The 137,500-nt window shown below is 43.2% G+C and overlaps 1 protein-coding gene and 1 pseudogene across 5 annotated transcripts; both read left to right on the top strand.

Annotated features, from left to right (window-relative positions):
* Nucleotides 1-29,714: 29,714 nt before the first annotated feature.
* On the top strand, nt 29,715-90,998 carry LOC147634110 (serine/threonine-protein phosphatase BSL3-like). Of its 5 annotated transcripts, none has more exons than XR_015266977.1 (21): nt 29,745-29,903; nt 30,084-30,621; nt 30,739-30,799; nt 49,414-49,492; nt 49,583-49,662; nt 49,758-49,852; nt 49,964-50,063; nt 50,229-50,298; nt 50,411-50,512; nt 50,599-50,680; nt 50,904-51,083; nt 63,741-64,147; nt 64,244-64,414; nt 64,514-64,752; nt 64,912-64,996; nt 65,075-65,173; nt 65,283-65,482; nt 65,570-65,645; nt 90,065-90,196; nt 90,325-90,434; nt 90,631-90,998. XR_015266977.1 is itself a non-coding variant. In XM_086805220.1 (21 exons), exons 2-21 carry the CDS (start codon nt 30,165-30,167, stop codon nt 90,712-90,714), a joined length of 2,913 nt encoding a protein of 970 aa, XP_086661346.1. In that variant the 5' UTR covers nt 29,745-29,903; nt 30,084-30,164; the 3' UTR covers nt 90,715-90,998. The 5 variants fall into 5 exon arrangements, 3 of the variants coding, with proteins under 3 accessions (XP_086661344.1, XP_086661346.1, XP_086661347.1); XM_086805220.1 differs by having other exon boundaries at nt 90,061-90,196; XM_086805221.1 differs by having other exon boundaries at nt 29,754-29,903; nt 30,185-30,621; nt 90,061-90,196.
* Nucleotides 83,540-84,638, top strand: LOC147634111 (uncharacterized; annotated as a pseudogene).
* Nucleotides 90,999-137,500: the final 46,502 nt, after the last annotated feature.

Below are 137,500 nucleotides of genomic sequence, written 5' to 3'. Positions count from 1 at the left end.
TTTCTTCCAACCCTAATTCCAACAATTGGTATCAGAGCAGGCATCGGCTCCCAGGGCTACACCGCCAGCACCCTCCGACTCACGTTCTCCGATTGAGGTGAGCTTTCACAAGCGCTTCCAGGTCCCTATACTCTGTGTTCTCAGAAATCGCATCTGAGGTCGTTTCGGGCTCCGTTTTTGCAGTTCAAGTTCTGCACAGGTGTTTTCGTCATTTTGTGCAGAAATTTCGACAGTGCAGTTTTCTACAAAACAGGCATACGTATTCTATTGTGGACCGTGCTACATAGCACGAGTTGTTCTCTGTTCAGTCTTTGCTTCATTACAGGTAGCTTTTGCATCAGTTTCAATCAGTGGCCATGGCTGATAACAACAATGATGTATTTCGCATGTTGTCTGCTGAAGACAAATTGGATGGAGATAGCAACTACCCACTTTGGGCATACATGATGCAGCATGTTTTGGTTGTAAAAGGAGTGTGGAACATTGTGCAGGGTATGGATGTACGTCCAGGTTCTTTGGATGTAGGATCTATTGAGGATGTCGTAGGTTCTAGCAGCTCTACTGTTGCTGCTGTTTTACCCACTGCTGAACAAGCTCGTTGGGATGGTAAAGATGCGCAGGCTCATGCCTTGATTGCACTTTCTGTCAAACGTAACATCACCCCACATATTCGTTCAGCTAAAACAGCAAAACAGGCTTGGGATATTCTAGCTGGTTTGTATGTAGGTCGTAACGAGGCAAAAATCTCTTACCTGCGTAAAGAGCTAGAATTGAAGATTATGCAGGAAGATGATGACATGAATGTTTTTCTTGCTGAGATTAAAAATCTCAAGGAACAGTTGATTTCTGCAGGTGAGATTATTCCTGATCATTCTCTTGTGCAGACTGTTCTTGATGCTTTACCTGAGACATATCAGACTTTTGCTTCCACGTGGAGACTTCTTACTGAGGACACACCTGATGCTGTCAAGTATGATACTTTAGTCAACAAGCTCTTGCAAGAAGCGCAGTCCAGGCAAAACAGGGCCAGGTAGCGTGTAGTTGATCAAGCATTTATTGCTGCCCAGTAGAGAAGAAGTGGTAAGGCAGCCCCTTCCACTGTTTCTTCTCCTATTAGTAGGTCTGCAACTTTTCTCCTTCCATAGGTAGCAACAATAAGTCTAAGAAGGCTCTTGATAAAGGCAAGAAAAAGACTAGGTACAACTATTGTAAGGAAAATAATCATGTCATTAAGAATTGCCCTAAGCTAAAGGCTAAAGAGGCAAAGAAGAAAGAGTCAAATGTAGCCACAATAGCGGATGCTTCTACAAATGCAGATTCTGCAAATGTTGTGCAGGATACAGAATGGGCGTTTATTAGCGTGTATTGCCAGTATGACCCATCTGTACATGATGCATGTTTGGCAGTTTCTGTTGACTCTAATGTATGGTATTTTGACAGTGGTGCTACAAAGCACATTACCTCGCATCGTGATATGTTCACTTGTCTTGAGGCTGTCTCTAATGGGAATACTATCACATGTGCCAATAATGCTTCTTACCCAGTGAAGGGCGTTGGTAAAATTATGCTTACTGCTGCAAATGGCAGCGCTTTCACACTTTCAGATGCTTTGTATGTGCCAGGGATAAAGAAGAATCTATTGTCTGTCTTTGCGCTTGCTAGACTTGGACTTGTAGTCAAATTTGTGGATGACAGATGTACTGTTCATGATTTGACTTCTGGTGATACGATTATTGCATCTGGCACCTTGTTTGGTGGGCTGTATAGGCTCAATTCTTATGACAAGTGTGTGGAAGATTCGGCAAATGCAGTTTCTGATGAAAAGGTAGTTTCAGATGCAAAACTATGGCATGCTCGTTTTGGTCATCTAAACTTTGCTAGTTTGCTGCGTTTTTTGCAGAAATTTGATATGGTTGCTTCATTGCCCCCTCTTGAGGCACCATTGAAACATGTTTGTGAAGGCTATATTTTGGAAAAAATGCAGCGTTCTGCATTTCCAAAGGATGGTTCTGTGCGGGGCACTCGCAATTTGCAACTTGTACATAGTGATGTACAAGTTGTACATAGTGATGTATGTGGGCCTATGCAAACTCCGTCATTTGGTAAACACTTGTACTTCATGACTTTCATTGATGATTACTCAAGGCATGCATGGGTATATCCACTGAAGGCAAAGTCCGAAGTGTTTTTGTGCTTCAAACAGTTTTTTCTTATGGTTGAAAATGTATCCAATTGTACTGTGGGCACCCTCCGTTCTGATCGAGGGGGGAAGTACATGTCTAAAGAGTTTGATGCATTTCTGGCTAGTCGTGGGATAAAACACCAATGTACAGTTATGTATACCCCTTAGCAAAATGGTGTTGCTGAGAGAAAAAACAGGTCACTTATGGAGATGGCACGATGTATGGTCAAGAGCCAAGCTTTGCCACATGCGTTTTGGCTTGAGGCTGTCATGTGTGCTGCATATGTACTCAACAGGTGTCCCACTAAGGCCTTGCAGTCTATTACTCCATACGAAGCTTGGCATGGCAGGAAGCCTTCTATTGGTCACTTGCGTGTCTTTAGTTACTTGGCCTATGCTTTAGTGCCTGTGTAACAACGCAGAAAATTGGATGATAAGGCTGTCAAATGCATTTTTGTTGGCTACAATGCTGAGAGCAAGGGTTACAGATTGTATCATCCGCAGTCAAAGCGTATCTTGATTAGTCAAGATGTTGTTTTTGTGGAAGATGCTGTGCAGCCTTTGTTATCATGTACCAAAGAGACAGGTGTGAGCTCACGGGATGTATTTGATACATTGTTGCCTTTGTTTACAGGTGGAAATTCAAATGTAAGTCCTAATGAGGCAAATATTCAGCCTATGCAGATTTCAAACGACATCATAGATCAGCCTATTTCTGATGCAGATTTACAGGATGTAATTTCTGAGGATAGGGCTGAAAATGAGCAGGCTAGAGGTATGCCTAAATGGCTGGTGCAAACCTTGCGTGATAGTAAAATTGATGCACCTATATCTAGTCGTACTCGTTCAGGTTTTCAGCATGCATCAGATTGTTATGCTTTGGCTGTGTCTAGTATGTGTGAAGAGGAAGAACCTCTTTCATTTGATGAGGCACAAAAATCAGAAAATTGGTTGGCTGCAATGCAAAGTGAATATGATGCTATAATGAAGAATGGTACATGGTCTTTGTGTGATTTGCCTATTGGTAAAAAGGGTATGAAAAGATACATGCATATTTGACTGCACATGGGTTTCAAAATAGCCCAACAGAAAGCACTTTGTATGTTAAACGTGTGGATGGTGTACATCTAATCATTGCTCTCTATGTCGATGACATGCTGCTCACAGGACCAAACGAGAGTCATATTGCTGATTTTAAGGCTGATTTGAATGCCTCTTTTGAGATGTCAGATTTGAATGCCTCTTTTGAGATGTCAGATTTGGGGCATTTGCATCATTATTTGGGGATACAATTTAAGCAGTGTGATAGAGGTATTGCTTTGTGTCAGACAAAGTATATTGAGATATTGTTGCGGAGATTTGGCCTTGAAGACTGCAAGCCTATTGCTACTCCAATGGAGACATGCTTGAAGTTGAGTCTTCATGATGCTGGAGATCACTTTGATGTCACACTCTATCAGACAGCTGTTGGTTGCCTCATTTATGTATGCATTACGAGGCCGGACATTCAGTTTGCAGTCTCACAGGTGAGCAGGTTTATGCATAGCCCAGGGTCTCAGCATTGGAAAGCAGTTAAACGCATCTTTCGCTACTTGAGTGGCACCATACATCTTGGGTTGTTTTATCCCAAGGGGGGATCGTTGCCGCCAGATTTACTTGCTTTTTCGGACTCAGATTGGGCTGGTTGCTATGACACAAGAGTGTCCACAAGTGGTTTTTGTTTCATGCTCCGTAGCTCATGCATATCTTGGTTAAGCAAGAAGCAACCTACTGTGGCCACTTCTAGTTGTGAAGCTAAGTACAGGGCAGCTTTCACAGCTACGGTTGAGTGTGTGTGGCTCAGACGGCTTATGGCTGACTTGGGTGTTAGACAGGAGTCTACCACCTCTATCTTCACTGACAGTCAGAGCGCATTGGCAGTTGCGAGAAACCCAGTTTTTCATGCTCGCACAAAGCACATTGAGGTGCATTATCACTATGTAAGGGAGAGACTCTCAGCAAGAGAGATCAGCTTGGCCTATGTGCCAACACAGGACAACCTCGCCGATCTTTTCACAAAGGCGCTTCCTCATGAGAAGTTCGAAGCTTTCCGCAAAGCTTTGGGCTAACTGCCCTTTGTGGACTGATCTACTTCGGGCATGGCACTCCCCTATACATGAGTGCCAGCTCTCGTTCACACCATCACTCCCAGGGGGGATTTGTTGCCATATATATATATAGGCAGTGATGTGTGTGAACACACTTAGGACCGCTGGGGCACTTTTTCCCTCTTTAGGAGGTTTTTTCCCCAGGCTTGTATATACGCCCATCCTTCTAGGGCTAACTTATCTTTTGTACATTGACACAATCTAATACATTGTGTGTTGTGTGCATTCTTGCTTCTCTTCTCCAAGCTTTGTGTGCTTTCCTGCAACCCTAATTCTAACAAACATTGGCTATTGTAAGATATAAATTAAAGAATAAAAAAACTAAAAGATAGAACCATACAAAACTTATTCAGTGGATCAAAATTTGAGACGAATAGCATTTGAACAAGCTTCTAAACGGCAAATCAAAAAAATTTGTAATGTCCAGTGTAGGCCTATGTACCAAAAATCTATCTTATTATGCTTTTCATAGTCTACAAACATTACATGTACATAAAGCTAATCTACAACCTTTCGCAATCTTAGATTGTAAATTGCAAGGAGCCCAAAGCTCTCGTTTAGCGTATGGACCATACAAACCTAGCAATAATCTAGGTTCCAAAATATTTCCTATTTCAAGAAATTGTATCAATATCAAATTTTATATACATTAAAACGCCCAAAAAAAACTTAAAAAAAATATACCGTAATACACTTGTACACTCTAATAGTTCAACCATTAGAGATGTCATTGCTTGTCCTTCCCAAGATGGAAGGTCTATAATTGAGCCATGAAAATTAAATAGATTATGGTAAACAATGATGACTATATTATAGCAAACGTCAAGACTAATACCTTCAATATCTTGTCCATGCCATAAATAAATGAAAATGATCTCCTTGTCACATCCATCCTATGTAGTATTACCCTGATATCAAATACAACACTACCTTCACTAATCATTTACGCACGATTATGAGCTCTCTCTCTCTCTCTCTCTCTCTCTCTCTCTCTCTCTCTCTCTCTCTCTCTCTCTCTCTCTCTCTCTCTCTCTCTCTCTCTCTCGACGTTAAGTATTTTGAACTAAGCAAGAAAATTTAATAATGCCACAGTAAAGGAAAGAAAGTCAAAAGAAAAACATTTTCTTATCCAAATGTTATAAAAACAAAGAAGAACTCACCATGCCCCTATAGCCATCTCAAAATTTTGAACCACCCCTTCAAATAGATGGGGCACTCCATACTTCTGGATCTACATGGTGGCTTTACTTACCTCAATGTCAACCTTATTCCACACAATGTAAGTATATTTATATATATCAATTTAATATTACTGATAGTGAAAATGCCAGTGTAGGAGATAAATTGAAGGAAAATTGCCATCCAACTCCTATTTAACTTCATGTCTTCGCATCATAAAAATAAAAATGTCATTTTAAAAGAAACATCTATCAACTTGAAAGACAACATAGATTACACATGCCACATCTTTACAAACATTCTCCTTCCAAATGCTTGCTTGATTGATGCAAAGATAGCTATGAATGTAGTCTCTAGCATTTATAGACTGCCTTATGGGCATAGATTACATTTACATTCTTTTAAATGCCATTTGTAGTACCTCTTTGTAGACAACATTAGCTGTGTATACTTTATTTGTACCTTCATTACTGCTTTCATGGTCCATGGTATTTTTTACACACACTTTCACTGCATCTGATGATCTAACACGCAGCATAACAACATACAATTGTCCATGCATGAATACTTGTGTGGCCAAATAAAGTCCCAACACACTCAATGTTTGTCCTTGGGACTTATTTATTGACATACCAAAAGCTAGCCTCACAAGAAATTATCTTTTTCTCATGTCAAAAGAAAATTGAAGCATTGATGGAATGAATGCTATCCTTAGAATGAAGACGTTGTCTCCAATGTTTGTACCTTTAATAATTTTTGCTTCTTTTACCTTTGAGTGAAATTGCTTACATATCAGTCTAGTACTATTACAAAGTCCCCACCGAGGATCCAAATTACAGAGGAGTATGATGGGAGCATTCATCTTCGGTGAGGAGGGTAACCACCTAGGTTCAAACTATTCAAGTACTCAAATGCATACAATATTATGTCACTCTCAGAAGAAACAACCGAATCTTCACTGAGGTATTCTCTTTCAAGACCAGGTAATGCAGTTAAGGCTAGTTTATTAATCTCATATACCTCTTGATTTTGTGGTACAAGAATAGCACGGTCTTTGAAGAAGCATGCATAATCCTCCACTCTTTAAGGATCTCTGTACACCCATTCTACCAAACCTAGGTTCAAGCTATTCAAGCACTCAACTGCATACAATATTATGTCACTCTCACAAGAAACAACCAAATCTGCACAGTGAGGTATTCTCTATTAAGACCGGGTAATGCAGTCAAGGCTAGGTTCATTAATCTCATCCACCTCTTGATTTTGTGGTGCAAAAATAGTGTGATCTTTGAAGAAGCATGCATAATCCTCCACTCTTTAAAGATCTTTGTATGCCCATTCTACCAAACTCAGCAAGGAGTTCCCATGGATCAACATCCATAGTGGAATTACCACTCCACCTTCATTGTTTGGATGGTCTATAGAGCCATCCCTAATTTGTAAAGTCCAATTAACAAATTCTGATTCTGTAGAATCATAACCACTCTGAATGACCCACATGTTTTGGGTGAGCTTTAAAACATTCACATATCTCCAAATGCACAATTCCAAATTCACAACGTTGTATCAACAATATTCTCACATGATCCCTTTGCAACAACATGTAAGATTTGCCTAAAGTCACCACCAAAGAGCATAATTTTGCCACCAAACAATATATCACTTTGCATGATATCTTTTAATGTCTTATCCAATGCTTCATATGTATACCTATGCATCATTGGAGCCTCACCCTCCCAAATGATCAATCTTGTAAGCTTCAACATCTCAGCCCCAATGGGCTATTAGCTTTAATATTACATGTTCTAAAAGTATTCAAAACCAATGGGATTTTGAAACGTGAGTGTGCAGTGCGTCCATTTAAAAGTAATAATGTAGTTATTCCTGAAGATGCACATGCCAAAGTAGCTTGATTATCTCCACATAATCGAGATAGCAAGGCATTATATAGATATGTTTTTTCTAATCTACCGGGTTCATCGAGGAAAAAGACACCACCATTGTTTAAATTAACAACCTCAAGGATGGTATGAAATACTCTGATTGACAAACTATTAACTCCTTTCCATGAAAAGAGGCAAGTCAGCCTGTTGAATAGTATCAAACATCATCTCTTCCATCAACAACCCATTGTTGATAGTTGCAACAGGAAGAGGCAACCCTTCAAAATCATGTAGACATTTTTCATATTGTTGTAAAGAGATCTTGCATGTGTAACAGAGCTTGATTCTTAGCTATAGATTGACAAACACCAATGTCAGCACACCTTCTCTCCAAGACATGGAAAAAATCATATGAAAGTTTGGCACAAAATTTTACCCAATGCTATTCGGGAGATATAGGCTCACAAAAAGCCAAAATGATAATAAAAAGTTAACATAGTTATAATCTTATTTTCTAAAATGCAACTTCTTGAAGATACATATACCACTCATCATCACTTTCCAACATTCCTCTAACTTTACATGCATTCTTAAAATAGGGATATAACTGCCCATTCACTGTTCGTACTTCCTCAAAAGATTTGCAACCCACTGTGAGTAACATGCATAAATAGTATTGCTCACCTGCACTCACTTGGGCTAACATTATACATTATACTCACTTGGGCTAACATTATACATATGTACAATCATATTTCTCTTTTTTCTTTTAGTCCATGATCGAAGAGCTAAATTCCACACCCACTTGCAAGGGAAATCAACATATAGCAAGCTATTTGCTTTTGCATGCAATTAATTAGCTCTGAACCATTTAGTGATAGTAGTTCTTTGGTTTATATCCACAACTAGTTACATCGCGCAAATCATCGTGGTCATTGAATATAACATGATTTTACAAGGGGAGATGAACATGCAACCTTTACAAGTATATCTGGCTTTTCATCATGTAGATCATACTGGTATAAGTGCCAACTTGCCTCTGATGATGTAGACACGTACCGTGCATCCAAATATTGACTAACCTTATCAATAACCCTATGTGTATCTTGCAACTTTATAGTATCTCTAACATGTCCCTTATATACATACTTATGCAAATATTTCATTGTTGTAATGGTTCAGCATACTTGTATGTTAATGTAGGCTTTGTATCTCATAGAGAGAAAAGGGTTATATTGAACAACCCATTAACTATCCACCCTATGATCCTTTATGTGGATGAAATTACCATCATCTCACCACATGTAAGTTGGATACCCATTATCATCAACAATAGTAGTCTCATAAAACTTACAAGGATAATGATGTTTGCAACTCCCGTTAACCATGCAAGGAGAATGCATATTTAGTTCCCCGCATGGTCCATGAACATTACACTGACTGATTATCTTGTGCAACTCGAGAAACATCGCCTTATTTGAAATTTCAGCACATACCAACTTATCATAGTGAGCAATCTCAGTAGGTTTACAAGTACCCTTCACCAATACTAATAATACATGTACATGTGGCAAATCTCTTTTTTGAAATTCAATAACAAAAACAAATCCCACTACCGTTCCAAATAATGATTTTTTCACCAACTTATCATAGTGAGCAATCTCAGTAGGTTTACAAGTACCCTTCACCAATACTAATAATACATGTACATGTGGCAAATCTCTTTTTTGAAATTCAATAACAAAAACAAATCCCACTACCCTTCCAAATAATGATTTTTTCACCAATAAGTGCAACATATCCTTATGCTTCTCATAGAAGACCCATGCCGTCAAGTTAGGTCGATCTTGGGCAACTTGACCCGACAATAAAGCATTGCTTATTTCATCCTACTTTGGATTGCAAGTAAAGGTAATAAATAGGTCAGGTTTACCCATCTTCTTAATAATTGCCATTGAATCCTAATACAATTGATGCATATATCGAGGCCCCCCAGTATATGTAGATGGTAGAACTATCCTGCGTCCCAGCAATGCCCTCAGAGACTCTATTGACCTTATCACTAACATTAACCATATCTGCAATCCCTTGGTATATTTTAGCATACAATGCTTTCTGGTTATTATGTATCCATGCTAATCTTGATTCTTCCATATTGCTATATGCATCAATAATGTACTGTTGCAAAATTCAACCACCGCATAAAAGGCAAGCATTTGTATCTTCCCTTATTTGTAATCTATATGCATAATATTACCATTGAGTTATAGTCTTTGTCTCCTCATTTGAATCTTGTCTATTCCTACCATGGAGTGGAATTCTAACATGCCAACCATCCTCTCCTCGAGTAAATAGAAAAACATATAATAGAGGCATATATGAACAATGCAAGTTAGATATTCTTTTTATAGCACCTGTGTGAGACATTATTTGAATATCTCTATGACCTACATGAAAATCATTCCCTTGACCCAGCATGATAGTAGCTACCTCACTGCCCGTATTTTATGAACCAAGTATTGCCTGAGGTTGATCGAGCTTCAGTGATGACCATTCTCAAATCTACATGTGGATTGGATGGTAACATTTCTCTCATTGTACGAAATACACAAGCATACGGATTATGTCATACATCATTTTTTGTAACCTTTCAAGCACATTATGATTTAAAGAAGGCATCCCATGAAGTCTATTCTCCAATTCATACTCCGTATCATACACATACAATTGGGCAAATTGAGGAGCTGCATCTCGTGTTTTATCAAGTATTACAGAGCCAACATAATGATAGGTAGTACCATGGATTCAAAAATTAAATACACCTCCTCCCCTAGTAAACTGATTATCCAAGTGAGCACCCAATGAAACGAATGCTAACACATTGTTATAAGAGCGTATATTCTTCCTGTATTCCTTGCTTGCATGATCATGATTACCAAAGTAATATATTAGCTAACATAGGAGGAGTATTTTCCAAAGGCAATAAAGAGATATTCCCACTTGCACAATAATGTTTTCCCACTTGCACAACAACGTTTTCCCACATATTGTCGAAGCCTTCTTAATGCCTCACATTTCCAAATTAGTGCCTCACAAAAATGACACTTGCAAGAAAGGGTCCCTAAAGAGTGAAGAGTACAATCTTCGGAACATAACACCATGGTTGTTGGGTGCTTAACATTCTGAGGAAATGAAAACACATGCCTTATAGAATGACATCTGAAATTTAATACCTTTCACATCGCCAACAAAATAGGAAATAGGTTGAAATTTTTTTAACACGTCCAATCTCATCTATAGGTGGCTCATTTAAATTAAAAGAAATAGGGCCTCCTGCCATATCTGTATGTGCCTGAACATTCAAATTTTCATCGATAAGTTCTTGAAGAATCCTAGCAATAGGAGTTGCTCTATTACCCGAATCCAAGTGGATTCCAGCATAGAATTCTCTATGCTCCTCATCTTCAACCCTTCCAAATGTTTCAATTTTATTTACATTAAAGTACATTAAATTAGCATGAATTTGTTTTCAAATGATAGCCCTTATTTGTGTGAACAATTATGGCGAGATGCGCGGTGGTTCATGAGAAGTAATCTCATTCACAAAGACGAGAAATGTCTTCTCCCTCTTCCTTAGTGCTCTCTTAGCCTGAGTATGGCTAAGGAAAGGTGCACTCCTGTATTCCATCATTCCCCTAATACACAAATGCTGATCATTGAACGTGAAATACAATGAATGTGTGTCATAATCAATATATGGATTATACTGGTGTCGCCATGGCATGCCAAGAATTACATCTACACCTTGCAGTGGTGCAACCAAAAAAGTTCGTTTTTCCTCATAAGGTGAAAGTGATATTGTTAAATTCCTTACTTCTTTGGTGCAATTATATTTTTGATTTTGAAAAGCAGACTTAACCTTATAACGAGATGGAGTGATTTCAAGATTAAGTGCCTTTACCATCTTTTCATAAATGAAATCATGTGTGCTCCCGTCATCATGCAAGATTGTAATAGATTCATTCTTAATCTTTCCTTTCATTTTCAACAACATATGTGGTGTGTACTTAGGTCGTGAAGATTTAGACTTAACCCATAAAGATTTAGGCTTACCTCTAGGGAGGTCAGCAACTTCGTCTCGAGCCCCACCTTCACCACTTTCTTTCCCCAACGTAATCTCGTTCTCCGTCCACTTACCGTAATCGCCTCTCCATTCGTCCGCTCGATGACATCATTGATTAAGCCACATTGAAAATTGCTCTCCACATCAACTTGACGTGGCAGTTACTTGCTACGTCATATTGGTGGCAGATGCTTGACAATATAACGTACCTGCCATGCCATATTGCCGAGCTTTACCTGCCACATCATATGGCCAAGCGTTGACAATAGGACGTGGTAGATGCATGCTAGACAATATAACTTACGTTCCACGTCATATTACCGAGCGTTAACAATAGGACGTGGCAGATGCTCGACAAGATAACATCAAGTTAACCTCTTCAAAATCGACGCTTTGTTGCTTTGTTGAGGGACATACTATGCAGCAAAGGCTGCCGCTGAGACATACTAACACAGCAAGCCTGCCTTAGTGATGAGCTCCTGCTCCGTGTTCTGAGTCAATCAGCTGGGCTTGGGTTCGTTGTCATCTACATGGCATGCAAAAAAACAACCGTCAGGACACTGCCCCACTTTGGTGGCTCTTGTCTGGACGCGTTGAACCCACCACCACCCTCAACGCTGAGTCCATGTTGACGCTAAAAGCAGCGTCGCTAACTATCATTTCTCCAGCCTCTCAAATCAATATATTTAATTGAAAAAAAAGCACCCACTTAGCTGACATTCACTCTCGCAAGATGCCAGGTGGAGGTGGTGACATCATACGTGTACCTAGGAGTTACCTTCTTTGCAGCAACCACCCACTTCACCATGGATTCAGCACCCAGAGCTAGATTGACATGGGGATATGCAGCATTGGCTATGCTAGAGAGACAGTTCCACCAGGCGCATTTTCAGGAGCCTCGGACGACGAAGAGGTGGCTATTTGACACATTAGTCACATCGGCATTGATGTATGGAGCAGCGGTATGGGCGCCAGGCCTTGCTACCCATTGACATAGATAGAGAGACCACAGGCCCTCATGATGGCACCCATGATACGTAGCAAACCGTCAATACCTCATGACATTATCCGAGCAAAGTTTGCTGCACCCCTATGATGGTAGAGGCCATATTCCAGACTATATGCCTGTTAGACAGATTCAGAGAGATGCCACATGACAGATTGTCATACAGAGCTTTTGAGGCATCTAGACAGCTGGCTGAGGCAGGAGATAGAGGATCATGGTATGCACAGGTCACACATTGGTTCTCATCTCCTCCTAAAGGGTTAAGTCAGTAGAGATCCAAACCTGTTTGGACTCTTCCTTTAGTAGTGCTAGGTCAATTTGTTTGGTGTCTTCTGGTCCATCACACCCTTGTTTCTTTAAGTTTCTCTCTTTTTAGTGTTGGTGCACACACCGTTCTGTTCTCAATCTTGTAGTTCCTGTAATGTGAAGGGACTTGTCTCTAGTTCTCTTATTGGTCACTATTATTTGGAACTCACTTCTTCAGATTCTTCCTTGATTCATCCCTCTTGTCTCCAATCCTCTTCTTGGTCACTATCATTGAAAATGACTCCTTGAGATTCTTCCTCGATTCATCCCTTGCATATAGCTTCCTTTCGTATTCTTCATCCAGATTTGGAAGCCTACAGAGGCTAAATCAATGGGATTTTCTTTTGCTAAAGTTCTAGCAAATTTTGGATTTATTTTCAAAGCATTATGACAGTCTCTTCATTAGATCCTTCCAACAAAATCCCTTTACTAGCTCTCAAGGCTTTGACATAATGCAAATAATGTTGTTTATCCTTGCTCATTTTAACATGCATTGGTTTTTTTTTTTGCTTTCTCAAGGAAGCTTCTCTGCTTTCAAGGAGTTTTCTAAGGAATTCGTGGTGTTTTTCTGACATCTCCATGTCCTCTTCATCATCATTGACCGACCTCGAGGCTTAGCATAAAGCTTGCACTAAAGCCTTTGAGTGGTATGCCTTTGTCTCTGCATGGTTTTGTTGGAATTAGGGTTGCAGGAATGCACACACAACTTCAAGAAGATGAGGAAGCTTGAGCACAACACAGTAGTGTATTATGAGTGCCAAAAATGAAAGATAACAAGCCCTAGAAGATAATGGGCGTATATACAATGCACGGGGGAAAAAACCTCCTAGTGAGGGAAAAAGTGCCCCGGCGGTCCTAAGTGTGTTCACACACATCACTACTATAATATGGTAACAAATCCCCCCTGGAGTGATGCGGTGAACAAGAGCTAGCACTCATGTATAGGGAAGTGTCTAGCTATGTGGACGAATCCACAAAAGGGAGTAAGCCCAAAGCTTTGCGAAAAGCTTCGAACTTCTCACGAGGCAGAGCCTTTGTGAAAAGGTCTGCAAGGTTATCCTGTGTTGGCACATAAGCCAAACTGATCTCTCCTGCAGAGAGTCTCTCCCTGACATAATGGTAGTGCACCTCAATGTGCTTCGTACGAGCATGGAACACTGGGTTCCGCGCAACTGCCAATGCGCTCTGACTGTCAGTGAAGATGGTGGTGGCAGATGGCTGCCCAACACCCAAATCAGCCATAAGGCGTCTGAGCCACACACACTCAACCGTAGCTGTGAAAGCTGCCCTGTACTCAGCTTCACAACTAGAAGTGGCCACAGTAGGCTGCTTCTTGCTCAACCATGATATGCATGAGCTTCCAAGCATGAAGCAAAAACCACTCGTGGACACGCGTGTGTCATAACAACCAGCCCAGTCAGAATCTGAAAAAGCATGTAAATCTGGCGGCAATGATCCCCCCTTGGGATAAAACAACCCAAGATGCCGAGTACCACTCAAATAGCGAAAGATACGCTTCACTGCCTGCCAATGCTTAATGCCTGGGCTATGCATAAATCTGCTCACCTGTGAGACTGCAAACTGAATGTCTGGCCTCGTAATGCATACATAAATGAGGCAACCAACAGCTGTCTGATAGAGTGTGACATCAAAGTGATCTCCAGCATCATGAAGACTCAACTTCAAACCTGTCTCCATTGGAGTGGCAATAGGCTTGCAGTCTTCAAGGCCAAATCTCCGCAACAATGTTTCAATATACTTTGTCTGACACAAAGCAATACCTCCATCACACTGCTTAAATTGTATCCCCAAATAATGATGCAAATGCCCCAAATCTGACATCTCAAAAGAGGCATTCAAATCAGCCTTAAAATCAGCAATATGACTCTCATTTGGTCCTGTGAGCAGCATGTCATCGACATAGAGAGCAATGATTAGATGTACACCATCCACACGTTTAACATACAAAGTGCTTTCTGTTGGACTATTCTGAAACCCATGTGCAGTCAAATATGCATGTATTTTTTCATACCAAGCTCGTGGAGCTTGCTTTAAACCATATAAAGCCTTTTTTAACCTGCACACTTTGTTTTCCTGCCCTCTTTGAACAAAACCACGAGGCTGCGATACATACACCTCCTCATGCAAATCTCCATTTAAGAACGCAGTCTTTATGTCCAGCTGATGTACATTCCAACCATTATGAGCTGCTAATGCACAGATGCTACGAACAGTGGTCATACGACATGTGGGAGCAAAAGTCTCATCAAAATCAATGCCCTTCTCTTGAGCATAACCTTTTGCAACAAGCCTAGCCTTATGGCGATCCACTGTGCCATCAGGCTTACGCTTCAATTTGTATACCCACTTAGTGCCAATGGCCTTCTTGCCAGGGGGCAAGTCACATAAAGACCATGTACTATTCTTCATAATAGCATCGTATTCTGCTTGCATAGCAGCCATCCAATTTTCTGAACTTTGTGCCTCATCAAATGAAACAGGCTCACTTTCATCGCACATACTAGAAACAGCCAATGCATAACAATCTGACGCATAAGAGGCACCATGAGAGCCAGAACGAGTGCGACTAGACAAAGGGGCATCCAACTTGCTGTCACGCAAAGTCTGCACCAGCCATCTAGGCATGTTCCTAGAGCCCTCAATCTCTTGTCTCTCATCCTCAAGTGCATCATGCACATCTGCATCAGATATAGGCTGATCTGTGCCATCATTTAAAACCTGCATAGGCTGAAAAACTGCCTCATGAGGTATTGCACTTGACTGTGCACCACTGAAAAGAGGCAACAATGTATCATAGACATCACGTGAGCTGATATCTGTCTCCTTAGTACATGAAACCAAGGGCTGAACTGCATCTTCCACAAATACAACATCACGGCTAACCAAAATGCGCTTTGTCTGTGGATGATACAAACGATAGCCTTTGCTCTCAGCACTATATCCAACAAAAATACATTTGACAGCTTTGTCATCCAATTTTCTGCGATGTTGCACAGGCACTAATGCATATGCCAGGCAACCAAAAACACGTAAATGGCCAACAGATGGCTTGCGGCTATGCCAAGCCTCATATGGAGTGACAACCTGTAATGCTTTGGTGGGACACCTGTTTAGTACATAAGTGGCACACATGACAGCCTCAAGCCAAAAACCATGTGGTAGACTTTGACTCTTAACCATACATCTTGCCATTTCCATGAGAGACCTGTTTTTTCTCTCAGCCACACCATTTTGCTGTGGTGTATACGGCACTGTACATTGGTGTTTTATCCCACGCTCAGCCAGAAATGCATTAAATTCTGAAGACATATACTCCCCCCCTCGATCTGAACGGAGGGTGCCCATCTTACTTTCTGACACATTTTCAGCCATAACCAAAAACTGTTTGAAGCACAAAAACACTTCGGACTTTGCCTTCAAAGGATATACCCATGCATGCCTGGTAAAATCATCAATGAAAGTCACGAAGTAAAGGTAGTTTCCAAATGATGGAGTTTGCATGGGACCACAAACATCACTGTGAACAAGCTGCAATCTGCGTTCAGCTCTCACTGATCCATCTTTGGGAAAGGAAGCACGCTGCATTTTACCCAATATGCAGCCCTCACAAACATGCTTGACAGGTGCCTCAAGCTTAGGCAAAGAAGACACCATTTCAGATTTCTGCAGGCGCAGCAAACTTGCAAAATTCAGATGACCAAAACGTGCATGCCACAGTTTTGCATTTGAAATAGCCTGCGTATCCATAATAGCACATGCTGAATCCTCTACACATTTGCCATCCATATTGAGCTTATACAGCCCTCGACATAGTGAACCAGATGCTACAATGATGTCACCACAAGAGAGATCATGAACAGTACATCTGTCATCCACAAATTTTACAACCAAACCTGTTTTGGCAAATGCGGAGACTGACAGCAGATTCTTTTTGATCCCTGGCACATACAATGCATCAAAAAGTGTAAAGGTGTTGCAATTTGCAACATTCAGCACAATCTGTCCAACTCCTTTAACGGGATAAGAGGAGTTATTGGCACAAGTGACAGTATTTCCTGTGGGAGCAGACTCAAGGAAAGTGAATAAACTGCGCTGCGAGGTGATATGCTTAGTGGCACCACTGTCAAAGTACCATACATCTGAATCTACTGCAGACATACATGTGTCATGCAAAGATGGGTCATAACTGCACTGCGCATTGAATGCCCATTCTGTATCTTGAACAACATTAGCAGATTCATTGTTAGAAGGAGAGGCATCTGCAACAGCCATACCAGCCTCTTTCTTCTTAGCCTCTTTCGCAGCCAGCTTAGGACACGCTTTGATGACATGATCATTTCCCTTACAGTACTTGCAAAATGTCTTCTGTTTGTCACCCTTCTTCTCATCTTTGTCTTCCTTCTTTGGTTGCGCAGCATTTGCAGATTTCTGCTTACTAGAAGAAAAGCCAGCTTTACCTTTCCCGCTTCTCTGACTAGCAACGAAAGCTTGATCTGCGACACGCATAATATTCCTGTTTTGCCTTGACTGGTCTTCTTGCAGCAAAACAGAAACTAACTCCTCAAATGATAAGGCATTGGGATTGCCTTTCATCATCAAGCGAAGAGTGGAAGCAAAACCCTGATAAGAATCTGGTAGACCATTCAAAACAGTCTGCACAAGTGAACTGTCTGACAGGATTTCATCTGCAGAAATGAGCTGCTCTTTGTCAAAAAGCTATCCATAGAATCACCTTCGTTCATATGCTCACTCTCCAACTGTTTTCGGAGGTAAGCAACACGAGCCTCATTTCTTGCCTGATACAATGTGGCAAGTACATCCCAAGCATCCTTAGAAGTCCTGCAGGAGCGAATATGTGGGATAATGGTACGTTTGACAGACAGCGCAATCAAGGCATGAGCCTGCGCATCTCTACCATCCCAACGAATCTGCTCTGCTGAAAGTGGTGGTTCTCGAACAGCTGCTACAGCACTTGTGCCTGCACCATCATCAACAGTACCTGTTTCTGATGTGTTTGCAGCATTCCCAGCCACAATAGGACGTGCATCAATACCCTGCACAATGTTCCATAACCCCTTTGCTACCAATACATGTCGCATCATATATGCCCACAATGGATAGTTGGTGCCATCCAACTTATCCTCAGCAGCCAACATGCGGAATACATCATTGTTGTCAGCCATGGCCAATGACTGTACTACTAGATGTAAATGTTGTCTGTAAGAGGTAAACCTGTATAAAATCGACCTGTGCTATGTAGCACAGCCCAAAACAGACGAATGGGCACCTGTCCTGCAGATTTTAATCTTGACAGAAAATCTGCACAGTAGGACGATTTTGCCTGCGCAGTACTTGGAATGCAAAAACGGAGGGCGAAATGACTTCAGATCAAAATTCTGAAGCGAACTAGCCCTACGAGCTATCCCACGGCATATACTAACCTGCAGACGCTCGTGAAACCTCGTCGCAATCGGAGGAGATGAAGCGGCAGGTGCCGGTGATGCTGCCCGGGAGGAGGAAGCCTGCTCTGATACCAATTGTTGGAATTAGGGTTGCAGGAATGCACACACAACTTCAAGAAGATGAGGAAGCTTGAGCACAACACAGTAGTGTATTATGAGTGCCAAAAATGAAAGATAACAAGCCCTAGAAGATAATGGGCGTATATACAATGCACGGGGGAAAAAACCTCCTAGTGAGGGAAAAAGTGCCCCGGCGGTCCTAAGTGTGTTCACACACATCACTACTATAATATGGTAACAGGTTTTTAATTAGTTCAACTCCTCCTTTTGGTTATGTGAGCATGGAAGATACGGTTTTGATAGGAACAATTTCATTACTATCTTTATCATAGAACTGAGTTCCCATGATTCTAGGACATGTATCCATTGTAGCCAATACTCTTTAGGGTCCGAAAGTGAAGTAATGGAAGTATCCTCATCATGCTTACACCTTTTATAGCTATGCTCATTCATATGACATAAGTTTAAGCTCTCCGAGCATGCTATTATATATCAGATCCTAAGTCATTAAGGTATCTTGTTCATATCTCTATAGGAATGGTTCTTTAGGTTCACCTTGATGGTACCATCCTCCTAGCGGTAGATGTCATCTCTTCCCCCCCGTTGATGGTACTATCCTCCTAGTGATAGATGTCATCTCTTCCCCCGTTGTGGATTCACATCATTTGACACATAAAAGAGCATCCACCAAGAATTACATCATAATTGATGGGCCTTCCAAAATCAATAAGAACAAATGTATGCTTCTAGGCTAAGGCACATGGAATTACTTCTACTTCTTTCAGGATACCTATAGGCGTTCCTAAATTGCCTTGGCTAATTTGAGGACAAATTTTGAAGGTTTTAGGGGCTTTCTCCCCATCTTCACCACATGTTTTTGGTGGCTATGCTCACTCTTGCTCCTCCATCAAGAATTGAAGTTATGGTCATGCCCTCCAATTTGATTATAATGGTGGCATTTATATCATCACCTTCGAAGTATTTTCACACAACACTAACAAGCATGTCTTTGTATATCTTTAGTGGATTTTCCTAAGTTTCTTGGTTAGTCTCAATTGCTTCCCTTAACGGACTTAAGTTGATTTTTCATCCATTGGTGTACTTCATTCCAAGCTTCCAATTTCCTTTGTAAGTTTTCACCCATAGAGATAGTCACAAGGGTAGAGAGGATTGTTCTCGAGGCTCTAGTTTCTTCTTTAAGTTCTCGCCTTATTCAAGGCACATTGGCTATGGCCATTGATTCTTTTCTTATTCTAAGTTGATGTATGAAGGCATTATCCTTAATGCATTTCCTTTTTATTGTTGTGACAACTACACCCACTTCAACTCATTTCCCTTCAATGTTTTCTTATATCATAAATTCCCTGAGCACACACTTCCCCTTGTGAATCTCCTCTTCCCTCAATATATGTAACACTCTCAAGTGTCCTAAGTGTTCAGGCTCTAAAGGCTAGTTATAGGTTTTATGCGTGTTCAAGCTCTAAAGGATCGTTACAAGTTTCCTCTTTCGTTCTGAGCTCTTTTAGTGCTTCCCTATTTTCCCATTGTTGTCCTTTGATTGTTGATCTTTTTTTGATTCTTGGCTTGAGACACTACCTTCATGAGCTACTTCTAGGATGGGATCTAGAGGTCTCGGTGTAGTTTTTTGTTGAAACAACATGATAAGTCCAGGATGGGATCTAGAGGTCTCGGTGTAGTTTTTTGTTGAAACAACATGATAAGTCCGGCATGACCCTCTATTTATAGTTGGGCCTACTATATCGAGTTATTTACTTTCCTTGAGCTTGAGAGATCCTCTCTCCGGTTAGGTTATTCTTGTAGTTTTTTGGGAAGGGGTTCCTCGTATTTTAGTCTCAATTTATATCGTCCTTCCATAGCTTTCTTAGCCATTTCTAGGAGTTCATCCATCCTTAGGATTGATCCATGATTGCTTTATGTCCCTCTTTCCTCATCTAAACGAATTTGCATTATGGGCTTGTGACACTTTTTGGGCTCTTTTACCAAGTTCTTCTACTCTATCCATGAGGATTGGTTCATCGAGTTTTTCCACACCCTGCTCTTCTTTTAAGGTCATTTGAGTAGAGGAATCTGGAACATCCCCAATCTCAAATGACATGATAGGTCCCTAGGGTCTTTCTCTTTGGTCTCATTTACCACCTTAGAGCTTTCTATTATAGGCTCATTTGGCACTATCAAAGGGAAGGCACAAGTATCCCTTTGATATTATGGTCCCTACTCTTTCTTTTCTCTTAGGGGTTTTTGATGTAGAAGAAGTTATGGACAAGGCTACCTGACCTCACAATTGCATGGCTTGTGCCCTTGTTACAATCTTTAATGAGACTTCTTTCTCAGCATTTGAAGAAGACGAACATAACAAACTGACTATTCCACCCCTTGCCAGGAGATGATGTACTCATTGAGGGATTTATATTTTTGTTGGCTTAAGAGGGAAGTCAAACGTTTAATGCCATACTTTATACACCTTCTGTCCAAAGGTGGTGGGTTAGCAATTATTGTTGCTGCCTTTTGGATTACCTCTCATTGGATAATTTTTCACTCTATGAGGGCCTTCATACTTCAAGTAAGCTAAGGGAGCTTGCCTTGGTGCATTAAGATCTCTCAATCGGTAAGCTCATGTTGTTATTTGCATTAAGGTGGTCATCTGTGTGTCTAGCATCAAATGTCCGAGTTGGGCCATGTGGTGTTCACCCCTTGGTGGTCTTCCAGCCACTGAGTCTAGGTAATCAACATAGAATTCAAGTGTGTTAGGAGGTTTATCAATAATTGGCCCAAACTCAACTAGCCTCATAGGAGTGGTTTTTGTGGCAAGGCTCGTTAAGGAGCTAATACTAGAGGTGGAATCTCCATGTCCCTATAAGGATTCCTAACAACAAGTGGGTTCCTGCTTGGGTAAGTTGCTTGCACCACTGGGAGGTCATGTTGGCAAAGCTAATGGTTATGGGGGTGCAGACAATGCTAGCGCTCCAGTTATCTTCATCATTCATTGGGAGTCGTAGCACTTAGTGGATTCATGATTTTTGTATCTATACCCACACCATTTATTTGCTCTTTCTCTAAGCATTCATGAGTTACGTGGTTGCTTCTGCAAACAACACACCATATCATTTCTCATCTAAGAACTAAATGAGAATGGCCCAACTCTCTAGTTCCTGCTTTGAGTCCTTTGATCATAACATGTCGCATGTCTTTAACACTCTTGGGTGCCTCGACCTTCTTTGAATCATGGCTCTTTTCACCGTGCTCCATTTTGGCCAATGATTTTGATCTTAAACTACCTATGGTTGGGATGCCAGTAAAGTTGTCATCAAAGTCTATGGCCATCCAAGTAACACTCTGATGCATTTTGGCATATAGTGCATCATGTCGTTTGCTTGCTCCTTAATCCTTCGAAGAACAATGATATGAGCTTGGTTTAGCTTAGTTTTTTATTAGTATGTCAAAATTCTTGAGATGGTTGATGTAGTCTCTCGTTATTTTATGTTCAACCTGCTTAAATTGGTAGAGTTGAGTTATTGAGCTATGCTTGGCACTCAACTTAGAGAATCCTATTGTAAAAGCTAGCTCCAAGTCTTTCATGGTTTCTCTTTGGGAATCTTCTAATAATTGAAACCAAAACAAAGTGCTAAAGTTAAGTGTTATTCTCTAAAGTTAACCCGAAAGCATTTATCTTAGTTTAAGGATCAGTCACCCTTTATATGGAACAGACTTATTTGAAAGTGGCTAAATGGTTGTAGGGATTTCCCATTCCATCAAACTTCAAAATCAGCTTGGCTATGAGAGAGTGTCTTATCATAGGACGACCATACTCCACTTCTTCCCTGAATCCCTTGGTGGTCCGATTAATTTTGGGATGGCATCGATGCTTCTTCTTGTTTCTTGGGTTATGTGAGTTCTAAACTTGGGTCTTTGTCAGTTCTACAACTAGCTCATGAGCCATTGTAGCCATATGTCTAGGTTCCATTATGGGAGGTACCTGAGTATAGGATGCTCCTACATATCCATAGGCTCACACCCCAAAAGATGCTTCCTTGGTTGTTTAGGGAGTACAAAGCTTGAATGCATCATTTTCCCATACAGGTCCTGGGTTACCTAACTTGGTTCTTTCCAAAGGCTTTTACAATACTAGTTCAATTGGGTTGCCTGATCTAGTTCTTTCCAAAGACTCTCACTTAATGGCTCTTATCCTTATGGAAGCTGGATGTTCCTCCCATATTGGGTCTAACGTGGAGGGACTTCAGCTTTGGTTCTGCAGTTAGTTTCCCTTATTCTCCTCTTATCCCTTATGCTTCTTAGTCTTGAGGTGATGTCCTTAGGAGAGGTCTGCACTTCACTTGACCTTGAAGTCCTATGTTGTAGGTCCATGTTGAATGGGAAAATTCCCCTCTACCCAGACCTTTTTGTCCTTCTCACTGCCTCAGCCATTCTTGGAATGTATGTGCTACCATCTTCACTCGCATACGCTGTTGATCGGCACAAGCTTTGATGGCAATATCTAAGTAGAATCAGGACAGAGGGTGCACAAATTTATCTGTTTTATCAAACATCTTTCCCGCCATGTTTGCCATGGTATTCAACCTTACACACACACACACACACAATGTTCCCAAATAACACAAATAAGGAAGTCTTTTATAGGTCTAGGAATTTACAAAGGAGATCACTGTCACACAACAAGAACTTCACTCAAGAATCCCTCACCAAATAGATGAAGGTGTGTGCACATGAACTCTAACCACCTGTTAACTACATGTGTTTGGAAACTTGTGATTTCCCTATGCGTCCCTCTATATGTTGATGATGTTAAAGAGGTGGCCTTGGACATCCTCATACTGGCTTATATTGCCTTGATTGACTCTAACTCTCCTCAGAAAGAATCTGTCTATCATTTGGAGGTTCAGTCACAATTGGCTCCATGTGAGCTCTTGAACTCTCAAGGACTCTATGAGGTCCTTGTGGCCTATTGACATACTAATGACTGGAAATTGGAGGAGTCTTGTGTTGGAATATACATATTCCCCTCTGAGTCTACATAGTCTTGTGTCCATTGCGTGAAGGGAGGATAGCTTTTAGTTTATCCAAGATCTCTAGTTCATGCCTTGGCATAGCTGGAAGTGACTGTCACTCCAAGAGCAACTCATTATGGTTAATGTAGATGGGAACTTTTTCAAGTTTGTGATAATAACCATAACGTTAGCACATAGGTCTCACCTTGTCGATCAAGTGTGAACTTGTTTCCCAACATTCTCACTAATGGCTTGTTTCTCTCTAGTATGACAAGTTTCTTGAGCTCTTTTAACCTTTCTTGATGATTCACCCATGAATACTTGACACTCGCTTGACTTCATTCTCACTGGTGGAACCTCTATAGGATTTATATCCCACATTACTGATCTCGTCTCTTCCATTTCTAAAAGACTCTTGGTTAACTTCCGAACTAGTGTCTGGCACAATGAGGGAGGTTAATACTACTTGTGGTTTGGTACTACTCCCTAATGTTGAAGCACGAAATGAAGTCTTGTATTCAAAGTTCAGGTTAGAATATGATTGGGAAAAGATTTGACCTGACCGCAAATGCATAAGAACTTGACCTAACACCAAAACTACTCGTCGGTATTCTTTTTGTGATGATTTTATGTTTTTTGAGTTTTTAATGGTGCTTTTTATAATGTTTTGGACGAAAAATCAATAAACTTATAGAAGAAAAGAAAAGTCATGCAAGATGCATATAATGCAATTATGAAAATTTTAAATATTTTCTTGTTTTTTTCCACTCTCTATGAATCCCCTCAGATCGGTAATTCGGATAATAGATGGGCAATCTGGATGTTGAACGATCCAAATAGGCTACAATCAGAAAAATTGGATCAATGATTCAAATTTAGCTATGATTTGAATAGTAAATTATTCGGAGATGGGATCAACGATTGAAAATGGTCCATGATTTGACCTTGGAATCGCCTGATCCAAATAAGGTAATGATTTGAAAAGATGGGCAATTCAAACACTGAATGATTTGATTTTTGGGAGGACGATCTTAGAGTAAGATGACGATCTAGACTTTTGAGTTGACATCGGGTCAGGTTGGCGATCCTAAATGGGGATCGATGCTCTAAAAGTGCATTAATGGTGTTAGCTGGTGCCATTTCTATGTACTTTCTAGGTAAATCAAAGGGTCTTTACTCAACTTTATTATAAGAGAATACTTTATTCGTACCTTGACATCCCCCATTCTTAATGCTTGTGTGTGGCACTGAATATCATTTACCGCATACAATTCCTCATCAACTACTTTTAGCCTATGTTCAGCGATTCACAAATTCAATGATTTGAATATGATTGATCAAATCCTGGCTGACGATCCAAAAATTATAGAGAACAAAAAGCACAACTTTTAAGGGTTTTTCTTATTTTTAAAAGTTTTTAAACATGATAAGGTTGCTTAGTAACACTCTAATGTCATGGGTTCCAACTAAATTTCATAAAAAAACAACAACTATAAAGATTAATGCCTTGATTGAGCTAATTTTGGCAAAAAATGCTAATGTACACTAATTTTCTATCTAATTACTCTAGGGCTAAAAATCTAATTTCATCATAGTCACGATGAAATTAACCAAGTGGAGAGATAACCTATGTCAATCACACGAGAGAGAGAGAGAGAGAGAGAGAGAGAGAGAGAGAGAGAGAGAGAGAGAGAGAGAGAGAGAGCTTTCTCTTCATTCTACCACTCCCATGAAATTAACGAACAGGAGAGAGAACCTATATCAATCACACCCAGGAGAACTTGCTCTTCATTCCACCACTCCTATGAAATTAAAGAAGTGGAGAGATAACCTACATCAATCACACCCAGGACAGCTTGCTCTTCATTTCACCACTCCCATGAGACAAAGAATATAACAAATTAATCAACATAAAACATATAAAAAAGATTAAGGTTAGAAGCAAAGCCTACTCTAATCACACAAATCTGCTCGTAAACACGCAAATAACACACACAATCACACAAAGCAACTCTAATCCTACTATAGAATACATCTCCTCAACATTTTATGAAGGATTTACATCCAAGGGCAAGATAATGTGAGAATAATAGAAGATTTTTTAGTTAAAAGAATAGCTCTACTTCCTTGCTCATCTAAGACTAGTTTGATCCTTGGTGACAGCGTTGCCATTTGTTTATGTCAAGAACCTTCTTACTCTCCACCAAGGAACCATAATGCTAGTGGTTAGACCACTTATCTTGGATCATGGAAGTACCTATTGGAGAAGCTAAAGAGGCCAAGAGATGTGCCAATCCCTCTTGTTTGAGCCCTTCCTCTAATCTCAAATCAACTAAATAAACCTTCCAAAAGGCAATGGTTAAGCTAGAAAGCTTAAACCACCTTCTTCTCCAATCACGCTCAATCGCACCCTCACTCAAGTAAGCAAGCATGCACACTCAACACATTCTATCCACACACAAACATGCATCCTACAATAAAGCAACCAAGAAGGTAAGAGCTCAAGAGAAGGAGAAAGCTCTGCAATCGAGAAATGATTGAATTCCCCCATTCACATTATCAACAATTGTATATATATAAATGGGCTTTGCTTGGACACCCAACTTAAGTGGGTGTCCATTGGCTCTCTCTCTCTCTCTCTCTCTCTCTCTCTCTCTCTCTCCCCAAATATACAAGGCTTATGGTTGGCTTTTGATACATCATTGGCCCATGGTCATCCAAAATGTGAATAAATCCTAGGCTAGAGGCGGGAATTTCGGATGTACAAAAAAGAGTTGATAGAATGTGTGAGTGACATGATATTATAAAGCAGGTATGCATTTCATCTCTCATGGTGTAATTTTTTTAGAGCAACAAGAAGTAGCCTACTATTTCACTTTCTAGTACAAAGGCAAAGTACACACATGACACATGCACTTTTGAAGAGTTCTTGATAAAATTGAGTATGTTTTTTTTAAGCCAACCATATTGTATTGTGATAACTTGAGTGCTTTCCAAAAATCCAATTTACCATGTAAAATCCAAGTATATTGATATGAAGAAACATTTCGTTCCAGAGAAGGTAATATGAGGAGAAATATAGGTTTCTCATGTGGATACTCTTGATAATGTTGCATATGTATTAATAAAGCCTCTTACAAAGGATTTATTTTAGAAGCATAGAAATGCACTTAGTGTTACAGATGGGATGAACATGCATTTAGGGGACAATGACATTAAATTCAACTCCTTTTATTTTACAAAGGATTTGTTTTAGAAGCATAGAAATGCACTTAGTGTTACAGATGGGATGAACATGCATTTAAGGGGACAATGACATTAAATTCAACTCCTTTTATTTTTGCTAGGAAATGACTTACCAAAATGGTGGAAACTCCAAAAACATTTTTGCTAGGAAATGACTTACCAATGTGGTGGAAACTTCAAAAACATTTTTGGCTTTTTTGTGTTCCATTTCTTGCCAATTTTTATATTTGCCTACGGGTGCTTTTCAACAGCATATTTGGTTGCACGTGTTTGCATATCGCTTGGTAAAGAGATTTCAGCAAATGGCTGGGAATATAACCCATTTATTTGGCGTTTTGTCCCAAGAGGACAAATTGCATGGTAGTAACTACTCCCTCTGGAGTATCTTAAGGGAGTATGTTAAAATTCAAGATTAAATGACCAATATGCTTGTGGTGGCATTTGGTTACACGCATTTGCATATCTCTTGGTAGAGAGATTTCAGCAAATGGCTAGGAATACAACCGATATATTCGGCATTTTGTCCCAGGAGGACAAATTGGATTGTAGCAATTACTCCCTCTGGAGTATCTTAAGGGGACATGTTAAAATTCAAGATTAAATGACCAACATGATTGTGGTGGAAAAATAAGTACGGTTGGCCGACAAACTCACTTGGTGATAAAATAAGCGTGGTGGCTGACAAACTCACTTGCAAAATAAGCGTAGTGGCTGACAAACTAGCCCGCGAGTCAAGAGTAAGCACGTTGGTTACATGCTAACACATTAACAAAACTAGCATGGTGGTCATGCACTAGCATGCTAGTTGGTAAAACTAACATGCAAGTTGGTAAAAAAGTACTCAACATGTGGGTAACATTCACACTAAGTTTGGTGGATTAATTCCAAGCGGATCTATAATTACAGGCAAATTACCCAAACTTTCAAGAAGCTGTAAAAAACTTGTAGAGCATTTTGCACTGCTCCTACCCCCATAAAATCTAATCTCTATTAGATTAGGGTAGGTGAGATAATGTGCTTGCAATTTACCCCTATCGTGTAATACAATATAAGATAAGTGCACATCTACACTATCGCTCAATACTGCACCCGAAATCGCACACACACACACACACACACACACACACACACACACACACACACACACACACACCTATTGTAATCATGTTTAGTATAAGAGTGAGGAGAAGTGTTTAGAATACACCAAGCATGTTGGTTAGAATATTTAGAAGGCCTCCACTTCTAGGGTTGAGATAATATCCCTAGATTATTACCTACATAGGTATATCTTTAGCAATAGTAGAAAGTATTCTTCCTATAGTCATTTGTGGTGTTTAAACTTGTGTGGTTTCTTCATATTGGTATTTGCTTATCTTTGCGAGATTAAAAACTATTGTACCTTGTGTAAACACTTTCTTGTTTCTAAGAAAGAAATTAGAGAGTGCTATACAATAGTCACAATGCTATGATAGCAGATGTGTAGTGTTATCTATCTATGATAGCTGTCATGTAGTGGTCGTTTTTTGAACAAGCCTTATGTGGGTTTGAGTGTAGACTAGCCCTTTTAGGCGGGTGGTGGGTCTAGGGATACTAAGCTTACAGGTTGTTATCATTCGTGATATGGGACACACACGGTGGTGATATGTGTTTGCAAGGTGATCTTGAGATCTAAAGACCTCATGCTATGGTGGTGCACATTTTCATCCTTCCTAAGCTTGGGGGTGGTTTTGTTTCGAGTTATCCTATGGAGGTGAGTCCACACATTGCTTTCTTGTGTCATCTATCTCTATGCTTGTGTCATTCCTTTGGATGCTTTTCTTGTGTCATCTATCTCTATGCTTCTGTGATTCCTTTGGATGTAGGGACGTCTTAGTGAGAATGTTACACATGAATGTTTTTGAAGCCATCTCACATGCAAACTTCCTAAAGGTTACATGTGTTAGTATCTCACTACATCATTTCCAATCGCGAAGATTTTCAAACTATTGCTTTTATCACAGTACTTATAGTTTAAGGAGGTTATGGCCTTTGAATTTTCAAACTATTGCTTTTATCACAGTACTTATAGTTCAAGGAGGTTATGGCCTTTGAATTTTGTTGCTACCTTTTTCAAGTGGCAATATGTATGTTGCCATGAGGGTCGATCATATTACTAAACTACTTAGAAGAGCTATAATTGAGGAATTTTTGAGAATTTATACTAATCACAATGTTGTAGAATTTGTTATAAAAGAAAATCTTGCATGATATTATGCATTAAGTCTTCATCAAAGTTGGCTCATGATGAGCATTGAGGTTAGAGCCCACTAGGGGATGGAGAGTTGTCACGTCAAAAGAAAAAGGTGAAAGATGTCTTTTTGCTATATTGTTTAAGAGCCATTTCACATTATGGGTGCACATAGGCTACTTAGAGACAACTAGGTTACTTGTGTTGCTACAACTATGGCATCTTCCCCATGGTTGGACCACCTTAGTGACATTTTCTTATTCACCCAATGTTTCATTGATTATTCCATTAGCATCTTCAATCACCACCACCACTAGTTTACCAGTAACATTTTGGAATAGTTATGAATTACTCAATCATCCTTGTCTCTATCGTTAATAAATCACTCAGTCATTCCTTGTCTCTATAGTTTTTGCAATTTCTAGTTTATGTCATGCATTCTGCTTACATTCCAATCATGCATTTGACAACAAGATTGTGCAAGGATGCACTTTGTGACAAGTAGGGAAGAGAGTGGGCAATTTAATGGGCACCTTCTATGTATTAAGGCTCTCGTTGGACAATTTGTCACTTTTTGTTTGGTTGTCGCGTGTGTAAAGACATCGAGGAATGGGGATTGCCCCTCAAAACTATTGATTTTTAGATGCATAGTTAAGGGCATTTTGATCGTAAAAAATGTTAAAATTTTTAATTCGACTGCAAAAAATTATATTTAAATGCAAAAAAATAGAAGACGTATTGATCCATGTAGAGTCCACACTTGGGCATCCCATATTTAAAAAAATAAAAATAAAAAGGAGAGGATAAGATTTAAGAAAAGGTCGTCCTCGGCCCATAAAGTGGGTCCTACTGTTGGGCGGTCAACTTATCAGCTGGCAGTGTGAAGATGGAATTGACCAGGATTCCATGCGCTCTTGCTGTTTGGATTGGAATAGACTGCGCGCGACTCTCGAGAGATCGATTTACATGGACAGCTTACAGCTCTGTTTCGCCATAGCCGAACCTGCAGAGAAGATCACGCTTTACGCATAAAACAAGTATATAACGTCTCCCATAGCCTAGCTCCCATCAATCTCTACACATATTTCTGGTTTTGATTCGATCCTCGGGTGTGTTGTTCCTTTTCCCTCTGCATCTTTGAGCCTTAAATCTGCACATTCACATCGTTTGGAGGTCTTCTTTTTCTGTTTTTTCTATTTCCCATAGTGCGTTTACAGGCTTTGTTTGCACGGTCTAGGGTTTCCTTTTTTCCACAGCTTTACAATGCTGCTGGCTTTTCATAATACTTCCCAACATGGATGGCATCGCCCTTGAGCAGTAGCGTTTTCTTGGGCAAAATGGAAGCCGATGATGCAACAGCAAATGGCATACATGAACAAGAACCCCAAAAGGACAGTCCTCCACCAGCGCCTTCAGTTTCTTCTTCCACGTCTCCCCCTCCCACCATGGAGAATGTTGGGGACACAAGCCAACAACCGCCCGTGCATAATCGATATGAGCAAAACCATGCACAGAGACCTTCCACAAGGCCTGGAGTTGCCCCCAACTATACTTCCATCTCGTCACTCTCTGACACCAAGGCAGACCATCCGGGGCCGCGCTGTGCTCACACATTGACAAGTGTAGTAGCCATTGGAGATGAGCACTCTGCAGATTATGTTGGTCCTCGGCTTATGCTGTTTGGAGGCGCCACTTCTATTGAGGATGGTTCACAGGCAGCTGGTCCACAATCTATCAGCGGAGGCGCTGGCATACGTAAGCTTTATCCCCCCTTCCTTATTCTGCACACGGCCCAGTAGACTTCATATTTAATCGATTGGAGAGGGTGGTAGTTGTTAGAGTTTACCATGGTTTTGCTGGTTGTTATCTCAGGACTGGCAGGCGTCACCAATTACACGCATTGTTATGACATATTGTCAAATACGTGGACAAGGTACATAGCTTTGTGTGATAATCAAAGTTTGAGAAGCATTTTATGGCTATTTCCAAGCTAGTGTCTTCTGAATAGGAATTTTTAGAGCTGTGAGGAGAACTGTATAGAAAGCCCGTTGGGGCTGTGAGTTGATTAGAGCAAGTATTTAGCTATTTGCTAAGGCTTGTAGAAAACAGATAGGTACTTGATGGCAAATGATGTTTCTGCACTGTTGTCACTTGCCAATGAAATTTTGGCCAGGTGGGAAGTCCTGGATATGTTGTATGAAAGCAGGAGACCCCATCAGATAATCCACAGTACTCAAAATGGTTGCCATGCAAGAAGCAGATGAGCCTACTAGATAAAGGCCAAAGGGACATTTCGTTATATTGTACCAAATCATCCATAGCCCCATTCCAAAAGAGATCTATTATAACTGGTGACTTGTCCGGTGTCATCTGAGATCCACTGCATCCTCAGCTCTATTGGATTGATCTTTGAGAGGACAACTGATGAGTGTGGAAGTCATACATTTTCAGCTATCTACTAGCTGACCAAGCATTGAAGCAACCCAAAAGGAGGATATTTCCTTGTTCGGCAAAACTCCACTATGTGTGTGAAGAGAGGGGGCATAAGGTGACTGACCATGCTGCGATGAATTTTATGCAAAGGTAGATGTCTTTGGAGGGAAGTAACAAACTGCAATGTGTACTATCCTCTCTTGTGGCAATCATTGATGGATCCACATGAACTCAGCCTCTGCATCCCATTTGACCACCAAGAGCATTGAATGCAGATGAGGCCTGAACAAGGCTACCACACCTGTAGGTCTGGATCTCACCTCTGTGAACAAACTTCCATACATAATTAATACTGTGGGTAGTCCTGTCTTTGGTATTTGGCGTATCTCTGTACAAAAAGCGACATTTCTCCCTCTATATGTATATGCAAAGCCTCTACGATCTGACCATTGTACTGCTACAGTTTGAGGTAGCCATGCACACTGCATCCATGGTCTAAGAGATTCTGCGTGCCTATGCAGGGTGTGTCTTTTAATGATAATTTGACCATCTCAATAGACACCCTCTTCCAACTACTCATCTTGTAAAGTGCAATACTCATAGGTTGAGTGCCTAGAACTAATTCAATTTTCTGATCAACTGCTCTATAGGGAGGTAAATTGTGCGTAATTCAATAAGAAAAACATCAAAGAAGTCACCTTTGAGTTATCTAAAACCTATTTCTCTGATGGATCTAACTCTATGGAGTGTAAAGAAAAATCACATTAGATGAAGGGGATCAAGAACACGACAACACACTTCATAATCAAAATTTGAAATCATATTATGGAGTTTTATTGAAGTTACAAGATTTGAGGGTTGAAGCACTAAGTCACCCTTAAGACAAAAATGGACTCCCTTCATGTAAAAGAGATGGACTCCTGACTGGCTATGTTTGAAGCACCCTTGCTTTCTTGCTCTATTTGCCGTCTACTTGGTGCATTTGGCCCTCCTCTTTGCCCTTTGGCTGAGCGCCCCTTGCACATGCAAGAGCTATCTAGTACAAAATTTAGAAGAGTCATAGGTGGGCACTCAAAGGCCAAATCTGGGAGAGCATAAGGGCAACTAGATTTAGATAAAAACGCAGCCTATGTTGGTTGCAAGACATGGCGGTGAGATTCGGCAAAAACGCAGCCTGTTCAGGCTGCGGGACAGCCATATAAAGCAACAAAATGTAGCAAAAGGGTCTCTCCAAGGGGGTGCTATAGGCCAGCCAGTTCATGGATGGAGGGGGAAAATAGGGCATCATTTTTATACATCCGGGTATATGTCGCTTCCTTGCTTGAGCCAATTGGCTACACCCACCCTTCTTCCATTGTGCAAGGATGAAACCTTTACCCAGTGCTTGACCACAAAGGTATGTTTTTTTCTTCAAGTACATTTGTGGCAGGTACAAAACATGTACTTTCAACATGTGTTAGAGAGCTATTTGGTTTCTTGGGAGACAACATGGTACACTAGCATCGATCTCTACAAGAGCATAGTGATACCATATACGATAAGAGGGGTGTGACCGCTCCTTACAGGAGGCCCACAGATCGGAAGACAATATACACACATTTAGAATACTTAACTTACAGGAGGCCTACAGATCGTATAGATCGGAAGACAATATACACACATTTAGAATACTTAACTTAACTGAAGTTAACCATGGAAACAACAACAACAAAATAAATATTGGAAATACCAAATATACACATGACACCAGCACTGGGGCCGGAAAGGCCCCCCTCCCCTCCCCCCCCCCCCTCCTCAATACATTTTGTATTTCTTGGAGTATTTATATATGTACGAGTGTCACGGGCCCGATAGGCCAGATTCCTCCATGACATGGAGTGAGAACAATGAAATAGATTTTGTCGATGAAGAATTAACTGTCGTAGTAGACCAAATCACATGCAGTCTCCCACCTTCACTGGGTGAACACCTGCCCTCAGTGGTCTTCCGGGATCGTGCACCAACAGGCACGCCCGTACTAACGCCTGGCAAGGTGAAGCATCATGGTGGGAGAATTACCAGGTGCTCCCAAGTCAGCTTTGCTCCCTGTTTTTCCTCATACCCACATGACTTTCACTGGCTCCTCTAAAGGTGAGGGCGCGGTTAGGGCAATCATGGGAAAAATCACTATCCCAATGGCCTTCTAAGGTGTAGGCAGCTGGAGGTGAAGCTTGCCTACACAAAGCTTGTAATAACAACATTTAACTTCAATTTTTATCTGAATTTGAAATAAAATATAGAAACAAATACCTGGCAAAGGTTTTAATTCAAATCTCAGCAGAGAAGGTCATTCCCTTTTTGTTGTACTCCTAATCGGTGCAAACAACAGGTACAGCCGGTACAACAGGTATTGCAGGTATGGTCGGTACTATTGGTACAGGTGCAGGTACAGTAAGTACTGCAAGTACTATTGGTACACATGTAGGTACAGTAGGTATAGTTAGTACTACTGGTACAGATGTAGGTATAGCAAGTACTGCAGGTACAGTTCAGCAGGTACAGATGCAAGTATAATAGGCGGGTATGACTATGCAGGCAGGTATAGATGCAAGTACAGCAGGCAGATGCAGTCTTGCAGGCAGGTACAGATGCAGGTACAGTAGGCGTGTGCAGCCCTCCAAGCAGGTACAGCAGGCGGGTGCAGCCCTGCAGGCAGGTACAACTGTAGGTATAGTTGTGCAGCTTCAGGCGGGTACAACACGGCCCTAAGGCAGGTACTGAATTCAGCCTTTTGGGGGGAGAGGCGATGGAGAGAGAGAGCAGCCAAAGCAGGCGATGGAGAAAAAAAACAACCAGCCACACGTGGGAAAAAGTACTCAAAAATGTTTCATGCAAAGCCTTTATCAAAGGTTATAAAACCTCAATACCCATTTAATACTATGGGGACCCACACTAGAAAATGTCCAGCCCTTCTTTTAAATGTGTGAACACGTTGTCTTATAAATATTAAGGTTGGCTATATCTTATAGATTTTTACATTTTGAAAAGGGAAAAATGATAATACTTACCACTTGTTCACACGCCACACCACCGAGTCAGCAAACAGCACTCCATGGTACACTGGGGGCGTCCCCGTCCAGTGTACTGGCATGGCATAACAGGCAGACACACGCAAACAAGTCATGCAAAAACAAATTTATGCATGCAGGTATAAATGCATGTGCACATATATGGACGAAATCTCCCTTTCATGAAACTTGTACAAGAAGTTCCTGTCGGGCACAAAATTGGCGCGACAGAAATATAAAAATATGTCTTGGTTTTCCTATGGAGTAACAGTCCCATAGGTAAGACGCCATCCTGGCCATACACGGGTGGCACCAACAGGCTCCCGTCCATACTTCATAGCATGAAGCAAGTCACACACGGGTGGCACGAAACTGGTTCCCGTCCATGTGACGCAACGTTGGTCACACACGGGTGGCACTAATATGGCTCCCGTCCATGTGACGCCAAAAGACTGGCCCTTTCACATGGGACAGTGGCTTGGCTCCATGTGAACATGGCACAAATCTGGCCGCTGTCATGACCCTGTGAAAGTGGAACAACATGAGTGTCAGCATGGTGGTTGGTGAGTAAGATAAATATTTAATGATTCGTACTTGGGTGCCCGGACAAATAGTTATATGTGTGGACATCCCTAAGTGTGAAGGGGGACCAATTGATTTATTATTTATAATGTTTTAACCTTGGGTGGCCCCTAGGCATAAGTGGCCCTTAGAAACTTTAATGAACATTAAAAAGGGGCCTAAGATATTTATGGAAGGGGGCCACTCCACTTTTGGAGGTACACGCCTCTCTCTTCTCTCTCTCTTGCTTTTGGGGAAGAGGTCGTGCAAGCTGGCTGCGTGGAGGAGAAGGGAAACATAGACGGGTTGGCTGTGTGGAGAGTAGCCGTACAGAACAGCAGGCCGTACAGAACAGAGGTCGTGCAGGTTGACTGGCGGCTGGTACAGGCGGTGCTGGCGACCAGGGTACAGATAGCAGGTACAGTCAGGTACGGTGCAGTTCTGTACATCTGGTACAGGCGGCGGTTGCTGTACGACAGCTGGTATAGGCGGCAGCTGCACGCTATCTGGTACAAGCGGCTGCAGTGCATCACCAGGATACAAGCAGCAACTGCAGGCGTAGACCTATACGGACAGGTGCAGGCTGACAAGGATAGCTTTGTCCAGCAGGTATAGACGGGTACAGTGCAGACCCGTATAGCTGTACAGGTGGCGGTGTATCAAATAGGCGGCGGTTGCAGAAGCTGACCTGTATGGATAGGTACATGCAAGTACTGACAGCTCTGTCCAGCAGGTATAGACAGGTACAGTCCAGTCCTGTACAGCTGCAGGCGGCGCATCATCAGAGTACAGTCGGTGCATAAAAAGAACAGTTGTTGGTATAGTTTTGAGGTGGCTGCAAGGGGGGAAAGTACAGACAAGTACACACGTGCTGCAAGTACAGATTCGTACAGACAAGTGCACACGTGTGATGCAGAGTTGCTGATGCAGGCAGCTATAAGTACAGACTGGTACGGTCAATCCTTCTGGAGAAGAACTGCGCATAAAAATTGGTAAACTCTGAACATATCTTTCTTTCTTTCTTTCCACTGGCTTATGTCTGCTACAAAGTTGTTTCTTTTGGCCCTTTGTGAGAGGAGGGGTATGGCAGTTTGAAGGGTGGAAACAGAGATTGGACAGTGGATTTGTACTTAGGCTGAGTTTGAAGCCATGTTCATGGAACAGCCAGATGTATGCTCAAGGCTGCCCTGTTGAATTGTCTTGGTTGATCAGAGGAAAAAACACAGTGTGTTGCTTTTGTGGGACACAGATCTGTATGTGAATCCTCTATGCTAAGAGGTCTTGAGGGCTGCCAGATTGGACATGCAGGTTTACTTTCTTTGATTGGCTTTGTTGTATACATTCCATTGAATTTGAATAAAGAAATACCGAAAGGGGCGCCAAGCTTTGGGGCCAACAGGTGTCGATTTCCTTTTAGTTTTGGAGCATTCTAGCTCCTGCTAATTTGTTATTTCTTTGGACTACCAGAGGCCGGTTTCAAGGTTCTATTGCCGGGACCCATCATCAACTTTCTAAAGGGGGTGGGCTCGTGGTGGTCTCGAGGAACGTCATTGCTGAAAAATTCAGCAACATGTCAGACACAGAAGATGAATATTTTTATGATGAAGAGGAAGAGCAAGAGGCCTCTCTTGAGAGAAATGAATCTGAGGATATTCTTGCAGGAGAACAGGTTGCAGTAGATGCACAATATGAGGATGTAAAGAGGAAGATGATGCTCAGTTTAAAAATCGTTTGGCAGGTGTAATGGATGTGTTTATGCAGTTCACTCAAAGTGAGAAGTTTGCTGAATTTATGAGATCCCGTTTTGAGCCTGAAAAGAAGAAGAAGAGAGTGCGTTCTAAGAACCCACCTCAGGGCAATAGTGGTGCCTTCCCACAGGATCCATCTTTTGGACAGTTTCCGAACATGCAACATACTTTTGGTGCCAGCTTACAGAGTTCCTTTTTCGGACAGCCATCTATTCCACAACAGTCTATGCATCCAGGCTATTTTGGTGGTGGCTTTGTGTTCCAATCCATGACTGGGGGTTATCCTCAAGGAGGCATGGGTATTCTAGGGAATTTTGGAGCTAGTTTTCAGCCTGGTATGCAAGGGAATATGTATGGTGGTATGCAGTCCGGAATGCAAGGAAACATGTTTGGGGGCATGTAGCCCGGAATGCAAGGAAACATGTATGGGGGCATGCAGCCCGGTATGCATAGTGGTATGTTTGGAAACATGGTTGGAATGTATGGAATGCCAGGTGTGGGAATTGGTAATGTTGACCCTATGATGGGCATGAATGCCGGGGGTAGCAATCTTGTGAAGCCACTTCCTTACGATAATCTAACGCCTATGGGTAAGGCGAAGGATTATAAGGAAGGGGGAGCTGCTGTGAAATTTGACACGTTCAGTGGGGCCAAAGATAAGCTAAAGGCACTTACCTTTTTACAGCAGTTTGATGTTGCTTTTTCTGGTGATAATTACACGGAATCCTCTAAGGTGAGAAAAGCTGCAACTTTTCTCAAGGGCAATGCATTGCAGTGGTGGTCCACTCTTCTTTTACAGGGCATAGCACCATCTACTTGGGTACAGTTTAAGCAGGTGTTCTCTACCGTATGGCTCACATCTACTTTTGAGGTGGATGTAATGACAGCATGGCACAAGTTGGATGCATCAAAATGTGAAAATCTTGAGGATTATAATAAGAAGTTTTGGGAAGCTTTACTTCCAGTTACTTCCTATCGTGCAGTGCCTTTGTCTGAGCAAGTGGAGAAGTATTGTTGTGGGCTGCCCAAGGAAGTGTGTGACTATTGCATAAAGACTGGAGTAACAAATATGTCTTAGATAGAGAATGCTATGACAGCAAATGCGTTACTCACTGGGGTCTCATCTGGATTTAAAGGAAGTAAAAGCTCAAGCAAGAGACTTGAAAAGTCAAGGCATGCTTCGTGTGATGCAAAAGGGTCTACAGAGAAGCGGTATAAGAAGTTACCAATGCCCAAGAGAACTCCTGAGGAGAGACAGGCTTTGATGGATGCTTGGAAATGTTTTTACTGTACAGAAGAGGGACATATGTCTTTTAATTGTCCCAAGCGTAAGTCCGAAAAGGACTCTGACACTAAGGGGAGCCCAAGTCTAAGAAACAAAAACCTTCTGCAGGGTTAGTTCCTGATCTTGTTGGGGAACAGCCAGGTGGTGAAGAGTCTGAGTTGTCCAGGGCATGGGGCAAAGTGAGAGATCAAAATGCCTTGATTTTCTTTGACACAGGTGCTAGAGCCAACTTTATTTCACCGGATTTGGCTGGCCGATTGGGGATTCGTGCGTAGAGGAGATGGGGCCTTTGTATGAGGCTAATATGGCTTGTCCTGGGTATGCAGAACCCGTTACTCCTATTATTGGGAAGCTCAGGCTTCATGTGCAGGGTTATGTGGACAGTGAGGAGTTCTTCATCATGTCACTTGATGGATGTGATGTTTTGTTGGGTATGCCATGGTGCCATAGAGTACATGCGGTGGTGGATACATACAATAGGAAGATTACTTTGACTCATAGAGAGAAAGAACATATTTTGGATGTAAAGCTAAAAGGGGAATCTGTTCCTATTGTATCAGCTTCGGCAATTTCATCAGTAATGAAAAAGTATCTTTCCGCGTACTTGATTTTTGTAAAGGATGCAAAAGATGATGAGTCTAAATCTAATTTGTCTATCAGATAAAGACAGGACTGATTTCTTACGTGAGTTCCACGATTGTTTTTCCGAGTCATTGCCAGGAGAACTTCCTTCGGAAAGGCCAGAAGATCATGCTATTGATCTAATTCCGGGTAGTACTCCACCAAATAGACCGCCGTACCGTGTTAGTGCAGCCCAACAAGAAGAAATTATGAGTCAGGTACAGGAGTTGTTCAATAAAGGGTTGATCCAGCCTAGCTCATCACCCTTTTGCTCACCTGTGCTCTTAGTGCAAAAGAAAGATGGTTCTTGGCGCATGTGTATAGATTACAGGGCGCTAAACAAGAATACCATCAAGAATCGATTTCCTATTCCGAGGATCGATGACATATTGGACCGCTTACAGGGCTCAACAGTCTCTAGTCGGATAGACTTGAAAAGCGGGTATCATCAGATACGTATTAGACACGAGGATGTGCATAAGACAGCATTTCGAACCACTTTTCGGCTATATGAGTTCTTGGTTATGCCCTTTGGTTTGACAAATGCACCTGCCACATTTAACAGAATGATGGACAGGATTTTTTGGCCTCATAGAGTGTTTGTGGGCACATTCTTTGATGATATGATTGTGCATTCACACATTGAGGAGGAGCATAGGAAGCATTTGGCCATTGTGTTTGAAGAACTCCGGAAGCATAGGCTGGTCATTAAGGGCAAGAAGAGTGAGTTCTTCTTGGAAGAGATACACTTCTTGGGGCATATTGTGTCTAAGCATGGAGTCCGTATGGATCCTTCGAAAGTGGAAGCAATTCTTAATTGGCCAGATTTGAGGACCGTGCATGATGTACGCAGCTTTTTGGGATTGTGTTCCTATTACAGGCGGTACATACGGTATTTTGCTGAGATTGCTTCGCCCCTTCATGCCTTAACAAAGAAGGCAAGTCCGTTTAGATGGGCTGATCAGGAAATTACAGCCTTTAAAAAGCTTAAAGAGAAGCTTACTTCGGATCCTGTATTGGTATTACCGGATCTCCGAAAGGCTTTTGTTGTCCAGTGTGATGCATGTGGAAACAGCATTGGGGCAGTTCTCATGTAGGAAGGACATGTGATAGCCTATGAGAATCGAATATTGCAGAATGCCGAGAAGCATTTACAGGTTTATGAGAAAGAGATGTTGGTTGTAATTCATGCTCTTTCTACATGGAAACACTATTTGCTTGGGGCTGATTTCATTGTGCAGACAGATCATTAGACCTTGCGTTATTTCCCCACGCAAACTAAACTTTTTGAGAAGTATATGCGATGGGCCAACTTTTTGTCTATGTTCCACTTCCAGATTGTGCATGTGGAAGGCAAAAAGAATGTTGTGTCAGATGCTTTGTCATGCAAGCCACAGGTCTCAGCAGTTTCACTTGCTTATCATCATGAGCTTGATGAGATGAAAGAGCAGTATGCCCATGATGAGGATTTTGGAAGGCTCTATGATGAGATGTCTGAGGGTCAGCGACATGATCATTATACTCTCAGAGATGGTTTTTTGTTGATGCATGGTAGATTGTGTGTTACCAGGCAATTGCGACTCAAGGTTATGATTGAAAGTCATGCTCCACCGTATGCAGGTCATCGAGGTATTGACGCCACGGTAAAAGCAGTCGAGACTTTCTTTTATTGGCCAACCTTGAGAAGAGATGTTCATGCTTTTGTTAGGCAACGCATCGTATGTCAGAAGGTGAAGTTTGACGGTCAAAAGACACCAGGGTTACTTCAGCCTTTACCTATTCCAGATAGACCATGGGAGAGCATTGCCATGGATTTTATATTTGATCTTCCACGTCAAAAACGGGGAATGATGGCATTTGGACTATCATATTCAGGTTTAGTAAGCAGGCTCATTTCATTCCCGTGCGTAAGACGATCAAAGTTGATCATATGGTGAAGTTGTTCATGGCGAACATCTTCAAGTATCATGGCTTGCCTTCGTCTATTATCAGTGACCGTGATCCACGGATGACGAGTTTATTCTGGAGAGGATTGTTTGACAACATGGATACAACTCTCAAATTTTCATCCACAAACTGATGGTCAATCGGAAGAGGCTAATTCTACAGTGTTAGATCTTCTTAAGTGTTGTGTGTCAGAGCACAAGCAACAACGGGAAAAGTATCGTCCTTTGGTGGAGTTTGCATATAACAACACCGTCCATATCTCGACGGGCAAGGCGCCTTTTGAGATTGTGGAAGGAGAGAAGAAGGTACCACCTATTTTGCACACAAAGGATAAGATCTTTGAGGCTGATCAGTATGTGGAAAACATGGATGAAGCTTATCGGAGAGTTAAGTTGGCACTCCAGAAAACTTCGCAAAAGTAAAAGAAAGCACCAGACTGTTACAGACGTGCATTAGAGTTTGCATTGGGTGATTGGGTTCTTTTGCGATTTGAAAAAGCTAGGCTCAAGAAGATGAAGGGTAAGCGCTTATTCCCTAAGTTGAGCATGCGCTATTATGGACCTTTTCAGGTATTGGAAAAGATTGGTGAGGTGGCCTATCGCTTGAAGCTACCAGATCACTGGAGGATTCACAATGCATTTCATGTGAGTCTACTTAGACCTTTCCATGGGGATGTGCCTGAGGATGTATCAGATGAGGCTCAGCCGGAAGTTGAGGAACTTGATGAGGTTCTTATTCCAGAGCAGATACTGGCACATAAGGAAAGAAAGGTACGAGGTAAAGTTTCCCGTCGCTATCTTCTGAAGTTCAAGAACTATTCACCGATGGATGCGAAGTGGATGGAGGAAGGTGACTTAACAGATTCACCTTAGGTTTTGCAGCTTTATCTCGATGCCTTTGAGTTGGAGTCGACTCTTGTTACGGCTCATTCAGGTTCAGTAGAGCATGGGTCTGGAGTATTGCCTGATGCTCAAGAGGGGGGTAGCACCTCCACTCCCTTGATACAGACAGGCTCAGATGACATCTAGAGGTCGCTTGGTGCAGCTTTTGTCTCACCCGAAGGTACTGATGGCTGACAGTACATCTGTTTATGGGACTTCTATGATAATGTGTACTAGTCACATTGGATGTTGTGTCAGGCGGCGCATCATCAGAGGACAATTGGTGCATAAAAAGAACAGCTGTTGGTATAGTTCTGAGGCGGCTACAAGGGGGGAAAGTACATACAGGTACACACATGTGCTGCAAGTACAGATTCGTACAGACAAGTGCACACGTGTGATGCAGAGTTGCTGATGCAGGCAGCTGCAAGTACAGACTGGTACGGTCAATCCCTCTGGAGCAGAACTGCGCATAAAAATTGGTAAACTCTCAACATATCTTTCTTTCTTTCTTTCCACTGGCTTATCTGTGCTACAGAGTTGTTTCTTCTAGCCCTTTGTGAGAGGAGGGGTATGTTGGGGTAAAGGCGTTATGCCCACCCTTATAGTGTGTACAAGCCCATAAGTTATAGTACATAGTACACTTAGTACTTTTAATGTACTAAGTGCACTATGTGTACTAGTGCAATATACATGTGTGATAGGGGAGTCACACACTTATATCTTCATGAGTTGACTTATCCCCACAACTCTCTCTCTCTCTCTCTCCCTTGTTTCTCTGTGTATGTCTCCCACATGAATTACTCTATACCCCATTTCACCTCTGTCACCATATCCTAGGAATATGCATTTGTGAGACTTAGGATCAAGTTTGGTGCGCATTTCCCTGCGTATGTGCACGTACGCAACGCAACCAAACACTCTCAAGTGCTTGTATGACGGAGGCTTCCCTGTCCATACTTCCTCTGGCACTTTCCCACCAAGCCTCGTGTTAGGTGACCTGTTTATAAGGTGAACGGCTGTCATAACAGCTTCAGCCCAAAAACCATGAGGTAACGCAGCATGTGACAACATAGAACGGACCTTCTCCTGTATGGTCCTGTTCATCCTCTCTGCTGTCCCGTTTTGTGGAGGATCATAAGGAGTAGAGAGCTCCCTCTTGATGCCTTTAGCATCACAAAAGTCCTGAAACTGTTTGGACATGTACTCTCCAGCATTGTCGGAGAGACCACGTGGTAGTTGGCGAGCACCAGGCCCTTGGCGCTGAGCTCCTCAGAGAAGCATTTGGTCTCGATTGCCTCCATGTCGAACCGCATGGCGTGGGCGGCCAAAACGCATGTGTGGAATAGCATCGACACCACAAACAGAGGCCTTTTGCTCCCCGGCAGCGGCGCGAGTGCTCGTTGCTGTGTTTTCGCCGCCTTCGCCCAACGCTCGTGTATTCGCCTTCGCTCACGCCTAGTGGCTCGCTCAGCCTAGCTTCGAGCTGACACCTAGTCGACCCCTGCTGCGAGCGCTGCTGTAGGCGCCTGGCAGCGCTGACACGCCTGTGTGTGTTCCAACGCCCGCCACCTTCTGTTTCCGCCCACCTGCCTGCAACTGCTGCAAGGTAGCAACGATCATCAGCCCTTAGTCGACCTGCTGTGCAGCGCTTTGCTGCGCTGCCTGTCAGCTGACACCTGCAACACCAAGCTAGCCAACAGCAAGTGCCACCGGTGTGTGAAGCGACCCCAGCACTTGTCCCTGCCGCCCGTCAGGCTGAATGTATGACAGTACCCAATCAGCACCCAGCTATGGAAGTACTACAAGCTCTGATACCAGTTGAAATGGGGTATAGACTTTGGGATCCCGTGAATAGAAAGATTATACGCAGCAATGATGTCATTTTTGATGAAACATGCATGTATAAGGAGCCTGCAAGGCAACAGGAGCCTGGCAGAGTCATCTTTGATGATGATGGACATCATGGACAACAACAAAGGGCTGTAAATCAGCCATTACAGCAGGAAAACCAGCCCTTAAATGGTGCTGAAAATGGTCCAAATGGACAGCCAGATATGGCAGCAGATATCCCTATGGATATACCATAGTTAGAGGAGATACCGGGCATGATATTTCAGCCTTATGGCATGGAACAGGAGCCACCAATGGGTGATATGCAGGCTGGACAGCAACCTGCAAATGATGGTCATTGGGTACGGAGGTCCACAAGACCCTCCGGAGCCCCTGACAGGTTTGTTCCAGGGGTTGACTACTTGATGCTCACTGACTGTGGGGAGCCCTCATGTTATGAGGAGGCTTTACAGAGGGCAGACAAAGCTCTATGGGAGCGTGCCATGAAGTCAGAGATGGATTCTCTGCATAAAAATGGAACTTGGAAGTTGGTGCATTTGCCTGCAGGCAAGAAGGTTTTGCCATGCAAATGGGTATACAGGCTCAAAGTTGCACCAGATGCAAAGCCAAGATACAAAGCCAGGTTAGTGGCTAAGGGCTTCAAGCAGGAATATGGTGTGGACTTTGATGAAATCTTCTCTCCGGTGGTCAAAATGACCACACTTAGAGCTGTGTTAGCTTTGGTTGCACATGATGATCTGGACTTGATTCAGATGGATGTGAAGACTGCTTTTCTTCACGGTGATCTCTATGAGGAGATATATATGCAGCAGCCAGAGGGTTATGCAGTGAGTGGAAAGGAGAAGCTTGTATGCAAGCTGAAAAAGAGTCTTTATGGGCTCAAACAGGCACCAAGGGAATGGTATCATAAATTTGATACATTCATGAAATCCCAGAAATTCAGGAGAAGTGACATAGATCACTGCTTGTACACCAAGAAAGCTTTGGATGGCAGTCTATTAATCCTCATCTTGTATGTTGATGATATGTTGATTGCCGGGAAATCTCGTAAGGAGATGGATACCTTGAAGCAGAGGTTGCATCAAACCTTTGATATGAAGGATTTGGGTGATGCAAATCACATTTTGGGTATGCGGATACTTCGGGACAGAAATCAGCATGTGTTGTATTTGTCTCAGAAGGAATACATTGGCAAAGTCTTGCAGAGGTTCAATATGGACGGGGGGAAGAAGACTAGTACTCCTTTGCCTCCATATGTGAAACTCAGTGCTATGGACAGCCCACAGTCAGATAGAGACAGGGCTGATATGGCCAAGATTCCGTATGCTTCAGCTTGTGGCAGTCTCATGTATGCCATGGTTGCTACTAGGCCGGACATTGCATTTGCAGTGGGAGTGGTTTCTAGATACATGGCCAACCCTGGCAAGAAGCATTGGGAAGCAGTGAAAGGTGTCATGAGATACCTGAAGGGCACACAGGATATGTGCATTTGCTTTGGCAAACAGGATGCATTAGTGCATGGTTACACGGATTTGGATTATGCCGGTCATCCAGATAACCGGAAGTCTACTACCGGTTATGTGTTTACATTCACAGGAGGTGCTGTGTCATGGATATCCAGGATGCAGAAGTGCACTGCCTTATCTACTACAGAGGCCGAGTATATTGCAGCCACAGAGGCTTGCAAGGAGGCATTATGGCTATCTCGGTTAGTGGTTGATTTGGGTTATACAGGGGATATTCCATTGTTGCATTGTGACAGTCAGAGTGCCATCCAGTTGGCAAAGAATCCTGTCTTTCATGCAAAGACGAAGCATGTGGATGTGAAGTATCACTTCATCAGAGAGGTGATAGAGAACAAGCAAATTCAACTTGTTAAGATTCATACGGATGACAACCCGGCTGATCTGTTGACAAAGAGTTTGCCTTCGGAGCGGTTTGCTCATTGCAGACACTTGACGGGCATTGGATGAGGCCAGTTTCAGCCTTGATATGGCCTTGTATATTATCATGTACATGCTGATTTTTCTTTTCCTTTACTTAAGGGCACTTTGCCTTTAAGTGGGAGGCTGTTGGGGTAAAGGCGTTATGCCCACCCTTATAGTGTGTATAAGCCCATAAGTTATAGTACATAGTACACTTAGTACTTTTAATGTACTAAGTGCACTATGTGTACTAGTGCAATATACATGTGTGATAGGGGAGTCACACACTTATATCTTCATGAGTTGACTTATCCCCACAACTCTCTCTCTCTCTCTCTCTCCCTTGTTTCTCTGTGTATGTCTCCCACATGAATTACTCTAACCCTAATTCACCCATTTCAGGGTATGGCAATTTGAAGGGTGGAAACAGAGATTGGATAGTGGATTTGTACTTAGGCTGAGTTTGAAGCCATGTTCATGGAACAGCTAGATGTATGCTCAAGGCTGCCCTGTTGAATTGTCTTGGTTGATCAGAGGAAAAAACACAGTGTGCTGCTTTTGTGGGACACAGATCTGTATGTGAATCCTCTATGCTAAGAGGTCTTGAGGGCTGCCAGATTGGACATGCAATTTGCTTTCTTTGACTGGCTTTGTTGTACTTAGTTATACATTCCATTGAATTTGAATAAAGAAATACCGAAAGGGGCGCCAAGCTTTGGGGCCAACAGGTGTCGATTTCCTTTTAGTTTTGGAGCATTCTAGCTCTTGCTAATTTGTTATTTGTTTGGACTACAATTGGAAGGGTGACTGCTAGTCTACCGCACTTTGGTTTCTACCAGAGGCCGGTTTCAGCCGCTCTATGGAGTGACAGTCCCATAGAAGTGGCTCCAGAAATGGAGATGGACCAAATGGTGACAAGGGGAGTGAGGAGAGTTTCTCGCAGTGGGAGAGCCAATTGGCAGGTTGCTAACAAGAGATCTAGGCAAGAAAGGCAACACATACAGTGGGAAGTCCATCCATAGATGAAGCTCAACAGGTAGGAGGGAGCGCCCGAGGATGCCGTAAAGCTTTCAAGCGAGAAAGTGGTATCGATGAGTCCCTAAGAAAGGAGCAGATTTTGGAGCATGACCCCAAGGAGCAGACACTATGAAGCTCCCATCCTAGAGTCCATGCCAGTATTGAGGACAAAGAGGAGTCATTGAGTGTACTACAGATTTTTCTCTCCAAATCCACTGAGGACGAGGATGAGATGAGTGATTCCAAAGTGGTGTCTACTATGCTAGCCGAGCATTTAGAGGCAGAGGGACTAGTTCTAGCGCTCGTAGATCTCTAAGAGGTAGTGGTGGAGACATCATTGGAGACAGAAAGTCCAGTAGCCATGCTATTGGAGTTCAGACTGGTGTGTGGAGTAGAGTGAGTTTGCCAGAAGATCCATATCGGCATGGAGCTATGGAGCATCAATTGCACCTGTGCTCCAAGTTAAGCAGAAGGGGATGCCATGTGCACTCTCCTGAGTGTGACGTGGACATGCTTCTATCCATTGGCCACCTCAGAGGTCTAGTACATGGCTAGATTCATGTGTTTGTAAGGGCTATTGTGCTATATCATTGTAATATTGTCCAGGCGCCCAATGAGTAGCCCAATGTGGACAAATTTATTGGGTTATTGTGTGAACATACTTATTTGGACATTATTATTAGGGTTTGTAGAGTTGGTAGCCAACTCGCCAACATTAGACACTATAAATAGGAGTCTAGGCTTTAGCCATATTCTGTCATTGATCATGATTCATCATTGAGTGATTGAGAACTTAGGAACAATGCTACGACTGAGTAACTATATTCAACACTGTATACATTTTATGTTAGTAATACATGGTAGATTAGGTCATCTCTCTCTATTGTGTATTGAGCATGAAGAAGCAACAGTTTGAACATGGGTTTAAGTCTTCGATTAGATGCTAAGCGCAATCAATCAATTCATAAACACGCTTCCGCAAGCACCCATGTTACATAATAATGTCCCAAATGGTCATATTTTGCCTCCAAATTGTTCCAAAAAGATGTCCCATCCATGGGTACATGTTCCGGGCACTTTTGGACGTCTATAGGGCCTCAAAATCAGGTCCAAATTTGCCTCTAAATCTGCCCATATACTTGCTAGGAAAGATAATCATGTCCATGAGCATTGGGATTAATGGATGCACATGACATCCCCTCCTGCTAAGCTTGGAGCACTGGAGTACTCCATACACCTTTGCTTCGATTACGTTCCGGTCCAATTGAAGACTCTTGTTCATATCCTTTGGCTTGATCCCCAAGCTCTTTGACTTGGTCTTCAAGTTATCTGGCTTGGTATCTAGATCTTTTGAGTCACATGTAGTCTCAACCTCCTCCTACTGGGATTCGGAGAGATTTCTAGATGGTCCTCTGAGACCGTCGGGCCGACGACCTCATCCTTCTCTCCAAATAGGATTTGGAGAGATCCACCTCCTTGAAAACTATCGGGCTCATCCTTCTCCAAATAGGATTTGGAGAGATCCAACAGCCCGATTTGCAGTTGTGGTTCTCGCTTGGCTTTTGGCTGTGGCTTTGGTTTTGGCTCTGGCACGTGCATCTCGGGTAATGGCACCTTCTTGAAAACACCTCCTTCTGTGATTACATCTCCTGAGAACTCTTGTCTTGGAAGCTTTCCCTCTCTTGGGTCAATGCTCTTGGTCTTGGGGTTCTTCACAACCCTAGGTGATTCTACCTTAATCTTTGCCGATGCTGCCATGAACATTTCCATCGCCTTGACGAGCTGATAAAACTCTTTTTGAAGCTATGTTTGCTATGCTTCTACTTGAAGTTGTCCTTCTTGAAGCCTTGCAACAAGCCATGTTGCTTCTTTGTGTCGAATCTTCTCCAACAAAGTCTCTCTTCCTTGCCAATGTCTTTCCTTCATGTCCTCAAGGCTTTCCATTGTAGATTGAAGTGAGAGAGTCCAAAAGAAGCCTTTTCCTACCTAGGTTAGACCTAGGTTTTGTCTCTTGGAGATCTACCCTACATGCAAACCTATGCCACATGCAAAAATGGGCTGAAACCCTAATTTAGGTTCTCCACTTTTCACACTGAATCTAGGGCTGAAACACCATTGCTGGGTTGAACTCATGCAAAATACAAAAACCCTAATTTTGGCTTGCAAACCCTTAAACGCAAACCCTAATTCAACTTGCAAAAAATGCAAGCTAAGGATTGCCTAGGGTGACCTAAGCTATGATACCAATGTGACAAGCTTTGTGGAAGTGTGTCTATGATTAACGCTAAGCAAAGGACATTAAACGTTAATCCTATGTTTAGCAAACACACAGAAGACAAGAAAGACCTAATCTACTGTATATTCTAAACATGAATATGTGCAATGATCTTGGATCTTGACCTAGATCCAATTCGTGCATACTAACCTACATACATACAAAAGCTTGCTAATTCCACAGCTTGGTCATGCTCTCTAGATGCTTGCCTTTTTGCCTAGAGCTGCCTCGAGCTACTTCTATGGGGGGGTTCTTGCCAACACCTATGAGATGCTTGAGAGATCTATTTGATTTCTATCTTTCCATGCCCTTTGACCTCCTTCATATAGGGATAGGATGGAAAATCATGTTCAGGTCGGTTTTGCCTTTTTGACCTAGATAACAATGTCCAAAAAGTCATATTTGACTCCAAATTGTGCCCAAAAGGTGTCCCATCCATGGGCACATGTTCCGGGCACTTTTGGGCGCTTGTTGGGCCTCAAAATTAGGTCCAAATATGCCTCTAAATCTGCCCATATACTTGTTAGGAAAGATAATCATGTCCATGAGCATCGGGATTAATAGATGCACATGACATAAGGTATAGAAGCTTTTGTTGTCTTAAAGTGCTGAATAGTGAGTGGTAAGTTTCACTAAGCGTCCATACAGCATTTATTAGAGTTGGGAAAAAAAAAACACAGACGTGGGAACCAGCCCATCTTTAGTTTCCAATGGGGTGGACAGCATGCACACACGCACCATACATGTGTAACGAATTGTATACATTGTACTTGCATCGTTGTCATTGTAATTAAGAGAATTATTGATCTCAAGGGACAAGCTTGTTATAATTTGAGTAACTTTCTGTTGTTTCCATAAGGCAGATTATACTATGCATGGGCACATATATTCAAATCATGAACCAGGCCTGGTTCATGGGGCACAATGTTCATATTTAAATATCTTTCTTGCAGGTTGCATCCTCTTGGAGAGCCGCCTTCTCCAAGAGCAGCACATGCTGCCACTGCAGTTGGCACCATGATAGTCATACAGGTAAAAGCTATAAGCTCTTTGAACTGGTTGGGTGTAAGTGGTAGGAATTCTAATGACTTGAGATTTTAAGCTAGTATTGAGTCATTGTAGGGAGGCATCGGACCTGCTGGACATTCTACGGAAGATCTACATGTACTTGATTTGGCGCACAAAAAACCAAAGTGGCACAGGTTTTTATTGTTTTAAGGTTTGGGTATGAGTCCCAAAAGAGCTTGTGAAGGGGAATACATTGCTCACTATCCTTGCTTGTTTTTTATGATTTTAGAGTGGTGGTGCATGGGCTGGGCCCTGGACCCCGGTATGGTCATGTCATGGCGCTGGTTCAACAAAGATATCTCGTTGTCGTTGGTGGAAGTGATGGTCGGTTTGAGATCACACCTTAGGCCTTTTTTTCCTTAACTTTGTTACTGGGCCCGACAAAGTATTTTCTTTCATTGTGATTGGATGTTGCATAACTTAGGTTGCATGCAGGGAAAAAATGTCTAGCCGATACTTGGTGCTTGGACACAGCATCAAAGCCTTATGAATGGAGGAAACTTGAACCAGCGGGCGATTCCTTACCGCCTTGCATGTACTGTGAAGTATCTCTTCCATGCTGACGCATACATGCATATGATCATGTTATCAGAACTGCTTAGTGCAGCATTCATCTTGAAGCTAACCTTGCAAATAAGATTAAAATGGTTTTTGATATCTTTGACCTATTTGCTGAACTGTCAACTACTTGTGTGTACAGGTATGCAACATCAAGTGCACGTGCAGATGGTTTACTATTGGTTTGTGGTGGTAGACATGCCAATAATATGGTATGTAACATGGCAAAAACAAAAGTTTTTCTTGCCTCTAGCTTCTTACTTATGAAGGTAAACATGAAAACAGAGAATGTTATGTGTCCTTATGAACTGGTACATAATGCAGTCTCTGGACAGTGCTTATGCGTTGATTAAACATCGGGATGGACATTGGGAGTGGGCTCGTGCTCCTGGAGTAGCTCCTTCACCACGATATCAGCATGCGGCTGTATGTCTCCTTTCCTAGCTCTTCAATGCTGTGCCTTGGTTTTTGTAGGTCATTCAGTTGAGTCAATCACTCGATCTGTGCTACAGGTTTTTGTGCACTCGAGGCTTCATGTCACCGGTGGTGTACTTCAAGGACGCAGGATGGTCGAGGGGGCTGCGAGTGCTGCTGGTAAGTTTAAACCCAAGTATAATGCTACCTTTTTTAGCTTCTCTAGCAGCCCAGCCCAGCCCCCCCAAAACACCCCAACACCCCCCCCCCCCCCCCCCCCCCTTCTTTTTTCACTGCCTGCTATCTTCTTTTGCTTCGCTCACTGGTCCTCCAAAATACCTTACATCACCGTCACTCCACGAAGCAAAATGATGTTTTGGGTGAATATACTTTCTGCATGCAGTTTTGGACACAATTTCGGCCATTTGGTTTGATTGCAATGGAGCAGTGACAAGTCCCAATGTCAATAGAACAAGTTTAGATGAAGCAAAAGGGGATGCTTACGTGGAGCCCACAAGGCGCTGCCGCCATGCAGCAGCTGCTGTAGGCTGCAAGATCTACCTGTATGGTGGGCTTAGAGGAGGTAATGCCATCATGCTTCTTTTTTCAGACAAACTGTGTCTTCTGATATTTGCGTACTGTAAAAGAAGGGCTAATTTTATTTGAAAAGTTTTTTCAATCATGATTTCTGCTGAGAGTGAGTCAGCATGCTGCCATTTGGTCTTGGTCTGAGTGTTGGTTTTTGGGGCCTGGAGGTTAATAGAGCATTAAATGCATGACAAAGTATCGGCGACTGAGGTGACACTGCTCCCCCCCCCCTCTTCTGGACACTGCCCTGGCCTCATCCAAGCTGTACCTCTCTCCTCTTGTTTTGGTCAGCTGCACCTGCCACCTGCCTTGGCCCTTCGGCTAATCCCTCCTCTTGTGCTCCCCTTCCTTCCCTTAGCTTTCTTCGGCCTCTTCCCCGTTCAGTCTGTTTGCCTTTTGCCCCTTGTATCTCCTCTTCACTGGCCCAAGGATTCTCATCATTTCACGAGAGTTGCGATGATCAAATCATCCACATACAGTAAAACCAAAGAAAATTTCAACCTTCCTTCTTGGTATACAAAGAGTGATTACCATGTGAATTCTTGAATCCCATATGAATCATGAACTTGTCAGTCTGATCAATCCATGACCTGGGTGCTTGTTTTCAAGCCATCAGTGTTTCTCTTCAACCTGCAAACGAGATTCTTATGAACATTTCATTCATTGATGTCGCCAAGGATAAAATAAACTTGATTGTATCCATCTTTGCTACCAGTGCTTAAGTTTCTTCATAATCCACTCCATGTGCATAGCCTCTTGCAACCTTGCTTCATGTCTCTTCTTTGTTGTATTTCAGCTTATAAATCCACTTACATGTGAAGGCCTTTATACCTTTGGGTAGCTCCAAATTTTTGATTATTGTGCAAGGCATTCATGTCTGTATCCATTGGTTGCTTCCACTTTGTATCTTGTACTGGATCTTCGTACACAATTAGTTTCCTCAATGGTTGGGCACCTTTGGTAAGGTATGTGAAGCTTGAGCCTTTGGAGCTGTTCTCTCTCTCTCTCTCTCTCTCTCTCTGCCATGGGATTGCCCTCACGATCAATTTCTTTCTGTAAGTCCAGCGGGGCGTGCCGTGACAGATTCAACCACTTGTCCAAGAGATAAAGAGAGAGAGAGAGAGAGGGGAGAGAGAGAAGGGTATAGGGAACTTGCACAGGACACCACACTGAGCAGGGCACAGGTCCGGTCCCCTTTCAGGAATTTATTTAGGATCAATCCACGGGCTTTTCCAAGCCAGGACAAATACAATCAATGGGTACAATATCAAACAAATATGTCGATGTAGAAATTTGGGTCAAAGTCAATGTCGTGGCACGAGATCTTTGATGCCGAGCACACCACGGGGATTACCCACAAGAATCTCTCACTGGGCTAGTACCAGATCCAATGTCCAAATCCAAGTTCAAATCGAAGTCCAAGTATGAATCAAATCCCGAATCACAAAGATGTCCAAAAGAACTCAATATCCCATTCTGAGAAGAACCTCGAAAAAGCAAAACACCAAAGTGGTAGAATGAGTGCCCGACTGCCAATCTCTCTGCTGAGGATCTGGAGAAAGATACTGGCAGCTTGATGTGGCGGGTGGTGATCAAAAATGGCAGCAGTGGCGGCGGGTGGCGGTGGCGCAGCCTTGTTACCGCCGAATGGAGAGGGTGGTGAGACTGAAGATGGTGATGTTGATGATGATCTATCTCCACATACTTCATCCACTTGATACCCAAGCAAGGGGGCTCTAGCTTCTTTTATACTTGGAGAGGGCCTTGCTTTTTGCCAAAAGCAGCACTTTATGCTTTGCTTTTCTCTTTTTGCTTCAATATTTTAATAATAATAAAATATTACTCCTCTTTTGCCAAAGTTCTTGATTTATTGCTTTTCTAGCTTCAAGGCCTTTCTTTTTGGCCTTGGAGTTGCTTTTTGGAAAAGCGGCTTTTAGCTTTTTGATTCAGCTCAGTCTCCTCTTTCCAATGGTGCCCTTAGCTTGCGGTCAACTTAGTTTGACTTTTTGCTTTTTCTTGTTTTTTTTTTGGTCCAAAATTGGTGCTTTTTCTTGAGCCAACTTCATGATCCCTATTCCTATGCTTTGATCAACCTGTTCATGTGTTCGGGCATGTGTTCCATCATGTGAAATAGAGCTAGGAGGGCCAAATAGAGCTAGGAGGGCCATGCTTTCATCAACCTGTTCATGTGTCCGGGCATGTGTTCCATCATGTGAAATAGAGCTAGGAGGGCCAAATAGTTACATTCCCTTCCTCTTATATCGCAGTTGTCCTCAATTACAGTTGCAAGTGTTCCAAGCATATTCATATGTTCCATGTCTATCCATGTGTTTCAAGTATATCAAGTACATCCATATATTTCAAATATTTCCTAGAGTGGTTTTTTCCCTTGGACATCAAGTGTGAAAGGACATATAATATTTTGTACTTCTATATTATATGGATGTGGCACACATGCAAGGGTGGACTTGCATTTTGTGGATACCACACTGTTGGCTCTCTCTCTCTCTCTCTCTCTCATTTCTGTGTGTGAGCTTCTCAATCCTGCACCTAACCCTAATGTGCAGGTTTGTGTGTGTGAGTGTGAGAGTCCAACACCCAACAATAAATAGCCTAAAAAAGACTCATAAAAATGGTAGAAAAATCCTATATGATGTCTGCTAGTTATGCAATGCAGGGTCTCATAGAAATGACCAGTACAAGCATGTTAAGGTACATGTGTCATGTAGACCATCTGGAGATGATATATTTTCCAACACCTTCTCTTTAGCGCCAGAGGGGCGGTCCAATACCAGCACGCTGAAGTAAAACCTCCAAAGTAGCTCTTGGAAGTGGTTTGGTGAAGAGATCAACCACATTGTCCTTGGTAGAACAGTAGGCCAACCAAAGAAGTCCAAGCTCGTCCAGTTGCGTACAAAATGATAATGCACCTCAATATGCTTGGATCGTCCCCGTATCACAGGATTTTGAGCTAGAGCAATAGCACTCTAAGAATCCAAGAAGATGGTAATCGGGGAAGTGTCGGCACATCACAAATGCTCCAGGATCTGATGAATTCAAAGTGCCTTAGTGGAGGAGAGAAGGTAGGATTTGTACGCAGCCTCAGTGGAAGAAGCAGCATTAATCCTCTTCTTTTGAGACTTCCATGAAACCAATCCTGTACCAAGCATGAAGCAATATCCAGATGTAGACCTCCGAGTATCAATATAGCGTGCCTAACTAGAATTTGTGAAACGAACCAAATCAGCACTGTTGGAATAGGTGATGTCATAATTTGAAGTAGGCCAACCAAAGAAGTCCAAGCTCAACAATCCAGTTGCGTACAAAATGATAATGCACCTCAATATGCTTGGATCGTCCCCGTATCATAGGATTTTGAGCTAGAGCAATAGCACTCTAAGAATCCGAGAAGATGGTAATCGAGGAAGTGTCGGCACAGCACAAATGCTCCAAAATCTGATGAATTCAAAGTGCCTCAGTGGAGGAGAGAAGCTAGGATTTGTATGCAGCCTCGGTGGAAGAAGCAACAACAATCCTCTTCTTCTAAGACTTCCACGAAACCAATCCTGTACCAAGCATGAAGCAATATCCAGATGTAGACCTCTGAGTATCAATATAGCTTGCCTAACCAGAATTTGTGAAACCAACCAAATCAGCACCGCTGAAATAGGTGATGTAATAATCTAAAGTACCTCAAAGATAACAAAGAACTCTCAAGGTTGCCTGCCAATGAGACCTTTGAACGGTTGATGAGAATTGGCTGAGAACACTCATAGCATATGAGATATCTTGACGGGTAAGGCAATGAGCCAACAATATGCCAGTACTCTGTGGAATCCACCAAGGTTGTATCATCCTCCTTGGATAACTTGGCATTGGGATCCATGGGACAAGAGAGAGGTGTAGAGTGTGAGTACCCATAAAGTGAGAGCATCTTCTTCACATACTTCTGTTGAGAAATGAAGATACAATCATCTTTTTGCCAAACTTCCAACCCAAGAAAATGGATCTTCCAAAAAGTTGGAATCCGGACCCCAGAAGCGGCACTCTTTGGATCTTAGATTGTAGACTGTGAAGATCATCCGCTTTGACTTTGGTGTGAGTGTGGTTCTCTTTTGATCTGGGACATGCAACACAACTGAATACATGTAGGTGAGATAAAGAAGGCTTGTGTCCTGTAAAAGCCTCCTCCGGAGTCATCCCCTCAATCGCTTTTGTGAGAGAGTGGTTAATGAGATAAACTGAGGTAGCCACAGCTTCACCCCAGAAAGTAGGAGGGAGACATACATGATGCAACAAAGCACGTTGCACGAGCCATCTCTTTTATGGTCCGTTATTCCGTTCCACAACTCCATTTTGCTGAGGAGTGTAAGGAATTGTGGTCTGTCAGGGAATGCCCTTTGTTGCAAGGAAGACATCAAACGGCACAAACTCGCCACCATTATCATTCCGGAGGAATGAAACTGTACTCCCAGATTGATTTTTCACCATCGCGATCCAAGTCTTGAAACTAGCAAAAGCATCTGACTTGCGAGAGTGAGCTGAGAAGTAAAGTTGGTGATCTTGTAGATATCCCCATCATGGACTCCATTGGCAATAAACGAGAGAGTCTTCCTGTCAATCACTTCAATGACGTCATCATCAAAGTACACACCAAGTCCCTTTTGAGAAGCTTTGCACACTGAAAATAGATGTTTGGAAATCCGTGGTACATATAAAACATCATGTAAGGTGGCAGAGGAACCCAAAGAAACATTACTAACACCGTTGACAGGAAGTGAGGAGTTGTCGCCGATGTGAACTGAAGAAGAGAGAATCTAGTAGTCCTCCAGGATATTGGCTTGATTGGTCATGTGGGTAGAAGCACCACTATCACCAACCCATTCCACCGCTTCAGGTGTGCCACTGACTGGTCGTGTGGGTAGAAGCACCACTATCACCAACCCATTCCACCGCTTCAGGTGTGTCACTGACCTCTTCTGGAGAAGTCATCTCTGTGATCACTAGGAGTGAATCCTGTGAAAAAGTGGATGAATCTGTGACTGCCTTGTATGCTACTTTGGCAGATCCCTCCTGAAACTTTGTCCTTGCCCTTGTCTTTGGTGTTGTCCTTGTCAGATGCTTTGGAAGCATCGTGGGCTTATACTTGGCTTTGGCTGCTCGAGAGCTATCACGACAAGCAAAGCAGCGAGCCTTAATATGACTTGTCCTTCCACTATAATCACATTCATTGCTTTTGTCCTTGGACTCCTTTGAATCCTGTTTACCCTTGCCTTTGCGTTTGCCCTTGTTGTTGTTGTTGTTGTTGGAGTTTTCTTTTTCGCCTTTGCCTTTGCCCTTGTCAGAGGCAACAAAAGCAGACTCCGCTTTGCCTTTTCTGCGAAGCATGCACTTGTCGTGGAGATAACTCACGACTTCCTCAAAAGGGGGGGAGAGGATCACGGAAGTAAATATGATCCCTAGGAAGCATGCAATTTTCCAAGAAGCTTATGGATAGGATTGTTGATCGTGCTCCTGTACTCCTCAAGATGCAGCTTGATACGGGTGAACTCTCTTGTTACGAACCTGTGTTTTTCTTTGGACAAGAAGCAGGTGGGCACGGGCACGGGCACGGGCACGGGATGGACAGTGTGAATGGCATCCATTTGGATATGAAAAAGAAACCCATGTGGGGCAGCCCAAGTGTGAAGGGGACAAAAGAATTAAAGTTTATAAGGTTTTAAAACCTTTGATGATAAAAAATAATAATAATATTTGGAAGCATGCGTTTTGCTATTTGCTTTTGGCATTTTGGAGAAAGCGAACTGAATCGCATCATCCTGGTTATAAAGCGAAGGGTGGCACATCACCTTGGAACATGAGGAGTTGGCACATGGCATTGAGCCAACCGGGTGTTGGTGGTCGTGGAAGCAGTCAGGCAGGAGACTTTCTGCAGCTGGAGCAGGCCACGTGCTGGTGGCGGCTGCATGTGTGGAAGCGGCTAGGCGGGGCGATGGCCTCAGGTGGTGTCGTGTGGCGTCTGGCACTTCTCTCCGTGGGTGGCTAGTCGCCAGAGAACACATGCGACTCACAGGGCTGTAGTGTTGTATGTGGACTGGCTGAGTAGGATTCGCATCCAGGCGCTACATACAGATACGTGTGGCGGAGCAGGATTCGCATCCAGGTGCTACATGCAGATACGTGTGGCTGAGCAGGATTCCTCGGGCGGAGAGCTTTAAAGGTCTCCTTGGGCTATGTTTTGGAGACATCAAGGGCTTGCTCTCTTCCCCATGTGTGGGGGCGCACACTCGCAGGTGTGTGTGTATGCCGGTGGGCGCTCGTGTGTACGCGTGGGTTGTTGTTGGAGGTACTACTGCTCTCGGCTACTGTTGTGGCGGCTTTGTGTGGGATGTACGGTCGAGCAAGGCTACTGTTGATGCTCCTGCTGCTGTTGTACAACAATACTGCTATTTCAAACCATGGGGGACAGGTGGCGGTGGCCTTATTTCCCAAACCTACTTGATGAAGGAGACTAGAGATACGCTTTTCTCTTTCTCTCTCTCATCGTGGATTGCAGGCCCTGTTGAAGAGATTTGGATACAGAGACCAAGCTACATATACACGGGATGATGTTCATGGAAGAGATGTGTTCCTCTTCGTCTTGAACTTATGTGTATTCAGGGATTGCTTGAAACGGCCTCTATCTTTCTCTCTCTGGGTTATTGAAAAAGCGCAGGGTATTGCTATGGAAAACAACCCTGATTTTAGCACCGTGATTGGATGGTGTATCTGTGAGGTTCTCATGGAAACAGGACATTGGTTTTCGAGAGGAAACAGGACTTTGGTTTCGAGGAAACAAGCCTATGGTTTATGGGATACAGGTCTTTTGTTTATCGGATATAGGTCTTTGGTTTCATGTGGAAAACATGTCTTTGGATTCATGTGAACATGTTGTAGTCTTCTCGAGGTTACATGCAAGCTGTGACTGTAGGAAAGGACATATGGTTTGGTATAGCCCTACTGCTATTTGGGAAAGTGGTAGAGATGGAGAAGACCTTTTCAAGCAGGGAGGTGTTGTACGAGTGTGCATTCTCCATGGTATGCTGTGTTGCAATAACGAGAGTTCTCATTTGGAAGTCCTGGGTGAAACTATAAGGGATCCTATTGGTAGAGGATTCTACAAGTTGTACTTTGTACTCAAATTTGTTCAAGTAAAGAAATACCGCAAGGGGCGCCACTGAAATTTGGGGCCAATCGGTTTCTGTGTAATGTTTGCAGGAGCACTCTAGCTCCCCTTGTTTGTTTTCCTTTTCCAGGTCCTCAAAGGTGTTGAAGTGTTTTGTGTGCGAGTGTTTGTTTCACGGCCCGTCAGATTTCTGAAGGCCGGTTTCACTCCAATCTTCTCAACCATGGTATTTGACTCATTGATTGTAATCTTCTCCAGGTTTGGCAATCTTCATTGTCGAAACTCTCCCATACCTCCTCTGGATCTCCTTCCACAGCTAATGAGCATTACTCTGGGTAGAGATAAACTGTGCAAAACGCAGCACTCTTGAGGAAGCCTCTGCTCCAAGAAAAACGCAACGTTTTTTCCTGCTTGTAGGTCAGCGTTTGGCTGTGATACCATGAAAGAAAGAGAAAACAGTGGCTGTAGGCAAAAGCACAAACTGTAGAAGGCTGTAGACAGTTGATTATTGCTGAAAATGAGCACGAGGGAAGCCCGTAGGTGCTTACAAGCATAAGATACTGTTGCAACAGCCAATGACCTCCAACAAATATGCAAGAATGAGATGGGAAATGATGAAAAGGATGTGAACCCTTACATATGAGCCAGTCGGCCAGCAGGTCGACAATAGTCAAGAGGCATAAATATGCCATAAATAGCCTAAAAAAGACTCAGAAAAATTGTAGAAAATTCCTATATGATGTATGCTAGTTATGCAATGCAGGGCTTGATAGAAATGACCAGTACAAGCATGCTAAGGTACATGTAGACTAGACCATCTGGATATGATATATTTTCCGACAATGATGAGCTGGATGGGGTTTCCCGTGGAGTGGATCCGTGGGGTTTCAGGTCTTTACTTAGCCTCTCACAGGCAGTTTCTCATTCAGGGAGCTCGTGGCGACAGATTCCCCCTTTCCCGCTCGGTCTGGCAAGGGGCTCCAGAGATTGTGTCTCCCCTTCGACTCAGGAGGAGCTGTTGGACTCAGAGTTTGCAGATGACACATGCTTACCCATCATGAGATGTGGGGAAACTCAAGAGATTCGCTGCGGCATTCGAGATCTTTTGTCGTGCATTAGGAGTATAGATCAACTCACATAAGCGTGTGGTTTTTGGGTAGGCTCTGCACCCGCCCCGACTTGGTACCCAGTTGAGGCTTTCCAATGGATCTCGATGGGCACTCTAGCTCGCTATCTCGGATGCTAGGTGGGCATCGACATCTCTCCGGAGCAGCAGTTCATCTCTCTTCTTTTGAGCATTTGGAAGAAGCCTTTGTACTGGAGTTCTGCCAGGCTCTCCCTAGTTGGTAGCATGGTGGTGGGGAACTAGGTCCTTGCCATCATGTGGTACATTACTTCTTGCTGGGCCTTCTCCTGAGCATGTATTGGCCAAGTACAATGGTTGATCCGGAACTTCTTATGGAACGGGTGTTAGCAGTCATCTCCTGTCTGTATATTTACACCAGGGCCTCTGTTGTGGGTGTGCCTGCCCGATTTAGGTGTTTTCTCATTTTTTCCCCCACTCACCATATTTTTTCCCTATTTTCTCTGGTGTGGGAGGCTGTCCTGTGGCTCTTGGATGACCCAGTTATGATGGCCGACTGCTTATGCTTCTCCACGACTCACTCTGAGTGCTGGCCGACTGGAGATATTGCAGGTCGGGTGTCATCATAGTGGTGTCGGCTGCTTTATGTGCTGGCCGACTGGATCATAGGGGCCATATAAAATGGCCCCTAGGCCCCACACACTTTGTATTGGGTATTCCGGGTTTTCTCTTGTGTATATGGTAGAGTTACACCTCTCTCTCTCTCTCTCTCTCTCTTTCTCTCTCTCTCTCCCTCTCTATTGCTGTGTTTTGCTGCAGTGCACTTGCTCTTGTGTTTTCAGATTTTGTCTTCATCTCCGCTGCATATTCTGACATGGTATTAGAGCTCTAGGCTCTTGATAAATCTTGGGAATTGTGTGAGCAAGAGGGGGGCTGTTGTGTTGCTGATTGGTGGACTGTTTTGGACTGTCCGGGAAGAGGAGAAGCAAGAGGAAGGCAGGCTGATTTGCTGGACAGCCACTTGCAGGTTTAAGTTCTTCTTTTTTCCCACCCACCCACCCTTTTCAGTTACACCCTCGCAATGGCAGATTTACTTGAGATGGCTGAGAGGCACGTGAAGATCCCGACACTCCCCACGTTCCCAGTGGACTATCAGTTGGACAGGAACAACTACGGCATATGGAAGGTAATGATGGAATCTGTTTTGGAGTCTTACGACCTTGCTGATTTCATTGTTGTTGGGGTTTCACGGCCGGAGTTAGAGGAAGGGGAGTTACCCTCGATTCAGAAGGAACGCGAAGCGCAGGCACAGTTGTGGGATCGTGTCAACGCTAGGTCCGTTCTTTCATTTTCCTCAATTGCACACCGCAGGTAATCAATTATATCAAGCATATGATGCTGGCCAGAGGTATATGGTAGCATTTGACTTCTCTCTATAACAGGGTATCGCCCATGAAGAGGATTTCCTTGGAAGTACAGGTGCGGGTGATGAATCCTGCAAAGTCGTCGACGATGCGGGAGCACATCAACAAGCTGTAGGTTCTTCAGCAGGAAGTTCTCCAGGTTGGGAAAGAGAGATCATCGGAGGATATGGCCATCACGTTGCTGTCGCATTTGCCCTCTCAGTACTCAGCATTTTACTCTTCTTTGATTACCAGTGGCAGGCTCAACACCGTCACATGGGAGGAGTTTGTGCCCATGGTCTTGGACTAGGAGGAAAGATTCACGAACCCTCCACAGGATGGAGGTTCGGAGGCCTTAATTGGCCAATGGTCGAAAGGCCGTAATAACAAGGGCAAAGGGAAGACTTCACCGGAGGTCTTCTGAGAAGATGTCGGACTCAGACCGCGAGAAACTCAAGGTAGGCATGCTTACCAGGCATGATATTCTATTGGCAGTCCACGGAGCGGATGAGGCAGTGGTTTGCTCACTTTTTCTATTGGCCCCTATGGTAGATTAAAGAGATCCGAGCCCCCCTTGGAAGATTTTAGTGGCTGCACTTTACAGAGGGTGAGGGGGATTGGATTTCAAGCACGAGAGTGGCACATAGACCCCCCATCGGCCAAGGTGGCCAGTGAGAGATTTTGGCAGCTATGGATATGGGAGAGCCGACCTCTCACACGCCTCCAATGGGACCCGAGAGAGTGGACTTGGCATGATCTTGTTGATCGGGAGGAGACTCTGGATGCTCCCTTTTTTGCATATATAGCACGGCTAGGCCATAGGATTCAGATGCCAGAGGTTGATGGCACCCCGATAGCAGTAGTACATTGGCAGTCATAGGGCCTCTCCCAACTTTTCCTCTTAGACTTTTTGGAAGTGGCTCTAGGACAGTTTTCGGCCTCGAAAAATCACCCTCTTTCTTTGGCTGATGGCACATAGGAGCTTGGCGGTTGGCATGTGGTTGGCCATTGGAGGTTGACTAGCAACTTGCACGAGGTGTGGCCACCCTCAAGATTCTCAACGACATTGTTTTTGGGATTGCCCAAAGGCTCAGTAGGTTTGGCAGCAGATTCTCCGCATCTTCACGATGGATAGGGCCTTGACCCGGATCATTACATGGGGCAACGTTTCTGGAGCCACAGAGGCTAAGGTTTTCAAGGAGGATGGTGGGGGGCTAGCCCTTCAGGTTTCTCACCTCCGCATTTTGGCAATACTAGTCATAGCCTCATCAACTGTCCACTAGAGATCGGGCTCATGTCAGAGATGGGAGGATTGCAGTAGCATTGCAGCTTGGCACATATGGCGAGCTAGATGTAGCGAAGCCAGCGAGTGTACCCACACTCCCTGCGGAGTCCATTAGGAGCATTTGGCTTGACATCATCCATACCCTCTGTGGTCAGCGGGGGAAGTTGTGGGGTGGCTCTAACTGCCTGTGGAAGCAGCGGGGAGCTTTCTTGTCTTGCGGCCTGGCCCTTTTCTCATTGACAGAGGTGCTGATCCCATTTGGCATTACAGACCACTTGTGTGGTTATCCCCCCCCCCCCCCCCCCCCCCCCCCCTTCCCCCTTCCCCCTGTATGAGATATAGCCTTCTTCTCATAGAGTGGCCAGCCGGAGGAGAAGTGCATCTTTCTTCACCTTTGATTGTTTGCTCTCCACCCTGTACATGAGGCAAGGTTGTATCTAGCCGTGGTTATATTTAACCCATCGTGGCTGTTTTTCATTAACTAATAGAAGGATCTATTTCGCGCACGTGGTGGCCGCCAGGGGGGTGGGTGGGTGGGTTGAAGAGCTCTCTGTAATATCTGTGGTTTGTGCTTATTCTTACTTTCTTTAGCGGTGCATTTGCCCTATCAACTACTTATTTGTTGTACTAATTCTTTCTATTTGCTACTTCCCTTAGTGCTAGGCTTCATTATGGCTGAGTCTGCCCTGCATCTCCGGAGGTTTGACAGAAACTCAGTATGAAGGGCTTAGTGTGAATATATGCTCTTATGTGTGTGTGTGTGTGTGTGTGTGTGTGTGTGTGTGTGTGTGTGTGTGTGAGCATATCTTGATACAGAGTTCTACACCCACTATTGGGCGCTGATGACGTTAGTGGGGATGTCATAGTATCTAGTCCATACTATGCATAATGGAGTTGATAGTTATATAATCTTGTGGGTTGACTACCATGAGTATATAACATGCATGTTCCCAAAAGGCGAATTTGGCCATTTTCCCGGATTCATCTAGGTATATATACTTTTCAATCAAAGCAACAAGCATAACTTACAGGTTTATGGTTTTATGGCTGCATACCTGTGAGTATTTGGGCTGAGATCTTTGAGGTAACATGAAACTCTTTGTTACACTCACCTTGCTAGCCTGCAGAGCATGTTAGCATGCATCTAAAACATCTTGTTGTTTTTAAGGCGAGGTTTGTCACCTGTTGTGATCTTGGTCTTTGTCCAATGATACCTCTCGTGCTGCTTGGAATTTGAAAACTCGTTTTGGATCACCCTCTTCTGGGATTAAATTTGTTGTTGTTCTTACAAGATTATGGTCTACCTGATGCATTGTTTTAAAGGCCTTTTTTATGCAGCATCAGGGTGGCTCTTCCTCAATTTTTGATATCCGGAAATGTCTTCTCTAGCCTCACATCACTTTCGAGGTTTTTCTTCCCAAAATACTAGCCCTTGATTTGGGACTTAGCTTGTTAATCACCTTGCTAGCTTAATATGTCTTATGTAGTATATGCCTGGACAATATGTTTGCGATTTTTCTTCGTGAAGTATTGGTTCTTGATTTGGTATTGAGCTTCTTAATCAGGATTCTAGCTTAATATAGTGCATGTAGTATATACCTAAACTATGGTCTTTGCCATTGCTAAAGAAAGTGGTGAACTTGCTAATGTCTTTTTATGGAATTCTGTCTGTTTTTATGTTTATGATCATAGTCTAATCCTGAGAGTGTGTGCAGAAAATTTGCTAGATGATCTTTTAGTGGCAGATGATGTATCAGCAGTAGGGGAGGCTACAGTTCAATTTGCATTGGGTTCCAAAAAGGAGATTTCCACGGCAGCTGCTGTGGTACCATCAACCCATGGGGCTTTGTCTATGGATCAAAGTGGCAACAGAGCTGGAATCTTAAGAGGAGGAGAGGATTTAGTGAACGCATCACGGGCGGAAGCGGAGGCAATGAGTGCAACATATGCAGCCGTTACCGAAAAAGCAGCTGCTTTGCGTACGGCACAGATCGAGGAAGATCAATCAATGGATGAAGCTGAGAATTCTTCCGAGTTTGATTCCGATAAATTTGAGGCATCTGCTATGCCATCAAGTGCAGCCTGGTCACCATATCTGGATATTCGCTTGCACCACAGAGCAGTAATATTCCTCAGTTGCAATAACTATCTAGTGTCGGTTCTGCGAAAGGACTCTGCCATGTTACCATGAAGTTGATACACTCAATGTTTGTACCAGGTGGTTGTTGCACACGATCCTGGGGCTGGCTTAGGGGGCTTAGTTAGACAGCTCTCATTAGATCAGTTTGAGAATGAAGGGCGCAGAGTGAGCTGTGGTACTGCAGATAGTGGTATTGCTGCCAGAAGATTGTTGGACAGGCAGATGTCCACTAGGAGCCTGCATAAACAGGTCCTTTTTGTAGTCTCTTGCTTTTTGGTAGTAGTTGATTGGGAATACATACTTTTTTGTAATTGGGAAACTTTTGAAACGTGTTTTGATTGTATGCAGATAATCGAACAGCTGCTTCTGCCCCGTGGCTGGAACCCTTCTGCCATACGACAATATTTTTTAGATGCTGATGACGTTGCAGAGCTTTGTGACACAGTTCAACAAATTTTCAGACGCGAGCCTACAGTACTGAAGCTGAGGGCACCTATTAAAATTTTTGGGGATTTGCATGGCCAATTTGGGGACCTGATGCGTTTGTTTGATGAGTACGGGTACCCCTCAACTGCAGGGGATATAGCGTAAGTTCTTTGGACTCTGCTTTATGTATGTGTGTGTGAGTGTGTATGTGCACCTGCACCCAGACACACCAGCTGCTAGCCTGTTCTGACATTTCATCTGTTTTTTCCTGCATTAAGCAATCAACTAAATGTTTTATCAGAATTGAACCTGTCTGCCAGGTATATTGATTACCTCTTTTTAGGTGACTATGTGGACCGAGGTCAGCATAGCTTGGAAACGATCACACTGCTACTTGCTCTAAAGGTGTAGATTGCTCTACTGCTATCAAAGCTACATGAAAATATTGTGTTAGTTGTTACATTGCATGACTGCTTGTTTCAGATTGAATACCCAGAGCACGTACATCTGATTCGAGGTAACCATGAAGCTGCTGACATCAATGCACTTTTTGGATTTCGCATGGAATGCATTGAGCGGATGGTATTGCACCTATAGACCTTGCAAGACATATATCTTTCTATGGAAATCATGTATTGCATGCAAAAGTCCATTGCATTCTCTCTTTTTTAAGAACTTGTGCATTGGACAGGGTGAGAGGGATGGTGTTTGGGCATGGCATCGTTTCAATGTGCTCTTCAATTGGCTACCTCTAGCAGCACTGATAGAGGAAAGAATTATTTGTATGCATGGTGGAATCGGAAGATCAATTGAAAAAGTGTCTCAAATTGAAAGCCTACAGCGGCCCATAACCATGAATGCTGAATCTGTTGTTCTTATGGACATTCTATGGTAACATGCACAGTTTCCTTTGGGGTTTTACCTCTTTTTTATTCATGTGCTTTCATGTTATGTAATTTCAGTGACTTTTTCTGTCAGGTCGGATCCAACTGAGAATGACAGCGTTGTAGGGCTTCGTCCCAATGCTCGTGGTCCTGGTTTGGTCACATTTGGGGTAAGTCTTTCTCCTCTTTATCCTTTTTAAGGATGACATTTGAACACCTACGAGCAACTTTCTTTCTCATTGTGTTGAGAAAGGAAGAAAGAAAGATTAACATCTTCAAAGGACGCCAAGGGTCTATGAGACTGAGTGATACAATGATACCATGGGTATACTGAGCCATGGAAAAATTAGCTGAAAGAAAATGGAAAACAACTATCATTATATGTGATATCAGCATATGATCCTGTGTATGAGGAAACTAGCCATGATCAATTAATGGTAATACCCCCTCGGCCAATACCGATGTGATGGCGAAGAGAATATCAGGTCTCTGTGATGGAAGCATGTCATGGTGTCGAAGAGCCTCCTGGATCTGAATGTGTTGGTGGAGGTTTGGCCCGTAGAATAGAGCAAGCTCTATCATTGAGGATCCCTCTGGGGCGCGTGGCCAAGCTTGTGGGCTTTGATGTGGAACAAGAAAGAAAGAAAGTTATATTAAACATCTCCAGACCCAATGGGTCTGTGAGACCAAAGTGATATCCATTGTATGTCTCATCACGGAAAAGAAAAACAAAACAAGTACAAATAACATAGTTCTCTGAAAGCAGAGGCTGATACAATGATCATCATGGGGAAGTACATGGGGTATAAGCACTAGTACAAGAGACTCATCATGAAGTACATGAGAATATGAAGCATGTGGGGCACACCATCCTCTAGTAGAGGGTACACCTCTCTCAAGTATGTCGAGCGTGGAGTTACTGACTATGGCCGAGAGGTCCCCTTGTGTCAGGATACATGGGAAGGTGGTGTGATGGTGGTGGAGCATGTCTTGGATCTGGAGCTGATGGGAGGATTGTGGTTGGTGCCCCGTGGGCCAGGATGCCGGGTATGTCGAAGCGCACAAGCTCGTTCTGAAGTGATTCCTCAGGGACGAGGTGTATCCTGTGGTGGACCTGCAGGGTCCACTATGTTGATATCCTCTCCTTGGGCCAGGAAGAAACTGGTGATGGTCGGCTGGTGAGGAAGGAGGGGTGGTGGCTGTGCCTGACTCTTTTAGGAGTGTGCGTAGCTCCAGTAGGAAGAGTCCCAGGCAGCGTTGGTCCGGGAAGTCGACGATCCTGGATAATGGGTCAAAACCCTCATGGGACTTGGAAGAGACATTGGTACCTCCTGCGGATCTCATAGTATGCTGGGCCGTGATAGGTATAGTGCCCTTCTGTCTTGACTCCTGTGTGGCATAATTTGCAGATCCTCTCCTCTAAAAGTCTCCGTATGAGCTCCCCATCTCTGAATATGCACTCTGCCTGCCTTGTCTCCACCCGGGTGGGAGGATACCCATAGCTAGCCAATCGCGATCTGCATGGCATGTGACATGTGTAATACCCAGGTAGCCTGGTTGCTGGATGAAGCCATCCTCTGTGAGCTTGAGGAATGATCTCTGTAGAAGTGCATCTTCGGTGGCAGCTGAAGGTGCAATCCATGCGTGGTAGCCTGGTTGCTGGATGAAGCCATCCTCTGTAGAAGTGCATCTTCGGTGGCAGCTGAAGGTGCAATCCATGTGCTGTGTACGTGGAGGCTAAGGAGGTTGAACCGGATAGTCAGGTTGACGTCCTCATGGGAGAGTTGGAGGGGAGTCCAGGCTGTATTGAAGAGCTGGGAGGTGGTCCACTTGGAGCCCATGTCCTGAGAACCAGGTGGAAACTCGGGCGTACCATGCTCCAGAGTCACCCTGAAGTGCGAGCTGTTGTGAGGACTCCAGGGCAAGCCTTGGGTATCAGTGGGGGCTCATCGTGCTGATGCGGTGGAGTAGGTGACTGTCTGAAAATGTGTCCAACACCATCGGGCCTGCAGCAAACTCTGCTTGAATGATGGCATGTGGGACCGATGGTTTGCTGTGAATCATGCGAGAGAACATCATGACCTTGGGCCTCTCCACATGCTGTCAATCTTGCTTCGATAGATGTGGTCGCCAGAAAGGTGCTCCATACATCAAGCTAGTGTGACGAGGGTGTCAAAGAGCCAGCCCTTTGTCTTGGGCTCCTGGAAATGGGCCTGGAAGCAATGTCGCTCAAGTAGGGCCAAAGCTGCATATCCCCATGTTACTCTAGTGTGTTGCTGTGGTCAAGGTCAAGGTAAAGTGGGGGCCACTAAAAGTAGCTCCGAGGTACACATGATGGGACAATCTCCACCGGGGCTCCCCTTTCATAGTCACAGGGAATGGGCATTTTTAGACTCGAGAATGTTGGGGATGGCAGCATCTTCCCGTTCCCATTCCCATCCCATGTCACTCTATAGTCACAGGGAATGGCCATTCTCAATCTTTTCCGTCCCCGTTCCCCATCCCCATTTCGCGTCCTATGTGACTATGTCCCCTATACGTGAAGCTCAATCTGGATGCGTAGGGGCGGGAGGTGTTGAAAATCGTAACCTTGGTTTTACCAAGGTTTATGGTGAGACCTCGCTGTGTACAAAAAACCTATAGAGCATCCAGATGTCTTTGAATCCCCTCGGCTGAATCTGATATGAGCACAATGACATCTACGCAGAGTAGGAGGGGAATGAGTATGCTTGAAGTGGAGCGCTTGGCCTACCTGATCTGTCAATGAAGTTCGAGATCTCATCAATGCAAAGGCCAAAGAGAGTGGGATGATAAAGGGCAGCCCTGTTTCACCCCAATAGTACACTAGAGATCTCTTGTGACATCCCTCTTGGGGCTCTCACCCGTACAATGACTGACTCATAAAGAGCAATGATGCTTCACATCGTGTTGGATGGAGCCCCGATGTCTTGTAGGCACTGGATGGCGTGCTTTGTCCTCCTCAATGATGGCTTGAAGGGTGAAGATGTGGTCAAGGGTAGAGTAGGTCTTGCTGGTCCTGGAGCCCTACATCTGTGTTTCTCTGCAAAGGAATTGAGCTCTGTCTCTAGCACGGATCCATATAGCTTGGCCAATGTGTGGCCAAGCATGATCATCCTGTAGTTATTGGGGTCAAGTGGATCTCGGGCTTGAGGATGGGGGTGGTGGTGTTAGTGGACCAAGAAGGTGGGAATCCCGCACATGGTTCTATTGAACATGTAGGCTAGTAAGGGCGCAAGTGTGTCATTGGCACGGGAGATGCACTCAACAGCAGTGGGTCCCTCATGATCTAGTGCTCTTGCATTACGTAGTGTACGGATGGCCATGAGTACCGTGCGTGGTGTGAAGAAAGTGGAGGTGGTGGGGCGGGGGTGGGGTGGGGGGAGGGTAGAGGCGGATGGTCGGGATGTGATAGAGAGCATGCATATGAGTACCAAATGTTTGGGCATGTGATGGGCATGGGGGGGTGGCGTTCACGGAGTTCTCTCCGAGAGAGAGGACCCCAAGGGTCTATGAGGCCATAAAAATACACGGTACCATGGACACACTGAGCCATGGAAGAAATGAAAAAGGAAATAGAAAATGCCATTGTGTGTATATAGCAGATGATTATCCTACGATCCCTCCCCAGCCAGTACCAATCTTAGGGTAGAAAGAGGGTCGGGCCTCTGTGATGGGAGCATGTCATGTCGACAGAGAACCCCCATGTCTTTCTCTATGTTACAACTGTTAGCATATATCATCTCATGTTGGTGGCCATTTCTTTATTGGCCGTTGATGTGCCTCGCCTATGGGCTGGTTGTATCCACTCTCCCTACAAGTGTAGAGGGCAGCTCGGGCTGTTTTGGTGGCTGCGTTTTTCAGAGGAGGTACATCATGGCACTCATCCAACCTTGGGCGGTTCAGATACCCACTCTTCCAACTTTTCCTTCTGATGCCAAGTTGGATGGCACAAACTACGACATCTGGAAAGTCATGGCAGAAGTAGTCATGATCTTTTGGAGTTTATCACTCCACCGGTCCTCTGGCCTAACCTGGACACCGTAGAGGATGAGGATACGAGGGATGCCCTTATACACGAAGCTGCTCTATGAGATCGGTTCAATGCCCGTGTTTGGTCATTCATTCTTGTGAACTCTCAACCCTCAGTCATCACTCGCATCAAATGGGACACCCATGCACATCTTGTCTGGAAGAGACTCTCTGACATCTACGATCGGAAGACACCCATGAAGAGAGTTTCCTTGGAGCTTCAAATGTTGAAGCTTTCACCCACTGGTTCTACTTCCATGCGGGATCACATTAACAAACTGGAGTCATTGTGATCTGAGATTTCTAGGTGCGGGAAGGAGATTTCCACTAAGGATATGGCCATCTGGCTACTTGCCCCGTTGCCCCCGAAATATGAGAGCTTCTATTCTTCACTTCTTACCTCGGAATGGATGAAAACCATTACTTGGGATGAGTTAGTGCGTATAGTCCTTGATCAGGAGAGCAGATTCAGGGATTCTTTTTCAAAGAAAGGTAACCAGGCTTTCATTGGACAGAGAGGGGGGCAGCCTAACGAAGGCAAATGTGGGGTGCCTCCTTCTAAGGACTCCAAGGATGCAAAGCCGAAGGGGTCTTCAAGTTGTAATCCTTCTGGCTACCAGAAGGCTTGTGATTATTGCTCCAAACGGGAGTACTTACGACGACAATGCCGGAGTCGTATGCGGGATTTGGAAGGGAAGTCTAAGGACAAAGGGGCAAGCTTATCCACCAAAGTTGTGGAGGAGTCAACTTTCGTCATCCTGATTGATCTCGAGTCCAAGCCTCCCCCTCCAGTGGTTGAGCAGCCTCTTCCTTCTTGTTCCCACTCTCCTCAATGGATTTTGGACAACGGTGCCACACAACACATGACTTATCGTCACAAGGATTGGCTTGATGAACCATAGCAACGCCGTGGCAGAGTCTCCATTGGATATAACTCTACTGTCCCCATTCTTGGCGAAGGAACAATGCCCCTCATTCCGGATGGCAATGAAGGGAAGTACACCTCGAGAGTGCTTATGTGACAGATTTAGAATTTCATCTCCTTTCTGTACACGAGATTTGCAAATTGGGCACTAAGGTGGAATTTATGAAGGACTCTGTGTCATGTGATCATTCGGGATCCTGTTCAATGACAAGACCCTTTGGCAAGGCATGGATGACCATGGTCTCTACAAACTCATAGCTCTTTACTCTCACACAGGTACTTGCTAGATTTGGACATCTTCATTTGGAGACCTAGCCATGCAGCTCACATTGCTTAGACAAAGGTTGCCCTACTTGTGATGATCAAGTTGTCCACATAGAGAATGATAAGAGTATACAACAGTTTCTTAGGATAAATGTAGAGATTTGGATCAGCCGCCAACTGCTTGAAATCCTTCTATTGAAAGAAAGCATCAATCTTCTCGTACCAAGCCCTGGGAGCTTGTTTCAAACCATATAAGGCCTTTTTTAGCCTGTAGACCATACCTTTGGAGCCTCGAACTTGAAATGCTAAGGGCTGTTCCACATAAACTTTCTTCTTTAGCTCCCTATTGAGGAATGCCAACTTGACATCCATTTGAAAGATGAGCCAATGAGAGTGTGCAACAACAGCAAGAATTGTCCGTATGGTCGCCATCCGAGTAGTTGGTGCAAAGGTATCATCAAAATCCACGCTAGCTTTCTGAGAATAGCCTTTGGCCACAAGCTTGGCCTTGTGCTTATCTCCCATTCGATTTATATTTGGTGTTATAGACCCATTTGACACCAATCACCTTCCGCTTTGCCGGTCTAGGAACCAGCTCCCAAGTCTGAATCCACTTAATAGAGTCGAGCTCCACATCCATGGCTTGCTTCCAGGTCGGTTTGGAAAGCGCCTCCCCAATATGAGTAGGTTCCAAGTCCTTCTGGATGCGTGACATCAGTGCATATTGACGCACACGTTCTCCTGAGATGATGTCGCGGTACGCAACCACTCCGATCGACGGGGACCCCTGCAGGAGGTGAAGGCAATCGTGTTACCCCTCAATTCCGCAATGTCTGGTACAACCAATTGGGAATACGAGATCCCCCCTCAAAAGTTGAACCCCAGTTAGGAATTTGAGATGACAGATCTCGGGTTGCTTCACTTCTTTCTTGGATTGGAGATTTTTCAGCGCTTAGATGGCATATTCATTTCTCACCAATAGTATGTTAAAGTGCTGCTAGAGGCTTTCAGGATGACAGATTGTAAGCCCATTACTTCCCCCATGGATCCCGGCATCAACCTCTTCTCTTTTGGATCCGATCCAGCGGCATATACACTTCTATACACGAAATTGGTTGGTTCCTTGATTTGGCTGCTCAACACATGGCCCGATTGTGCATTTGTGGTGGGAACTCTTAGTGCTTTCATGCAAGCACCTTTGGACACTCATTGGTGATGGTTAGTGTCTAGAGTGCAGCCACGAAAGGGAGAGATGATAATTAACAAGATGATCAACTCAACGCTAAAGGGATTGTGGAAGTACAAGATGTAGTGGAAAGCATAAATTCATTATACAAGTAGGTGCTTTTTATAGGAGAGACCTCATTACATATTCTAAGCATACGCTTGATTTGATGCCACCACATATGCTAAATAAGATTCCACCAAATATTCTAAGTATGATGCCACCACATATGTCAAATATGATGCCACCACATATGCCTTTTAAGAGGCTGCTCCTACACAAGAGACTTATACACACATTAAAACCGCTTTATTTAAGGCTTACATTCAGTGCTAGTTTACTCAACCACCTAGCGCTTGCTTATTCCCACATTAATCACCATTAATATTTAACATTCCCCCCTATAGTGATATGTGGCTAGAAAGCCCAGTCATCTTGGACTAGGTTTACTTTATCTTCTAGCTGTTGCTTCTTGTCGTCGGAGGTAGAAGAAACGGAATTTGCAGAGTCTTCATCAGCCTTCAGCTTTGCAAGCCTCCTCCGACACTCTTCAATGTAGTGGCTCGGCTTGTGGCAGTAGTGACACTTTCCTTTCTTCTTCTTGGTGTCACCCTGTGTTGAGTCCACTTTGCCTTTGTCCGTGGAGAAGTAGGCTCCGTCTTTTTTGCTTGCATCACCCCTGGATCTGTTCTTCCTTGTCTGCTCCTCTTGGAGAAGTAATTATATGAACTCCTCCAAGGATATAGGATTGCCTCCTCCTCTCATAGAGAGATTCAGAGAAGTATGGAAACTCTGATAGGACTTAGGTAAGGAGTTAGAAGGGTGGTGATCAATTTCCTATTATCAACTACCTCATCTATATTCAACAGCTGTTTTATATGTTTCATCCTTATATTCTTATTTTTGCTATGGATCTCGCTTTAAATTCTGACTACAAGGTATTGTTTTACTCTTGGATCTGGAGCCATTTCATGGATGAGTAAAAAGTAGCCTATAGTGGTGCTTTCATTGACTGAGGCGGAGTACTAAGCGGCTTGTTCGGTTGCTTGTGAGGTGATTTGGTTTCGGCAGCTACTTGAGGAGATCGGTTTTCGACAGCAATAGCCTATCCTTATCTCATGCGACAACCAGAGTTGCTTGGCTATTGCTAAGAATCCGGTATTTCACGTGTGGACCAAGCATATGTAGATCCTGTACCACTTTGTGCGGCAACGAATCTTGGAGGGAGACATTATCCTTGAATATTGTCCTACCCAAGACAATACTGCAGACTTATTCACCAAAGGATTATCTCAGTCAACTATCGGCGTTCATCGCAGTTCCTTGGGTCTTGGGGCACCCCCAGGACCTGAGAGGGGGTGTTAGCATATATCATCTCCCGTTGGTGGCTTTTTGGTGTCTACGAGGGCCATTTCTATGCTCTGGCATTTCCCATATTTTTTCCCTGTTTTATGGGCCTTTGATGTGGGTTGTCCACCCTTTTTATGGAGAATTTACCTATTTTCAGGTCGTGTAGGAGACTAGGAGGCAGCCGGCCAGCTCATATAGGAGTGTATATATATGCTGTCCTCTTCCTCACTTTTCATCATTCCTTGATCATTCTTGATCACTTTGGTGAGCACCTCAGCCCTCTGCCTATGGAGTCCACTCCTCGCCTACGGGCTGGTTGTATCCACTCTTTTCTTGAGATTTAGTGCATCAGCGTTTCGCTGTTTTTTCTCATCTCTCTTGGAGCTTCAGTGTTTTTGTCATTCGTCTATATCTTTCCGCTGCCCTCTGACAACAATCCCATGGATCTTCTAGCGCAAAAACACAAGTGATTAGTACAAACCCCCTAAGAGGGGTGCATGCTAGCAACCAGAGGTTCTATGCGTCGAACCACCCCCGAGCCAAGGGCTAAGGTCTGACTTTCATAGATCCATTCCAATCCTTCGACATGCTGATCTATGGTCTGCCACTATGTATCCCAGGATCTCCATGAATCCATCCTCGGAGAGTCTCAAGAAGTGATTTGTGTAGAACTTAGACTTCTTACCAATCTCTGACGACGACACCCATGTCTGATGTATGTGTAGTTTGAATAGATCCAACCGGATGTTCCGGTTGGTCTCATGTCATGAGAGGTCGAGGTAGGGCTAATCTAGGCTACACGGAAATGGGGGAAGATGGTCAATTTGTATGCCATGTACATCAAAACCACTCGACTACATCCAAATACCATGCATGTATTGGTAATGTTGGTGGCCGTTTGGACAAGGAGGGCAGTCCAGCTTGCCTCACTTGCTCTCTCTCCCTCTCGTAGTATAAATGCAGAGAGGACTCTAGTGCTAGCCATGGGAGGCTAGGAATCCTAGGATGACATGCTCCTCTGTCTCTATCTTACGCACATTCTACTAGGCAAACGTCTACCTTAGTGTTTTTGAGTGTAACATTATCACAACCTCCATGTCTCATTGGAGGCCTTTGTGATGAGAGCCTTAGGTGGCAGTGGCCACATGGATTCCTAAGTGCATGTTACATATATATCCCCAAATTGCTTAGCATTCGAATGAAAGCATTTTGTGTAATTGTCAGGAATTCATCATGATATATGGTGATACACAATACTCCGTCCTTGTAAGACTCCTCTCGAAGGATCACCTAATACACTAGGTAAACACACAAGGTTAGAACAACATAGAAGGGTGCATGCAAACTCACCTCCCAATTGTGGATTCCATCCGGAATCTCCCCTGAGCCAAGGGCTAAGGTTCCACTCCTCGCAAGCCAAACCAATCAACTTTGGCGTCCCATACCACCAGAGCTTGTCGTAATGGACCTTCGGTAAGACCACCCATGAAATGCCATGTCCATGGAAGGAGTAAGACAACTTTGGTCCCAGCATAGACCATGTGTCAAGTATAACAATATATTACCACAATAATCCTCAAGTCACTTATATAGTGACTATTGCCATAAATAACCATCCAGGTATAACAATATATCACCACAATAATCCATAAGTCACTTACATAGTGACTATTGCCATAAATAACCATAGTATTTATGGAGCTCTGACAGAAACTCAGTACACAGAACTTTGTACGAATGTATGCTCTTATGTGTGTGTGTGTGCGTGCGTGCACGTGAGGGGGGTGTGTGTGGGAGCATATATTGATACCAAGTTCTACACCCACTATTGGACACTGATGACGTTAGTGGGGGTGTTGTAGTAGCCAGTCCATACTATGCATGACGGAGTTGATGGTTTATTGTCTTGTGGATGACTACCATGAGGTTATAAATTGCACATTCTTATAAGGTGAATTTGGGCATGTTCCTGGATTCATCTAGGTGTATCTTTATGCTGTATTAGCGGACATGCAAATTTCACATTGTGAAGTTTTCGTCCAAGTTGCAGCTAGTTGATATTGTGTTAATTCTTTCTATCTTTAGTAGTGCATATGCTCTATCAACTACCTTTTTGTTGTAATAATTCTTTCTATTTGTTATGATCCTTAGTGCTAGCCTTCATTATGGCCGAGTCTGCCTCGTATCTCCGGAACTTTGAGAGAAACTCAGTACACAGACCTTTGTATGAATGTATGCTCTTATGTGTGTGTGTGAGCGCGCGCGTGGGGTGTGTGTGTGTGGGAGCATATATTGATACCAAGTTCTACACCCACTATTGGGCACTGATGACGTTAGTGGGGATGTCGTAGTATCCATTCCATACTATGCATGATGGAGTTGATGGTTTATTGTCTTGTGGATGACTACCATGAGGTTATAAATTGCACATTCTTATAAGGTGAATTTGGACATGTTCTTGGATTCATCTAGGTATATCTTTATGCTGCATTAGCGGACATGCAAATTTCACATTGTGAAGTTTTCGTCCAAGTTGCAGCCAGTTGATATTATGTTAGTTCTTTCTATCTTTAGTGGTGCATATGCCCTATCAACTACCGTTTTGGTGCTCTATTTTACAATCCCCTGAGGTTATGGAAGCTCTTCTCCCTTGTGTTAGAAAAGTTTGGAATCATCCTTTAGTAGCTTTCAAATATGTAAAAACCTTATGTCAAAAAGCTTTCAATTATAGTGATATTGGGAGAAACTTGAAAGAGCACAATAAATCAGCCATTCTTACAAGTGAATGCCCTTGTAGGAAGGCCATCTTCTCTTCGTTTGTGGAGGAATCTTTAGGACATGTGCTCAACGGAGATTGCTCCATTCTTCCTTCTCATTCGCTTAAAGAGCTCTTTTCTAAAGGCACTAAATTTAGACTTTCTTCTTCAGTTGACTCTTGTCTTCTTAAGGCCATAGAAAAGGGCATATCTAGTTTTGTAGTCAAGCTAGAAGAATATTTAGGAGTTCAAGGCATTTTTTCTTATTGGAAAGCTACTATTTTGAGAAAGTCCTCTGAGAAACTCACGAAATTCTGTTCAAAGAGTACTCCCTCTGTTAGCAATTCTTTATCTTCTAGCGATCTAGTTGCTCTCAAGAAATTTCATCGAGATTTTGTTATTTCTTACGTAGACAAGTGTTCTAACAACTTTGTTTTTACTTGTAAAAAGTTTTACTTGGAATGTTTATTAAGTGAAGTGAATTCGTCCTCTTAGACTTATTCTAGCTATTCACTTTCTTCTCAAGATGCTTTCTTGAAGTACTAAGATTTTTTTAAATCGTTTGGTTTCAAGTGCAACCCTACTTTCCCTTTTTTTTTTTTCCGAGAAAAGATCCTTTCATTAGTTATATAAAAACGCCCGAAGGGCTACAAAAGATCTCTCCTGCTCCTAAGAGAGAGAAGAGCAGTGAATACATCATGGCAGCCCGGGAGACTCTCCCTAGGTGCTGCAAAATACAAGCATCAGTATAAAAAACTGAGCGGCTAAATCATACAATAGGGGGGGGTGGCGCCGTAAGATCGCCTCATCCGAGTCTCCCCGGATGCGGTCGTACTGTCCTCGCAGGGTGTGGATCAACTCCTGCCAAATCCCCCGAACAGTCTCTGCTGGTGGCTCTAATCTCCCCTCAAAGGCCGTAAAGCACCGGGCCCTCCAGGTGAACCAGATGGTGAGGCTGCTGAGGAGCTCCCATCGTAAATCCCTCTCCTGTGTCCAGCTGGCGGACGAGAAATCGGGTGCCGGAACCAGGCGAGGCTGGCCCCTAATAAATCTGATGGCCTGACTGCCCTGCTCCATCTCATAGCCCATAGCAGGCCCTGACGAAGTCGACCAAGCAGCGGCACCCCACGTAAACATACCCTCTGGAGAGAGGGGGGCCAGAATACGCAGTATCCGCAGCCAGATCTGCTGTGCCTGAGGGCAGTCCCAAAGGCAATGTCTCTGTGTCTCCATAGGGTGGCCGCACCGGACGCAGGCCGCCGGAAGACCGCTGTAAACAAGCCAAGTGCCAACTGCTGAGCCCCTGTGGGCGACCAGCCACTGAAAAGCCGAGATCCTGCGGGCCTGCCGACTAGCCCAGAGCCGAGCCCAGAAATCCTCCAGGAACTCCTGTGAGAGTCCCTGCAATCGCCAATGCCCCGCTGCCGCTGGAGAAACCGTCCTCCTCGCCGTCAAAATATGCCGTCCCAGCCGAACAGTAAACTGGAAAAAGGTGATCTCTGTGGCCTCAAGGGATGCATAAGGATCATGCCACTCGTACTCCCCGGGGTCCCACTGTAGCCGGGCCAAGGGGCGCGCTGCATATGCCCATATGCGCCAATCCGGGAGCACATCAGCAGGGTCGGGGTCAATATGCCACTTCCGAGAAGCGGCAGCCACTACCCGAATCCTCTGGAAGGTGCACTCTGCAACCAAAGGCGACTCCACCTCCACTCTCTGGAGTCTGCCCTCATCGTGAATCTCATAGTAGAGGCATCTGCCATCCTCAGTGCTAGCTCTGACAGCAATCAGGATCTCCAACTGCGTAAAGGCTCCCATCCACCGTGGGGCCACTGGCTCGAGAGGTGTGAACCACTCCTCTGTAAGTGCCTCCTGAATATCATCCCTCATAATCAACCCCCCTCTGAAGTGACTCAGCCTCTCCACCTGGATCTCCTCTGGTAGACTGCAGAAAGCCTGCCAGTCTTCAAAACTACGAGCTGGGCCTGCCGCTAAAGGTCCCCAGGCTAGACGAGGCCGAGAACCCAGCATATGACCCTGCTCCGTACGAACCGCTCGGCTCCAGATGAGCGGCTGCCTGGCCCGCTCCTCAACACAAGAAGGAGGCCGCTGAGAGAGCCCCGGTCTCAGCAGCTCCCAAGCTCTCAGGATACTCAAAGCAAATCTGTCCTCCCATCCTCTACTGAGGCCTGTCCTCCTCATCTCTATGAAGATCCAGCGAATCTCTGGTGCCCAAGTACCCCCTGCAGGGGGCGCCCGAGCCTGCAGTCGCTGCAAGAGGAGCTCTTTCCAAGGCTCAGCGCCTGGAAGTAACCCCCGAACAATAAGCTTCCCCAATAAGGCTCTACTCTGATCGACTGGATCTATAATGCCCAAACCGCCCTGAGCCAGCGGAAGTGAAATAACTGCCCATGCAACCTTTGCCCGAGCTGGCTGACCGTCCCGCCCAGACCACAGAAAGTTCCTGATCAGCCTCTGTACCTGGCTGATGCAAGAGCTCGAGAAAATCCAGCAAGACGTAATGTACCACATGGTCGCTAACAGCACCTAATTTGCCACCACCACCCTCCCAGCCAAGGATAGTCGAGCTGTACTCCAATACAATAGCTTCTTCCGAATGCTCAGAAGAAGCGGGGCAATCTGCTGCTCAGGTGACAAATCGAGGCCAATCTGGCATCCCAAATACCGCACTGCTGTGCCTGGAGGAATCCATCTAAAACCGGGGTCCGGGCTCCATGCCGGAGTGGGAGCACTACTGATCCAAAAGGCCACTGTCTTGCGCCAATTGATCAATGCTCCCGAAGCTGCACTAAAAACCTGGAGCGACTGCTCAGCCCGAATAAGATTGGCCTCTTGGCCATGCAAAAATAAGCCCGTGTCGTCTGCAAACTCAGCATCAAGCAAATCCTCCCCCCGGACTGGGAGCTGAAGTCCTCTCAAACCAACCTCCTCTGCCGTCAAATACATACTCATAGCCTCCGCAAAGAAGAGAAAAAGGAAAGGGGCGAGAGGACACCCCTGACGGACTGATCTGGTCAGCTCAAAACTCGGCCCCCGTTCTCCTGCAATCAGCACCTGGCTGCGAGCTGTGGAATACAAAGCTGCCACCCCTCTGATCCATCCTGGCTCAAAGCCCAGGCGAAGCATAGTGCCCTCTAAGAATCCCCAATCAACTCTATCGTATGCCTTCTCAAAATCAAGAAGCATCACGACCAAGTCCTCGCCAAGAAATCTAGCTCGGGGCGTCGCCTCCTAGAAAGTAAAGATATTGTCAAGGATACTGCGCTCCTTGACAAATCCTGTCTGAGTAGCATGAATCAACTCCCCCAGGAAGGGCTGGATCCTCAAACTCAAGGCCTTTGCCAAGACCTTGTAGACAGTATTGAGGATCGTAATAGGCCTCCAATGCCGAATGTCATCTGATACTCCCTCCCCCTTGGGGATAAGATAGATCAAGCCCTCTGAAAAGCTCTGCGGCATCACCCCAGTGTCCAAAACATGCTGAAAGCCCCTGCGGAGGCCTGGCCCCAAAAGGTCCCAATAGCGCATAAAAAAGGCCGGCGTCAGTCCGTCCTCCCCTGGGCAACTATGTCGCGGCAGGACCCTCAAGGCCTCGGCAAGCTCAATCTCTGACAGAGGTGCACCTAGAACTGTACGCATATGGTCTGTGACCCTCCTCTGCACATGGGCCCACACAGTCTGTCTGCAAACATCTCGATCCTCAGTGGCTGGCTTCGCTGAAAGCAGGTCACTATAAAAAGCAGTGGCAATGGCTCTGATCTCCCCGAGCTCAGTAGCTACCGATCCATCCGGTCTACCAAGCTGGCGGACTCCTGCTCGCGCATGCCGGGGTCCAGTGATCTCAAAAAACTCCCCAGTCACTCTATCACCAAGCTGCGTCCACTGAGAGGCCTGACGACGATAGTAAAACTCATGTCTCTGCTCCTCTACCTCTCTAACCTCCTGGCGTGCCTGGCTCAACTGGGACGCCACCCACTCACATGCAGGCTGCTGCTCCTGAAGGCGCTGTAGCGAAGCAAGGTTGCGTCTCAGCCGTTGCTCCCGCTTGCGAATCTCTCCCAGTCGTGTCAAAGCTGCAGCGTGCAGAAAAGAGCTAAGATCAGTGAGTCCCTGGGCACACTGGCCCGCTGCATCCTGGTGAGAGCACTGACTATCATGCCAAATCCTCTCAATATCCTCAGCGAGACTGGGATCTGCAAGTACCCTCTCTGGGATCCTCAACTGCAAGCTGGGCTCCCGTGTCCCCTCCTCCAATGTCAATATAACTGGCGCATGATCTGAAAATGAGGTGCCAGCGAGAATGCCGACGGAGCCCCCTCGCTCCCCTAACCAATCGCCCACATAAAAGCAATCAATCCGTGATAGATTAGTCCCTCCCTGCCGGCGATCCGACCGAGAGAAACTAAGACTGTCCTGAGACCGGGAGAAAGCCCCATGCTGCCATGCATCAGTGATCCTCAGTGACATGCAAAACCGGTCCCAAGCTGCAAGCTCCGTGCCGTGCACTGTAACATGACTGCCTCCCACCCTATCTGCCGGGTCCTCAAGCATGTTGAAGTCTCCCCCAACACACCAATGTGCGGCCTCTGGCAATGCATCTGTAACCTGAGTCCAGAACTCTGCTCTGGCACTAGCATGATTGGGCGCATAGATGTTGAGCACACCCAATAGCTCATCATGCATCCTCAGAATGACATACTGTGCTCTACCAGGCACAATGATCCCTCGATCCACAATGGCCTGCCGCCATACATCTGCAATAACCATGCATACTCCTCCCTGTCCACCCAAAGGACCAAACCCTGCAGACCAAAAAGTGTCCCATCTACCAGGCATCACCGAACCATATCTCCGGATCCTGCTCTCACCCAAGTGGTGCTCCTGCATCATCAAAATGTCAATGCTGCCACCAACCAGGCATCTCTGAAGCTCCTGCCTCAAGCAACCTCGATAGTGTATAAAGTCTGCTCCGCCAAGGCCCTGTACATTCCATGAGATGATCCTCATGGATGCCCTGCTGAGGTGGATGTTGTCTCAGCCGTGCGGCGGGCCTTCGCAAGCGGCTTGGATGGAGAGTAGTCCCCATCCGAACGGCTGCGAATCTGCCCACCCGGTGTAATGCAAGAATCTCGGATCAGGCGCCAGTGGCTGTGGCCCATGGCGACTGCCTCCTGCTCTGACAGAGAAACCTCGTGTATACTCACGTATCCAGGGTCGCGTGCCAAGTCTGCCACTATGCGCACGACCAAATGCCGAATCCCTGAGGTATCCACACTCCCGGGATCCAAGAAAAAATGAGCCAACTCCCAAAGTCGGCCTTTCACATCTGTCACCTCCAGATCGCTAATGTGGTGAGAAAACTCAACTGCCTGAGTCTTCAAAGTGCTGAGAGCGAGCTCTAGAGTCCACTCCCGATCACAAGGTCCACATAGAGGGAACGAGAAGGCCACCGCTGAGTCTAGTGCCTCCTCCCCGCGGGCCGGAGGTATCACTACATGGACTCGAATGGGCGCTGGCTCATGGGGGCCCTCTGCTCCAAAAAGGCGTGTAAAGGAATAATCAAAGGCCTCCGAGCGCTGTCTAATGCCAAGGCGACTCAGCCGATTGCGGATAGATGAAATCCGTGAGGCCCTAATCGGCATAGGTCTCCTCTGTGATACTCGAGCGAGGTCAGTGCTCAGCGCTCTCCGGACTGCAGGTGAGCGCCAGGGAACTGCCAGGGTCTCCCGGGAAGGTGAGGCGGGCGGAGGGGGAGGAGGGGGAGGCGAAGGAGGTGGAGAGGGAGCCGCTGCCGAAACCGGAGCGGGGGCGGGAGGAGGCGAAGGTGGAAGCGAGGCGGTGGGAGGGGACGGGGGTGGGGGGGGTGAAGGAGGGGGAGCTGGCATCTCCTGGTCCTCGGTCGCTGCAGGGGTCTCCTCCTGAAGGGGAGCAAAGCTGTTCCTCACGGGAACCCAGTGAGGCTGAGACTGTGGCTGCTGCTGCAGCGGTCTCTGGGCGTGCTGCTGTGGCTGTCTCCCTCGGCGGCGCCCCTGTCCAGGCTGCCACTCCGAGGTCTCTGTGGCCTGAGCAGGCGTCCCTGAGGCAGCCTGCCGAGCCGAATCTATGGGCGGGCCATCAGTAGCCTGCTGCTGTGGTGAGGGTCGAGGTCTCCTGCGAGGGCAGGCCTTGGCCAGATGACCGACCTGCCTGCAAATGAAGCACTGGTTCGGGAGCCCCGAGAACTCCACTCTCTGATCTATCCACCCCCCCCCTATCCTAGGTAGCTGAATGACCTTAGGAAGGGAGGAGATGTCAGACACCAACACTCTGACCGAAGGTAGCCCAGCTGCTCTGGCCACCACTGAAGCTGCTGAGGGGCCCGTCTCTAGTACCGAGCCCACCAATGCTCCGAGCCTGGAGAGGAGCGGAAGATACTCCCGGCGGAGACCAGGGAAACAAACTATAATATGGAAGAGGCGCTCTCCCTGCTCCGCCGCTGCTGGGTCAAATCCATGCTGCCAAGGTCTGAAGAAAGCCCGAGCACCCCTGATGTCCAAAGGACTCATGGCAAGGACCTTGGCAACGCTCTGGGCGGCCTCGAACTCGATCTGATAATGGCCCCGGCCCAGGAGCTGTACATCCAGGATCTTGCCCACATCTGCAAGAAGGCGAGCCTGAAGAAGATCCCTGATCTCCCCTCTGCTGGGGCGAGTGCCGACTATACGGCAGATGGTGGAATGAGCCTGGAGGCGTTCCAACTCTGCGGTGAGGCTCGCTTCCTCTTCCGGCGAAAGAGAAAGCCTGATGGGGGTGACCTCAGGGGCGGGCGAGGGGGCTGCTGATGAGTCCCTCTGAGGCGGGGCGGGAGGAGCCTCCATCAGAGTCTGAAGCTGCGGCGAAGGCGAGAACATGCTGGAAACGAGTTGCACACAGAGAGGCGGAATACGGAGGGAAAAAAGAAATCAAAACCCCCAGGGGGCGGAAGCAAGAAAAAAGGGAGGGAGGGGGGGGGGGGAAGAGGCGAAAGAGATAAAACCTTAAAAAAAAAAAAGGGGGGGGGGAGGGCAGGGGGCTGCGCGCAAGAGGGATGGGCGGAAAAAGACCCGGGCGGAAAAAGACCAACTGGCGGAAAAAAAAACAACTGGCGAAGGGGGGGGGGGAATGCCGCTGCAGAGAGGAGGAGGGCGCGAAGACAAGGGGGGGGGGAGGCGTAAGGGGAGAGGAGGGCGGCGAGCACAGCTATGGGCAGCAGCGAAGGCAGGCGGAATGGGGGGGCGCAGTAGCGGATGTAGACGGGGGGGCTAAAAGACAGGCGGCGGGGGTCAAAGAAGGCAATGCTGGCGGCGGGCAATGCAGGGAAGGCGGAGAAGGAGGAAGCGAGGAGGAAACGAGGGGGCGAACAGGCCGGGAAGGTGAAGGGCGCAGTGCAACAGCGCGAGCAGGGAGAGGCGGGCGGGAGCTTCAGCGAGCATGAAAATCCACGACATCCCCTACTTTGCCTTTTTTGTATATAGTTTGGAAGTTTCATAAGAATCCTATAAAGCCCAGGTTCATAGTTGCTTCTTGCAATACATCTTTGATGGATGTTTCTAAATGGCTTAGTCATTGCTTTAAAGCCATTTTACCTAGTGTCCATGACCTTTGGAAAAATCTTCTTAAAGATGCTGACGTGCTTACAGACACGAGTTGGGTCTTAAAAGACTCTTTAGGAGTAGTTCCCGTCTGGAAATTCTTAAACTCCTTTCGGAGCCTGGCTGAAAAGTAGTCTCCTTTATGCCTACAAACCTTCGACTTCACAACCTTATACACCAAACTAGACTTAGAAGACTTTCGTGTAAGGATTAGATCCCTTATGACAAAAGTTTTTGCCTATAGATTAAAAAAGGATAGATGCAAGGCTTTATTAGTAGAAAAGTCAGCTTTGCATTTTGATTTTTCTTGGTTAAAAAGTAAAAATCAAGATGTAGATAAGAGAGAAAAGATTCACCAAAATTATAGACAAAGATGACATTTGTACTTGGTTAGATTTTCTCCTAGATAACCTTTATATATCCTTAGGTGACTCTTTATTTAATCAAGCAATTGGTATTTCCATGGGTACCAATCGTGCCGTCTTTCTTGCTAATTTTTATCTTTTTACTTATGAGTTTGATTTTATGGAACACCTTATTTTTGCTAATACTTGTCCAGTCTTTCTTCACAAACTTTGTAATGTGAGACGTTTTGTAGATGACCTCTTCGTTCTCGACATTCCTTCCTTTCAAGAGTTTTTGTATATCAGTCCAAATTCCTTAGGTGGAGGGATCTATCCCAAGGAATTTTGCAAACTTAACTGCACCTCGAATAGCGATAGTTGTGCTTTTTTAGACCTTAAGATCACTCAATCATCTTCAGGCTTCATAGTAGATATTTTGACAAATGCTTACAACTTGAATATGCTAACTTAAAGATCATTCGGATGCCACACTTTTCTTCCAATATTTCTGATACAGCTAAGTATATTGTTATCTGCTCTCAACTTTTTAGATTCTCTCGTCTTTGCTCTACTAAATTTGCCTTTATCTCTCAATCATGCCATCTTATTTTGCTGTAGGTATCAAATATAGGTAATTTAATTAGCTCTTTAGGGAATAGTCATCATGATTACTTAGCCACTTCGGTTGCTTATAGTCTATCTCCTTGTTCACTAGATTTAATTTGATGACATAAATTTTCTATGTCTCTTTTGAGCCCTTTCAAAATCTTGGAGGCTTTTACTAATTGTAATGGCGAAGACCCTAAGGTTCTAATCCCTTGGACCTTGCTCTCCTAAAGATCCAAGAAGGGGATGGCTCCTCTATGGCAATAAATATCGATACGATTGTGAGTAAACCAATCCATGCCATGGAGAACACTTTTCAGCACCTTCAGGGTCTCAATCTTTGTAATGGCCGGTCTTGGGAGGAGCAGATGCAGTTGAATTCTTGAAGCCACACTCAAGGCATCATTCGACTTTGTGGCACTGTAAGCCCTCTATCCAGGGAGATCATAGTCACAAGGGACGGGGGACGGTAACGGGGGACGGGGACGGGGACGGGACGGGGGACGGCCATATGTAGGGAATGGGGACGGGGGTAGGAACGGCACTTAAAAATTACTTTGTCAGTACCACCCACTCGCCTATACGGGCAAAGCTTGCATGTCCATGGCTGTGCACCACCTCCATGAGGGGATGGGGTGTGATTGACCTCATCCCACCATGTCCATCCCGTCGTCCTTCTACGGGTAGTTGGAACTTGAAGAGCCACTGCTACGAGGAGGATGCCATGGATGATGGATGCCTCCTTGTCACTTGATAGCTTGAGAGAGAGAGAGAGAGAGAGAGAGAGAGGGAGAGAGAGAGAGTGAGGCTTGAGCCTTGAAAGTTGAGGGAGAACTTGAGTGTGAGGATGGGTGGGTGTGTGTGTGTGTGTGTGTGTGTGTGTGAAGCTTGAGAGAGACTGTGTGTGAGGGAGTGTGTGTCTTGAGAGGCTACGGCTTGCTTGTGTGAGAGCTTGAAACTTGAGACCTTGGCCCTTGAGGCTTGCCGCTTGAGGGAGAAAGAGTGTGTGTGTGTGTGAAGCTAAATCTTGAACTGTGAGAGGGAGTGTGTGTGTGTCTTCTTATAGGGAGGGAGGCAAGAGAGAGGCCAAGGCCCAAAGCCTCAAAGGCTCAAGGCCTATGGGCCAAGGCTAAAGGCCCATGAAAAGCCCCTCCCAAACGGCCAAAAAAAGGGTCAAAAATGTGACCATTGCCCAAACAGTAACCTGCAGGGGTTCCCATGCAGCCGTCCCCCACAACTGTCCCCTCCTGGATCCGTCCCCGGAACGCCGTCCCTTGTGAGGGACGCCCAGCTAGGGACGTCCGTCCGTCCCCGTCCCACAGTGTTCCTGGGATGGCGTCCCCTTGTTCCAAGGGTCCGTCCCCTCCGTCCCTTGTGACTATGAGGGAGATGCATGGGAGGTGGGGTGACACCTCTGGCACGTGTTGTTAGCGTGCTTTGTCGAGTAGGGGCATCTAGGTCATGTGTATACTATGTAGCCATAGTAAGCCCTCTATCTAGGAAGATGCCTAGGAGGAGGTGTACTATGTAATCTTCCTAGCAGGACCAAAGATAAACTTACTATGATTCATGAAAGAATGAACCTTTTTCAAAATTAAATACTGGGACCACTTTATGAGGCTTGCATGGCATGGTTTCATTTAGAAGCTTGCCTGTCTTCATAGACAGTACATGTCACATGCCATGAGGATTATGATATGCTAAGATTAGAGTCTCATCACATTACTTGAGGGTGGTGATTCATAAACTAGACAAGGTTAGCACAATGTTGATTCATAAACTAGACAGCTTTAGCACAACACAGTTGAGAAAAGAAATAATTAGAAAAGGACATCACAGGAGAAACATCATGAGACACCTGATCTAGATGCCCCTACTAAACAAACAATCTTCCTAGATAGAGGACTTACCATGGCTACATAGTACACACCTCCTCCTAGGAAGATTACATACCTATTTCAGCTTTTGGAATGTTTAAAGTGATAAGGAGTGAAGTGGGGAGCTGATAAGCCCACTTAATTCGTAATTCAATGCTCTTTTTTGTAAAAGTGGCTTGTTCTAGCTTAGAGTAGGGTTTGTTGTTTTAACTTAGAGTAGGCCTTGTTTAGTCTTTTTGTAATTCTTTCTTGCTCTAGCTTAATATAGACTTAGTTTGGTTCTTTCCTATGTTTTGTGATTCTTTGTTGTTATACCTTAGAGCAGACTTTGAATTCTACTCTCTATCATGGTTGAGTATGCCCATCACCTCCGGAGAGTGATAGAAACTCAGTTCGCAGGTTTTACAAAGCATGTTCTTTTGGACTAACCTTATACAAACCTGCACCTACTCTTGGGCACTGATGACGTGAGTAGGGATGTCATAGCTTATTGTCCACGCTATGCATGATAGAGTTGATGAACCTACACTTCATGTTCGGACAGACATTGGAGTTAATGGTTGCACTTTTGAGTCGAAGTCTTTTTTAAAGTTTAGCTTAATGTTTGGTTCTGGCTCTTAAGTGCTTTAGGTTTGAGTTTACAGTTCTCTGTTTTGCTATTTTGTGTTGTTGTTTAGTATCTCAGCTCTAAAGGTTTAAATTCTTATTAGTGTGTGTATGCTTTTGTGTGTTTTTTATTTTTTATTTTTTAAAGTTTCTTTCATTGATGTAATTGTTTTGTTTTGTTTTCTTGTTTTCTTGTTTCTTGTTTTTTTTTTGGTTTTGTTTTGTTTTGTTTTGTTTGTTTGTTTTTGTTTTTGGTTTTTTTTTTGTTTTGTCTTTTTTGTTAATGTCTTAATTAAAAGTCTGTTTTTTATTTTTTGTTTTTTAAAGTTTCTTTCATTCATGTAATTGTTTTGTTTTTTTTTTTCTTGTTTTTTTCTGGTTTTGTTTTGTTTTGTTTTGTTTTTTTTGTTTGTTTGTTTGTTTTTGTTTTTGGTTTTTTGTTTTGTTTTGTTTTGTTTTTGTTAATGTCTTAATTAAAAGTCTTCGTTTGATATTATCTTTTGATTTCCTCTCCTTAGTAGCTAGGTTTGTTAGTTTATTTATTTTTGATCTTTCAAATGCTTTGTTTTTGTCTTTGTCCTTCTTCACTATTATTTCTTTTTCAAATCTCTCAATTTGTAAGTTCAGATTTTTCTGACCTGATGAAGGTATATAATTCTTTCTATTTGTTATGATCCTTACTGCTAGCCTTCATTATGGCTGAGTCTGCCTTGTATGTCCGGAGCGCTGACAGAAACTCAATACACAGACCTTTGTATGAATGTATGCTCTTATGTGTAATTGCGTGTGTGTGTGTGTGTGTGTGTGTGTGGGTTGTGTGTGTGGGAGCATATATTGATACCAAGTCCTATACCCAGTATTGGGGGGTGATGACGTACTATGCATGATGGAGTTGATGGTTTATTGTCTTGTGGATGACTACCATGAGGTTATAAATTGCACATTCTTATAAGATGAATTTGGGCATGTTCCTGGATTCATCTAGGTATATATATATCCGGTCATAAATAGCTTGTAACCATGGATTATCAATAATTATTAACCCTAGCCACCTGTAACTTGCCTGTAGTGTTTCCCTAATCTCAAGGCTCCCAACCTTGCTTAGATTAGGACTTAACACCGAGGATTAGTGTAAGGTACATAACATAAGAATTTTTCTCTCTAGGAAACAAAATCAGGGAGCCTACGTTCTAAACTAGCATCTATCTCCTAGGTTGAGTCCTCCGCTTTCCATTTGATCTCATACTCATGGATCAAGACATTCATAAGCTTCCTCTTTGTGAAATCTAGTATAGGCTTCGACTCATGTGGAACAAAGGTCTACGAGCTCTTGAGGTGTAACAAGGTTATCTTCAGCTCCCAGTTTCTTCTTCAATCTATTCACATGAAAAGCTGGATGAACTTTTACATTAGGAGGTAGTTCTACTTATAAGCCACCTCATTGATCCTTTTCAGGATCTTGTAAGGTCCACAATACATTGGGGATAACTTCCCTACCCTCCCCGTCCGTAACATCTCAAATTTCTTGGGTATCCTCAGATATACTAGCATTTCCTCAGATAACTTCCTTGGCGAGTGACGCTTCCTATTAGCATAAAATTGTGCTGTATCCTAAGCACTTATGATAGATTTGTGTGCACTGACTAGCGTCTCTTGCAGATCCGCTAAGAAATCTCTAGCCGCATCGATGCTAACACCTTCTTCAATCTACTCACATGAAAAATTGGATGAACTTTTACATTAGAAGGCAGTTCTAGCCCATAAGCCACCTCACTAACCCTATTTAGGATCTTTTAAGTTCCATAGTACCTAGGGGACAACTTCTCAACCTTCTCTATCCGCAACATCTCAGAACTCTGGGTATCCTGAAATATACTAGCATTCCCTTGGATAACTTCCTCGGCGAATGCTTCCTATTGCATAAAACCGTGCTCTATCCTGAGCACTTTTGATAGATTCCTGTGCACTGACTAGCGTCTTTTGCATATCCACTTACGAAATCTCTAGCCGCATCAATCCGAATACCCTCAAGTCCTGATATAGTTACTGGAGATCTAGGTTGGTAATTGTGCATGAACATAAACGGACTGTAACCAATAGCCGAATGCTTAGCACTATTGTAGGCAAACTTGACGATTGGAATGCACCTTTCCCAATTAGATGGTTGCTTGGAGACGTATGCATGAAGCATATCCTCTAGAACTTGATTCATCCTATCCGTCTGCCCATTGGATTGAGGGTGATCAGACTCAGCATAGTCTCCAATCCCTAGAAAACTAGCCGTCAGAAGTGTCCAGAAAACTTTGAATCCGTGTCACTCGTGATGATTTGTTTGCCCCTTTGAGTCCCTGTAGGGAAATGTATAGGGTGGGATCTTACAATCCATCATAGATGGCAATACACGTCATAGGCTCAATAGATTCCATAATCATATATTAGGTAGACATAGGATGAGACAATCTCCGCAGGATCCCATCTATTTGTGAAGCTCAATCTGGATGTGAAGGGGCGGGAGGCATTGAAGACCATTACCTTGGTTTTACCAAGGTTAACAGTGAGGTCTCGCTGAGTGCAAAAATCCTGTAAGGCATCCAGATGTCTCTGAAGGCCCTCGGCTGAATCTGAAAGGAGGATGATGTCATTTGCATATAATGTAGGGGGATCAATATGCCTGCTAGTGTGGAACCAGCCCCGCCTCCATGAAGAGGCCAAAAAGAGTGGTTGATAGAGGGCAGCCCTGTTTCACCCCAATAGTGCTGGAAATCGAGAGAGAGAGAGAGAGAGAGAGAGAGAGAGAGAGCTTAATGTAAAAACATAGTATTTTGTAGCTGTTTTTTTCAATAACAAGTAAGGTTTTTTCTGTCTGTAGGCTTTTAGTTAGGTACCAATCTATGGCTTTCTAACTGCTGGCAATCCATTTTAATGCTCATTTTTTTTTTGCCTGCTGACAGCCAGACCGTGTGCTTGCATTCTGTAAAAGTAATAACTTGCAGCTGATAGTGAGGGCTCATGAGTGTGTGATGGATGGATTTGAACGTTTCGCTCAAGGCCATCTAATAACTCTATTTTCTGCCACCAATTACTGTGGTAAGTAAAGCTCATAGCACCAGATTTCAGGTCCATGCCAAGATGCGGGCACTTGCACACACACACACGCATAGGCACAAATTGCTTAATAGGAAACTAAATTTGCAGTCTGGCATCATCTTGTTCAGGTAGTGCCAACAACGCAGGGGCAATACTGGTCTTGGGCAGAGATTTGGTGGTGGTGCCAAAGCTTATTCACCCTATTCCCCCTGATGGATACGAGGAAACTTGGATGCAGGTATCAAGTTTGGGCTGAGTAGTATCTATTTTCTTTGTAGACTACTTTGAGTTTGGTGTGTTTTGGAGTAGGTATGAGATGCACGTGGTGTTGTTTTGAGCATTATATAAGCTACTGTAGCAAGGTGATTCATAGCTTCTCTTTGGAGGTCTGATTATGTGCTTTAAGCTTTAATACAAACACTGTTTGGTTTCAGGAGCTAAATGTACAACGACCACCTACACCAACACGAGGGCGACCTCATACTGATAATGATCGTAGCTCTCTGGCTTGGATATGAGACCATGCTGTATATGGTAGTGCACATTACTGTCCTCAAATGCCTTCGGGATGGTCAGTGGTTTCCTGGTTGGGTTTGGCATGGAAATAGCATCGCATTAAAGTTGTGGTAACTCCAGTATGCTTCTTGGCGCTGAATTTTGTTCAGTCGAGTTTCTCATTTATAGTGCCAAGATTTTAGGTGTAACATGAGATAAGGGATGGACATCCATGTGTTCATGCTCAAGTTTGAAGGTTGAACAGCTACTTTCCATGTCAATAAATGTGAAAATACCTCATTTGTTATCCTCTTTGTCAAGCCATCTAAAGTTCATTGCAAGATGGCTGAAAGGAATGCACTTGTCACAAGTATCCATGTAATGAAGCAAAATTTAGGGTCTAGTTTGTGTACTTGATTACCTCTGCACCACATGTGAAGAGTAGGATGTGTGGGTTTTCTTAGAATGTGGCTTTTAGAGGTGTTTCATTCCTGTTTGCTAAGAGGCCTCTTTTTTTCTCCCATGGTAGAGGTTATTAGCCTTTTTTTTTTCTTGGTATAGAAGCTTTGCTAGATTCTTAATTATTGTAGTACTGTAAGTTTTTGTAGTAATAGTTAATTTCAAGCTATTTCGTAAAGTACATATTTTAGATTTTTTGTGTGTGAGCATGAGAGAGAAGGAAGTTCTATTATTATCTACAGAAGCCCGAAGGGTTTGTGAGACCAAAAGTGTTGCAATATATCCATGAAGTGACTAAATCACGGGAAAAAAAATCCATGAAGGTAGCTTTGCATGTTGTATGCATGCATATATCTAGATAACTTTGAATGTAGCATGCATGCATCTTGCATGTGACATGCATGCAAGTAAGTAGCTTTTCATGTTGCATGCATGCGTGTATGGGAGTTTGCATGTGACATGCATGCATGTAGGTAGCTTTGCATGTTGTATGCATGCATGTAGATAATTTTGCATCTTTCTTGAGTTGAAACTATAGTTTTGAGGCAAATTGGAATAAAAACCTTTTCCTCCAGCTCCTCTGGCCAGTCCGATCTTATCACTGACTTCGTTTTGGCTTGGGTAACCCATAATTATTCATCAAGATTGTAGTTCTCTTTCATAGTGAGAGCAATATTTTGAGGTAATCTCTCATCCTAGCTATGGGGTGTCGTGATCCAACGTATTGAGAACTATCTATATCTCTAGTCTATGATAGTCAAAAAATAGGTGTGCTCGAAGTATCTTGCATGGGAAACTTGGTCTGATCAATGAGCCGAGGAAAGACGATGCTCGAAGGCAAATGCTATCATATCATCCTCTGTAGAAAGAGTAGGGACTCTTGATAGGTACGGCCTTGCCATGTATTGCTACTACACCATTAGAAAGAGAAACCTAGTAAAATACATTAAGTTTTTGTTTCAGGTCACAAATCATGTCAAAATCACATCCTAAGATCATGCAATGAAGTCTCAACTTGGCTTGACTCTAATGCTAGCTATGAGATCACTACCTATACCTATATAAAAATCTCGCAACAAAAATTACATTAAAGATAGGACTCACACGTAGTCTCATATCATTATATCTTGACATGTCGCTATCATGTCAGCTCTCTATAGTCTGGCTATAACTATCCTTATGTAAGAAAAGGTGATTGATTCCATCACGCATTTTTCCTTCATGATTCTAATAGGCGTCACATCGAGCGACTCCTCGAGGTCCAACAAGATATCTTGACTTCTCGATTGTAAAGGCAACTTTGCTATCCTTTTTCATGAATTCTAATCTATAGACTCTTCTTCCCAAGTTTATTGTTTTAAAATACAATTGGGTTTTGTTTTGGAAAGTATCTGCAAGCTCGGGTCCACCTTGCCATCCACTTTGATCATTTTCATACTTAGACTAGCTCAAACTAGTCCTAATGCAACCCATGGGTCTAGCCTCTTGCTCAACCACAAGATCTATGGAGTTGATGTGAACTCATACACCCCATAATTGAAATTATCATTTAATCCATATACACCACTTAACAAAGTTCACACACACTTCTCTGAAAACAGTTCTTTTCACAAAACATAACATCACATAAATATTTCACATAACATTCATAACTTACACACATCCAATTACATAACACAAAGTAACACATCAGTGCATCATCAGCACATCTCTTTTTTTGAAGTGTGGCCTCCTAATCAACACCTAGAAATATTCGGTAATCCCAATAGTTTGGAATTGATGACGGAACATAGCTAAGCACTAGGCTAGTCCTCGATAGTAATATCAAATATGTTCAAGTCAAGAGCTTACCTTAGCCTTGCTAAAGCATGTGTTACTGGGTCTTTGCTTTAGAGCTGCGCAAACTACAACTTCTCCATGTGGGTGCACTAGCTCATCTGTTGCATCCTCATTCCGTTCACACCGAAATACTCCTTTGCCAAATGGGTGAAGAGAGTGCTCTCTATGCCTAGATGGAGGCAACAAGAGAGTCATTCACGATGGTTCTCTCTCACAAAAGGTGGTGAATGAAGGAAGGTAATACAAGAAGACAACGTACAACTAAACCTATCTAGCATGCGTTCATCAAGCAAGTATGATTCAATGGCATACAAGCAAGAAAGAAGAAGAAAGAGAAGAGCTCACACGCAAACTAATACAGGGGCGTGATTATTCATTGCTTATTGTCAAAATTGACTTATATACAAGTGACTAGTTTTCACGCCATCCAAACATAAAAATGGTATGACCTCTATTACTAGTCTTAAAACTCTCCTAGACAATTAGTTTCATATACAACATGTATCTCTTGGACAAAGACAAGCTCCTCCAACTAGCATTGGAACTAGACATGTTAGTGTTTGGTATGCCAAGGTTACACTATTCCTCACATATGCTTCATAGACATCAAATGCTCCCATTTGACTACAGTTTGGATGCACCTCTACTACCTCACTTGACAAGACAATAATCAACTTACCTAAGCCAAACTCTTCAAAGTACATGCCCATGTCACATGGTTGGATCCACTACAACTTTCCCGGAAGATGCAATTCTACCATGATCACATTATGAGTGCTAAAGAGAATGACTTTAATCATGAAGCATGCTTCTCTTCACACAACATATGCCATGGGAATTATGATTGAGCTAATCAAAGTCTCATCATAGAAGCATCTTTTCAGATACGTAGTGTACTATAAGAAATGAGGGTGGTTTTATCGCGTCTAAAGAGAGATTTGGTCTATTATCTTAGGTCATTGACTTTCCAAACCAAAGATGCCTGTGCGCTTTTGCCGCACAGGTCGTAGCTGGGGACTTGCCGGACACCGTATGCGAGCCACGAATGGCTGCAAGCATACAACCAGGGAAGGAAGCTCAAAACAGAATGCAAAAGGTGTGTCACTCACCGCTTAACCGCCGCCTTGAAGGATTCCCGCGTCGCAGCCGTGAAGGAGGAGCCGTCGTCGCCGCTCTACCGCCTCGTCGCCGCCGCCGTGCCGCTACACAGTGCGCTCGATCGCTCTCTCACTCTCTCTCTCTCTCTCTCACACACACGCAGGAGAAGGAAATCAAGGAGATAAGGCAAGAGCACTCTTGTATTCACAACACATGAGAATGAGGATTTTAGGGTTACATTTGACTCATATAGGTGACTTGGCCGTTCACACTTGGGCGCCCATACATGGCCGGCCGACCTTAACCCTTATCCTACTGATATCCAAGGTGCGCCTCTCATCGGCGATCACCCAATCCCTTTATCCTTAACATATGGTGCCGACAAGCCCAGCCCATGACTCAGAATATTTAAATTAATGACGTAAAACATAGTGCGTCCGCCATGGGTTAACATGCCCCCCTTCCTGATGTAGATTCCGTCCTCGGAAGCTATGGTATGGTAAGCTCGAGAGGGTTGTTGTGGTAGACCGTCTGCAAAATAGGGAAGTAGAGTGAAAGTATGCTAGAATTCAAAAGATATAAAGTGTAGAAATTCAAGCATGCTAGAACACAATGGATGATGAGAACTTAGTTTAAGGGTCACATGAATGAGCTAGTGTAGTAAATTAACAGGAGTTTAAAATTATTGAAAGTAAATCAAGAGTTAGCAAGGTGTCAAAGGTTAATCAAGGTTTATAACTGGCCTAAGTCAAGGAAAAGAACCAAGCTTAATAAATAAACAGATGACCACACTGTGTCTACTCTAAGAACAAGTTTATACCACGAGCTTAGGGACACAAGAAACATTAGAGTTACAAGAGCCTTTTGCCTTTATTTCTTCACACACGTGACAATTTTTATACACAATGGCGACCTTCCTAAGGCAAAACTAACATCGATCCTGGTACCATGTTTAACACAAGGCATTATCCAGGAATCTATTAGCTCACTTTAGGCAAGGCTACCCCCTACCAACCAAGGCATCGGTCTGGAGTAGAATACTCCTCGCCTACCAAGTATCAATAAGGCGATAGGCCAATATTAAAGCACATCATAGACTTGTATTGCCATTTATTGTAGGCTTTTTTTTTTAATAAAGTTTCTTTTGATCTTCGCTCCTGAACTAAAATGTGTTCTTACATCCTTTCGACAAGGGGTAAAAGCTGTGTCCTAGAGGTCAACACACACACAGCCAGGTGTTCAAACATTAAGATGGTTTGACCTTAGACCTAAGACAATCGTATTCCAAGGTTAACTAAAGACGTCATGCTGCCTAGTAATATTTCCAATAAAGTTAAGCTCATTAATGATTTACACTAGCATGCAAGCAACTTCAAAAACTAAGTAGTACATTGACAATTTCCATGTGGTCATGCATTATAGTTTATGCAATTGATTGAACAGTAAAAACGAAAGAGAGTGGGTATGGAAGAATTACACCTGTAATTGGAGATCTCCTTGATTTGACGAGACAGCTTGCAATTTGATGTAGATATATTTTGATGAACGTTGCGGCAGTCTCAGGACTTGAAAGCGAACCCACCTCAAACCTTTTAACCTGTACAATCAACTAACAAGCACTATACCTCGAGAGGCACATCAGTGTGGAAAATTTCAAGACTCGTTTAAGGAATCTAAACTAGAAAAAACTTGAAAACACTAACCTACCTACCAGTCACCACACTACTACTGAGGATACGGTAAGAGGATGTTGTAGAGTCCTGGCTCTAGCCCTAAGGCTAAGCCTCTATCCGCATCATCCAAACAAATAAAGTCAACCTCAGTAGTGCCATGAGTTTCATCCGTCCATTCATCATTGTCAGATATTTCGTTTTCATTTTCCCATCCACATAAACTCATCAAAAATGTAACCATGCGAGGATAGTCATCTTGTGGAAAAGGAAAGCATTGGGCTATCGGGGATATGTCCTCTACGGAGTAGGGGTCAGTCATGGTCAATAGGCGAATTAGCCATTCTAATTCCTCAACATTTTCTTCTCTGGCTAGTACATCTATATGATCCCATTCAGTTTCAATTACAGGATAGCACATGTGGAATATCTGAGAAAGGTACAGATGATACCTCTCACCAAAGGTAGGAGTGGATGAAGTGTATGATGATCGGGCATCTGCCATATCTGCAAACACAGATATAGCATCAGTAGGTTTGTGACAGGTCAATCTAGTTCTTGATTGTATACGGATATCTTTGCTCTTAACGTGCTCTTGCTCTTTTTACTATTTTTTTATTTTGTTTTCTTTGTTTTGTTTATGTATGAAGCTATATATATACATCCCCTTGAATTTGGCAATTACATGGTCAGGGGAGAAGGTTAAGGAGGAAGCATTAGAATGTTGAGCGTGAGTACATGCTCCCCCTTTCCTTGGGTAGATCATATTATTTGCAATGATGTTGCAGCCTCTTGGAACCAATTTGTCCAGTGGGTCATAGGTTGTGATGTGGGCAGATAGCTTTTTATGACCCTTGTGGCCACATCCAATTGCAGAGATGGTAGTGTACGCTCCCATTGACGAATGGAGGAAATGGTTTCCGATGATACTATTACAAGGGGAGACGTAGACTCATCGGTTTTTTGTTGGGTATTGGCAAGAGTAGGTGTAGAGCATGTAGAAACTTCTATATCAGCGTGTGCCTGACATGAGGAGCTAGAAGCTTCATGTGGCTCCCCCCTTCCTGAGCTAGGTGGCAATGATCGATATCGTTTGGGAATCCAAACTAACTCTGGAAGAAGTGGTGTGGAGCACTCTGTTACCTTTCCCTTACCACGATCTTGAATTATCGTTGGGGTGGCAACAATTGGTTTGCAAGGTTTTACAAGTGATGTAGAGGGATTCAGCTTATGTTTAGGGACCCAAATCTGGTCATTCCCCTCGTAGTACCCTTGGGCTACTAATAAATTTTTAGGGATCCATCGCGATGTTACATTGCCCTTTCTCGGGTGGGTAGCTACTTTCCTTTTACGAGGCTTCTTGGTGGCTGAACGAGATTGAGCAGGGGAAGAAGCTGTTAACGAAGCTTTGGGGACCCATTTGTATGTACTCTTTGGCATAGTAAGCGAAGCTTTAGGGACCACCTTGCCTGTTTCCATCCTTGGCGTTGAAGCGTTAGAGGGGTGGCCAACAATCAAAGATGGTTTTGCCACTGGACTTTGTGATTTTTTGTTATCTAATATTTGAGTGGATGACTTAGGTGCGGGATTTTGAGCGGTTAGACCTAGTGTTGGTTCTTGCGTTGTGACTTGTCTAGTTGCCCAATCGATATTGCACTTGGTGGCCATCATCCATTTGCGCCCTAAGTTTACAGTCCCTTCCATGGTACCAGCAGGCATAACCAAAAAGCTTTGAATTATGGTTCCCTTGTCATAAGCAACCGGAGTGTGCAGAATTCCTGAGACAGGGGTTTTCTTCTTGTTGATTCCTTGAACTTGGATAGAACTCTTGGATAAAGGTGGTTTTCCCAGTTGACACCACACTCCATATGATAGCAAATTGTGTTGAGCTCCTGTATCCAATAATGCATTATACAGCACCTCCCCGTAAGGACTCTGTAACTCAATTGGGTATCTTAGAGGTGGGTCAGATTCCAATGCATCCTCCTCTGCCTCCTCGAAAAATACTTGCGTAATTCCCAAGTTGGCTTCTCGTTGTCGCCTAGCACGCTGTTGACGTTCTTTGGCTTCGAGTCTTGGTTGTATCTTTTTAAGCTCAGCCTGTTCTTTAGCTGCCTTCTTTTGATGGATTGCGTGTAACTCCTCTTGGCTCAGGGGGTCATAGTATCTTTTGAATTTACTCCCATTAAGGAATCCAATGGTTTCAACTCCGTCGAGAGTCTCCACTCTGATGGTACCTTGCGGGGTAATTTCACATACTCTATACGGTCCCTTACCAGCATATTTGAGCTTCTTCTTTTCGTTTCGCACTCCATACATCAGGACTTTATCCCCAACCTTGATGTCCTTGTCCTTTAGATGGCGATCAAACCATTTTTTCCTTCTATCCTTCTCCACAAGGGCATTGTATACAGCCAATTGTCTTTCTTCGTTTAGCCGCTCAAGGATATATAGACGCTCTACTAAGGGATTACCATCCCAACCCTCTTAAGTAGCAACACGAAGACTAGGAATGACAAATTCCCACGGCATGACTGCTTCTTGGCCATATACCATTTTGAATGGTGTGCAATTAATAGCCACTTTGTACGCAGTACGATAGGCCCATAAAGCTGTCGTAAGCTTTAGATCCCAATCCGTGCGATGAGCTTCAACTGTCTTTGTCAAAACAGAGATTAATGTCTTGTTGGTACTCTCGGCTTGGCCATTTGCTTGCGGATAATAAGGAGTAGATTTATGATGGGATATCATGAAATTTGTTGTGAGCTCCTTAATCACTTCATTTATAAAATGCGTACCATTGTCGCTCACAAGTTCAAAAGGACAACCGAATCGTGTGATTATATTTTCAAAGAGGAACTTGGCTGTTGTCCTCGCATCTGCCTTACGTGTTGCTTTCGCTTCAGCCCATTTGGTCATATAGTCAGTGGCCACAATAATATAGCGAGATTGTGTGTTTCGGGCCGCTGGACTAATTGGACCTACAAAGTCTAAACCCCACTTTTCAAATGGTTGGTTTACTTTGATCGGATGCAGGGGCATCTGATCTTTCCTCTGGGGTTTCTTGTATCGTTGGCATTCATCGCAACCCTTCACAAAGAGTGATGCATCTTGGAACATAGTGGGCCACCAATACCCTGATTGTAAGATCTTTCGCGCAGTTAAGTCTCCTGAGAAGTGACCACCGGCTACGCCCATATGTGCCTCTTGTAAAATGTATAGATACTCATCCTCTCGAGCACAATGCCTAAGAACGTTATCCTTTCCTCTTTTATAAAGAGTCCCGGCTATCAGGCAATAAGGTTCGCATTCTTTGATTAGCTTTCGAGCTAGATCTTTACGAAGCTCCTTGGGTGGAAAGCCATTAACCAAAAAGTTAACAATCTTCTCACTCCATTCAGGCATTGTCTCCACCATGAACAGGGAAGTGTCAGGTAAGTCATCATCAACCCCCGTAGGAGCCTCACCATTAGGTATGCGAGACAAATGATCAGCCATAACATGTTTTTTGCCAGGTCTCACAACAACAGTGAAATCAAACTCAAGAAGAATCAATAGCCATCGTGTGATTCTTCCTGTGGAGCATGGTTTGTTTACCAGATACAACAATGCTTGATGATCCACATAGAAAACAAACTTGGTGGCAAGGAGGTAATAACGAAATTTCCTTACTGCATATATCATTGCCAACCCTTCTCGCTCCGTAGTGGTGTAGTTCATCTCAGCATCGTTCAACTGGCGACTGGCAAAGCTAATGGGGTAGTCTAGCTTATGTTCTCCAGGTTGAGTTAACACACACCCAATAGCAAAGTTTGATGCATCAATATGCACATGGAAGAGTAAATCCCAGTTAGGCATTCTCAAGATTGGAGCACTCGCCAAGGCCTTCTTTAATAGCTCATAGGCACGGTCACATTCTTCGGTCCAAATAAACTCGATGAGAAGCTTATACAATGGTCGAGCTATCTCGGCGAAGAATAGAATAAACCTTCGATAATAACCAACGTGGCCCATAAAGCGTTGGACTCCCTTGTAGTTGGTGGGTGGGGGTAATTCCAGAATGACCTTGATTTTACTCTCGTCCGTGGAAATCCCATTTTTGGACACTATATGCCCTAAGATAACTCCGTGTTTAACCCAGAATTGGCATTTGAAAGGATTCAAGGAGATGCGATATAATCTACACCTTTCAAATATTTTTCGTAAACACATCAAGTGCTCATCCCAAGAGGAATGAACACAAAGATCGTCTAAGAAAGCTTCACAGAAGTCCCTTAGATATTCCTTAAAGGCCGTGTTTATCAATCGTTGGAATGTTGCAGGTGCATTGGTCAAGCCAAAGGCCATGACGCGAAAGGCAAACACTCCAAACTCCGTGATAAATGCTGTTTTAGCTTGGTCCTCGACTGCAATTGTGATCTGATTGTAACCCGAGTACCCATCTAAAAAGCTATATGCCTCCTTGCCTGCCACTCTTTTAAGCACATGTTCAGAATATGGCAAGGGGTAATGATCCCTTCTGGTGGCTGCATTAACCTTTTTGAGATCAACGCACACTCTGAGTTTCCCATTCTTCTTTGGCACGATGACTATCGGAGAAACCCATTCTGAGTGCTCAATAGGGTATATGAATCCACATTTTACAAGCTTTTCAATTTCCTCTTGTACAATCTTTGCGTACTTAGGATTCATTGGGTAGGGACGTTGCTGGACTGGTTTAGCAGTGCTAATCATTGGAATCGTGTGTTGCACCACCGAGGGTGGAACACCCTTCATATCATGATATGTCCAAGCAAATATGTCCTTGAATTCTTTAAGAAGCTTCGTAAGTGCAGCTTCTTCCGCCTTGGTGAGGTCTTGAGCAATATAAACTGGTTTAGACTCCTCACCCGGATCTGCTAAGTCTATCTCCTTAACTACCGCAGGGCCATCGTAGACACCGCTACTCCCATTGGTAGGCGTTCGTTGGGCTTTTGTGTAGACTACTTTACGTTCCCCTGTGGTGAATGATTTGAAATGCTCGGGTGCGGGGTGTAAGTCTACTGGTTCCTGTTGTGCCAGACTTTTTTCTTTCAATTCCGCTTCCTTTTGTTGTTGAGCCAACTCTTGGTTTTGCCGCCTTCTTGTAGTACGACTTAGTTTCGGCTTCTCTTCGATTTCTAATTGGGCGACGTCATGAGGTTGCGGAATACACCACATGACACTTTGGAGGTATTGTCCCCAATTATCCGCTATCTTCCGATGAGCATCAATGGCTCCTACATAACTAAGCCATTCTGCAGTGGATCTCTCCTTATTTATTGCAGTGCGTACATTAGCTCGATAGCGTTGGCGCTTATGTCTCGTTTTCTTCTTACCAAGTCTTTGATTTTTGTTTCTATCCGATTCGGACTCACTTGGTCGATCTTCACTTTCGGATGAATTGCAGGAGGTCACTGTCCTAGGCTTTGAGCACCTTGCTTCCACATTTGGGTGAATATTTGATTCATTTTCCCCATCAGGCTCAGGGTCAGTTTCTTCTTGAGATTCATACTCAGAGTTGCATTGGTCAAAGTCTTCGCTACTTTCAGTGTCGGTGGAGTTTGCCACGTTCTCGCCATCAGGAGTCAAGTGCATAACACCTATCATGTTTATTGGCACTAACGGTGGCATATCTTGCCCCTCAGGTGTTACCCAACTTGTGCCTCTATTTCCCCATGTGTCTATGGTTGCCGCTAGGTGTACCCAATCCACGTTATCCGACTCAGTCATACCCGGTAGGACATCCATGTAAGGAGAATCTTTCCCATCATCAGTCTCTTTTTTGCATGTATAGCAATACCTTAATGGGGCAGAGTGAACAGTGGTATCCGATCGATTATCAATGATAACCTTGCTTCCTAAGGGATGCGCACGACCATTCTCAAGATCAACTCGAATGACAGAGTCCTGGAATTGTAGATAGACATGGTTTTTCGACCAGTCATGCACCATTTGTGCTTCCCTCATGAAAGGACGTCCTAAGATCATTTGATATGACATAGGATGCTTGGAGAAATCCATTACAATGAAGGTATGTTTTACCTTGTATCCCAGGACCTTGATCTTAAGGTCCCTTAACATTCCAATAGGTTTAGCTATGGTTCCGTTTGCCATCTTAACCACTATGTTTGTGACTTCGAGGTGAGGCCTTCCCATAGATTCCCAACAGTTTTTAGTCACAATGCTCACGCCAGCACCACCATCAAGGATTCCCTTTAGAGTTAATCCCTTGGTAGTAATGGGGAGGGTTGCATTAGATTCGTCCCCTTCAAAGTACTGTCCCAACTTGTTCACAGGTATTTCAACGACCGCGTCTTCATCTAGGTTGGGTTGTAGATCCCAATGTTCCCCTTCATCTTGAAGCGTGTCGGGTCTATCCATATTTGCAAATTGTGGTAACCCCGCCTTTAGTTCTCCATTGAGAAATGCCCGAAGAGCTAAGAATAGCTCAGGATCTCCGTATAATTTGGATATGATCGTGGTTTTGATCTCGGAGGACATGAAATCCATTAGCTTGGACACATTCAACGGTACTTTTCGAGACATCGCCCCTTGACTAGGGACTGGTGAAGATGGAATCACTTCCTCTTCGATGGGGTCAGGCATTCCCTCACTAAACATTCTTTCCAGCAAGAAGGGTGGTTGCCCACTTCCGGATGTCCTATCCTCACTTTCTTCCCGTATGATACTCGGTATAGCTAACGGTTTATGGTTCCGGTGAGGCTGAACTTGCGTAGGAAACACTGTGTCTGGAATTTTGATTTTTCTCGGGTTTGGCTCCAGTTCTCTTTGTGTTTCTTCCACCAAACCCCTTAAGTGTTGCACTTGTTCAATCTCCTCAACTGGATTTGGGTAAGTTCCAATCTTTTTCTTGAGGGTTTTTGGCCCACGTGGCTTGTCTTGGGGAGTCTCACTCAGGTTGGGTGGACGAGAGGGCATTAACTGACTTGGTTGTGGGGCCGAGGAAGTTTTCTTCTGTTTCCCCTTATTTATGTACTCGCTTGATTCTCCGTCATTGAGCTCCCGAGTGGGTTCCTCCCTTAAAGTAGTGGCTTTGGTCCCCATGGTTTCTATTGAATCGGAATCATCTTCAGGATCATTCATATACACGGGGTCGTCTCCCGTCCCTATGTTAGTCTTTGAACTGGGCTTGGAGCTCGTGGCATTAAGCGATCTCTTTCGCCGTGTTTTCTTTTTCCTTGCCTGAGCGATTGATGCAGTATCCCTCTCTTCAAGAATGTAGTTTTGATTTTGAAGCATTGACCGTGTAACTACATTCACGGGTACAATGGGTGTGGTTCCTCGTGCTTGGTTGGTGACCTCAACCAAATTCAATGGCGTAATCTTGGGTGCATTAGGATTATGTGGACATTGAGCGATCAAATGATCTATGCCACAACGATTACATGTAAGTACCGGCATTCCCGATGTGCTCCCTTGATTTGGTTGCATTTGAGTAGCGATCTTCTGTAGCCTATTAGGGCACTCCGCTACACGATGCGGTCCACCACACTCATAGCATTGAAGAGGTGGTCTCCTCGCCAAGGTATTAAGGTTTTGCCCTCTTGTGGCGAGAGCAGCCGCTTGATATACAGGCTTAACTTGCCCGAAATGATCCTCCATGTAGTACTGGGGAATCATTTCAAACGTATCAATCCCGTATGGAGCAGTAGGGTCTATCTCCTCTTCATAATCCCCACATGCACTATGTGACTCACAACCCATCTGGTTTATTGGGGTAATCCTTGGATGTGGAGGTTGTGGTCCTAGCACTGGCGGTGGTAACGGCACAGACTGGACTACATTCGGATTCCTATGCCTGCTCACTTAGGTGATCTCGCAGCATTTGCTCAGACGATCGGACGATCCATTGCAGAAAACATGCGGGGTATGCCTGAGAGAGAACCTAGAAGCAAGGCAGTACAAGTGGCTAAGCTCACTCAAAACTTCAGTGGTAACGAGGATGTTAGGAAGCACATTGAAGTCTTTGAACACGTGTGTGATTCCTTGGAAGAGCACAATGAGCTGCACAAGTGTAAAGCCTTAGGCTTAACCTTGAGTGGGAAGGCCGGAGATTGGTATCGAACCTTAAGGGTTGAAGAGCGCACTCACTACCCCACTCTCAAGAGATTGTTCTTGAAAGAATACATACGCGAGGGTGTGCTTTGGGGGGTAGCATCTCAACTCCAAAAAGCTAAACGCGAGGAAGGGGAGTCAGTGAGAGACTTTATAAGTCGACTGAAGCATCTAAATTCTCGCTGCACTCCCGATGAACGCTTCAATAACAACCAACTCCTCGATAGATTCATCCGAGGATTGCGCCACGAGGACATTTACAATGGCCTAGTCATTAGAGGTCTTACAACGTGGGAAGCAGTCACTGCCAATGCAATCCAGTTAGAAGACAACTTGATGATTGCAGGTAAAAAGGTGTCTTCAGAAATAAAATTCGTTAGTTCGCAAGTATCTGGGCACGAGCCAATGACGGTAAAACCAATTGCCAAGGAGCCCAAGATATCTGAAATGTCTGTGACCGACCTTACTAAGGCTCTCCAAGAATACTTCACGGGTAATCGGGCTCCTCAGAATAGCCATATGTACCCAAGGAGAGAGCAACTATGGTGTTCGGTGTGCTTAGGACCACATAGCACGAGTGAATGTCCCACATTCAGAGTCAAATTCAATGGGAATTGCAATGCATGTGGTAAGTATGGCCATCAATCTAAAGATTGCCTAACACTTAAGCGAATGTTGGCAAACCAGGCACCACTAGCTTGGTCAAACACACCTCAAGTACCCGCGCTAATGCCTGCACAACCTATCGAGCAACCGTCACAGCACATAGGTGGAGGCACTTCTGGGATAGCCTGGCTGATAGGAGTTGGCGTTGGTCTGAGTAAGTTGGCAAATGACGTAGGATATGATATGTGACTAGGCCTAGCTCCCCTTGGATAATGGTTATGATAAGGCGGTCGTGGAGCATACGCCATTGGCATACTAAGAGGCGTAGGAGCTACCTGAGCATGAGTAGCGATAGGTACATAGGGTCGATAGGTACTGGCACGCACTATTGTAGGTACTGTTCCACTAGGTAGCGGTGTCGTACTAACTACAGTGGTAACAGGTGCACTTTCAGCTATGCTCATCATTGGGGTAGGCATTGCGGATTCCCTAATGGAAAGTTAAGCCAAGGTTGGAAAGCTAAAGTTACTACTCGTGGGCTCAACCTGCATTGAGACTCCAGGCGAAACAACATATGAAGGGTCTATGGGACTCACCGAGGGAGTCTCCAATTGTGATAGGGTTGGTTGTTTGGCCTTGCCCGTATCCAAAAACCTCATAGGGCCAGTGGAAACTAGGTCCACTCCCCTATTTTGCCTCTCAATTTGGATAATTCTATGAATAACATCACATATCATGTGTTGTTGCTCCTCTAGATTAGTGGCGCTAGATGTAGATCGTAGGACTTCTAACCAACCTACATGGTATGTGTAACCCGTGTATAGGTCCGTTAGAGTCTCTGTGTGTAGATCATATTCCCAATTTTCATTGAGAAATATCCCATCTAGACTTGGTGTGCCAAACGGTTCTCTGGAAGTGGACGCAATGTCACTTCTTATGGATTGGCTTCTAGGGACCTCTACTTTAGGAAGAGCATCGGAATGTGGTAGCTCAGTAGGGCCCTCATTAAACGAAGTGGGTAGAATATCCACATGGACACTCTTTGGGAGGGTAGGGTCTACATAAGATGTGAATGGTGAATCTACTACCCCCCCTTCCTCATTTACTTCGCTTGTCGCATGTTCAGAGCGTGTAGCTCTACTAAAGGTCTCTATTAGACGACTAAACATGCTAGATCCAGGTTGTGGGGCCCACACTTGCATGTTTTGGCTTGTCTCCTCAGGGTTCTTGGTAGGGTGTCCTTCCATGGCTTCTGAGTCAGAAGACGAGTCACTATCCACTATTCGTGGATCTTGGGTTACACTCCCTTGGGTTCCAGCTGAAGGCCAAGATGCCAACGTGGAGGGATGGTGTGAGCCTGCGTAAACTGAAACGCTTTCTAGTGGCTCAGACTCCAGCACCTGACCAGAGCGTAGATGCATGTGACGTGGGTACCCTACGTGCGTTGGTAACTACCCTTGAAACTCACACAAGTGGTTTCTTAGGTGTTTCGCACCCCGTTTTTACTTGTTTTTGTGTTGTTTTTAACCCGTTTTTGACCCCCTTACTTACAGTCGAACTTGGACTAGGACGTGTGATAGCTCGAAACGAGCGTATCGTTCAAAGGATCCTAGTGTGCTTTACAGCACCGTGTTCGCCTATCTAGAGCTCCTGTAGTCCTCAAAACAGTCCGTTTCCTTTGGGGGGAAGGGGCAAAAGCCTATTTGCTTGTGGAGGAAAGGGTGAGGGCTTTATCCCACATGCTCACTTTACTCCTTGGGGAGTGGGCTACATATAGGGCACGACTTCCCATAAGCTCTCACTTGAGAGAAAGCTATGGAGGCTCACTCTCCTATATATATATATCAAAAGACCGAGACCGAGACCGAGGCCGAGGTCGTGGGTCAATTGGGGTTCTTTCTTTTCAAAATTTTTTTCTCCAATTAAAAAACCTTTCCTCTCCGCACGTTTGGTTCTTTCTTTGAAAATAAAATTTAATTTTTTCTTTTTTATTTTTTTTATTTTTTTAAATTTTTTATTTTCTGTTTTTTTTTGTGAGATAAGTTTTCTAGGGTTTCCTTAGGGTTCAGCCTTGGCCGCGGCGCAGTTCGCACACACAGCACAGATCTGGGGATTCAGAAATCCCTCTCGCGCGCAGAAACCAGATAACAGAATGCACGCCCACACGCGGAGCGAAAAAATAACAAAAAGAAACAGAAATGCAACACAGAAACGCCTTGACAACAAACACACAGTCGCTTTCCTACAGTGTAGATTAAACTTCACGCAGCAGCCGAGCTGCAAACTGGAGCTTGGTGCAAGGCAACTCCCCGGCAACGGCGCCAAAAATGTGCGCTTTTGCCGCACAGGTCGTAGCTGGGGACTTGCCGGACACCGTATGCGAGCCACGAATGGCTGCAAGCATACAACCACGGAAGGAAGCTCAAAACAGAATGCAAAGGTGTGTCACTCACCGCTTAACCGCCGCCTTGAAGGATTCCCGCGTCGCAGCCGTGAAGGAGGAGCCGCCGTCGCCGCTCTACCGCCTCGCCGCCGCCGCCGTGCCGCTACATAGTGCGCTCGATCGCTCTCTCACTCTCTCTCTCTCTCTCTCACACACACGCAGGAGAAGGAAATCAAGGAGATAAGGCAAGAGCACTCTTGTATTCACAACACATGAGAATGAGGATTTTAGGGTTACATTTGACTCATATAGGTGACTTGGCCGTTCACACTTGGGCGCCCATACATGGCCGGCCGACCTTAACCCTTATCCTACTGATATCCAAGGTGCGCCTCTCATCGGCGATCACCCAATCCCTTTATCCTTAACATATGGTGCCGACAAGCCCGGCCCATGTCTCAGAATATTTAAATTAATGACGTAAAACATAGTGCGTCCGCCATGGGTTAACAATGCCTAGGACTCTACCTAATGGATAGACAAGCGATGCCTTGGAATCTACCTCATGGAGCTATGTTGCAACATAGATCAGCTATGCAAAGGCACATACACACATCCCCAATACCTCAAAGTCCACTTATCACGAGCTTCTTTCATCCGACAGAAGATGAAGACCTCGTTGGTGGCCACGAGGGTTTTGATCCTAGCACCCCTACCCAATTTGATGAACCCGTGTACCTTGTAAGTATTCTCCTTAGACATAGTGACGAAGTGAAATGAGCTAGATGCTTGACACCCACTAGTCTAGGAGATGCTCCACTTAATAGCTACAAGTAATGAGATATTCGAGAGACAGGAGTGTCCCTCAAGTAGTGGACATGGAGAGCCTCTCTGTAGCCACTTATGCCAAAGATCCATAGTGATCCATCATATTATTAAGTCATTCTATTATTAATACTTTTTCAATTCCAAGTGTCTTGGGATCTTGATACCAAAGACTTGCAGCTTCATTGCGAAGAATAATCAGGGATCCTTGCCTCAGAATTGGAGAAATCACAGAAGGTAAATTTCAGCCCAATCACAACTGCATCTAATGTCATTACTATTGATTACCAAGAGGAAGAAGAGAGAGGTAGGACTTATGACAATGTTGAGCATTAGGGTCAAAATGAACAATCTTTGGTAATCTATATCCCAATCAATTATCAAGGTAAAAATTTTAAACTTTTGGTTGATTAAGAAGCACTCATTCATTGATTGTGCCTAGATGTTTGCACAATTAGTAATCAACTAGAAGCAAGGTAAACTAATGCAAGTGTAATTGGCTAGTGGAAATATTTTTTTCATGCATTGTGAGATGGACACGACTCAGTTCTCTTTAGATGGAAACTTGACCGAATGTATGTCCTTAGACGTATATGGTAGAATTCTTGTGATGGATTGTCAGAGTTAGAATCAGGTTGACATCTATTACCATAAACTATTTTCTTCATGGATTTTCATAGGAACAAGGTGGAAGGAATTGATGTAACTGAAACTCATACCTTACAACTTGTAGAGGCATCTAAGCTATTGAAGGGACTCAGGAAGAAACATGTAATTTATGTTGTTAAGTTAAATTCTATAGGCAAAGAATTATATGCCAAGGAACCCAAATAGTTAAGTGAGATTACCGATATATGTCCTCAGGACTTGACTGAAATGCCCCCAAATCAAGAAGTAAATCATGACATTGAGCTGATACATGAAGCTCATCTAACTGCAAGGAAGCCATATAAGATGGTCGTTCTAGAAGCGATTAAACTCAAGAAGCAGTTGAGATAACTTTTGGAGCATGGCTTTGTTCAACTCAGTGTATCCCCCTAGGGTACACTTGTACTTTTCAAGAAGAAGAAGGATGGAAATCGTAGGTTGTGTATTGATTATTGAGGATTGAATTAGCTAACCATTAAGTATAAGTATCCCATTCCCAGGATAGATGAGCTTTTAGATGGATTGCATAGTGCCAAGATATTTACGAAGATTGACTTGAAATCAATCTTTGTAAATGGTGCTTTTAGATGGATTGCAGGTGTCTAGATATTTACAAAGGCTGACTTGAAATCAATCTTTTTAAATGGTGCTTTTAGATGGATTGCATGGTGCCCAGATATTTACAAAGACTGACTGTCAAGGTACTATCTCCCGGACGACGTGGAATGATGCGATCCATCTTCACCCATGAAGTCCACAGGTGGGAATTAGGACTAAGGAGCATCATATTTCTAAGGCTGCCTTTAATACCCAACATAGGCATTATGAATTCACTGTAGTGCCAATCGGATTGAAAAATGCCCCTACTGCCTTTTATTGGTTGATGTAAGAGATCTTCAGGAAACATTTGGATAATTTTGTTTTGGTTTTTTTAATGACATCTTGGTATTTGTTTTGGTCTTCTTTGATGACATCTTGGTCTACTCCAAAAATTTTATTGACCAAGAGAAGTATGTGTACAAAGTCTTGGAAACCCTTCGGAAGCATAAATGTTTCATTAAGAAGAGTAAGTGTATCTTATTTATTACTGATCGTATTGAATAATTAGGATCCATAGTGTCAAAGGATAGAATATCAAATGATCCAGCAAAGTTATAAGCTATTATCACATGGCCATAACCAACGATGGTAACGAAAGTGAGAGGATTCTTAGTCTTAACCAAGTGGTATTGGCTTTTCATCTCCCGTACCAAGATCACTTCTCCCTTAATTGCTTTTCTCAAGAAATATGCTCCATTTTGAAGGACTCCTATATATGCCATAGCACCATTGACAAATTAAAGTTGCATTGGTGACAAATCCTGAAAAAAAAACAAAGTTTGAATCCTGAAAGTTAAGGCTGTGCATGAGAGGAATCATCTAAAGCTACTTGCAATAGTGCATGCTCTGGTGATCCCACATCCACGTGCACACACATGGTCCTCCCATTCAATACAATGCAATGATCCCACATCCACGTGCACACACATGGTCCTCCCATTCAATACAATGCTCAAAGAAATGTATTCAAAAACATCAGGGTGGAATATACTAACGTCAAAGAGAAGGAAAATGAGTTGATAGGTAGGGAAACCTGTATGGTAATGTAGATCAAGCCTATGGATAGGTACAATAGGATCTCCCATCATAAGCTACAGAAGATTCACAGGAACCTAAAAGATCACAAGGTTTATTATCTGCACAAAGAGCTTTATGCATACTTGCCCACAACACTAAAATAAGGTAGTAAACCCATTCCTCCTCACAAAATTTTCAAGTCATATCATCGATGCCCCATGCCCCACAAAAGATGAGAGTTTTTATAGAACTTGCCAAGATTAGCTAAGAGGACATGGTGGAGAACCTTGGAGAAGCATATGTCCTCATTAGTGGCAAGTATGGAACATAAGAAGAAAGGTGGACCCTAAACCAAGAAGGCCCCTATTAAGGCAAGCCCTCATGAGGCCATAGGGTGGACAAGAAACTATAGATGAAGGTTAAGAGTACATTTAAGAAGACCTACCTCCCTCCCTAAGAAGGTTCCCTACAATGGTCTTTGGAGTAGATCCTAATATTTAGTGTGTTACTTTCACCGAGGCTCAAGTAATACCTTCTCTTAATAGACTAAGATACTTGAAAAGGCCCAAGCCGGCCATTACATGCCCCATCCTTCCATAATGGTTACATTTGACATTACATTTGTTAAAGAAAGTAGTCTCCCTGGTGCTTGTTGAGCTTTGTTGTGTACTTTTTAGTTTCTTATCTTCTTCAAACAAGGAGGATTCAACACCTTCAAGAGTAAAGACTAGTAAGAGTTATTACCACTGAAGAAAACTCTTGAAGCATGCTTTTAATTAAGACCGTAATTGCATCTTTCTCATCCACGGGTGCCTTGACACCTGCAAGTTGCATCATAATGCTCTTCATCTTACCCACATGATACACAAATGAGTCGTTGAAATCCATATCAAGCCCATAGAACTATATTTTTAGATTTATTTCTGAATTTTTTGCCCTAGCTCCAAAGACTTTCTCTAGCTCATCCCATGCTTCTTTGGCATGCTCTTTGTTCTGATGTGATTAATGATATTAACCCCAAGACTTAACCCAATGATGGCCATGGCTTTTCTATCTTTATTTATCCATGCTTTGACCTCAACATCAATCCCTTCCTTGAGCTCATCTCCATTTACTTACCCCCAAATTTCCTTTTGCATGAGTAGGTACATGAATTTGTTTGCCACATGTATGAAATACTTCACCACTAAATTTATCCACTAAAATTTGGGTACTCATGGCTCAATGAGGAAGATCTTATTGAGATTCAATTGTATCTCACCAGTGTCTAATCCTCTTATATAGATTTGAACCTGATCGGTGTGCTGATCAACAAAAAGAACACTAATGATAAATTAACCTCAAAAGTAGTGAGCAATATTGAGTGGTTAATTGAGAGACGAGAGGCCTTCACAATATGTCTTAATGCGGCTTTAGGATTTGAAATAGCAACAAACATGATTGAATTTAAGTTATTGATAATGGGGATTAGTGAGCTTAATCAAAGGTTAGTTAACCATAATGGAAAGGTAATGGAAAAAAACCATCTGGTCTTGAATCTCATCACTTGTTGCTCCAATCTTGTTTTTGACACTTCTTGCAGATTTGTAGCATGGCAAAACCCTCGAGAGTGAATCCTTTCAAGCCGTTTTGACGCGGATAGTGCGAATTTGTTATTTTCCCAAAATTTTGAGTGTCGCCTTCAATCAGCCAATTCGCGCAACTGCATGCAGATCCTAGTAATTCCTCTGAGTAGTAGCTATGCCTTGAAGTGCGAAAGGTCCCCATAGAAGCTTCTAACTGGCTGTTTGTTTTTAGCCAAGTGAAAAGATAGATAAGATTACTAATATGGCACTAATGACAATGTTTAGACTTTCCTAATGCTGAGTGTTAGGAGTGAAGATGAGGTGCCCTCACTTTGATAACATGATGAAATACATGATCAGAGAATGATTGAGGTATGAGAAGGTTGCACAAGAGAGCTATGGTGGATAGAATGTGAGATAAGGCATAGTGTTAACCTAATCACAAATATTAAGAATGATATCAATACTAATCAAGGGCTCACGTTTTTCATTATGAGAATAATCTTGTTACGTCCATATGTAGCCCTTATAGAGCTCTTATAGAGCTCTCATCCACACACCTTTTACATTTATCCATTCACATCCCCAAATAACCTTAGCTTTCATCCATTCCAATTTCATAACATCCTAATATTGTTCTACCTTATCCCACATAAATGTTTCTTATATATGACATGATGGGCACCATATTTCAACAAGGTGGTTGGTCTTTAACTCTTAGTAGAGTGAGCGCTTACCAAATCAAGTTTGGTGTGAACGTGATTTTGTGCTTCTCTACTTCATTCTCAAAGGAAATGATTGCCACACATTTTGGTTGCAATGGTGGCCTTGTAGGCACCTTGGGTGGTCCATTCCCTATGGTGGCAACTCTATGATGGGGAGAATACCAATCTTGTCTAGGGTTTGCTTTATTTGCTTTATGGTAGCAAATCTATAATGGGGAGCATACCAATCTTTTCTAGAGTTTGCTTTATTTGCTCTATGGTGGCAAATCTATAATGGGGAGTATACCAATCTTGTCTAGAGTTTGCTTTTTTTTATTCATTTTTTAGTCCAATTTTCCTGCACACACTTTGGTGTAGGCACGTAGCATACATAATTGAGCTGGGTGAGGGGACCACAAAAGTGGAATTTGGATGTTGTCCTTCATCGCTTGTCAGATCTCCTTGTCGATATAGCTCTCTTTTGCCTCCATAGGATTTGTGATAGGAGTATGGATCTAAGCTTGGTTACAAGACCTTGTTCTTCCCTTTGGAGCCTAAGGCCATAGTGCCTATCTAGTGATATTCTGCTTGTAGGGGGACTTGCTACCCTAGGTCACTTCAATGTAATTTAGCCTACAAAGCTTCCTGAGCATTCTCACAATTAAAACTTGCTTCAATGTAGGCATTAACTTAATGCAGCAGCACACATGCAAACAAAAAGATCGTCTATAGCTTTTGTGTAAGGCATCGAAATGCAATAATACATCCACCAATATGTACACCCAATTACTACCCTATAATAAGAGGTCTACTTGCAACCAATCAACCTAGTACTAGGCATATAATCACTAGAAATGCAATGCAATATTCCTAGTAAACTACTACAAGGCAAACAACTGATAGCACCAGCACCTAGTGCTCTTTCCTTTCACTTTGATGCATAGGCTATGTCACGTCCCTTGATTATTTGCATCTAATTAAAGGTGCACCCAATTTGTTAATTGCACATTGCACAATAGCAAGTGTACGGCCAATAAAAAAAATGGGTAAAAATCTCGCATGCTTATCAATCATAAACTGAAGTACATTGTTCCATGATAGAGGGCAAGCCATTTCCCTGTGCATCCACCAATACCTGCTGCAAAGATTCTTCTGCCCACCAACCGGCCAAGATCTGTGTAGTGCTGTTATTGCAATTGGATAAATAATGCTAAATACTATGATAAAAAAGGAATCCCATGAAATACCTGTGTTGAAGGCATGGAAGGTCGGCAAGATGGCAACAAGATAGTTGGCGTGATGGCACTTGAGTTTGCTATGTGTATCTTGAGTCACTTTGATTGTGTATCTTGAGTTGCTTCAATTGAATCTGCTATGTGTATCTTGAGTCACTTCGATTACAAATTGATTTGTGAAATAAAAAACTTAGAAGAAAATTGAGTCTCTCTCTCTCTCTCTCTCTCTCTCTCTCTCTCTCTCTCTCTCTCTCTCTCTCTCCCCCTTTCTTAGAATCTCTAAATCAAATTCTTGGAGCTAAAAATTTTGCCATCATAACCATGGTCTTGCATTATCCTTTCTTCAAGGTCTTGTAGCAAATGACACCACCGCCCACCTCCAAGTAGCGCCCACTTACCTCTCCTTTGTGCTTCTTGTAATTTTCACACTCACTTCCTTCTTTTTGCATCACAAGCATCACCACCCCACTTTTTCCTCTTTATGACTTGTGCATCTCATCATCCTCACTTCATGCTCCTTTAGCACTGCTTTAACCCCTTTGTATTGCTTGCTCTCCTACCCTTCTCCCCACCCCATTAACACTAATTTAACCCCTTTGTGTGGCTTGATCTCTTTGCCATTATCTAACCTTTTATTGTTAATTGTTGGTGGCCATCTAAAAAAATGCCACCAAGTTTTGCTGAGTGAAACTTGGTGGGCCTTTATATATACATATATGTAAGGCTACAGTAAGTTTCACCCATCAAATGAAACTTAGTAGCCTTTGCTTTTCAAAACACATGATCAAGTACCACACATACATATATAAATATGTGTGTGTGTGTGTGTGTGTGTGTGGCTGTATACATTGATTGATGTAGACTAATTCCTAGTTTAAGCTAATCAAGAAGCTCTGGATAGACCTTACACTAGGAGGAGCATACACACCATAGTAGACCCAACCTTACATGGCTACCTTCCATAGTATCCCGAGGGCAAGTATAATATCTAGCATTTACCATGTCACCACACCCACCTACCAGTACCCTTACTATCTCTCATAGCCATTATCTCAACCTCCACCTATGCCTCTACCTATACTGCACTAACCACCAGCTATGGCGGCCCAAAAAAAGGTATTCCAAAAAAGTAAAATGAACTATACCTAGTCCTTTAAAATGGCTTGGAGAACCTCCTTAGCACTTCAAAAGAATGAAAATTAAAAGGTCATTTGGCATGAAAAAATAGAGGCGATCTTCACACTGTGAATGTCTCATCCAAAAAAGAGTTTCAAATCCATCTCTCAATGTGACAAAGGCCTTCCCTAGGGTATGAGACACCAATGTTTCATAAAAAATTTAAAACAAGAAAGTCCAAAAGATAATACGATCTACTTCATGGCGTGAGTATCTAAAAAAAGATACATCCAATCTTGTGTTGACATGTATCTCTTGCCCTTTTAATGAGTTGGCTATCCCTTCCCAACACTACATGATTGCATGAATATATACATTATCTTTCTCCCATCACTTTTTCATTCATATTCTTGATTGTGCCTGCATACAAGGCCCTCACCATCACCACCATATTGACCCCTCCTTCATAAGTGTCTTTGCTTGAATTTTTGACTAAACACAAAGGTTTTGTGAAAACATCAAAACAAGAAAGTCCAAAAGATAATCATGTGGTGACTATCTACTTCATGATGTGAATCTCTTTTAAAAAAGATACATCCAATCACGTTGATTATCTACTTCATGGCATTGTGAGGAGCATTTTGGTGATACTTTCATGAGGGATTAGAGCCCTAGAAAAAATCTATAGTAGTAGGTGTGGATTTGAGAAGAAGTAGTTATAGGTATTCCTTGAATCTTGATGGTATGGATTTGATGGAAGTTGAATGCGTGCAAATGGTTGGTATATAATAAAATGTAATTTGGTTGTCTAAAGCTACCTGATGGTTCAATAATTGAGCAATTGGCGAATGATAATGAACTTTGAATTTTGAGCTTGTGTGTGTGTGTTGAACTAGAGGAATCATCCTCTCATCATACTAGTTTGATTTCAGCAATTGGATGGGTATGATTGGGTCTCAGAGATTGAGCAGGTATTGCTAGCTTGGATTGGGTCTCAGAGATTGAGCAGGTATTGCTAGCTTGGATTGGGTCTCTGGTTTTGTACAAATCACTTGAAGGGAGATCACCAGTGAAAAGGTGATTCTTAACTTGATGGTCTTAGGTTTGAATTGGAAAAAATCAATTGGGGGATAGCAGCAAACAAGTTTATTTGTGCTTTGGATCCAGGTAGCATAAAGAACAGAGAGGGGTAGACCTCTCTAGGCTATTAGGGAGTGATCTAATTTGAGACAAAATTGGTACCATAAGGTCTGTAAAACAGGACGGTTTTGGGCTTGAGGATAGGGGTGATATAGGATCAAAGGTGATCAGTGTGAATGGGCTATTAAGATGGTGTTCTTCTGAGATGGAAGAGTGTTAGAGTCTAAGGGTTAAGTGGATCAGTGATGAGGAGAGAGGAGTAATTTCCTTGATCAAGCATCTCAGAAGGATAACTCTAGATGATTGGAAGTTTTTTAAATCAATAAAGCTTTAGAGGAGATCATTAAGATTGTTAGGTGCTTTGGAGCTAATGATTTGGGAGCCCCCAATTCTTGTATCTGTATATAATACCCTTGTCTGGTGGTGTTATAGAGACCATCACCCAAAACCCTCACATGTTTTGGTGCCCCCAATGAGGATTTAGAGAGCTCTTGTTAGAGGGCTTTGATTTACAAGTTGGGATCCACGTGTGGTGATCAACTTAGGACCATGGTAGGTATGCTATTCAAAGGGAAAAGGATTGAAGATCTCAACCGGTTTCTTAGGAGGATTGAGCTGGAAGCTTTGAGTAGCAATAGGGATAAGGATGCATACAAGTTGAGGATGGTGAGTTTTCTTTTGGGAAGGTCCGGCTAGGGAATGGTATGAGGATGTTGTTTTGCATATGCTAAAAAAGGGGTTTGGGATGGTTGAAAGAAGCATTAAGGAGGAAATATGGGAGGGCAGATAGTCCTAAAGATTTATGGAGAGGGCTATTAGCAAGTTGTACCAACAAGGAGAGGATGAAGAGATGCCAATCTTTGTGGGCAGATTTGAGGCTATTTGGAGAAGGATACTCAGAGCCTTGGGAGAGAACTAGGTACCACCTAAAATTTAAAAAAAGGATAGGTTTGTTGGTGTATTGCATGGCAACATCAAAGAGAATGTGGAGTTAAAGGACCTTGACACATTTGCTGAAGCTGTAAGGATAGCAACTAAGAAATTGAGAAAAAAGCTGAGGAAGTTGGAGCTAGCAAGGAAGGAGAGAGAAGTAGGTATGTAGATCAAACATGAGCAGGTTCAGCCTGGTCCTATAGTGGACCCTCTACCTAATGATATGCATTTGGAAAGGGGGATCCTTGTGGAAGTTCCAAGATTGGTGGAATAGAGCTCAAGATGGATTACATTAGGAGATCCAGAGACTCACTGAACAGATTGGAAATCTAAATCTTGCTGTTCAGGGAATTCAAAATCAAGTGAGAAGGCCACAAGGGGAGAGATAGCCAAGAAACAAATTGGGATAGATACAATGCTTCAATTGTGGAGAGAGAGGTCATATAGCATCTCCGTTTCTTTAGCGTAGAAGGGATCCGGGTGGAATATACCATGTGATTCAAGGTGATTCAAGGATAGGAAGGGGATAGACCTGTTGTTGCCCAAAAGGGAAAATGGGAATCAATTGTGAGTACAAGGTTAGGCTCAAGCTCCCTTGGACAATGTGAAAATTTTAGAAGCTTTTCCAGAGGAGACATGTAAGGTTGATGTGATGGCCAATAAAAGGACAAGGTTTCAAAGGCCGGAATCTATAGTAGCAGATAGGGAAGATAGGGCCAAGAGGAGGTCAGAGAAGGGGAAAGCTCCTATGGATCAGGGTGAATCTAGTAAAAAGGGAAAGGTTAGGGCTAGGAGAAGGAAGATTGGGATGGGAGGTTTTTAGCTAGGAGGAGAAGGTTAGACACCATATAGTCTGTTATCAGATGTAAAGCATAAAAAGGTTGACATTACCTATACGGACAACTGCTACAGCTGACTTCCAAGGGTGAGACGACAATGGCATAATCTTGCTAGTAACAAGGGTGAAGGTTAGGGTACCTGAAGTAAGTGTGGCTTAGATGACTAAGGTGCCAGATGTATTGCACGTGGTAGATGTTTGGATCCATGGCAAAAAGATAAGAAAAGTTTATATTGATGGTGGTGGAGCTCAGGTATGTGTGATTATTGAGGAAGCAGTTCATGCCCTAGAGTTAGAGGTTACTTGAAGATCCATGTTTAGTGTGAAGATGGCTAACAGTGCCAGAGTGAAGTGCTTAGGGGTGATTAAGGATTTGGAATTGAATGTGCTTGGTTAGAAAGAGAAGATTGATATGCATGTTGTGCTAGCTAGGGTTGGGGCATACCCTATAATCTTGGGAAGGCCATGGTTGATAGTAATAAGATATCAAGGTAAGATTGGTATGGGGGATGTGTAGACCTATTTGTTGATAAGTCAAAGGATAAGAGGATTAGGTATGATTTGAAAATAGGTAAGATAATGAGCTTGGAGAGGATTTGGAAGTGGATACAAATGATAGCTCTACCTCATTTGAAAGTTATGATGCCTACTCTTCACAATCTACTGAAGAAGCTAATGATGAAGGCTTGGATCAAAGTTTGTTGGAAATGGAAATGGATATGTGTTGGTTACAGGTGGTTGAGGTCAGCGAGAAGGGTAAATCTGGTAATTTGATAGGACAAGATGCCCAAGATGGGGGATTCAATGTTCTAAAAGAGGGGTTGATAAGGATTTGACTATGGAAGAGAAGGAGCAATATGAGATTTTCTTTGATAAGTATCCAAGGTTGGTTGATAAGGATTTGACTATGGAAGAGAAGACACAGTATGAGATTCTCTTTGATAAGTATCCAAGGTTGTTTGCAAAAGAGTATACCTAGATGAGAGGGAATTCTAGTGTGGTACATGAGATCAAATTAAAAGAAAGGATGAAGCCCATGGCATAGAAACTTAGGAGGCTTGGGACTATTTGGCAAGTACTAGAGGTAGAAGTGACCAAACTTCTATATGCTAGGTTTATATACAGAGTTACTGAGTCAAATTGGGTGTCCCCTATGGTTATAGTGCCTAAAAAGGGAAACAAATAGAGAGTATGTGTAGAGTATAAACCCCTAGATGTAGCTACAAGAAGACATCATTATCCCTTGCCTTTTTCAGGATAAGATCTTGGATCAAGTTTTTAGGAAGTGAGAGGTCCTCTGTATGTAATGGGTTTGGTTGGTTACTTCCAAATCAAGAAATCTCTAGAGGATCAACAGAAGACAAGATTCATTACTCCATGGGGGGTGTTTTGTTACAGAGTGATGCCTTTTGGACTCTTGAATGCATATGCAAGCTTTCAGAGTTGGTTGGACAAGATACTTGGTCTTTATTTAGGTACTTTTGTCAGGGTTTTTATGGATGACATATGTGTACAATGACACGTTGCTTCATGTCAAAAAGATGGATCTTGTATTTCAAAGGCTTGATGAGGATGGGGCTTAGTTGAATCCGAGCAAGTGTAAGCTAGCAAGAGCAAGAGTAGTGCTGCTTGGGCATGAGGTTAGTGAAAATGGGATAGCTCTTGACCCTTCTAAAGTAGAAAGTCTGCTGTCTGTAGATGGAGAGTCCCAAGACAACCAAGGAGCTTAATAGCTTCATTAAAAAGGTAAGATATATGTCTAGATCATTTTGTATGTTGGCTGAGTATCTCTATCCCTTGCAGAGGATAAGCCAACAAGATCCCTTTATTTGGAGTGTTGTTGAGTGAAGAGGTCCAGCTCTTTGATAATATCAAGGACCTGCTGTCCACCTTGCCCATAGTAATGTCACCAAATTGGACACAAACTTTTAATTTGAGTCTCAGTGTAGGTAAAAATGCAATTGGAGAAGTTTTAATGTAAAAAGGACCGAAGCAATCATATATGAGACTTGTGTATTACATCAACATATCCATGGGATATGAGAGGTCTTGGGATGAAGTGGAATTTCTAGTATGGAAATTATTCTATGTAGTCAAGAGACCGAGGAGTTACTTAATATATAGACCCTTTATGGTATTAACATCCTGTAGCTTACTGCCCCATGTATTGATATTTCCAGGGGATAATCCCAAGGTGGTACAGAGGTGGATCTTGGCCTTACAAGATTTTGACATGAGCTTCATCAAGGAGGATAGTGTGAGGGAACATATGGAAGATATGTTAAGCTATAGAGAAGTGCAGATCATGCCCAAATCAGCTAAGAATGTTGAGAGGCAAGTAGTTCCCAGTCATTAGTCTACATGAAGAATTGCAAGGTGTTGAGGGAACCATGTACTTTGATGGTTCTTTCAAAAGAAGTATGGGCAAAGGAGGGGATGGATATGTATTTTTGGATACACAAGGAGAAGAGGTTTGGTGTGGTTTCCATGAGATACAGGTGAAGAGCAACAATGAGGTAAAGTACAATAGCTTATGATGGGGGCTTCAAGAGTGTAAAAGGAGAAAAATCAGAAAGTTGATTATAAATGGAGATGCCATGTTGGTCATCAGATAGATCCAAGAAGTTTGGAGGGATAATAAAAGGATGGGTTGAAACAATGGTTCTTCAAGGCTAGGAAGTTACTTGAAAGCTTTCAAGATGTCCAAATTTGGCATGTATCTAGAGATCAGAATAAAAGGGTTCTCATGAGCTAGTTGAGCAGGTACTAGTTCTAGATGTACATGGGGTAAAGCTTCAAGAGCCTTTATATCTAGGAAGAGAGTCTTTGCATGAGGAGGAACATGTTTTTCTGAAGGGATTTGAGTGCTTCAAGCAGATAGGTAGTGACTAGAAGGGCCATGAAGTATGTGTTGTGATAGGAGACTAGATATATCACAAGGGCTCATATGGTGTTTTAAGGAGAGTCTTATATCATGATGAGATACAATAGTGTGTAACAACATGTCATGAGGAAGGTTGTGGAGGACACTATGGGGCAAATATCACTAGAAGAAAGACCTTGGGAGCTGATGTGGCCAAGTATGAACAGGGATATCACCCAGTGGTGTAGAAGATGTGTAGAGTGTCAAGCCTTTTAAAAAAGGATGTTGATACCAGATCTCATGAAACATGTTATGAGTTATGGGGCATTTGAGAAATGGGGAGTAGATGTCATAGGACCTCTTTTCTAGAAACCAAGAACAATTAGCTCTAGTTTCTATATGAAATGGTTTGCTGCAGGTTTGGAGTTCCCTTGGAATTGGTGATAGATTAGGGCAGAGAGTTTAGAGCCAGTGTGATCCAAGATATGACTAGGTTGTTACACATCAAACATAGGTTCACCACACCTTACCACCCTCAATGTAATGGATTAGTAGAGAGCTTCAATGGGGTTTTAGAGAAGCTGCTATTCAAGATTGTGGAGGAGAATCCTAGATATTGGGATTTGTATCTGGACAGAGCATTGTGGTCCTACAAGGTTTCATAGAAGCATGCAATAGGGTTCACATTCTTTCATTTGGTTTATGGGGAAAACTGTGTGCTACCTATTAATGTCATGCTACCATATCTAGACTTTATTCTACAACACAGTGTAGAACAAGAGAGGAACATATGGGCCAAGCTACATGCACTTTTGTTAGACAGAGATGAAGCAGTCAAGTGGTATGAGGGGACAAGTCAGAAAAGGATAGAAAAGTTCAATGTGAAATATTGGGGAACAAGGGTTAACTGAGGGCATCTTGGTTTTGAGGTATACTAGTGCTTTGGAGGGACAACACTTTTTAGACTAAATTCAAGGTTAGATGGGAAGGGAAATATGTGATAAGCATTCTCCAATGGAAGCTACCAACTCAAGGATGGCAGATTGCATCCCAGTAGAGTCAATAGGCCTTATCATATCAAGATAATAAGAAGTACACAAAGTGGTGGAACACTTGGGAATGTTCCACTTTGGGGTTGGGGAAATATGTGAGGAGTATTTTGGTGATACTTGTATGAGGGATCAGAGCCCTAGTAAAAATATATATAGTAGGTGTGAATTTGAGAAGAAGTAGCTATACGTAGTCCTTGAATCTTGATAGTATGGGGTTTGATGGAAGTTGAATGAGTGCAAGTGGAGACTGATGATCATGAGTTATGGTTGATGATGCCCATGGTGATGATACATGATCACATGCATCTAACACCCACATGGTAAATCTGTTCACATAGAAACATAGGTCTAATGGGGATATAGTCTAAGAGGAACCCTTTGATGATTATAGGATGCTCATGAGGATGTTGAGAGATAATCCATGCATAGGGAACTTGTCCACTTGGAATTAGGGGGATGTGTCATCAGTTGGGTAAGAGCCTTAAAAAAATGTCAGTTAAGAAGGGTAGTTTTTTTAGTTTGCTAATTGGGGGTATGCATGGTTCTCCCAACACAAAGAAGAAAAAAATAATGAGTTGAGGAGCAGGGATTGAGGATTGGAGAGGATCATCAAGCTAGATAGAAGAGCAAGTACATGTGTTAAGATGTGTGAGAAACTGCTGGAGGATTTAAACAATTTGGACTTGGGAAACTTGGAGCTAGAGCAAAGTAAACTATGCATGTGGAGGACTAGCTGAATTGAAGGCATCTATAGAACTTGATTTATTGGAACTTGGCTCTTCCCCAAGACTCTTTGTTGATTGAAGCTGGTGTCAGCTATGGGTTGGTAGTTTCTTCTTCTTGGAGTTCATCACAAGGAGCTTCTTCTTCTTCACTTGGTTCAAGCTGTTTTCAGCATTAAAAGCATAAAATTGTCATCATTTTTTGTCTTACTATTGAGAGCTCAATTGAGAAGGAATTGTTGTTAGATTTGTATATAATAGAATGTAATTTGGGTGTCTAAAGAATTTTGTATCTGATGGTTCAATAATTGAGCAAGTGGCGAGACTGATAATGAACTCTAAATTCTGAGCTTGTGTATGTTTTGAACTAGAGGAATCAGCCTTTGCTTATACTAGTTTATTTTTAGCAATTGGATCGGTTTGATTGGGTATCAGAGGTTGAGCATGGATTGCTAACTTGGATTGGATCTCCGGTTTATACAAATCACTTGAAGGGAGATCATCAATGGATACATGATTCTTAACTTGATGGTCTCAGGTTTGAATTGGACAGAATCACTTGAAGGGAGATCATCAATGAATAGGTGATTCTTAACTTGATGGTCTCATGTTTGAATTGGACAGAATCAATTGGGGGACACAACAACAAACATGTCTATTTGTGCTTTGGATTGAGGTAGCATAAAGAGCAGAGAAGAGTAGACCTCTCTAGGCTATCACAGAGTGATCCAATTTGAGACATAATTGGTACCATAAGGTTTGTAAAACATGACAGTTTTGGGCTTGAGTAGAGGGGTGATATAGGATCAAAGGTGATCAGTGAATGGGCTATTAAGATGGTATTATTCTGAGGTTTGAAGAAGGTTAGAGTCTAGTAAGGGTTAAGTGGAGTCAGAAGTAATTTCCTAGATCAAGCATCTCAGAAGGATAACTCTAGATGATTGGGGTATGTTTTTATCAATATAGATTCAAGGGAGATCATTTAGATTGTTAGGTGCTTTGGAGCTGGTGATTTGGGAGCCCCCCAATTCTTGTATCTGTATATCCTACCCTTGTGTGGTGTCTGGTGGTGATATAGAAGCCATCACTCAGAACCCTCACATCGTGACTATCTTTAAAAAAGGATACAACCAATTATGTGTATTGACATATATCTCTCACCCTTTTAATGAGTTGTGTCTATCTTTAAAAAAAGATACATCTAATCATGTGTTAACACGTGTCTCCCACCCTTTTAATGAGTTGGTCGTTCCTTTCCCAAGGGTCGCCCACCATAGAAGGCACAAAATGATCAAATGCCTCTCCTCCAAGCATGACAAGCCTCCAACTACCATTCCAATGACTATCTGGCTGACTCAGCACAACAAGTACAACCCTAGGTGTGAAGACGCTCCAACCTTTCTAGTAGGGGAGTGCCCTAAATCTTGGACAGAGGACCACTGCAGCACCTTCCCTATTTACCACCCGCCAGCCCCCCACACACCCACCCTCCTCTCTAAAGCAATTGAATTCGACACATACCTTCCGTCTTGCCAAGATCCATTCCAAGAATTCAATCTCGATACTTTTGGCAAGCCTCGTCCAATCTTGTTAGCCTCTTGGCTGTGGGATTACCCCATCCTCCTTGAGCAAGCTACTACCTTTTTCTAATCATGCAAGGATGTCTTTGCCTGGACGTAGAAAGACTTAGAAGGTGTTCAAGTTGACATCACGTCCACACCATCCCCCTCCACAAGAGGGCACCTGACCTGTCTGAGGACGGTGGGCTTACAAGCTCAACGCCGTATGCGGAAGCTATCCAGGTAGAGTTGGAAAAGATGGAGGAAGCCAAAATCATCTACCCCATGGAACACTCAAACTGGCTTTCCCCCATGGTCATCTCGCCTAGGAAGAAGACCAACAAGGTCCAAGTTTGTGTGGACTTCAGGTCTAACAAAGCAACCATCAAAGATGGATTTTGTCTTCCTTTCATGGATTGGGTTTTAGAGGATGTAGCTGGGCATGTCATGTAAAGTTCCATGGACGGATTCAGTGGATACAACCAACTCGCCATCCATCTGGCTGATCACACCAAGACAACATTCGTCACCCACAATGGGAGACCTATGTCTACAATCAAATGCCCTTTGGACTATGTAACACCCTAGCCACCTTTCAATGGGGCTGGTCACCAAAATATTCAAGGGGAGTACGTCCTTAGATTCCTTCACACTTTCATTGATGAATTTTTTGCTTTCACAAGGACCCACCTTGTCTCTAGGATAGAGGCCTTTTTCAAACATCTCTCCCAGTAGTTAGCTCTGGTTTTTGCTAAATGGCACTCCTCTAAGCTACACCTAAATCCTTTCAAGTGTCATTTTTTAATAGTCCAAGGCACCCTCCTAGGTCATATCATTTCTTCTAATGGATTGGCTCCCGATTGATAAGATCATCACAATCCTCTGCCTTCCTCCTCCCATGAGCCCCAAGGGAACTCAAGTTTTTGTAGGCCACACCGGATTTCATCGTCAATTTATCAACACATACATTGATGTGGCCATTCTGCTAACCCATTTAGTCAAGCCTTCCCACATCTTCCAATGGTATGACACAACCTCATATGCCTTCTCCCACCTTAAAAAGTGCCTCACTGAAGCCCCCATTCTCATCCCCCCTGATTGGTCGACCATCTTCCATGTCCATACCAATGCTAGCCTCACTAGAGTGGGTGCGGTTGACTTAGCCCAGTGAGAAATATAAGATGGGTAGACCCATCTATTATGCCAACCACCTCCTCATACCCGTTGAACAAAACTACTCCTCCACAACTCAACGTGGGAAGGCCTGGCTATCATCTATGCATGCCAAAAGTTTCGACACTATCTCTTGGGCTCCCACTCCATCGTCGTCTCTAACCACCATGCTTGAAACACTAAGTGATGGGGCTCTCTCTCTCCTAGACAGTATGTGCGAAATCCTCACTGCTCACACGATGGATACAAAAGATAGATAGAATGAAACACAACACAAGGAGACAAGACTGCAAGAGGAACAAGACACTTACACTACTTTGGAAACACTGATACAAGTCTGCCACTGTACTGCACACGCTCAATAGAGGTCACAGTGGAGAGGACACCGTATAGCTCAAGACAGAGGCAAGTGACTGCTCAAGACCAGCCAAGTGACTGCAGACATAGACTACAAGGTAAGAGAAGAGGTGTGTAGGGCAATGCTATAGACTCTCCGTTGGGCGCACGAAACTCGAGGGACCATATATGCATAGGCGGCATCCCCACTATCTCTGGGAGATGCCCTTGGTGTGTGGTAATATTAGCGAAAGAATATCCTATCCTTGGCAGATACTATTGGGGTGACATGACTTGGTCGTTGGAGTGTGAGTGCGGCCCCTTCAATGTTGATGCTTGCACGCTACTTCCGGTTGGTTCTACTGAGTTTTCCCACTATGGGCACCCTTGGTGGCTATAGATCGCCCACCACTAGAGTGCTCCACCATCCTCTGTGAGGAGAGACGAACATAAGTAACCACAAGGAATGTAGGTTGGCACGTGAGCCAGTCTGATCAGAGTCCCCGACTAGAAAGGAAGTGTTTGGATGCTATGGGAATCAGAAGCACCTATCAGAGAGAATTGTAGGTTGGCAATTATCTTAGTTAAACCCTACCAAAGCAGTAAATGCAGCCATGTTCTGTTATCCCATGCATTCATGCATGTGTTTGATTTGCTAGCTGCCTCATCTTGTTACCTGTTTGCTTGGAAGAGGAATCAGGAGGGAGGAGTGAGGGACAAGGAAGAAGAAGGGAGGAATCAGGGAAGAGGAAGCATAAGGGAGGAATCAAGGAAGAGGAAGCATAAGGGATGAATCAAGAAGAGGAAGTAGAAGGGAGGAATTAGAAAGAGGTAGTAGAAAGGAAGAATTAGGAAGAAGAGGCAAAAGGGAGGAATTAGGGAAGAGAAAGAAGAAGGGAGAAATCAGGAAGAAGAATTAGAGGAGTCTATCAAGAGGAAGAAGAGGAATCAGGTGAAGCAGAGGAGTCAGAGGGAAAGCAGAGGAATCAAGTGAAGCAGAGGAGTCAAAGGGAAAGGAGTCAGGAGATTCAGAGGAGGCGGAGGGGAGGATTCAAGAGTTCAGAGAGGCACCAAGAAGAAGAGAGATAGAGATTACATTGGAGCTATAGAAGGGGGAAGGGAGGAGAGACATGGATTAGAGAATTTGAAAGAGAGAGAGAGAGGATAGAAGCTAGATGTACCACTGAATCAAAAAGAAAGAAAATAGAGTTACCAATGAATCTAAGAGAGACAAAAAGGGATTTTTCCACATGACACACAGCTGGAAAGGGATATTATAGCAAAAAATAGAGAGGAAAAGAGAAGTACATAGGAAGTTTGCATACTTAGTTGCCTTCCACTTTGAACATGTATGAATTTTTGTGAGTGTAAGATGATGTGCATCAGACCAGATAAAAGTGTGAGTTGGTCAATCATACAAGTGTGGTGTGGTTGCAACATTATGGGACACTTGGATGACCTAACTAAAGCATTATTAGTATGAATACAAGGGGGTCAGAATGGTGTTTTGAATTAGTCCACAGTTGGGGCTTTAGGAAATTCGTGATCTCAACATTGGAACCAGGAGTGATTAACACTGCGGTGCTAAAGGTTGAGGGTCGATGGAAGAGGAAAATGTTGTTTAGCGAGGGGAACAAGGAGGGTGGAAAGTGAGGATGGAGAGCTCAAACTTGAAGATGGTACGAAAGGCAAAACAGAATGTGAGAAAAGGTGGTAGAGGATAAGATCAGGGGGGAAGCAGTAGATGAGCGGAGAAAGGAGATTGTGGTAGATGAAACAAGGCGGAAGGGGTTAGTTATGATGACGTGGAAGCGACAGGGGTAGCCTCTAGATGATAAGCCTTGATTCTGGATCCATTAACTAGGGGAAGAAACAGGCCATCCAGAGTGCGGAGTTGGACGGCACTGTGTGGAAAGATTTGCTAGATGAGAAATGGGCCTTCCCAAGTCGGGATGAGTTTCTTGGCCCATTTCAGATTAACGAGCTTGGTACACTAGGACGAGTTGTTCTTCCTGGGAGCGGGGCTTCTTGAGGTGTCGATCATGCCACACTTTCTATCTGTTTTGTTCCTCCTCCAAAGCCTAGTTGGCCAATGCTCTGGTTTCATCCAACATGGTCAAACAGAGCACTGAAGCACTGTGGTGAGGGTCATCTTGATACCGGCCATTTCCAACACAGTAGGACCCTTTGTTGAATTCGAAGGGCAGAACGACCTCTAGACCATGGACCAAGTGAAAAGGATTGCGACGTGTGGTGGCTTTGAAGGTCGTATGGTAAGCCCACAAAGTGCCGAGGAGGGCATCCACCAATGGCTGGGGTGCTGATGACACATCTTGTAGAGTAATCTCAGTAGAGTACTTTGTTGGTGCTTTCCGCCTATCCATTGGCTTGAGGGTAAGTGGAAAATCTTATAGCTATTGAGTAAGGTGGTGATGATTTCATTCACAAAATGGGAGCCTCTGTCAGATTGGTGATTTCTAAGGGGTGGTCAAAGTGGACAAGGATGTGCTCATAGAGGAACCTGGCCACCGTGTTGGCTATGCATTCTTTGGTGGCTTGGGCTTCCGCCCACTTGGTTGCATAATCTAGCTAGCTAAGGCAAATGCAACACCGAAACCAAGAATTGGCAACATCCATCATGAGAAAAATATGCCAAGCAAGAGCCCCTAGCAATAAAGTTTACCTACACCCAAAGCTCCCTTAGATCCCCATCAAGATGTTAGAAGCCAACCCATGAGCATAAATATGCCAACCGAGAGCCCCAAGTAACAAAGTTTACCCACATCCTAACAAGCCCCGCTGGATCCCCTTTCAAGACGTTAGAAGCTTAAGGTTTCTGAAAACCCTTTGTTTCTGTTCCCAAAGACCTCATAGGACCACACACCCTTATCCAAAGTTAAAGTGAGTCACACATGAGCAGAAATAATCCAAGTGAGAGTCTCAAGCCACACCCCCTTATCAAAAGTTAAAGTGAGTCACACATGAGAATAAATATTCCAAGTGAGAGTCCCAAGCCACACCCAATGCAATGCTAATCCCTGTTAAGATGTTAGAAGCTTAAGGCATGTGCGTGCAAGTGTGGGTGTACATATAAGGGATTATGTTTGGGTAATGTGTCTATGTGTGGTGGATGTGCTTGTGTGTGTGCAGTGAATGTGCAATAAATATGATGTGTGTGTGTGTGTGTGTGCAGTGGATGTGCTTTGTGTGTGCAATAAATGTGGTGTGTGTGTGCAACAAATGTGCTTTGTGTGTGTACACATGTGATTGTTTAGTTTTGTTTTGGTTTTAGATTTTTTATCATTCCTAGGTATATAATTAATAATAGGTGCTATGTTATTACATATACACAATGAGGGTTTAAGGTCTCTGGCTTACTGTGTGTGCTCAATGATGACTGAAGGCAAAGAACAAATTTGGTTTAAGGTCTATGGCTTAGTGTGTGGGCTCAATGATGATGATTGAAGGCAAAGTAAAACTTTGGTTTTAGATTTTTTATCTTTCCAGTTTGAGCTGGCGAGTTGGTGTTGGAATGTAGAGCACACACGTGTTATGGGATCATGGTGGTTCTTTTCAGCCTTGGAGCTACTCATCAATGCCATGTAAGCTTATGCACAGCTCTCTCAGGGGCTTGGGGCCATGGGTGGCTCTTTTTCAATGGGAACAAAGTTAGATAAGGCCACTACACATGGGCAAGGTGGTACTGCCTCTTGCTGCTTGGTGTCCAGAGTTTCCTCCAACATATCTGGAAGTGGTGTCAACACATGAGTTGAGGTGGTTCTCTCCATTTATGCTTAATCTTTGGGGTTATATTCGAAGGCATGGCTTTTGGTCTCCACTCCATCTTTGGTCTAGCATTTGATTGCATGGTTATAGAGGATTGTGGTGCAAGTTTTCTTTACTTTGGAACCCAACTTGTACTTACACACACAACTTGCACATGCCCCGAGGTTAAAATTTTAAAAAAGAACCCAACTTGCACATGTATGTATGTATGTATATGTGTGTGTGCGTACATATATATACACATGCACGCACACACACACACACATGTATGTATGTATGTATGTATATGTGTGTGTGTGTACATACACACACACATTTATATATGTACATATACACATACATGCATACATACATACATACATACATATATATATGTACACACACACACACACACACATATGTATGTATGTATGTATGTATGTATATGGACATATATATACATAGATATGTAAATTGTTGAGTTAACAAGTTCATCCAAATAGTGTCAGTGTAACACGTGTGGTGTGCATTAGCGGTATGAGTGTGTGGAAAATAATTGGCTGTACCTAATGGCCAAGTGTGTGGAGATTTGGTGTTACATTAGTATGGTGTGTACTTATCATTTATTGTGTGTGAATTTTGGAAGATGGAGAGTGTGTGAAGGAGAATGGAATGAAACAATGGCTTCTCCTATTTTTGTTGTTGGTTGAGTTAGAGCTAATTAGGGTTTATGCAGGTATTATTTATACATCCCCATTCTATTTATATGGTATCAAAGCATAGGTTGTTCTCGCATTAAGTGAAAACCCTAAACTTGAATTGAAGCGGTGAATGTTACCACATTGAAGCCCTAATGCAAATCGAAAGCAAATCATAGAGCTTAGCCAAGAGGTGAGTTAGACAAGCCCTCTCCTTGTGAATTTCAAAGGTATTTGGAAGCCAAAGCAAGCAAAGTTGAAGCTCTCCATTCAATCTAGAGCACCAAGTTGGATCCAAAGGTTGAAAAATGTGTGTTCATTGGGGGTATGCACAAGATCGGAAGGGTATAAATGTTAAATATGTTCTCATTAGTCAAGATGTCATATTTGATGAGTTGACTAGTTGGTTAAAAAAAAAGTGAGAATGTGGTTGTTGATGACATTGATGCCAATGTGGATGTACATTTACCTTTGGTGGAGGAGTCTACTAGTATATCTGGAGGTCACATGAGACATCTAATAGTGGAAATATGAGTCCATGTTCACGGAGATTGACACATGATGTGAGCGAGCATTGAGAGTAGTTTATTAGATAAGGAAAGAAGAAGGTTAAAGAAATTGGCATTGGGAATATAGGTTATGAGTCATCTAGTTTGGAGAGTCTTGATGATGAGTTGGGAATCCTAGTGGTGGTGAGGACTCCGAGTGTAAAGCATGATAGGTATGCACCACCACATGCTAGAGCTCATGGAGCACATAGTGATCTTCCATAGCCATTTAGAGGTCAAAAGGGTGAGATATCTAGTTTAGAGATTAACATACACGGGACATGCTATGTACTAGCATATATAGCATCTATGGTGAAGCATGTGGAGCCTTATGTTTTAATGAGTCTATTGGCAAAGAAGCTTAGGAAAATGGATGAAGGGATGGATGCATTGGTACATAATGACACATGGGATCTAGATAAGTTACCAAATGGCAAGAATGTGATTGGTTGTAAATGGGTTTACAAGGTCAAATTTAAGTAGTAGATGGATCCGTCAAAAGATAATAAGCAAGGCTAGTCTCACTAAGGGTTATACACAAAATCATGGGCTTGATGAGACATTTAGCCCAAAGGCTAAAATGGCTATTGAAGATCTGCTTTGATTTCATTGGCTGCATTTAAAGGTTGGGAATTGCATTAAATGGATGTCAAGTATGAATACTTGAATGGAGAGTTTCAAGAAGAGGTGTTTATGGAGTAGCCAGAGGGTTACATACATCCATATTTTCTCACACATGTATGTAGAAGAAAGCATTATATGGGCTAAAGCAAGCACCACATGCATGGAGTGACTAGATTAGCAAGTATCTCATTAGCATTGGATTATTTATAAAGCTTTCTTGCCATTCTCTTATGAGTGTAGCAGCATCCAAGTGTGGCTTCCTAGGGGCCTGCATAAACTGACTCACAAGTGCCCTATTTTAGAGCCAATCTCAAAACTAGTAAGGGAGCCTCAGAGCCTACTACCAATGGGTGTGAAGAAATCTATAACTATCCTCAAAAGGCCTAGAAATGTTTACCTCCAATTGCCTCTAATGGGAAAATTCATTATTTTCTTTAAGGTGATCGGCAAGATGACTTCATTATATCTCTTTTAGAGGCACCGCTTCCTAGGAAGATTCAAAATAATGATTGTAGGTCTAAGTCCACCTTTAGGTGAGTAGAAATATTACGTGAGACATAGCAAGCCTTACATCCTTCTTATTCTCAGAATTTCAAGTCTTGATAATTTCTTATTTGGAAGGAAATCCTCAACTTTGGAGAGACTTATATGATTGGATGGATGGGAACGTAAGAGTGTAGGATTGGAGATCAAGGTAGCAACCTATACATCGATGCAGCAAGCAAGGAGAGATAGATATAAGCATAGCACTCAAAGTAGATTGATGAGAATGAGTGATGGACAAGTAAAGTGACATGGTAAGGTCACTTACACACTCATAAGTGTATGTGTAAACGATAAGGTCACTTATACACACTCACAAGAGTGTCTACATATGCTCAGGGAAAACCTCCTAAAGAGGGAAAAAGTGCCTTGGCCCATTAATAGCTAACGTTCACACATCACTATTATATAAATGGCTACAAATTCCCCTGTAGTGAGATGATGTGAAAATGTACATGGATCATGTGGTTAATCAATCCCCAATAACTACTATTAGCTTATTGAGAGAGAACCTACATTTGAATAGTACAAGCATCCATTAGTATAGTAGAGAGCATAGAGCCTAAAGCTCATGCATAAAGATATGAAGTATAGACAACGAGAGATAGTTTCTCACCTTATGTGGAGGAGAGGGTTTCCCCTCACCTCTAATATCTTGCCATAATAAGAAAAACACAAATATTAAATGAGATACAACATAAACCCATATTTTGCTAAGCTTATTTTAGTAAGTGAAGGATAAGAAAAAAAGGTTTGAAGAAGAGCCTTTGTAAACATTCTGTCACATTGTCGTGTGTAAAAAGGCATATGTCATGCTAATCTCTCTACAATGAGCCTTTCCTTGATTTGTCTTTCTTCTTTTTAGACTTATCACCCCCCTTCGGTATCCTTGCTAGAAGACTGGGCTGATTCTGCCTTTCTTCTTATGTTTATGACCCCCCTTCTTGGTACCTTTTCTACATTCATTGATATAATGGCCTAGCTTCCAATACTAGTTACATTTGCCTTTCTTCTTAGGCTTATCACCCCCCTTCTCAGTATCCTTGCCAGAAGACTGGGCTAATTCTACCTTTCGTCTTAAGCTTATTTTCCCCCTTCTCGATATCCTTGGTAGAAGACTAGGCTAATTCTACCTTTAGCTTATAGTCACTCTAAGAGAAAAGGCTTTACCTTTACCTTTTTGACTCACAGTGAGATGAATGCCTGATCTCCCACCCTAAGAAAAGCTTTACCTCTACCTTTTTGATTGGTAATGAATGCCTAATCTCCCACAGAAATATTAGTTTGGATTTTTTGAGATTTATCTTCTTGAAAGAGCACTACAACTAACTCATCAAATGTAAGGGAATTGGGGTTACCCTTCAACATGAGCTGAAGTGTGGATGCAAAAAAAACCCTAATATGAATCCAGTAAAGCTATAAATAGTAAACCTTGAGATCTTTGATCCTTGTGTGAGGAACTCATCCATTAAATCTCCCTTATTTATATGCTTGGATTCTAATTTCTTGCATAAGTAGGCTACTCATGTTTTGTTATATGCACCTGGTAAAGCGTAATAAAAGCGCATTCCAAGCTTGCTTGGCAATTTTACATGAGTATATATGAGGGATAATTTTCCTTTTCACCACAGAGAGAGTGCCACCAATGCATGAGCATGTGCATCCCTACCATCCCACCTAGCTTGTTCCACTATGGGAGGTGTAGAGACAAATGCCACAATTACATTTGAGCTGATGTCACCATCCAAAGTACATGCACTATCTTGTATTGGGTTGAGATAGGGTGTGCATCAATGCTAATGACACCATTCCAAATCCCTTTAGAGAAACTAATACATGACATATCATATATGACCACAATGGGTAGTTGGTTCCATTAAGCTTATCCTGAGTGGAATACATTCCAAATACATCATTGCCTGCCATTTTAGAGTGCAAATAACTAATCTCTGACATAAAATGTAAGTATATGTGCTACTTATAGGTATTATCAATGCCCACTGAATGCAACCAAGATGGCTATTAGTAGATCACTGATGATAAAGAAAACTTGCAAAGTGTATAAAAATCAGAGTGTAGAGTATGGAATGTTACTTAGTAGGAATGCAAGAATTTCATTGTTGAAGTTGTTTTATGATGAGCTTGAAGATGTGATGTTAAAGACGATGACAGCCATGTATGCACCCCAAATGCTGCTGCACTGTAGAAAACCCAAAATCAAATAAACAACAGCCACTCCCCTGGAATGTCTGCGAAAACCTTATAGCATGCAAACAAGCCCTAAAATGTGCCTGAAATGCCTCTAAACGTAGTTAATAACACACTATAAGGTATACCTTCTACACCTAAGAGAATAGCTCAATCTAAGACAAACAAAAGAGTAAATTAAGGAGACGATGACAAGGGAGTGAGAGCTGAGAGAACCTGCTTTGATACCAATGTTAGACTGGACATCAAGTAGCAACTCACACATAGATGCAGCAAGAAATGAGAGATAGATAGAAGCACAACACTCAAAGTAGATTGATATGAGAATGAGTAAAGTACAAGTGAATTGACATATGCTTGGGTCACTTACACACACTCATAAGAGTGTGTATATATGCTTGGGAGAAAAACCTCCTAAAGAGGAAAAAAGTTCCCTTGCCTATTATTAGCCTACGTCACTATGTCACTACCATATAAATGGCTACAAAGAGACCGTATAGCTAGATGCAAAGAGAATGAGCCATACCACATTGAGAGTTCTCTCCTTCCATACCTAAGAACAAAGTTGAAGGTGACAAATTAGGGCACTATTTCAAAAGTGACAAAATGAATGTCATGCTACCTCATGTCATGTGTATAAGGGGGAAAGATAAATGGTGGTGGTGTTAATGTGAGCATAATCACCAAGAACTTCTAGGTGCCTAGAAAAGCCCATCACTCATTGATGAGATAGACACCAACTTCTTGGTCAAGCTTGTCAATGGGAACACAACAAAACCATTCGGCATCCTTCTTTAAGATGTAAAAATCAAGACCTTTGGGTTAAGCTTCCACCACTCATTCATGGTTACTTATTTTCAAAGAAGAGGGTCGTACACTATGATCCATCACAACTCATTTGAGGTGATGGATTTCTAGAGAAAGAGGATCATACACTATGATCCTTGGAAGGCCTTATATGAGATATGTAAGGTTGATTCATGTTTAGGAAACCAATCAAATCTATATATGCAAGGGTAACTAATCCTTGAAGATAGATTAAAAAATGGAGGAAGACTCATCCAAAGGGTTAAGGCATTCTTACAAACGAGTCCGATATGACTATCCAAACTACTTTGGTCATATCTATATGCAAGGGTAACTAATCCTTGAAGATAGATTTAAAAATGGGTAAGACTCGTCCAAAGGGTCAAGGCATTCTTACAAACGATCCTAATATGACTATCTAGACTACTTTATTCAGATCTATATGCAAGGTTCATACACTATGATCCTTGGAAGGCCTTACATGAGATGTGTAAGGTTGATTCAGATTTAGGAAACCAATCACATCTATATATGCAAGGGTAACTAATCCTTTAAGATAGATTTAAAAATGGGAAAGACTCGTGTGAAGGGTCAAGGCATTCTTACAACAAACGAGTCTGATATGTTTATCTAAATCACTTCGATCATGGAATTATGGCTTAATCTCATCCTTAATCCATTTATACTCTTATCTATATAAAGGATTATGGGATTTTAGCTTAATCTCATCCTTAATCCATTTGTACTCTTGCCTATATAAAGGCACACATCTAATGGAAGAGATACAACATCGCTCACTTTCTTATCTTCGTGATGATGATGTCATTATGCTTGTCATGAACCTTAATCACATGTGACTAGTTAATCTCCTTTTGCTTAGCTAATGATGATGTCATTATGCTTGTCATGAACCTTAATCACATGTGACTAGTTAATCTCCTTTTGCTTAGCTAATGATGATAATGATGATGCCTTCACCAACAAGTTTTAACTCCATTTGGAATCCACTATGAAATCTAGCAAGTTTTGACTCCATTTGGAATCCACTATGAAATCTAGCAAGTCTCTCTCAAACTCTTAAAACTCCATTGCATCATTTTGCCTAATTATAATTAGGGATTAATTACTTTTAACCCTTTTTCATATAGTTAATAAAAAAATTATATTCACTAATTGCATTCACCAATATAGTGCTAATGATCTGAGTTTTTTTGGCCTTTTTATGGTTGGATCTACATATTTGAATTTTTAAACCTCTCTAAAGCATTAAATCAGATTTTCCCTTTGATTTGAGCGGTCAAATTGTTAATCCAAAACATGGTATAAATCTACATGAGCATTGCTTGGGACAATGGTAATTTTTGAGCTTGTATGCGTTATATAATTCATTAATCATGGCCATAAATCGCTTGTAGAAGGGCAAGACACTGGCCATTGAGATAAGGCTTAGACTCGCTTATGCATTATCTTTTGAAAGGGATGGACATTATCATCATCATATAAGGCTTTATGAACACATTAAGAAAATGATTTATTTTTGCCTACATAGATTTCAAAACACAATGAAATCAAAGATGAAGAAGATCAAGAGCTACATCGACATGAAGAAGATCAAGAGCTACATCGATAAGATCAAGAAGGAAGAATCTTCAAGCAAGAAAAAGATCAAGAGCTACATCAAAAAGATCAAGAGCTATATCAACAAGATCAAGAGCTACATCGACAACAAGAAGAAGATCAAGAGCTACATCAACGAGATCAAGATCTACATCGATAAGATTAAGAAGGAAGCATCTTTGAGCAAGGAAGAAGATTAAGAAGGAAGCATCTTTGAGCAAGGAAGAAGGTTCCTCAACCGAGGCTAACCACACTGAAGACCATTGGGTTTCTTAGACTAGCTAGGACCCACCTATAGTCACCCCTCTTATCCTAAGTGAATTATAATCATAACTAGAAGTCTAGCATCTATTAACTGGCATTGTAAACCTCCATGAGCAAGATCTATGGGCACTAAATTGCCATCATAACTAGCATTGTAAATAGTAACTAGAGCTAGCATTGACATCATAGACGTAGCCATGGTATTATGTTGAGGGAAGGTGTTGAAATAATACACCAAAATATCATACATGTGACATTGGGGATATGGGCATATGGGCATATGGTTCATTGGGGATATGGGCATATGGTTCATAGGTCGCATATGGTTCATAGGTCTTATAGCCACCATTTATATGGTGTAGAATGGTCAAAGGAGGATCCATATTAGGATATTCTAGGTGCCTATTGTAAGTGGAGAAGGATCTTGGTTGGCCTATTGTAAGTGGAGAAAGATCTTGGTTGCCCTGTTTGTAAGTGGAGGAGCATCCATATTGGCATATTCTAGGTGCCTATTGTGTTGTAAAGAGTGGAGAAGGATCTTGGTTGCCCTCGAAACTAGGCAAGTGGGGGCTGACTTTTAGAAGATGGTTGAGAGATTCTAGAAGGGATCATGTCTTAATCTCATCCTTAATCCATTTGTATTGCTGCCTATATAAAGGCACACATCTAATGGAAGAGATACATCTCTCACTTTCGCATCATCATGCTACTGTTAATTATGCTTGTCTCATTAACCCTAATCCCATGTCTCCTTTTACTTAGTCTAATGATGCCTTCACCCCCATGAGTCTAATATCCATTTGGGATCCACCATGAAATCCAATAATCTACATATAAAAGGGTAAGTAACCCTTGAAGATAGATTTAAAAATGGGGAAGGCTCATCCAAAGGGTCAAGACATTCTTAAAAATGAATCTGATACAACTATCTGGACCATTTTGGTCAACATTTGCAAATGTTGCAACAACAAGTTGGACATTGAAGATAGATTTAAAAATGGGGAAGGCTCATCCAAAGGGTCAAGACATTCTTAAAAATGAATTTGATACAACTATCTGGACCATTTTGGTCAACATTTGCAAATGTTGCAACAAGTTGGACATTGAAGATGAGAACCTAGAAAAATGAGCCATTCCTAGATCCTTTATGACTCTAAGGGACTATGGAGGGATACTTCAACAATGGTAGCAAGCTAAAACACTACTATGGGCATCTCCTCCAAGATATGGACTATCAAAGTCCACAATAAAAAGGAG

This window comes from Cibotium barometz, chromosome 11, assembly GCF_041138505.1.
Source record: "Cibotium barometz isolate CiBa-2024 chromosome 11, ASM4113850v1, whole genome shotgun sequence".
Taxonomy (NCBI): domain Eukaryota; kingdom Viridiplantae; phylum Streptophyta; class Polypodiopsida; order Cyatheales; family Cibotiaceae; genus Cibotium; species Cibotium barometz.
The sequence above is the reverse complement of the archived record's forward strand: the minus strand, read 5'-3'. Positions and strand labels throughout refer to the sequence as shown.

Coding starts and splice junctions, on each gene's coding strand:
- LOC147634110 (XM_086805218.1), top strand. CDS start 30,165: ATGGCATCGCCCTTGAGCAGTAGCGTTTTCTTGGGCAAAATGGAAGCC. Junction 30,800..49,413: donor TTGTCAAATACGTGGACAAG/GTACATAGCTTT, acceptor TCTTTCTTGCAG/GTTGCATCCTCTTGGAGAGC. Junction 49,853..49,963: donor TGTCGTTGGTGGAAGTGATG/GTCGGTTTGAGA, acceptor GGTTGCATGCAG/GGAAAAAATGTCTAGCCGAT.